A 122,268-nucleotide genomic window follows, 5' to 3' on the forward strand; every position below is an offset into this window, starting at 1 on the left:
CCTTTACAATATGAATGCACAAAATTTCAGATTTTTTACAAACCACTCGATCTGTGCTTTTCAAAGAATGAAACTGTACGTTCTTAAGGATAAAATAATAAAAATTTTTTTCACTCTTTGCTGATATGATCGGAATAAAGCCAAGTGGCAGCGTTGCAATTAATCTTCTTGATGGAACCGAGTAAATTTTCTCACGATTTTCCTTATCGCTATCAATGCAAACTTCTTTTAGACAGGGTGTGATTGAGGCGAAATCGAAAAGAAGCTCATTTATGTCTTCGAAAGGATTTAGCTTTAATTTAATGAAATAAGAAAGAATTTTTTGAAATTTTAAATCATTTAATTTTTGATTAGAAAGAAAACCTTTTCTGTACTCTTCAACCCTTTCAATTTTGCTTGAAACAAAACTTTGAGGGTTTCGACTTTATATGTAGGCTAAAAATTTTGATTTGATCATTAACGTGAACTCACTGTTGATTGGCCACGATTATCTTTTGATTGCGAATTCGATCTGCGATCCGGTGCTTCTTTCAGGAATATTTGTCGGATAGAACTGCATTGTCTCATAATATTTTCATCCTCGATAGAATCTTTGTAAATTTTTCTTTGTTTTCTTGGACGGAGAACTCTGTCACAGGAATTGGAAGTCAAAATTGTTTCTGACTCGGGCAAACATTCACTGTATCGATTAAGACTCTCAGAATCATCGTTATCACATTCCATTGGCTGAGAAGGTGGAAAATAAGCATCTTCAGCGGCATTACAGAAATAGAGTTCGAATGTGGCACTTGGATCTTGCAGAATCATTTTAGCCAACGCTGCTTGGTTCCATTTTGGCTGTGCCTTGTTTAAGTCGAGAGTGGGCCACAGCAATTTTCCTTTCATTTTATCACCAAGAATTTTATTAAGTTCATGAAGAGCTTTTCGATCAGGTCTTTGGAAGAAATTGTACCACATTTCTCGTTCACTTAATTTTCGGGAGTTTTTGTAATTTTCCATTTTCTCCCAAAGTTCTTTTTCAAAATAACCTTTAAATTTTGTTTCTTTTGCGCTCACTGAAAATTTACCGTTTTGAATCATGAAATTTTTAATATCTTCATATCTTAATGGACATCCGTCTTTTCTCTTATCAGCGGCGCTCGCATTGACAAATAGAATAAAAAAAACAAATATCATTTCAATAAGAAATTCGATTTTAAAATTGATGGGAACGCTTCTAAAATTTAGAAATATGACCTTGGAAATATTCCAAAATTAACCGCTGGTTTTTGCCAAGTTTTCAGCGAGAGAATATGAGTCACAAATTGTGTCTTCATCTTTTGAGAGTTTTTGGCCAACGAACTTAAGGAGGAAAGCCCCTTTAAAATTTAATCAGTCGAATTTTAGAGGCCGTCTCAGCCCAATTTTTTGATTTTTGAATTTAAGGGGCTTGCCGGCCTTTCGGGCCGTCTCAGCCCCATTTTTTGATTTTTGAATTTAAGGGGCTTGCCGGCCCTTCGCGCCGTCTCAGCCCAATTTTTTGATTTTTGAATTTGAGGGCTCGCCGGCCCTTCGGGCCGTCTCAGCCCCATTTTTTTGATTTTTGAATTTAAGGGGCTTGCCGGCCTTTCGGGCCGTCTCAGCCCCATTTTTTGATTTTTGAATTTAAGGGGCTTGCTGGCCCTACGGGCCGTCTCAGCCCCATTTTATGATTTTTGATTTAAGGGGCTTGCCGGCCCTTCGGGCCGTCTCAGCCCAATTTTTTGATTTCTGAATTTAAGGGGCTTGCCGGCCCTTTGGGCCGTCTCAGCCCAATTTTTTGATTTTTGAATTTAAGGGCTTGCCGGCCCTTCGGGCCGTCTCAGCCCCATTTTTCGATTTCTGAATTTAAGGGGCTTGCCGGCCCTTTGGGCCGTCTCAGCCCAATTTTTGATTTTTGAATTTAAGGGGCTTGCCGGCCCTTCGGGCCGTCTCAGCCCCATTTTATGATTTCTGAATTTAAGGGGCTTGCCGGCCCTTTGGGCCGTCTCAGCCCAATTTTATGATTTTTGAATTTAAGGGGCTTGCCGGCCCTTCGGGCCGTCTCAGCCCAATTTTATGATTTTTGAATTTAAGGGGCTTGCCGGCCCTTCGGGCCGTCTCAGCCCAATTTTTTGATTTCTGAATTTAAGGGGCTTGCCGGCCCTTTGGGCCGTCTCAGCCAAATTTTTTGATTTCTGAATTTAAGGGGCTTGCCGGCCTTTCGGGCCGTCTCAGCCCCATTTTTTGATTTTTGAATTTAAGGGCTTGCTGGCCCTACGGGCCGTCTCAGCCCCATTTTTTGATTTTTGAATTTAAGGGGCTTGCCAGCCTTTCGGGCCGTCTCAGCCCCATTTTTTGATTTTTGAATTTAAGGGGCTTGCCGGCCCTTCGGGCCGTCTCAGCCCAATTTTTTGATTTCTGAATTTAAGGGGCTTGCCGGCCCTTTGGGCCGTCTCAGCCCCATTTTTTGGTTTTTGAATTTAAGGGGCTTGCCGGCCTTTCGGGCCGTCTCAGCCCCATTTTGTGATTTTTGAATTTAAGGGCTTGCCGGCCCTTCGGGCCGTCTCAGCCCATTTTTTTGATTTTTGAATCTGAAGGGCTCGCCGGCCATTCGGGCCGCTTTAGCCCGATTTTATGATTTTGAATTTAAGGGGCTTGCCGGCCTTTCGGGCCGTCTCAGCCCCATTTTTTGATTTTTGAATTAAAGGAGCTTGCCGGCCCTTCGGGCCGTCTCAGCCTCATTTTGTGATTTTTGAATTTAAGGGGCCTGCCGGCCCTTCGGGCCATCTCAGCCCAATTTGGTGATCTTTGAATTTAAGGGCTTGCCGGCCCTTCGGGCCGTCTCAGCCCCATTTTTTGATTTTTGAATTTAAGGGACTTGCCGGCCCTTCGGGCCGTCTCAACCCAATTTTTTGATTTTTGAATTTAAGGGGCTTGCCGGCCTTTCGGGCCGTCTAAGCCCCATTTTGTGATTTTTGAATTTAAGGGGCTTGCCGGCCCTTCGGGCCGTCTCAGCCCCATTTTGTGATTTTTGAGTTTAAGGGGCTTGCCGGCCCTTCGGGCTGTCTCAGCCCCATTTTGTGATTTTTGAATTTAAGGGGCTTGCCGGCCCTTCGCGCCGTCTCAGCCCAATTTTTTGATTTTTGAATTTGAGGGCTCGCCGGCCCTTCGGGCCGTCTCAGCCCCATTTTTTGATTTTTGAATTTAAGGGGCTTGCCGGCCTTTCGGGCCGTCTCAGCCCCATTTTTGATTTTTGAATTTAAGGGCTTGCTGGCCCTACGGGCCGTCTCAGCCCCATTTTATGATTTTTGATTTAAGGGGCTTGCCGGCCCTTCGGGCCGTCTCAGCCCAATTTTTGATTTCTGAATTTAAGGGGCTTGCCGGCCCTTTGGGCCGTCTCAGCCCAATTTTTTGATTTTTGAATTTAAGGGGCTTGCCGGCCCTTCGGGCCGTCTCAGCCCCATTTTTCGATTTCTGAATTTAAGGGGCTTGCCGGCCCTTTGGGCCGTCTCAGCCCAATTTTTTGATTTTTGAATTTAAGGGCTTGCCGGCCCTTCGGGCCGTCTCAGCCCCATTTTATGATTTCTGAATTTAAGGGGCTTGCCGGCCCTTTGGGCCGTCTCAGCCCAATTTTATGATTTTTGAATTTAAGGGGCTTGCCGGCCCTTCGGGCCGTCTCAGCCCAATTTTATGATTTTTGAATTTAAGGGGCTTGCCGGCCCTTCGGGCCGTCTCAGCCCAATTTTTTGATTTCTGAATTTAAGGGGCTTGCCGGCCCTTTGGGCCGTCTCAGCCAAATTTTTTGATTTCTGAATTTAAGGGGCTTGCCGGCCTTTCGGGCCGTCTCAGCCCCATTTTTTGATTTTTGAATTTAAGGGGCTTGCTGGCCCTACGGGCCGTCTCAGCCCCATTTTTTGATTTTTGAATTTAAGGGGCTTGCCAGCCTTTCGGGCCGTCTCAGCCCCATTTTTTGATTTTTGAATTTAAGGGCTTGCCGGCCCTTCGGGCCGTCTCAGCCCAATTTTTTGATTTCTGAATTTAAGGGGCTTGCCGGCCCTTTGGGCCGTCTCAGCCCCATTTTTGGTTTTTGAATTTAAGGGGCTTGCCGGCCTTTCGGGCCGTCTCAGCCCCATTTTGTGATTTTTGAATTTAAGGGGCTTGCCGGCCCTTCGGGCCGTCTCAGCCCATTTTTTTGATTTTTGAATCTGAAGGGCTCGCCGGCCATTCGGGCCGCTTTAGCCCGATTTTATGATTTTTGAATTTAAGGGGCTTGCCGGCCTTTCGGGCCGTCTCAGCCCCATTTTTTGATTTTTGAATTAAAGGAGCTTGCCGGCCCTTCGGGCCGTCTCAGCCTCATTTTGTGATTTTTGAATTTAAGGGGCCTGCCGGCCCTTCGGGCCATCTCAGCCCAATTTGGTGATCTTTGAATTTAAGGGCTTGCCGGCCCTTCGGGCCGTCTCAGCCCCATTTTTTGATTTTTGAATTTAAGGGACTTGCCGGCCCTTCGGGCCGTCTCAACCCAATTTTTTGATTTTTGAATTTAAGGGGCTTGCCGGCCTTTCGGGCCGTCTAAGCCCCATTTTGTGATTTTTGAATTTAAGGGGCTTGCCGGCCCTTCGGGCCGTCTCAGCCCCATTTTGTGATTTTTGAGTTTAAGGGGCTTGCCGGCCCTTCGGGCTGTCTCAGCCCCATTTTGTGATTTTTGAATTTAAGGGGCTTGCCGGCCTTTCGGGCCGTCTCAGCCCCATTTTTTGATTTTTGAATTTAAGGGGCTTGCCGGCCCTTCGGGCCGTCTCAGCCCCATTTTGTGATTTTGAATTTAAGGGGCTTGCCGGCCCTTCGGGCCGTCTCAGCCCCATTTTGTGATTTTTGAATTTAAGGGCTTGCCGGCCCTTCGGGCCATCTCAGCCCAATTTTGTGATCTTTGAATTTAAGGGGCTTGCCGGCCCTTCGGGCCGTCTCAGCCCCATTTTTTGATTTTTGAATTTAAGGGACTTGCCGGCCTTTCGGGCCGTCTAAGCCCCATTTTTTGATTTTGAATTTAAGGGGCTTGCCGGCCTTTCGGGCCGTCTCAGCCCCATTTTTTGATTTTTGAATTTAAGGGCTTGCCGGCCCTTCGGGCCGTCTCAGCCCAATTTTTTAATTTTTGAATTTAAGGGGCTTGCCGGCCTTTCGGGCCGTCTCAGCCCCATTTTGTGATTTTTGAATTTAAGGGGCTTGCCTCGTGTAGAGAGATTTTTTCATAACTTCAATCGCTTAAAATCTTCGAGGGAAAAAATCGCTAAAAAGACCGAGCGTTCATGAATTCGATGATTTGCTTGAAGGCCAGGGTCTCCATTTTGCTTGTTTGATTGTTCGACGTTTGCGAGCTCTGGGCCTGTTTCTCCTTATCGCGACGGATGTGCTCTCCAATATTAATTGCGGATTGCAGCGGCTTCTCACGCAGAAAAAATGATCGCCCAGAAGTGACTCGGATCTTGAAAATCTCACCGCTCTGTTGAATGAGGCCCTTTTCTCCAGCTGATCAGGCCTGTTGCTAAGATCAGATGAGGAGTGTTTTAATGAATCGCGCATTGTTATAGTTTCGAGAGCAAGTGAGCTCCGCCGACCGGAGAAACTGTCGCTGCACTGTCGTGGTTCTCGGTTCGAGTTGATACAGAGTAATAAATAAAGTACTAAGACGCCGGTTTTATCATACTTCTTTATTTCAATTTAATAGATCTTTCGTACAGTCTATGACTTATAATACTAAGATAAAAATGGCCAAGAGTTTGTAATTTTTCAATGTATCTTCTTGGGAAATTGCAGCTTAATTTAAACAGGCCGTGTTTTACATGTAAAAGTGCACAAGTAGCAAGTAAGAGCCAGCCGAATTCTATCCGAGATTCTGTTGCCCTTCTCTGCTTGTGATGAATTCGTTGTCGGGGTCGAACGGATCGAATACGTCTCTGTAGGCAGCATCGTCGTCAACTCCATCGACGTCCAAATCAGCACCGACGCGGTAGCCAGCCATGAAACCTGAATTTATGAGTTAGAATTTATTGTCGAAATAAAAAACAAGGCTTCAATCAAAAAGACTTACCAGCAAATCCAACTGCTAAAATAACGAGAGCTGCAATGAAGCCAACAACAATTTTGCAGCAAATCATTCGCTTGAGATTGTCTTTTTTGGCTTTTTATTTGATTTAAATTGTAAAATATTTGATTTATTAATAATGTGTTAAATATATATCGAATTTAGATAAAAGCCATTCCAAGACATCGTAATTGGAAGCATTTTTTTTCTCTTTCTCTCTCTTTCCCTTCGAGAAAAGGGTTATTCAACCCTTCCTCAAGACTCATGATAGCAAAATTCGAATTCAGTAGCTTTTAAATCGCGTTTTGAAAGACTGAATCGAAGAAAAACCGGCAAAAGGGGACCTGGAATCATTTTTCCCTTTCATCCCTTTTCCGCGAATCAGGAGCTTCCGTAGGAACAACCCACTTTTAGAATTCAAATAAAATGTATGATCATTATTAACAAATGAATTGAAATACAGTGCTGATAAGGATTTGATAGCAATGAAAAGTGTTTCCAGCGGTGAAATTGGCAAGCGGGCGAACAGCGCCGCCACGCGGCTGCCGCGCTGTTACGTAACCGCCGCGTCACTGATTTTTGTTTTCCTCTCTCGACAGTTTTTAGCTTTTTCTCGGTTTTTTCTTCTTACGCGGTTAAATTTTTTGCAGAAATGGATTTTTCGCATAAAAATACACTACTTTCCACGAAAAAATTAATTTTTGCATCCTTTAGAGGAGTTACAGAAAAGTGCCTAAAAATCCAGGTACCTATTTACGAAAATCCTTTTTTGGGTCCTATCAGAATCAGAATTTTCTGCTCTACAAGATGGTACCCTTGGTTTTCCCAGGCGACCTCGCAATCGCGATTTAATTTTTGTATGCCATCCCTACCCATCACCTGCATTTTTCGTTTTTCCTTTCTCGCCTTCATTACTTCCCGATTCATGAGCTTCGACGTTTCAGAAACAGATTCTTCGATAGTATGATCTGATCCAAAATTCGTCGATTTTTCCTCCAGTTTTCTTCTTCTCGCATCTGTCAAATTTCAAATCAGGAAGGCTAGACTCGAAAAGCCTGACTGTACCTAATCGTCGTTTTCCATCTTCCAGATAAATAAAGCTCGTGAATACAAAGCTCGGAAAAAGCGTCGCAATCTTTAAATTGATTCAATTTTTCGGCTGAAAATTTCAGCTTGAAATCAAGGAAGAGTGCGATCCTTTGAATCCTTCCCAATTGAATTTGCCAGAGCTTATCAAGTCCGATCGGCATAAAATTATTGGAGCAAGCATTTTCGCAACCGAATATAACCGTGTCACATCTAAAATCATCTGCAGTCCCAGTCCAGATCGCCGGGCCAATTAAAGCCGCCATTCCAAGGCGAAAGCCGCAAGTAAGGGCGTACCAAAGGTACTTTCGATTACACGTTCCTTACTCAATGTGAAATATACGACGGAGACTCGGCAATCTCAACTTACTCGGCCTCATCGAGGCATTACGGAGGCAAACTGGCATTCTTCAATGGACAACCGACAACAGTTGGGAGCAGCTGGTTTGGTTCTTCTAGTCCGAAAATGGTGGAGACTTTGAGCTCTACTCGCTTGGTTTCTTTGGGCGATTTCCCGATGTCTTTCAAAAAATTGATTCTTTAATTAAAATCTTAAGGATAATTGCTTATCATGTTCTTATTGGCCTTTCGAGTGGAAATCTTTTGCTGGCTGGAGGAGAAACATATGAGGACGACTGGGTTGCTCAAACTGCCATTTGGCTTCTTGAAAACGACACTTGGAAAACGATCGGAAATCTACAAAACGTAAGCTCCAGATTGGAATAATTGTCAGAGAGTTAAATTCATCTCAGGCTGACTCCGGAGGCTCTAGTATAATGATCGACGATTCAATTTTCATCGTCTCCGGCTACGAAGATCCACATCCAATTGAGCGACTTGAATTAGAAGGAGATGTACTGGTCAATCAAGAAGTCATTGGACACACTGTTTACAGTTCGATTCCTGTTCTTTTGAAAGTTTTCGCTGATTATTGCGCCTGAAGAGTCCTGATCTTTAGAAATAATAATGATTGATTTTGTTGAATCTGTTTCTTTTAGCAATTTTTCCTGCAGGTAAAACTTGCCGAGTTCCGGACTATGAGGTTATCCAAATAAATATATAAAGCACGGGAGGCTCTAAAACCCAAAACGCAGCTACCACCCGTAAATCGGTTAAAACACGATCGGGATCAAAAAGGGATGAGAACAGTGTGAAAAAGTGATAACAAAATAGAATATGTTTATTAGAAATAATATAAAGCAGTAGAAAAGAGTTTAGCGTGGGTAGGCTTCATTTCCCCAAGAGCTTCATTTCCCCAGAGCCTCATCTCCCCAAGAGCTTCATCTCCCCAGCCTGGGCAAATGAAGCTTCTGGGGAGATGAAGCCCTGGGCAAGTGAAGCTTTTAAGTGCGTGGGCAAATTGTACTTTGTTGTCAATGGCTGAACCTGGCTGCGCATCAAAAATAATTTTTTCAAAAAATTGAAAGTCTTAAATATGCGTTTCGTGAAAGAAATACGTCTTTCAAAGTCATCAGAATTATGTTTTCCTTCTTTATTTCTAAATAATCAACCACCAATAATCAAGCTGAATGATTACAAGATTGGTTCGATCTGATATTTTTTTCTAAAATGTAATAAATAAAGTACATAATAATAGTTAATGTAATAAAAAATAAGGTAACATGCGCAGCGCATACAGTTATGTACGTTATCCGGCCTCTAGCAGACTTGTTCCATAAAAACAGTTTTGATGAAAACTCTATTAGATAATTTTTAATGTTCGAGAAATGATACAACTTGATAAAATTCTATTATTGACAATAATTTATTGCCCCGAATGGGGGTTTTAGGTATGAAGAGGTTGAATATTTCTCAACATATTTTTCAGTTTTTTTTTTCTGAAAGTAGAATTTGAGCTTCATTAGCCCAAGAGCTTCATCTCCCCAAGAGCTTCATTTGCCCAGGCTGGGGAGATGAAGCTTTTGGGGAGATGAGGCTCTGGGGAGATGAAGCTCTTGGGGAAATGAAGCCTACCCGTTTAGCGTCGTTAATAATTTTTTACAAAGTTTGATTTTCCTCGACTTTGAGGAGAATCGCCTGTTCAGAATCAGGCGTGACTCCTGTCAATCGCAAATCAATCGAAGTCAGAGTTGTGTTGCTCCGCATCGCGTGTTAAAGATTCTTGCAAGATTCTTCCCCAATATTGCAAGAAGCCAGCAACACTTCCTCGAGCGTTTCATTCTTCGACACCACAGCAAGAAAACGCCGGAGATGAGGCACTTGAAAAATCAATAGTACTTACAGGAAAGTGCCTTTCCAAAGCCCTCTCCGAGATTATTCGCGGCAATATGCAAGTTCGTCAAGGTCGAGTTGCTTTCGAGGGCGTCGCCAATGAGCTCTCCACCGATATCGTTGATAAAGTTTTGCGTTAAATTGAGTTTCTACCGATTGGGATTTATTTTTGCTTATTGTTTACAATAGGGCTCGCCAAAAAAAAGTCGATGTCAATTCTCCCCTACGAATTGCACCTTAAAATGATCCCCGTTTTTTCCTGATTCGAATGATATGTCTCTGTCAGGCGTAAGTCTTCGGGAAAAAATTCTAGAGCTAGATCCAAAATCCTGTTTTTGGGACTTCGATCACGTGCCATGACGTCATTTCTCCGGAAATTTCAATATTTTTTCAATTTTTCGAGCATAACTTTTTATGCTCTTTTAAATAAGCTATTTACGAAGATGGGATCAAGATTTTGCCCAGAAATCCCAATAAAATCCTACTAAAAATCCCTCAAATTCACAGTTTTTCGGCCTAATTTTAACCAGAAAACCTTGGATATTTCGAGTTCCCCAAGTTTTCCCGACCCGGCAAAGTACTTGAAAGAAGCGCAAGGCTTCATTCTATAAGAGTCTTGTCTCAAATCTTGGGAGAATCCAAGTAAACTACCGAAAAAAATTGAATGATTGATAAAAAATTACGACAATTTTCGATTTTTTCTCAAAAAAGACCATTTTTTTCGCTAAAAATTCTTAGATAGAGCCCGAACCAATACTGCTGATTAAAGCTCAGACTCTCAGCTTTATATTTATATCAAATATAAGGAGTTTTGAGAGGTTTTCTTTGTTTATTTTTTCGGTTAAGCAATGAGACCTCGAAAAAGAGCCATTTTTATCGAAAATTCGCTCTAAAATTTTTTTGGCTGAGTTTAAGGGTGTGGGTTTTAGAACATGGGGAATCAGAAAAACATATTCGCTCGCGACTTCAAGATTTCATGGCGAGCCCTAGTTTACAAAGCTGTCTAGGTCCTTATCGATAACCCTAACCCTAAGATTTTTCCTAAACAGGAAAATCAATGCGAAAAATCAAGGAAAAAATCCCAAGTCTTGAGTCTCGTGAGATCCTTCAAAAGCGAATTAAACAGGTTTTTTTTAACGTTGCACCATTTTTGTGGAGCGCTTTTCAGCGGGTTAGAGTTGAGATATTTTGGTTATCTCTTTTGCACAATGTAGGGGAGGGTCTGTAGTGTGTTAAATAAGCTTTTGGTGTCGGCACCATCACTGGTGGTGGAGTTATGACGTCATTCATTGGCAGGGTGGAACGTTGGGACCGGGCAAGTCGGGCAAGCCGGGCAAAAAATCGGGCGTGCGGGCAAATCGGGCGGCACAGTGCTCGATTTAACGAGGTAAAAATCGGGCAAAGTCGGGCAATCGGGCAAAAATCGGCGCCCGGGAAAATAGTCGGCGCCCGAAAGAAAAAATGGCATCTAATGGGCCATAAATACTGGAATTTTCTCTAAAAACGTCCGGTTTCGGTTCTTCATGAGCGCCATTCTTCCTTCGGGATACAAAATAATCCTTTTCCCTCAATAAATTTACATATTTTTTGGTTTTGGGGTTGCCGAAATTTCCAGGCAAAAGTCGGCGCCCGGGCAAATCGGGCGGGCAAAAAGTCGGGCGGGAATCGGGCGGCGCCGACAAAAAAAAATTAATCGGGCGGGCAATCGGGCGGCCAAGTTCAATTTTTTTGCCCCAACGTTCCACCCTGTTCATTGGGTATTCGCGGCAAAGCGTGAATGGTGGGAGAAAATTTGAAAAGTCCTTAAACGCACCATATATGTTTTTTTATCATACAGGGATGTTTCCTACATGTATACGAAATAAACCTGATAGTTTTTGGTGCCAACACCAAGGTTGGTGCTGGAGTAATGACGTCATCAAGATTTTTTCCTATGATTTTAGTGTACTTTGGATGTCGTGATTACTCCACCACCAGTGATGGTGCCGACACCAAAAGCTTATTTAACATACTACAGACCCTCCCCTACATTGTGCAAAAGAGAGAATTGAAATATCTCGACTCAAACACCATCAAAAACGCTCCACCAATTATGTGCAACGTTAAAAAAAAACCTGTTTTAGCAATTGCCCCAGCGCCTTCGTCTCCGATCTTATTGTCTTCGAGGATGAGCTCTTCGAGCGTATTCACCGTCGATACAAGCTGAAAAGGGGATAAAATTATCGCCGATGGAGATTACTGAGAAAAATCATCTGTAGCGTGAAAGATACAATTATTGTTCAGAAATAGAACTTCAACTGAAAAACCTGAGAAATCAACTCAAAAAAATCACTTGAAGTTGACATCATTCATTGAATTGATTTCGTATATTTTTGCATCACTGCCTAAAATTTTCTTCCTTCCGAAAAATTACACATAAGTCGCCAAACCTTTTACCCTTGCCACGCCTAACCCTGCCCATCTGTTTCTCAGCCTTCTGAGAAAAGAAAATCTTCAGATGACAAGTTCGCCGAAACCATCTGCTCACATCCTGTCGCGCTATTAAATTTCCAAAAAAGACAGATTTCGCCGATCCTGCGAGTGATACCCTAAGCGTAATTTCTTATCAAAGGCTTCGATCGGCCAGCACAAGAAACACCTGGCCACCATCCCACACTGCGCTCCAGCGGCGCTCGAGATCGATCTGTCGCGAATTTAACCGAAAACGCCCCGCACTGCGGGGCCCGCAGAGGAACATCACAGCTCGACAAACGGTTTTCAATTATTCCCTTTTGCAGATAACAAAAGAGACTTCTTCTCATTTCTCAAAACTTCTCAAAGTAAAACCGAAGAAAACATGATGGAAGCTAACCCAAAAGAGATTAAAAACCACCGATGTCTTCTTTGCGAGGTAAGATTTCTAGAGATAAATGAAAACCGTAATCGTTCAATTAAGTCATAAGTATCTATAAAATTATAAGCGTCTGCTACTCGAGAAATAATTCTTAATCTATTAATGACCGAAATCGAAGACTTCTTAGCTCATTGTTTAAATCCTTATTCAAATTTTACTTCAACAAAAATATCAACAAGTCAAGGCAAACGGAAGTTGTCAACAATTTCCGCTCCCCTTGTCATCCTTTATTTCCGCCTGACCGAGTTCTTTTTAGGCTGGACCTGGTCTTTGCATGTTCCGCCCTGGTCAACAAATGACCGAGATCAAGAAGAAAACCCTCCGCGCCCGCTTCTCGCACAAAATGAAGAAGTTCTTGAAACACTAATCGCCCGAGAAATTCTAATTTACGCACCTTTCCGATCGACCTCGCAGCCGAGAATCTGAGATGATTTCTTCGCAAGTCCAAAACGCGAAGGTTCGGGTGTTTGAGAAGAGATTTTACGATGATCCGAGCGTTTCCATCGTCCAGTGGCGATTCCGTCAGACGAAGCACTTTCAGCTGTGGACATTTTCGCATTGTCGAAGAAATAATCAGAGCATCGCGTTGCGTAAACTTAAATATTTCTGTAAATAAACGATTCTATTTTATTCAAAAAATATAATTAAAGTCTTGTTAAGTTAAGCATGGGAGCGGAAATTTGTGCCTGAAGGTGATAAAGTTGACTGGAAAAGTAACGTAGGGAGTGACGTAGTTATTGAAATGACGTTTTTTCTTGAAGCTTTAGCATTATTAAAAAATATGATTAGGGAAAAAATTTCTCGAAGAAATAATTCATAATAAGCCCTTTTTGCCATTTCACAGGCAATTAAGCATTTCTACGCAATTCTGGATCAATATGAAAACTTCTTTCATGCGAGCTGATAACTTCCTGAGCTGGCATCAAATCGATGACATTTGGTTGATTTATGGTCACCCGTCCGTATAGCCACCCTTCTCGGACTCATACTGGGCTGCTTAATTAATTGAAATGATTGTTTTGAGCGAAAATAATACTGCTTGGAAATGAACTTATTCAAGAACCTATTGTTAGGGCCATTTTTAAATGAGTCAAATGGGTCTTTTTTGAAGGAGAATTTTTTGGTTCTTAAAAGTTGAAAATTTCAAGTCATTCAAAAAAATGCATTCAAAACACCTTTGGGAATTTCTCCTCTTCATAAAAAACTCAACGGTAAACAGTAAACAACGCCATATAAATTTTATCCGTTTGATCGCCGCGATAACAGGTTTATTTAGGGGTTTAACGACACGAGAGTGTCGTTTGTGGTAATTTTCCGCAAATTTCATCCCTCGTCGCCACCTCAAGCATCTCCGGGGTCAATTTTTATTTTTCGATCAATAGAAAAGTGGAAGTCGTGAAATTCGTATTTTTTATTTGCAAATATCTTTACTCCCCATTCTTACCGTGAAAAAGCCCCACTCAAAATTCATGCCGACGTTTTTGACCTGGAATTGGATGCTGAATTCTTCCAGTTTCTTCAATTCCGCGACGATGGAAGACAAGTCCATGTGGCTAGGGCTGTCTTCCTCATCGTCGTCTTCTTCGTTGATTTCTTTTATGTCCGGAATCGGGGATAGAATTTGCTAAATGTTGAGTCGCCTCACTTCCGATTTAGCCAAGTTAACAACTGTTCGCAATTCATCGCTATCGCTTCGATTAGGGACAAAATGCTCGATTGCCTATTCCAGCGTCTTATAAATATATCGAGTAAGAGTCAAGTCGAACCAGTGCCCAAATCTCATCCGCCCGCCGTTTCCAGTACGCATTGTCGTCTATCAAAACAGCTTTCTCAAGTGGAACGTCGAGGGCGAGCTTTTCGACGAGTACCGATCGTTCTTTTTCGCTCGGCAGCTCGTAAAAACGAGGAAAATCATTCAAATTAGCAACTGAAAAATTCATTTCCTTGCCTTACTTCTTTCTTACTAACCAATAGTTTTGAAGCGTCCACTCATCATCTTCCGCAATAATTCGCCTGGTCATTATTGCTGCATAATTACGTTGATAAACTCGCTCTTGAACTCTCTTTGAAAATGTTTTTATTGATGAAGATTGAAAGTTGGAAAAAGCAGATTTATCAATAATAGCAATCGTAAAAGTCTTGGTGACTCATCTTTTGAGCATTTTTTACATGATCTGGGAACAGTGAAGAGAGTTAGGACAAGAAATACGCAAGAAGAGAACGTTAATCAAGAAATTGGCGGAATGCGTTGTAGCTTTGCTTCAAATCGAAGAGCATTTGGCGAGCTTGTTCTTCTAAAAAACGGTTGTTTTGGAAACGAAAGGGTTGGCCAAGCTGTGATTTCATCTGACGCAGCCATGGGTCGAAGCTCAGCCTCCCAGGATTTCTGCGATTCTTTGATTCCCTCAGGCACGTCCGTCATTTGATCGATATTGAGAACGAGCTCGCGGAGTTCTGGATAAAGACTGTCTTTCGAGTAGTTTTCCAAGTGAATTCGATCTTGAGAGAAATACTTTAGAATAAGAGACCCTGTTGTTTTCAGACCTTGCAGCGAGATAAAGCCAGCAATAACGTCGGCGATGAGCACATTTTGGTTTCCTTTATTGTCCCTGTTCGTAATCGGTCTGTATTCTTTGATTCTCGCCATTGCCAGGCGACAATCGAGACGGTAGTGGAAACTCTTCCACTAGATCGAATCTCATTAGCGATAATTACGCGATAAGTTTTTAATGAGAAAGAGCAAGAAAATCTCATGAGCGGAACTACTCACCAGATGTTATCTCAGACTGCGGAAGAGCAGTTTTGTACTGCATTAAGAGCCTGGAGCATTGATTCTCATACTCTTTAGTGCTGATTGCATCCTTGATATTCGCCTTTTTGAGCTCTTGCAGAGTCTTGATTATTGAATACAGTTCTGCCTAGTTTTCGATTTCTTCGCGCTCACGAGCGTTCTCGTGAAGTCGAACTTCTTGGTACAAACTCATTCTTTTGATGGTACTTTTTAGGGCTTTGAATTTCGATGAACTTTATTTGAAAGGCTGAAAAGAGTTGAGGAAGGAAAAAGTTATAACAGTTGGTTTTAATATTGAGCCTAGAAAATCTAAGAAGGTATGAGGCTCTTCGTTTAGCGCTTGAACTGCTTTTTCATCGCTCTAGAATTCAATAAGTACAGAGAAAAGGGTTGAAAACTTACAAAACATCAACTTTCGTGAACTGTAAAATCGTCTCCAGCGCCGCCAGCAGGGTTCGGTATTTTGAATTCGCAAAATTATTCGTTTTTCATTTGAATTTCTATTTATTCGTTTACGAATATTCTCTAATGAGCGAATATGCAAAACGAATGAAAACGAATTTTCTCGGAGAATTTTTCAGAAATTCAGCGAATTTCTCAAATATTCGCTTTTCCGCGCGCTCTGATTGGTCGGGCTTTGACGTTGCGCAGCCTATAATTTTATTTTCACCGCCCAAATAACCTTATAGCTCGCGGGCGCCACCCTTTTCTCGCCCGCGGCCCTGGAGTTCAGCCAATCCAGGGCTGTACGCTCAATTTCGAGCGAATATTCGCCCGAATAGGCGATTCGCGAACAATCGCTCATTCGCTTAAGAAAAGAGCATATTCGCTGCGTGTATTGGCGATTTTTTCGACGAATTCAAAATACCGAACCCTGGTCGTCACGCTCTTGGGCTTGAATCTTTTCTTTGAAAGAATGAACTTCTTCTTGGGACTCGGCGAGTTTTTCTTGGAGACCGCGGATGCGCGATTCTAGCTCGTTTCGCCGGCTCCGGTGCATGTTGATTTCAACGTCTTTTCGGGAAAGCTAAAAAGAATTTTTTCAGACTTCGAAAAAAATAATTACTCAAATAGAAAGGTTCGCGGCTTCTTTTACCAAAAAGGCGCTACGATAAGAAATATCAAATGTACCTGTTCGGCAAACATAATCAAGGCAGTATCAATATTAGCATCCCCATTTTGCATAAGTTGACCAACTGAATCCGGCTGCTCGTTTTCAGCTCCATCATTTTGTTTTCTCAGAATTTCGATTTCGTTATCCTTGTCAGCCAGAATCTTCTGACTTCGTTCTCGCATTTGGGCAATTTCGGCTTCGAATTCTGCGATTTTTTCGTTGGCTCGGTTTTCGGAGTCGATTTTTTGCTGATCCGCTAAAGGAAAAGTTGGAGATGGCGTTCGAAATCAAGGAAGAGAACCTGAAATCTTTACTGATTCTAGTTTTATCCTGTGCTCTTCGTTGTTCGCGTCGATTTGCTGCTTGAGCTTTTCTTTCTCCCTCCTGACTGTGACAAGCGTCGCCTTGAGACTTTTGATCTCGTCCTTCAGCTCATCCGCAAATCCGACCGGCTGAGCCTTTGGCGCTGATTTCTCCTCTACATCCTTTTTTACGAGCTTGATTTTAGTCTCCTCGAGCTCGAGTGACAGCTGTTTGATGTCGTCCTACGCCTGGATAAATAAACGGAAGTAGTCTTGCTTCTCATCTTGGACCGAGTCTTTTGATGTGTTTGTCGAGGATATGGCTTGGGATTCGCGAAGCTATAAATGAACCTGAACGCTAAAAATAACAAGGAAAGATAACAATTAGTCAACCAAGGACACAAAAGATAGAAACTAGGCTAAATAAATGGCCAATTTTGATGGGGGTCAAGTGATCATCCAACTATCCAGATTGATCTTAAAAGATGTCGGACATTTGACCTCATTTTACAACGATAATGAATCGTTAAAAATCGTTATAAAATATCGTTAAATTTCAGTCCGTGTCTACATCTACGAAGATTCTTACTGACAAAAACCATCGAAATTGAGATACATTTTAAAATTTCCAAATAAAGATAAAAAATACCTGTTCAATAAGTTCTTTTTGAGCAAGAGTTTTCTGAACCTCAACAGACTTTTCCCTTTCAAGCTCTGAGCAAAGATTCGTCACTCCAGTAATTCTATCTTCAAGTTCTGAAACTTTTGTCTCATTTGCCTCAACCGTCGACTTCAATTTTTCTCGAAGTTCTTCGACTGTTTTTTGAAGCGAAGAATTATTTTGCGTGAGTTCGGATATTTTGTCATTTGCGCGAGTTTTGATATTTTTAATTTCTCCGTTTTTCTCCGCAAGTTTCTTCTTCGCTTGTTCTAGTTTTTCGTCGAACTGTTTGGTCAGATTCTCGTTCGATTCGGAGGCCTGTTGCTTCGATTTTTCGTCTGAGCGTTTTTGCAAGTTTTTCAATTCTTCTTTCAAAGTTGCGATCTTTTGCTTGAAATCCTCAGATTTCTTGCGTTCGGAGTTAAATTTAACAAGAATTTAACATGGTACCAGATATGTGAATATATTTATTCCAACATTAAATTTTCCATGAGGAATTTAAACAGTTCGATTTTAAAGTATCTCCTGGATTTATATCGGTGTCTAAACTTGCATAAAATGCATCATTTTTTCTTCGGGTAAAATTAAACCTCCGAGAAAGGATTTTATTCAGTTATCTCTACTCGGTGCATCTAGTGGTACCACGGCTGATATTTTGGCAAGATTCTCTGACGATAGCATCAAGCCTCAACGTCGATTCAGCGATATAAAATGCCTCGAAACTTAGGTCCTATTTTTTGTAGAGCTGTACTCATCGCTAGTCAGAAAAACTTATCTTCACGAAAGTAGCTTCCGTCCAAATTCAGAATTTTTTTCCCAGTCGAAAATTGAATTTTCTCTCAAATTTACCTTTTGTAGCTCTCTGTTTGCAATTTTGGAAGCATTCGTCTTTTTGGAATCCATATAACATATCTTGCTCGTTGTTTTCGTCGTCTGGTTCGGCTACTGCAAGTACTGCTGCAGGAAAAACGCAGAAAAATGACTAAAAAAGCAAAAACTGCATTTATAATGCTTTAGGTTTAAAACATGAAAAACAGCGGCGACGGAAAATCCTCGATTTCCTCCAAATCCGCCGGTATCGGCGTAGGCCCGGCCAAAAAGCCGCCCATGGAAATCTCCGTTCAAATCGACGCGGATTCTGAAGACGTTGACGATGTTCCTCCAGCGCCATCTGCTGCCCGTGCTTTTTGCTTTTCAAGAAAACAGGCGGAATAATGGTGATTCTAATTAAATACTTCAGTTGCTTCACACTCATTTAGGGAGAAGCATTTGTGGAAAAAGTAACGAGGCCATTCATAAAGCCGCAAAAAAGGCTACAAAATCGTCGGATCAGACACTGACTCCGTCGCAGAGGAACACTCAGAAGCAAACACAGAAAAATACGGCTCCGTTTCCGACCGATTCTTTTAGCTCGATATATTTGTAGACTCACTGCCCATTTATCGAAATAAATATACTTACGCACGATATCGCGACGGAAAGAGAGGAAGGGACGATAACATCGTCCTTTCAGACTCAGTTGGCATCAGATTGCCGATTTTCAGAGCATCTACTAGTGAAGGAGCTTGATTACTTAGCTTTGAGTCCCTGAAATGAAGTTGAAACATTTTGAAGAATTGAATTTTTATTTAAAAGAAGCGAAACGAGTGCTCAAAATTTTCAAATAGTCTTGCGTTGTTTCCTTTGTTCTTTAAGTACTTTCGTGGAAATTAAGGACTCGACAATCTACACTGTAGATTCTACAGGCTATTTTCAAAGCACTTTTTGACTCATGATTCAGTTTCTTCAATCCATTCTGCCCGAAAAAACTCACTCGAAAACTTCACCTTTCCAATGGAAAATCGTCTTCCTTACAGCGCATTATTCAACTTGTCCCTCTTCCGATCATTCAAGTTGCAACGAGAGTATGAGAGTGTCAAGATTCTTGAGGAGACTATTCAAACTAAGAACCGCACAAGGGAATTCCTTTATGGTTTGCTATCTGTCAAACAAAAGTCGTTTCGATAACTCAGCCCTAACCCTAACCTTAATAAAATTTAGAAAAAATTTCGAAGAGCTTTGTTTATGATAATGACACCTTTAACGACCTAGGTCTGGTGAAAGTTTGAACCTCAAAAATGATCCACTGCAAAGTCAAAAAGCTGACGAGAGACTTTGTCCTTGAAAACAATCTGTTCAACAAGCAGTTTCTCTACAGTAAGGCTTAAATTTAAACCTTGAGATCAAAGACCCATTTCTCAGCTAGTGGGATGAAAGCGTCGACCATGCCTGGATACAGCAGAAGTATTTCTGGCTGGACTCTCGCTGAAGCTTGGAAACAAGGACAAGACCAGATGCCCATTTGCTTTCCAGATCTATGTACGAAAAATAATATATTTGATTATTTGAAATTTTCAGGGGTAAATCACTTGGATCAAGAAGATTGGCAACTGAGAGTTTTCTTGAGAGACCTTCCTTCAAAAAATCGAGTTCTCTGCATTCAAAATTAGAAATAAATATTAAGAAACGACCGTTAAGTGATTTGAGATTGTAACACGAGCGAGGCGTGTTTAGGGGACAAGCAGAGACAGTTTTGTGGTTTTTGCAAATTGAATTACAGTCCTTACGCACAATTCCGGAGATTTCGACAAAAAATCGAGCATCGGGCATTTTTTAAGAGAAAAACTGGGAATCTCCGCTTTTGTTTTTGGTTTTTTCATGCTTTTCTGCAAAGAAAATAACTGTTTCATGAAACCTTTATCGTCGATATGGTCCGATATCAACTCGAGATCTCATTGCTTGCGAGAGAATTGATCCCTGTCAGATCCTCAATTATCACTGCTGCTACCGTTCCTGTTGCGAAGACGTACTTTGGTAAGCCCGTCGAACGGGACGATTACTTGGCCTACCACAGAAAAGGCTCCACCTTTGACACCGTGTATTCCTGTATCATAAAAAAAGGTCGACTCTCTAAACAGCGGCTTCAGATTCCACGATTTCCTCCCTGTATGCAAGAGTCTCATATTCCTTTCAAAGAGTCTGACCAAAGCTTTCAATTTAAATTTTGAATTTCCAAATATCAAGAAAATCTTCTTCGACTGGTCGACCTTTTTCAGTTATATTCGCGCTTTGTGTACAAATGTGTAAATAGAACAAGCACTGCCCGGCTCATTTTTTTCGAAGAGGAAGGTGTTTGAGCGTCAATTGTCGTATCTGATTTCTTCAAACTAAAATTTGGTTACCAAATAGCCACGATTCTCTTGAAGCTCTTGATGGTTTCGTCGTCTACGTCTCTTTCGTCGTTTTTGTTCTTGACTTCTGGCAGTTTCTGGTTGATCGTAAGACTTCTCCGTGTCGTCCTCCCAAAGCTTAACTTCCTTCTCTTCCGACATAATTTCTGAAAACGGCGAGTGATGAGTCTTCGTTGATTTCGATTTTTTACTGAAATCATATTTGCCCATCAGATAACACTTTCATGGTTCCATTTTCTGATGAGCTTTCAGAAAACTTGGCTCCGATCAACCCACTGAAAACCCTTGTCAACTTGGGCATTTCTAGAAAGTCTTTCAGATTCGAAAGAAATAGGCCAGTCAAAGCCTCTAGACTCTAGACTTGAGAAAATTTCATTTCCAGATTTATTTTCAGTTTGAACTAGTTTCAATTGGAAACTTTCAAAATTCAATTTTTTCAATTGCTGAAGGTCCCGGCCAGAGAACACGATCGTAAGTTAATTTCAATTTCTCTTAGACAATAGCTTAAAGGCTTTAAGTTAAAGCTGAAATTCAGATTACTCATTTCTGATAAGATAGAGAATATTTTGTAGGCCTATTCATTTTAAATGAGAAGTTTCTCCTCTTCTTGTTTTTTTTCAATTCAAATTTTTTTTTGATATCGGTACCAGAAGGGATTTAAATTTTTACTGTAAGTCATTAATAGCTCCTGATTTATTTGTTTAAATATATTCATTCCATTTTTGCTTGAAAATTATTTCAGGAGATGAGCGAATTGCCGAAAATCAGTAAGGAGGACACCTTCGTCCTGAAATTTCTGAAGGACACGGGATGCATGGAGACGTACCGACTTTTCAAGAAAAGAGTGATGAAAAAATTCCTCCTCAAATATATGGTCGCAACAGGACGGAAAGAAACGTGGATGGAATTGATGGAACATTCGTCGGACGAAGAAATGAATGAAGAAGAAGAAATGCGAAGAGCGGACGAAGCGAGAGCAAAAAGTAAGTGTTTCTTCATTTGCAAATTTTAACTAATTATTTTAAGGATCGAAGGTGCCGGAGAATCTGAGTTGGCGTGATATCGAGTCGACGTTGGCCTGCCCATCCTGCGGTGCCCGAATCTCGAAGGACTTGGAGGAAATGAACGCGCATCTCGCCGCTTGTGAGTACTCCTTATACTAGTTTATATTTCACTGTAGTTTGATTTTTATTTTGTTTGGCATATAATGAAATCTGAATAAAAGAATGAGCTCAAGGAGCAACTCAAGATCTTTTGATTTTATTCGATTAATTCGTTATTTCGCAGGCTAAAAATCTGAGTCAGAGTTGGAGCTTATAACTTATAAACGCACTTATAATCAAATATTATCAAATGAACAAGAAAGAACGCGATTTGCAGCAACTTAATCCGTATCCAACGTAAGATTGATTGACCGAGCGGGTGCGACAAGCCTTAAATGCCAAGCCATAAACAGAATGCCCTTATCCTTAAACAGACTTCGAGCAGCGCGAGATGATATCAACACTAGCTGCATTTTATTTTTATTAATCCTTCTTGTTAGAAAGAAAAACGGTTTTATTTTTGTGGATTTATAAAGTGCGTTTCAAAATTTCTGACCGCTGTTAAAATCATCAAAAATCAATGCTGCTAATGGATGTTGATCTCAACGAATTCTTCTTTGTTGAAACGATTTAGATGATAAATTCGGATTGAAAATGTGGCCGCAAGATCCAAGAGAAAGAATTGTGTTGATCTTTTGTTTATTTCATATTTATTGATTCCGTCGCTGTGTTATCTTTTGTGTTTGACAGTGCTTGGGCTTCTGTGCATCTCGTTCTATCTCATGTTTCTTATCATAGAGGCAACTTGTGCATACGAATTTGAAGTTTTGTCCCTGTCCTCTTCTTTTCGAGAAGATATGATTGAGAAAAAAAAAGTTGGGTTTCTCTTTGTTTTCAATATTGCCTTGATCTGGGCTCGGCAACCTGTGCTGAAAATCTGAGTCAGGATTTGAAGGAGCTTCCATAAAAAAACTGCATGAAAAACGAGTCAATTTCACTCAAATTTCGGGGTCGAAAGCTACACATCCGTCGCTCAACTCCAACGTTATGCATAATACACTTTTATCTTTCCAAATAAAAAATAATGAGAGTTAAATTTACTGATTGACAGAATTCCTCAAAAATCGTGAAGAATCGCAGGTATGAGATCAGTGACGGTAAAGAAGCCATTTTCTATAAAAAATATTCAAAAATAACTTTCGAAGACTCTGTCAAAAAATTGTTTTAAAGATTAGAATTCTAACGAAAAAGAAGTCTCCCTTTACTTCAACGGAGAAAATAAACCTGTAATCGCGCGCAGACTCGGTTTGAGAGTTACTACGGCTTACGCGATTTGAGCGAATCATTGGTAAGTCCTTGTGGATGGCCCGGTAGCGCGCCAAACTGATTTTTGTCGAAAATGTCGATAAATTTCTATAAGTAAAACCAACTGTAGAAAAACTTGGAACCGTTACCTACGGTTCGCCAGGAAATCAACGATTTGCCAGGAAGGTATTTTTTCTTTCCTGGCGAACCGTAGGTCTGTTCTAGAAACTTGATTGTTGGCAAAATTTATGAAATTTATTTATTGAATTTTTCTGAAAGAAGGGTTAGGGTATAATTGATTTCCATCGATTCAAGTTTTTGACATTTATCGATAGATTTTTTCTATAAAAAGGGTTAGGGTTGAATTGATTCCCAACGATTCAACTCTCAAACTCATCACTCTAAGCTTGAAACGCGGCTTCAATGATAGTATCTTTCGACCCCCAACTACATATCTCATTTGCGAACTCAATGGACTCAGTATTTCATAGAACAGTGCGTCTGGCACTGTATTAAGGTTCTCTTCGTCTTCAATATCTGTAAAACGTCCTAATCTTGAACAGACATCAAAAAACAAGATCTATAGGACCGTTCTAGAGTGTCCAAAAATGACCTACGGTTCGCCAGGAAAAAATGGTATTTTTTCTATCCTGGCGAACCGAAGGTGATGGGGCATTTCCTGGCGAACCGTAGGTCACCCGATTACTCGGGGAGTCCCGAATTTTTGTTAAAAATATTCAAGTCTAAGATGAATTTAAAAAACTTTTTGCAGGCGAAATTCTGACTTGGTCTGATCTGTAGCCCTTTAGAAAGCCCGTAAAATTTTGAGTCGATTCGACCAAGTCGTTTTTGAAATTTTCTAGAGAATGACGTCACAAATGACGTCAGAAAATTCCAAAAAGCCGAAACTTTGAGTCTTATTTTTATAGCGTTCCTGATCGAATTTTTCGGTGCTCTATAGCTCAAATGAAAGCTTATTAAAAACTGTACTAAGGTTTTTAAGGATAAGGAAAAAAATTTTGAAAAATTTGGCTCTAGAATTTTCCGAAAAAAAATTTCAAGCATATGAAAATCCAAGAAAAACCTTAGTACAGTTTTTCATAGGGATCAATTTGAGCTATAAAACATGAGAAAATTCCGTCAAAAAGGCCCAGAAAAAACGACTCAAAGTTTGCCCGAAATGGCTATTTTTGCCAACTTCTAGCGTCATTTATGACGTCATCGTCTGACTGTTTTGGTCTGAAACTAGTCCAGTCGACTCAGAATTTTACGGGCTTTCTAATGAATATAAAAAGAGGCAAAGTCAGGATTTTGCCTGCAAAAAGTTTTTTAAATTCATCTAATGGAAGTCTACTGCGGAGCCTTTGTCTGAACACCCAGATTATCTGATACCTTAATATTTATGAAACTTCTTTAAAGATGATTACTTTGAAAACCGAATTTTACCTACGGTTCGCAGGAAATCTACGATTTGCCAGGAAGGTATTTTTCTTTCCTGGCGAACCGTAGGTCTGTTCTAGAAACTCGATTGTTGGCAAAATTTATGAAATAAATTCATTGAAGTTTTCTGAAAAAAGGGTTAGGGTATAATTGATTCCCAACGATTTAAGTTTTTGACATTCATCGATAGATTTTTTCTATAAAAAGGGTTAGGGTTGAATTGATTCCCAACGATACAACTCTCAAACTCATCACTATCAGCTTGAAATGCTGCTTCGATGATAGTATCTCTTGACCTCCAACGACCCATTCTCATTGGCGAACTCGAGGGACTCAGTATTTCGTAGAACAGTGCGTCTGGCACTGTATTAAGGTTCTCTTCGTCTTCTAATATCTGTAAAACGTCCTAATCTTGAACAGACATCAAAAAACAAGATCTATAGGACCGTTCTAGAGTGTCCAAAAATGGCATACGGTTCGCCAGGAAAAAATGGTATTTTTACTTTCCTGGCGAACCGTATGTAATTGGGCATTTCCTGGCGAACCGAAGGTCTCCCGAATTTTGCATCAGAACAATTTGCCAACTCGTCAGGATTCGAAGTCTGTGAGTCTCAAAAGGAGTCGAAACCTTTTCGGAATCGAGCCTTCCAAAAGCTCAACAGAACCTCGGGTTTGTCGGACGTTGAAGCTGTCGATCATCTGCTCGGCACAGGCCTCAAAAAGATAAAAGTTTATATTTAGCTGGTGAAATTTTTCTTTATGGTTTTTCCATTTTCGAGAATTTCCTTCAATTGGATGTGCATCAAAAAACATTTAATGATTTTGAACCGCGAATCGTCTTATTTGGGTTACTGAAGTATCCTAACTATTTGTTGACCAAAGGTTAACTCGCTCAATGCATCACATGTTGGCTGGCAAAGGATCTTTGATCATCGAAGTAAAAAGTTTGACAAACCCAATTTCTAAAAGAGCGTTGACTTAGAGTTTTGTTGAAGAAATCAAGACTAACGATTCTTGCCGAGAAGTCTTTGTTCTCGAATTACGTGCTTTTTCGAAGAAGAATTTACAATTAAATTGTTCACAATAGATCTTCTTTTACTTTCCGAAAGACAAACAAATTTTCCTTCAATCCGGCAAGAGATGAAATTCCCTGGCAAAATTAAATGACCCATCGAAAAAAAATCAATTGTGCCCAAAGAGAAAGAAATTGAGAAGCATTCCATCACATTGAAGACCATCGAATGACTGGGAAACACTCTGTATTCTTCTCCGATTTTGTTTTAATGATTAAAAGTGCGTCCGCCGAAGTCAATTTATGAAATAGTTCTCTAATTCGCGATCGAGGCAGTTAATTCATTCCATGTTTTTCAAAGTTCCAGTATTTTATAACGACTTTCCGAACGACTGAACTTTTAGAGAGAATTAAAAACCTCGACTGCAGTTCACTCCCGATTTAGCTGTAATTTGAATGTGGACTCGATTCTGTAAATTGAGCAAAATCGTCGGAGAAAAAAAGTTGTCCCCTTTGAATCCGTGGTAAATCGAGGGAAAATGAGCATTACACCGCTTTCTCAAATAAAAACGCGTTCCAACTCCATAAGAGCTTTCCGCGCATGTTTCTTGAAAGTCAAAGAGAACTTCTCGTCCCAATCTGGACTCCGTCAGGAACAAGAACCGGTCGTTATTGGTAAGATCTTTCTCTTACTTTCGACTCCTTGTTGATTTCAAAGGCTTCTTCCATTTTTTCGGGTGCTCTGATTCTTTCGATAACAAAAGTGCAGCAAGAATTTTCAACAGGATAATTTCAAATAAATAATTTATTTGGCCTTTTTAATGTTCCGGAATTTGCTTTTGTTATTTACCTGCTTCAAGTGGCGATTTAGAGAGAACGACTCATCGGTTGATTTTTCTTCCCACTTTCGCGATGATTTCTAGAGCATCTGATATCTTTTGCGCAGTTTTTATGGAAAAGGTAAACATCTTTATTTTCTTTCTCAACAAGCCATAATTTCTCATTTTCATGAGAAACTTGAGATTATTTTTCTTGTCGAGCTGCTTACTTTTGACTTTTTTTTGGCCGAGATACAAAAAGAGAGAGTATACGAACATGTTACATGTATGATTACCGACTTCAAATCAATTCAGTTACTTTCCGCCATCGAAAACGATCGCGAACAAAGTCAACTTTCTTTGTTATTTCTGCTGGCTGCCCTTCACCGTCACCAATTTCTTCAAAGCGATCCTCCTCGGCCCCGGCTACGCGCCGAAGGGCTGGGAGCCAAAAGTTCTCGGAGACGAGCAGTTCCTACAGTTTTGCCAAGTGTGTCAAGGATTCAAGCCGCCGCGCGCCCATCACTGCCGAAAATGCCAGCGCTGCTTCTTGAAAATGGACCATCATTGCATCTGGCTCAGCCAGTGTGTTGGGTACGCTTTTGTTTCCACCCCCTTCTTACTATATTTGTAGTTATCGCAACCAAGCGTCGTTCATGTACTTCTTGTTCGGAGCCGTTTTCGGAGCTCTTCACGGAACATTCCATATCATCTTCTTTTCTAATCAACAACTCTGGGTTAGACTCACTCTTCAGCCGAATCTCGTCCTGGGGGTTTTGATTTCTTCCGGATTCGGAATTGGAACAGGTAGATTATTTGAAGAAAAGCTCTCGAATTCGGTCTCTCAGCTTTCTTTCGATCCCCAAGGCCGAAGGGGGCTAATTCCTCTTCATTTTTTATTTGAAGCTCAATCATCAACATTTATTTTTCAGTAATTGCCGTTGGTGTGTTACTGTACTCGCAACTGCAGATTGTTTTCACAAACATGACTGGCATCGAATCTTGGATCGTCGAAAAATCCAACTGGAGACTGAACGAAGACAAAAAAGATGAAGAAAAAATACAGTTCAATTATCCATACGACTTGGGAAGAAGCGTAAACTTCTTGCAAGTTTTCGGGAAGGACGAAAAAGTTGATGGATTTTATTTCCCGGTGAAAGAGGGGTGCAATATTTACAGTCTGACAATCGAGCAGCTTTTGCAGAAGAAGATCAAGGAAGTGAGAAGCGTTCCCTTCAAGTGCATCAAGTCCTACAGGTACTTTTACTTACGCTTCTCATCTTGTAAAATCATTATTGGTCGAAAATGCCCGTTTCTTTCCTTTCCAAAGATCGCGATCTTCACTCCCATCCTCTCCGATCTTCTGCCAATCGAAGAAGAAGACGACATCATCATCACTCGCGGTAAAGAGCACTGGTACTACGGATACAAAGCTGGAAACATGGAAAAACGAGGATTCATGCCAAAAACTTCGCTTCAACCTGTCAAAGAGCCAAAAAAAGGATCTCTTGTTAATTCATTTTCCACACATTTTTTTCTTCACTGTTTATTAAAATAAGACATGTTCAAATTAAAAGCCAAAATTTTACAACAAAGGTTAGTTGAAAAATTTATTTCATAAAATATAAAAGAAAGGCTATTCGGACAAATCAGTGAGCATCTTCAAGCCTCTGCTATCAAAGTGCATGACCATGTAATTCACAAACTGTTCGAAAAACCACGATCCACCAGATTCATTTTTTCCAGTTCCAACTGTTTTGATCGCGGAAGCAAACCAGGTCTCAACTTTCGGGAAGACGATATCTTTCAGCTTTTCCATCGTGTTTTCGTATCCCTTCTTCTTGATCCCTTTAGTGAGAAAGGTTGTCAAACTTGTCCTGATAAAAGCCGGGTTATAAAAGAGTTGCTCAATCGATCTCGAGAAGTTGATCTGAATAACAGGTTGAAATAAGACCGAGAACTCTTTACTAAACGTACCACATGAGACTTGGTTCCAGCATAAATAGGATTAGCATCCAAAGCAGTCAGCCCAGCAGAAGAACCCATGTGCATCAAGACGCCCTTCTTTCTCTCAAGCATCCCTTCGAAATATTCAAAAAATAATTTTTGCTATAAAAGTACCTGGCAAAACCATGCGGGTCATCAAGACAGGAACCTCCGCGTTCAAATACATAATCTTGGTAACTTTGGAAGGAGTCGATCCAGCGTAGTTCCAGAAGGCTTTCTTTTCTTCAGACATTCCCGCGTTGTTGAAGAGAATACTGATCTTCTGCTTGAGCATTTCATTTTCGAAAGAAGCGTACACGTCTGCATCGTGGAGGGTGGTAAGGTCCATGACTTTGGTGATGAGGGAAATTGAGTACTAAAACATATTGATTCTACTTGATAACAGACGCGATTTCGCATCTTTCTAGGCAAAATTTTCTTCGATCTCCTTTGCCGTTTCGTCCAATTTTTTCTAGTTGAAATCAACAAGGATCAAGTTGATGCCCCTCTTCGCTAAATACAACGCACACTGTCTTCTAATCCCTTCAGCACCGCCGGTAATCAAAGCATATCCATCCTCAGCGACGCCTTTGAAATCGAAATCTCTGGCGAAATAATACAACGAGCAAATCTTCAATTGATTGTACAAAAATTTCGCGACGACGAAACCGCCCAAAATCTAGGTCAAAAGCTCCATTGCCGGATTTTGTTTTCTTGCTTGTTCTTTCGCTACTTTTATGCAGAGAAGCAAACAGAAATTACATAAGTGGTCCATTTCAAGGACGCGCTGTTTGGGTCATATTTGGAAAAAATCGCTGAATGATGGTGGTGCCACCATTTTTTGGCATGAAAAGTTCCGCTGGCGAAAAATGATTTGGCAATTGCATGGAAAATAATTTATTTTAAATAAACAATCATGTTCACTTTGAATACAGAGACTCTGAACTTTGTACTGACTTTATGACTCAAATTAATGGTAAAACCATCAAGAGTTTCTATAATAGATTTATAATAATTTATTATAAGAGCTTGTCAATGTTGACCTCTCATGAATGATGATTGAAATTTATTTTGGGACGCGTTTCTGAACTTTTTTGAACTTTCATTAAAATCTGCACTTAGGGCTGACGAAGGCCCCTTGAGGCCGAAACGCGTCCCAAAATAAATTTCAATCATCATTATAAGAGCTTCTCAATGTTGACGATAATTAGGCCATCACTTCTTCCCGTGTTTTTAAAAGACTCGAATGCCTGAAACAGTTAGAAAGGCTCACCGTCAATAAAAAAGAAAGACAAAACTCAGTTGTAGTAATTTGGCGCGAAAAACACGAAGGAATCGGTTTTGATTTTTTTGAGAAGAACAAAAAGAAGCAATAAGAGATGCACGGATGGTTGATTTATCAAATTTGTAATGATTATAAAAATGAGGGAAATGCTAAAAATAATTTCTTCTTTTTCTTTGTTTTTTTGATCGCTTTTTTAGACGCAATAATTAGCGGGAACTTCAAGAAGAACAGGAAACCAATTTTCGTCAGTATTTCCAATGACTTGTTGACTAATCACTCGATCTCCTTTGAAATCCAGTCGTTCAATTGAAGGACTTCCTTGGCCCGGGACGATGAAAATTGAATTTTTAATCATAATTGCAGATCCAGAAGAGCAGGTCTTAATTCAAATCAAAATCTTTGCCAGTTTTAGAAACTTACGTTTGTAAGATTGCCGATTCGTTCCCAAATGTCCTTTTCAAGAAGCCAAATCGCTTCTTGTCTTCTTGACTCATCCCATCCCCCGGCGAGCAAAAGACTTCCACTTGGAAGGCCCATCAAAAAATGAGAAAATATTTTACTTTAGTAATAATAATAAATAAATGATTTTTTTTCAATACCTTTTCGGGAAATCAGGTAAAGTTGTCCATCCCGAAGAACCAAGAGTCTCCACTTTATTCTTTCGATTGCCGTATTCACCTCCAACAGTAGTTGGATTTCCTTTATAGAAACCAAGTTTTCCATCCACATGAGCATAATTTGAAGAGAAAGTTTCGGTTCAATCTTCTTCCACGAAAACTTCACATCGGTTTTCATGGACTAAATCAAAGCAAATTAATGCTTTTTGGCCGTCATCGACCGTAAGCGCCGCAGAGCCACCGTAAAATCTATTGATCAATCGAGTTGGCTGTTCTGTCCAAGTGCAGCCTTCCAGTTTCGCGATCTTGTTTCCATTATTCTCAAAATTCTAAATTTTCTTACTTTTTGTTTATCCCACCATCCTCCAAAAATGAAGAGCACATTTTTGACAAGAGCATGAGGAGCCCCTTCAATATAGTCATTGCACGGAGCCACAATTGCCGCGTTATTTCTTGTTTTTCCATCGAAAGACATCGAAACTGCTTTCAAGTTCTCGCCCATAACCAAAATTGCCGTTCCATCAAAAAAATAAAAATTCTTGATTTCCGCGCGATCATCAAGCTTGAAGATCCGCATCTTTTTAGTCTTTAAATTCTGAAAACCGCTCATTTTCATTGTCGATAGGTCTCTCTTTTTGTTTTGATTCTTTTTCTAGTTAAATTTTTGTCAAAAAAGCAAAGCGTTTATTTTTAATTTAATCTCTCCTTGATAATTTGCAAAGAAGTTCCCGTTGAACTTGATGATTTGAAACGTAATTTTAATTTCGACAATTGAGTGATTTTCGTCGCCAAAAATGATCGAGCTTCAAAATAATCGGAATCAATCCAGAGAGAGTAATTTGAATAAGCTCCGAAACTGAGAAAAGTGGATCCATCAAAGAAACTCAATTCAAATATTTTCATTTCTTGGGAAATGCTTGATTTCTCTGAAAAATTCATTTCGAATCCAAATTTTTCTATTCCATTAAATTTCATCTCGAATGTTGAAATGTTATTCAATTCTGCGAGGGACAAAAAGAATTTATCCGGAATAATCGTTGACTGTCCGAAACTCCGCGGATATCGCGGCTGACCGACAGCGTTCTTGGCAAAAGAAGGAAAAACATCGTCGTGAAACGCAAAAAATGGATTGCTCGTGACGAACATTTGTTCGTTTGCCGGTTGCTGGACGAACTCGAATTCGAGAAAGTCTTTCAATAGAATTTAATATTTTATTCAAAATTTAAAAATTTTTAATAAGAATAAATCTTTTCCTAAATAGAACTTCACTTCAAAAGAAAAATCGAAAACGTAATTTTGAATGAATATTTTCTCCTCGTAAATGATCCCGTTTCCGAAGTATTCGCACTCGTCGTTGTTATAGCCCGATTGACCCGTGTACCAGCCATCAAAAGCAAATAATTTCGAATAACAGAAAGATTTCTCTTTGTATTTATCAAGCGAACCGATCCACTCGCGACCGAGGGTCACGAATTTGCCTTCTGCCTCCAACAACACCGAGTAAAGTGTGTTTGAGAGATCGATACTTCTTGCCACCAGAATCAACAGCAGTCGACCTAAGTCAATCTTTTTTCGGTTAAATTAAATTTATCAAATTCAATTATCACGATCTGTGGGTTAAACTAATTTTTGGAACAGATTTTTATGAAGAGAGTTTTGATTGGCCGGTAGGCCAAATACAGCAATCTTATTGGTAATCAAAAAATTCACTTCCGAAAATTGGTTTGGTCCCGATCTGTGATTAACAAAATTTAACTCGTTCCAAAGGGACCACGTGGACAAGATCAAGATCTCTCAGCTCTGCCGACACTCCGAATTCCCCTTTTTTCCAGCCTTTCTCCGACTCTTCGCGCTTTCTTATTCTGTTCAAAGAGACAGTTCTCGACAACCTGATGAAGTGATCACCAAGCTTAACGCTCATCAAGTAAAACACTCCTTTGAAGCTGATCGATAAAACTTTGCCGTTAATGTGATTGCTGGGAACATAACCTTGCGCTTCTTCGAATTTCCTCGCATTGAAATCGGGGGCGTAGTAGTAGCATTTGTCTTCTTTTCCAGTTGGTCGACTTTCAAGGGTCAAAAAGAGTGGTCTTCGGCGACTTGGGCAAACGGCGATGTGAATTAATTTAAATTCATTGATCATAAAACTTTATTTTAATGGCTTCCCCACAATCAATCCTGACTTCACCATCTTCAATCCCGGCTTCAACAACTTCGATCCTTGCTTTTCAGACGTCAATTCTAATGGCTCAAACGTCAATCTTGGCATCTCCAACGTGAATCCCGGCTTCTTTAACGCCGATCCGGGCGTCACTTACTTCAATCCTAGCCTCACATACATCAGTTCCGGCTTCTCAGTTTTCAATCATGGCTTCTCCAAGATTGGATTGACGTTTGAGAAGCCAAATAATTTTTTCGAAATAATGTTTAGTGATCAATCAAAATAAATTCGCATCGCCGTTTGCCCAAGATCTCCGTTTCCCCAAGTTGGGCAAACGGCCATTTGGGCAAACGGCGACTTGGGCAGACGGCGACTTGGGCAAACGGAGACCACTCGGTCAAAAATTATATTAAAATTTTTAATCATAAAAATCATCCTTATGGACCCTTTTCAGATAACGACGACCGGAAAGACTTTAGTTTCTTTTTCTTTGTTCTCTATTTCAATTTGATGAGTCCCGATCGAAGAGCTGTAATGAAAGACGAAGAAGCCACTAACAGATAATTTAATGAAATTTACGAGTGTAAACTTACATTTTTTTGTGTTGATTTTCGATTAAAACTGAAGAACCATCGATTTCTTTAACTTTGAGCAAGTTTCCTCCTGCATCGACCAAATAATGCTCGCCATTGAGAAAAGTCGCGCCGATTGACTTTTGCTGTTTTTTAATTTTATACAATAATTTTGCTTTTATCGAACAAAAACATTCATGGGAAAAGAAGTTTTCTGAAAAGGTTAAATTCTTCAAATTTTTAACAGTTGTTTCGTTCGCCGCCGGGAAATTTGACAAAATAACCGGATATTCTTTGTAAAACGTTTCGCGATCGTAAAGTCTCTTTGTTATGAGTTCTCTTCCATTTTGGACTTAAAAGGTTGGCATAAGGTGCGCACGGTTATTATTCCGCATTTCAAATATGTCAACTTTCCTTCAGTCCTTTTGCCATTCTTAAGATCCCAAACGGGAACAAGCGTTTGCTCATTCAAGACCTTCTGGCACTGATAAAAAGGACAAGGACATCCTCCTCGGCAATATTTCTCGAAAGGACAAACTTCTCCCGCAAAATCATGTGATCTTGACAATTGAACGCAGATTTGATCGCAGCGCGAAGCAGTTTTATTCCTTGTTGATTCCAAAACGAGAGTTTCCGAACAAAGATGGCGGCAAACGAATCGGTCTTTTTTCATGTTTTAAAGGGGACAAGAAACTAAAAGAGCTATTTTGAAAAACATGGCATAGAACTTTTGTTTTTTGCATCGCACTTGATTGATTGCATTCTCTTTGTCCGTGAAGGTTAGAGGTGGCTCTACTGGTCTTTCCTGAATTTTGATTGCAGCTGGTTGAGTGAAATTGCCAGTTCCTATGCAATCATGAAGCAAGTGCGCGCAGTAGTCCATATCGTTTGTAACAGTGCAATTCTTGAAGCCTACTTGGCAAACACCCGTTAAATATGTTGGCTGGATTCGAGATGCCAGCATCGAATAGTAGTTAGCTTTAAATACTCTTTAACTGAGGTAAATCGGATCTGAATACTTATTCCGACGACGGTGCCCCAGAAAATGCAGCCGAACAACATGTAAACAGCGAATTGAGGCATCGTTGCGTTCCCGCTGAAAAATAGTAACGATAATCAACGATTAGGTTCTGTTCTACTTGAGAAAAAGAATTCAGGTAGTAGGGGGTTATCATTCGAGCTGCCCCTAAGTTAGGGACCCTAACCCTAAATCTAACCCATGGGTCTGCGCCCTCCCCCCTCCCCGGGACCTGAGCCAGGGTGCTTCGATAAGAGTTCCCAGTCCCTAACCCTAACCAATAGCCCATTCTAGATCGTCGAATACTACTGCCACCAAAATTTTCATGTTAACCAGTACGTACTGAAGCGAGAAGCGTTTTTTCGATTTCCAGAAGTTGTCCTTCTCAAACTCGTCAGAGAAGAAGCCCGTGAATCGTTCAGGAACGTCCTTTGCCGGCGTTTTCGTTTTTTCCTTTTCAAGTCGCTCTAACATTTTTACAAGCTCAGATTTCTTCTCGCCCTTCGCATTTTTGACCCCACTGGCGAATTTTTCTCTTAAGTTTCGGATGCTTTTAACCGATCTTTGAAAAACCCCGTCGTTTTCTCTGTCCTCTTCGTTGTCTTCAACTTGACTGAAACCTTCCACGAATTTCTTCGCCCTCCTATTGGCTATCTTGACAGTGGGCTTAACCTTCTATATATTCGGCATCAAAATGCCTCCTCCAAGCTCTAGCAGCGTTTTCTTGACTTTATTCGGAAAAAGGACGATTCCGTCGATCGTTTTCATCACTGTTCCGACAGCGTGGCATTCGAGGCATCTAACATTTGCCAACTCATTCGATTTCGGGCCTTTTTGGGCGGTAGTCTTTTTCATCGGACTTTTTTGAATCCTTACAGGATTACGACTTTTGGACATTTTCGCCTCAGCTGGCAAAGGATCATTTTTGCTCTTCGTTTGGTTCTCTTTTTGCTGCTTTTGTTGCAAATCATTGCTCATCGGATGAATTTCCTCTTCAGCAGGTTTCGTTTTATACCGACCTTTCGGCTTTTTAATTTTTGGCGGGGGCGTCCCTTCCACTGATTCTTCCTCGATTCTCGATTTCATTTTGAAAATAAAATCAAAGTCGACTCTGAAAGTGAACAAAATCAGCTCCTGCCGCTTGTTAAATAGGTATTTTAATCCTCGGAAGAGCTCCCCTAGTCGGTGTTATTGACCGAAAGAACTCTGGCTGGGATTATTTGACTCTGGCTTGGCATTCACGTCATTCTCGAAGCGAAGATCCAAATGTGACGGATAATTTCTGCTCTTTCGGCGATGAAGAAGCGCGATGAGAATTGAGAACTCAAGAGATGAAAATAATCACTGACTAAGGTTTTGATGACCCTTAATGAAAAGCCGCTTTGCGGCTTCGCCAAATTGTAATTTCAATTTCGCGGCTTTTCATTTATTGTCCCTAAAACCTGAGTCAGGTTTAAAACACAGGCTGCCGAGCCGAAATCATCCATTTATCGCTCATTTTTCAATTTCTTATTCATGGGAGCTGGCAAAAATGCGGCAAAACGTACTGAAGCGTCAGGAAAATCTACAATCCTGCACTGACGAGACTGAAAAATAAAGGAAAGCGCAAGTCAATTTCAAACAAATGCGAAGCAGCTCAAAGAAAAGGTGAAAAAAGGGAGTTTTTTGAAGACTTGCTTATGTTATATTTTTCAGTTCAAGACGAAGAAATGGTTTCAGCTTTGAATTCCTGGAAAAAAAATTAGAAACTAATAATCTACTGTAAAGTTGGATAATTATTAAAAATCACGAAGAAATAAATTTTTATTTAAGGGATCCCCCCCCGATCCGAAAAATTTTCCCAAAAAGTATCGAGCGGTGCATATTTAGATTCCTCGTGATCTGAGCGTCATTTTTTACCTTTATGTCAAGGCCCTCATATCACGTGATTTCTCGTGAAAGCGTGTTGAAGTTGCATTATAATCTATACTTAGCAAAAATTTTCGATTTTTTCAGAATTTGAAGGTCTTCATAACGGGGCAAATAGGGGCTTATTTGAAAGCATATAACGCCCTCATCAAGAAATAAACAGTTTTCGAGAAAGAAATTCATCACTTGGCGGCGATAGAGAGCAAAAAGACTCCAAAAGATCGCTAAAATGACGGCTGAAAGTTTTATAATAAGAAAATTTTTTTCTACTTTCCCAAACTTGATGATCATGCATGCAAATGTAGACAAGGGTTCAATCTTCCTAAAAATGAAGAGATATTAGGAATCCATAAGCCCAATAAAAAGTAGATACAACTTGAAAATGACCGAAAATGGCCGTTTTTGCAACCTAACTCACTTTGACGGCTTCTAATGCATAAGTGAATCTTATAACTAGGGGCTTATCATGCATGCATTTGCTCGTCAAGAAACGGGCTTCAATTTGAGCCCCTATACAGCCCCACACGGAAGACGAGTAAAAAGTAGATAGGGGTCAAAGTTGGGAAAATTGGGGGGGGGATCCCTTAAGGGGGTAGAAACAGCTTTCTCGATTTTGGACTGTAGCTACATAAAAGAAAACATCAGATTTATGTATGTTAACAAATTTCCTCATAAATGTTCCTAAAAAGGGTGTTCAGCTTCACAAAAATTTGAATTGAATTTGTTCTCCTATCACGTGACTCGAGATATTCGAGGTTGAAAATACGCGAAAATCGAGAATTTCGGAGAGATGAGTTTCTTCTGAGCCCGATTACTCAAAAATTTGATGACTAAAACAAATTTCGAGGAAGATGTTCCTAGATCTAAGATGTTTCTATCTAGGATAATTGAAAATCTAAGATTTTCTTGGCTGTACCGCCAGTCAAAAATCGCCTTTTTTCGAAAAAAGCTGTTTCTACCCCCTTAAAAAAAATATGAAATAAATAATGCACAGATAAATGATTTATTTAATTTTTAATGATAAAAGAAATAAGAGAAAAGCTAAAAATAATTTCTTCTATTTTTTTGGAAAGGAATCGAATTTCCTTCTGTATTTCCAATGACTCTTCGACTGATCAATCGATCTCCTTCGAAATCCAGTCGTTCGATTGCATATTGACCTCCGAAGCCAGGGACGATGAAAACTGAGTTTTTGATCATGATTGCAGATGCAGAAGTGCAGCCCTTAATTCAAATCAAAATCTTTGACAGCTTTAGAAACTCACGTGTTGTAGATTGCCGATTTCTTTCCAAATGCCGTTTTCAAGAAGCCAAATTGCTTTTTGTATTCCGACCTCATACCATCCCCCGGCGAGCAAAAGAGTTCCACTCGGAAGGCCCATCAAAACATCCCATTTTATTAAACTATAATAATTATAGTAAATGAATGAATTTCTCTCAATACCTTTCCGGGAAATCAGTTAAAGTCGTCCAGCCCGAAGAACCAAAAGTCTCCACTTTATTCTTTCCATCGCCGTAGGTACCGTCAACAGTAGTTGGATTCCCTTGATAGAAGCCGAGTTTTCCTCCCCAATGACCGTAATTTGAAGAGAAAGTTTCCGTTGAAAATTTTCCATCAAAATCTTCACATCTCTTGTAATCCTCCCAAGCAAAGCAAATTAATGCATTTTGTACATCATCGAGCGTAAGCGCCGCAGAGCCATACGAAAATCTATTGATCAATCGAGATGGCTCTTCTGTCCAAGTGCAGCCGACCAGTTTTCCGATCTTGACTCAATTATTCTAAAAATTCTAAATTTTCTTACTTTTTGTCTATCCAAAAACAATCCTCCAAAAATGTCATAGGTGATGACTCAGACCCTAAAAACTATACGGTATACGGTATATGATATATTATATCATATATATCAAAGCATCTTTTCAGAAAGAGAGGAGAAAACTCTTCCTTTGCTCTGCTTAGCTTGCTGGATTTTGGAAAATCTAGCGAAACTCGCACGTGTATTAATAATTTTATTATAATAATTACTTCAAAATAATAGAAATTCACCACTTTTAGATGTCCGAAGATGTCCTGTTATCCGACTCGGAGTCATTTCATTCGGGCTTGAGTGAAAAAGACTTAAAGGAAAATGACTATGACGACGAAGCAAAATACATTCGAGGCTCTTCTTTCGACATGTTCGAATTCGAAAGAGTGGATCAGCGAGGCCGCACGCCGCTGCATATTGCTATCTCCCTAGGACATTTTGAAATTGTGAGATCATCGTGTGATTCTAGCTGACTCTATGGGAAATTAATAACTGATTTAGGTGTAAATCCGAGTTCGAAAAATGCAGGAGGCTGGTCCGCCCTGCACGAAGCAACGTCAATCGGCGTTCCTGAGTTTGTTATTGAAATTCTTGATGTGAGTGACATGATGTCCTCAATCGGTCTCCCGTCGAGGTTAGATAGATAAGGCCGTTTCCGCCGAGAATCAACTGTTCTCACTTCCTATCAGCCGTTTTCCCTCGCCCTTTCTGTGCACGATCCGCAAGGATCACTCATTCATGCAATAGTTTCTTTACAAAACACACACTCAAGCAAAGCCCAGTGTTTTACCCACTGTGTAATAAATATGCTACAGTCACATAGAGTCCAGTACATTGAGCAAGGCAAAACTCATGTCATTCTCGTCAATCGCGCAAGTTTTCGAAAAATCAACGAGCTTCAGGGACGCAGCGCGTTTTTGAAGCGCTTCTTCAGCATACCCCGAGATGAAGTGGGAGATCACGAGCATGATCCCGCTCGTTGATCGTTTTTGTCCATCGGATACGATGAAAATTTGGAAAAAAAGGAGCAAACATTCGAGCCGACTTTCACCTTGTTGGAATGGAGAAAATGTCCTTCAAAAGAGGATTCAAGAGTATCCTTTTTAAACTGAACGAGAAGTCAAAAGTTCCAAGCGGAGACATTGTAGAAGTCGACCACGTTGAGAAAACAGCATCTTTCGAAAGCTGGTCCGCTGAGGAAGGATCAGTAAATACTGATAGGTTTCTAGATAAAATATTTCAAGGAAATACTCCTTTTTAGAGTTACTCCTATGAATCCACGATTCGTCAGTCTCACCACGGCCCAGCGACTCCGCTTGGAATGAACAAGTCTCTGGATACGACTGCGATGTTTACAATATAAATGGAGTAGAACCTCTTCAGAGGACGAGGACAAAACACTGTGAAGTGAATCCAAAGACTGATGGAACAGCTTTAAAACGCTCCTCGAGTAGTAGCTCTGGGGTTGAAACCTTTGTACAAATCTTAGGCGTCGATAAGGGAACGAAACTTACAGACACAACTACTAGTTCTTTCAAACAAGCGTACAATCCAGGAACAAATTGATAATTGAATACAAGACAGGCAAAACAGAATTCCAGACGCTTCAACTCCAGAAAAATACTTTAACCCGGCTCCGGAAACTGAGAATAAAGATATCTGTCGTCCGAGAATTATGAAAGAAAAGCGTCAATCTTTCAAGGGCTCTGCCTGCATTACGGAAAATAGTCCGATCTCTCTGGTCGATGGGCTCATTCCAATATTAGGTAAGCGAGACTTTTTCTCCCACGGTCAAGTATAATTTTCCCTCGAGCACGTGTGATTCATCGTACAAGAAGCATTAAGATATTCTTTGATATTACAATGATATTCCTTGGTTTGAGTCGCTGCGAGAGATGCTCAAACTTATTCCGAAAGGCTTTCCCTGCAGGCTGGACGTTCCACTATTTGATGTTTTTACAGCGAGAGTGTCTTTCCAGAACACTCACGGAGAACAGGAATTTTGGCAAAAGGTAAAATGGCTCATCCTGTATCTGAGGAATAGAATATCCACATTAAAACTTCCCTGGACACCGATGGCAAGCTAAAAATCGATGACAAAGTGTTCCGCAATCCCGGCGAATACCAACAAGAGTATCGAAGTCTTCACAAAAGCTGAGCACAGGCGCAAGCGCCGACAAACTTACTTTGAGGATCCCGAGCTGAATGCTGCCAGCAAAGAAAGTCTCAAAGAGCTGGGCGTGGCGAATGATCCTGCGACGAGAAGACAGATTATGGAAAGTCAGCGGCAAGGTAAAAAATCGAAACAAGAAAGTTGAACATGATCGTGTCTTAATCTCATACTTTCTGATTCAGCTCAACATGATCTTAACATGCGAATGAACAAGGACGAGGCACTGCAAGAAGCGATCAAGCGGTCGCTAAATTGCTGACGAATCAACTGTGTCATACGTTCCAAATTCCTTCTTCTTTTTCTTTCTCCTTTTATTCACGATTCAGTATACTGCGTTTTCTATGCTTTTATTTAAAATGTCGGGTTACTTCAAAACAAGCACATTCTTTCTGAAGAAAAAGTTTACTCTTTCGAGGCGCAATTCTATTCCCATTAATCAAGTTGGAGCCGTTTAGCCGTGTTCTTTCTATCGTAATCGAGGCATCTTATCTGTGCAAACAAAATAATTTAAAGCCTTTCAATAAAACTGATTATTAAACTTTCTTTCAGTCAGAATGGGTCAGGTGTACACGCAAATGCGCGGGGACAATCTCGGTTTCCCGGGACTACCTTCATCGACTACTTTCCGCTCCCATGGCGACCAGAAGATTGAAAAAAATTATTTCCCCCGCTCTTATGTAACAAAAACATTCAGGGTATTTGGGAGGCTGACCAAGCTGACAAGAATATGTTCGGCCGAACGAACAACATCCTCGCCGGATACTCGAACAAGGCAGTTCTCGCCCTCCCAGACATTCCAATGCTCGAAGGCTGCCGTAAAGCAGCAGTGGACCGTCAAGTCGCTGTTAGTATTCTTTTTAGATTCGTCGCACTTTTTCCATAAACTAGAGGATTGTCTCAGTGCCGTTAATCCTATCCGTTAGGTCTAGGAATGCGTGACACCGTCTATTTTCCCGACAAATGCAAATACTTTGGTGGCCTCTTTAAATAAAAAATATCATGCACACTGTAGCCCGTAGAAAGATTCTCTTGTTTCTAACTGAGCTCAATGGCCCGAGCTCAATACAAAACTTCCCCGACATTTGGCCACGAGCCTTTCGATGCTCACCACCATGTGAACTACACTGCTCGACGTCCAAATATTTTCCGTCACGAATCGTCCATCTGGGCGATGGAGCACTTTGGCATGGATCGCATCCGATTCTCCCAGGTGGGTTAAACACATCATCACATCGTCAGAAAGCAGTTAGATTTTGACGTCTTCCACTGCCCAACTTCATTCGATCTTATCATCATGATATTATTTAGCCGGCAGAAACTGGGGCAAGTCTGGCATCCGAGTTCAAAAGTGAAATCAAACATAGATTTAAATTTCTGTTCATCTTTTTTATTCGACTTTACAATAAATAAAAAAGTCCCGAGAAAATTTGACTTCCTGCTTAGATTGACCTATTTGTGCAGATATCGTTTTACACAGTCTGTAAAGCACCATCGACGATGGTGCTTCATGAATCATGATTCATCAATTATCGAAAAACCTTCATCAAATCAGCGATCGAGGAATTCTCTAGATCTCAACGAAGCCGTTTCGCGCGGAAAAGGAAATCATTCCACGCAAAAGATTAGAGGAAAAATTCGCAGTCGGTTTTTGATAAGTGCAGGAAAAAGAGTTTGAGAAATCTAAAAAATAGAAGCATATAAATATGAAAAGTATTTGATTCTAATTTATTTATCTCGAAAGAACTTTCATAAAGTTATTCCTGGAAATGACTTCAACTCCGGAAATGGACGAGTTACAGAAGCTTGCTGAGAAACAGAAGATCAAAATAAATAACCAGAGAATGCATATTAATTCCTTGCAAAAAAAGCTGAAGAAAATAGAGGAAAAGGATAGAGCTGATAAAGAAGGGGCGGACCAGTCAAAAGCGAAAATTGAAGAGCTTACGAAAATGTTGGAGAGCCGGATGACAAGAATAAGGTATCAAAGCAAGATGTATATTGAGCTCGAGAAGAAACAAAGGGAGACGATTGATGAATTAAAGGAAAAGAATTCCGAAGTTTTGGATTTGAAAGAGAAACTCAAATCTTCCGAAGAGAACTCGAAAATGAAGACTCAAATGATCGACTCTTTGAACGAAAAAATGAAGGTTCAGCAAGATTCTGTCGAAAAACTTCAAAAGCAGAAAGAAGAAGAAGCCTCCAGAGATCAACATTCGATCAAAAACAAGAATTCAATCATCTCAGGTCTCCGAAGGGCTCTCAAAGATGAAAAGGAATCGAAAAAAGTCCTCAAAGAACACCTGGCCCACGTAAAGTCGCTCCTAAGTGAATCAAATAAATGCAAGGTGGAATCAGAAAAAAAGATCGAAAATTTACAGAATCAGCTGGAGGAGAATTCAAGAGCTGCAAAGTACAAAGAAACGATTATTGAAGCGGAACATGCGAGCCTGAAGGAAGAGATGCAGGATAGGCACAACTCTTTCTTCAAATTTCTAAGCCATGATTTATGTTTTAAACATTCCCAACGAATGTCCGTCCATGAAGTTGAGTTGAAAAAAAGCTTTTGAAACGTCAAAATGAGGAGAAATTTTTGGAGATTAATAAAACTAATCAAAGATTACATAAGAAATTTGATAATGCCAGAGCGAAGCTGCAGAAAATGGAGGAAGCGGAGAGAGCAACTGCTCACTTGAAGTACAAGAGAAAAGAGACGGAGATTGAAGCGGAAAATGCAATCTTGAAAAAAGGAGTTCAGGATAGGCTCAATTTTTTCTTAAGAAATATTAGAAAAAGGAAGATTCCGAATAACATATGATATATGTAACATATCTTTAACGTAAAATATGTTGAGCAAAGATCAAAGATACTGAAAGAGAAGCAACACGAACAGACTGCCATTGAAGAAAATTTGAAAAGGCAACTTTCGGAAAGTCAAAATGAGAAAAAAACTTTGAAGGCCAAGCTAGCAGATCAGGAAAAGAAAGAAACTCTGAAGAAGGCCGAGTCGAAAGCGCGAAGAGTTCTCTCCTTCCAAAAGCAAGAGCTCGTCGAACTGAAAAGTCAAGTAGAACATCAAACTACGGAAATCGATGAGCTGAAATCAAAGGTTCAAGAACTGAAGATGGAGAATGAAAAATTGACTGGCCTCGCTGGAAAAAGCGAAAGAAAGGTATTCTCTATCGAAATATTTCATTTTGAAATCGTATTGCTATTTTAGTTGCGCATGAAGATTATGAAGATTGCAGAGATCTGTGAAGAGTAATGTTGAAGAATGCTGCTTTTATGAACGCTGAAAAAAAAGAAAATGGAGTAAACTCAGTTGAAATTTTTATTTTTGTTTGAAATTTAAAAGGAATCTGCTCTAAGATTTTTTTCCGGCTCATTTTGCCTTTGATTGTTCATGTTGGGAAGAATTCGATAAATCGTAAGATAGTAAATAAGTTTAATAAGATAAGGTTAATTAGATAATAAATAAGTTTGGTTGCTAAAACATTTATATCAACAAACGCCCAGAAATACAGTCGTTTGATTCTGAGAATAATTTTTTGCCATTGATGCATAATTTCTGCTCACGACTCTTGGAGTTCTGTCGTTCCTTGATTTCCATTTTGTTCTCCGGCTCCTCTTCGAGGGTTTCTCGAAACATAAGTTTTTCCATTTTTCTAGGTCGATTTCACTTTTACGAATTTTCTATGAATCGGCCCAGTAACTGGGCCCAAGTTCCTCCGTCGGTCACCATGAACAAAAATCTTTTTTTTTTTTTTTATTTCGCTTAACAAAATCCCTCACCTTTTCAAATTTGTCCTCGACATTTTTTGGACTTGAATGATGATTGAGGTTGTCGCCTTTTGGAAACATGTGATAATCGAAAAAAAACAGCATCAATTTAATTTTGACAGTCTTGTCATTCAAGTGGCGAAATCAGTCTTACGACTCATGAGAGCTACCGCACAGCCAAATCTCAGATTTGAAATCTGATGTCTTCGTCGATCCTTGGAATTCTAGCATAGTTGTTCAGCATTTTCTACTCTTCGTCTCCACGCTATGGGAAAGTGTTTATTTCAACTTCATCGCGATCCGTTAATCTTTCGTTCGTAAACTCTCTCTTTTTGTATTTCTGCTACAAAGAAGTCAAACCTAAGCAGCTCGTCAAGAAAAATAATGTCAAGTTTTTCATGAGAATGGGAAATTGAAAAAATCATGTTGAAAATTCTTGTTGCATTTTTATTTTTGAAATAACCAGAGCAGCAAAAATTCAAAAGAAGAAGACCTTTTTAAACGAACTTTAAAAGAAGCCATTTTTTAAGGAAGAAACCTTTGAAATCAACGAGGAGTCGAAATCAAGAGACAGATCTCTCTCTTATGGAGTCGGAACGCGTTTGTTATTGAGATAGCGATGCAATCCTTCTTTTTGCTTGGTTTTACCACGGATTCAAAGGGAACAATTTCCCTTCTCCGACAATTTAACTCAATTCACAGTCTGTGATTTGAATGCAGTCCACTTTCAAATTATTGCTAAATCGCTAACTGCTAGATTACTGCTAAAAAATCATGGATAGAATTAGCTGCCTCGATCGCGAATTGAAAACAATTTCATGGAGCGACTTGAACAGACGCACTTTAAATCACTGTAAATAGAAATAAAACTTTGAAATTCGAAATTTCACCAAACCGCCCCACACCTCTTTGGAAAAAATTGGAGAAGAATAAAGAGTGTTTTTCAGTCATTCGATGGTCTTCAATGTGAAGGAACTTTTCGCAAAATCTTTCTTGAAAGCATCGGCTTCGAAATGAAGTAAAATTCGTTCTTCATCCCATTGTCGCTGCGAATAAAAAATGCGCTCTCGCAGTACTAGTTCTCGCAAAAATCCAAGAAAGTTCCGGCGATATTTTGACGGCAACGATGTTTTATAGCTTTGCAGGGAAAGACCTTAACTCGGCAAACTCAGCAGACTCGGCAGAAAATTTTTTCATCAAATTCTGTCCTTCTGCCTGTATTTTTTGAAGAGATACCATTTAATTGATAGAAACATTCTTTCCAAAGTCGTAGACAACAGTATGTTGCAATTTTAGATCAAAATTTTCAGATGTTTTAGCGAATATGGGGTTTTCTACCATCTCACTCGCGAAGCGGACTTCACGCTGGATTTTTCACTGAGAAACGAGTGTAATGAATTTTTTTTTGCCAGATAACTATCGAAACACATATTTTGTGCGTTTTATATTTGATTGAATACGAACTGTTGGAAAAATGGACCATTTTCGAGCTTTTTGTATTGACCGCCTTGTCTGCCGAGTCTGCCGAGTCTGCTGAGTTATGGTCCAGCCCTTTGCAGCCCAGAAAGCTTCGACGATAGACGAGTAAACAATGAAAACGCGCTGGATCTTTTCGAAAACGAGTCCAGCGGCGTCTACAACTGGTTGTTGGATCAAGCGACAAAAGGCGTCCAGAGCGCAGAATCATCTGGCAAGCGCGGTCTACGAAATAGCATCTGATTCGAGAACGAAGAATTCCCGGCAAGAATCGTTAACGCATGAACGCACGAAATATTTTTCCTGCTGAACGCATATTGCGCAGATTTCTGCGCAGCACCTTTGGAGCGCTCTAGCGACGATTGTGGTCGAGATTTGAAAGAACCGAATCTACCAAAATGAAGCCCAGACGCTTGCAAACAAGTGATTTCAACTATTACCTAAAAAATGCCATTTTCTCAAGTTTTATCGATTGTTATACAAAAGAAGGTATTATTCTAACTATAAATCGTCATTTTGATTCCTCTAAGAGATTTTTTATACTAAAATATAATTTAACCATAAAAAATTAGCAAATTTCGTCAAAGAAGAATCAGTTTATAAAGAAAATTTCGAGAATTTGAAAGGGACGGAAATTTTCGCTCTGAAGCCAAATTTTTAACCTGAGGCCAAAAAAGTTTTCTGATGACAGATTCAGATTCATCATCGAAAAAGAGTCCCAAAAGTGGGGGTCCATTTTAAATTTTGATGAAGTAAAGTTTGAGTTATCGAGCTTCGAAGGTGCTCTGCGCAGAAATATGCGCAATATGCGTTCAAGCGTTAATTGCAATTTCTTCAAAAACTACAAGTCAATCATTTTCTAAGAAATTCAACGATCTCGACTTTTTTCGCTTTGCGAAATTGGACCTCTTGAACATCATCGCAGTCAATGTCCTGATAGCACTCACAGCAATGCTTGCAGCAAATTTTAGCAACTGTTTTCTCCCCGAATAAATCAAGATTCGATCTTAAGCCATTTTGCTCTCCTAAAATTTGCACGATTTACGAAAATGCAGATTTCTTTTTCGCCAATTGAAAATTTCGTCCCCGCAAAAACTTGGTAAATACCAAAATTAAACTGGAACATTAACTTGACACTAGAGGAAAGAGAAGCGCGGCGAATTTTTGCGACGCTAAAGCCGAAGAGACAAAAAGCGCCTTTCTAATTGCGAATAGCTCCTGGGTTTGTCAGAATCTCGGTCTTCAAAGATCAAAGATCCGATGCCAGCGAACATGTGATGCATTAAGCAAAGTAACCTTAAGTTTCACATTTTGTCCGAAGGCACTAGCATTTCGCTCTTGACGCAGTCCCCAACATCAGCAGCTTTGGCAGTCAAATTTTCATCTTCGTTGACGTTTAAAACCGAATCAAGGGTGACCTATCGCGCCTGATCGCCAACGAATATATTGAAAATCGTCGGTTCAGTTGTCGTTCAAGCTCTATCTGCAGTAAAAGCCAGCTGCTCGCATTTTCCTGGCAAAAGTGACGACATCTTGGGAGTTTCGAGTCTTCGAACCCTGATTTAATGAATCATGAATTATCGAAAAACATTCCTCAAATCAGCGATCGAGGAATTCTCTAGATCTCAACGAAGCCGCTTCGCGCGGAAAAGGAAATCATTTCACGCAAAAGATTAGAGGAAAAATTCGCAGTCGGTTTTTTTTTGAAGGAAAAAGAGTTCGGAAGTTTATTTTTTTTAGTATTATTTATTTTGAATGTTTTATTTTCATGAAAGAACTTTTATAAAGACCTTCCTTAAATGAGCTCAGCTCCGAAAATGGACGAGTTGCAGAAGCTTGCAGAGAAACAGAAGACTAAAATCAATAATCAGAGAATGCAGCTTGATTCCTTGCAGAAGAAGTATGAAGAGGCACTAGACGAACTGACGGAAATCGAGGAAAAGGAGAGAGCTAAGAAAAAAGAGGCCAAAAAGGACCCGTCAAAGGCGAAAATCGAGGAACTTACGAAAATTCTGGAGATGAAGAAGGCAAGAATTAAGAATCAGAGCAAAAGTAATGTTGCGCTCGAGAAGAAACATAAGCAGACGACGAATGAATTAAAGAAGAAGAATTCCGAAGTTTTGAATCTGAACGAGAAACTGAAATCTTCCGAAGAGAACTTGAAAATCAAGAATGAAATGATCGTCTTTTTGAAGGAAAAAACGAAGATTCAGCAAGAGTCAATCGAAAGTCTTCAAAAGCAGAGAGAAGAAGAAGCCTCCAGAGATCAACATTCGATCGAAAACAAGAATTCAATCATCCAAGGTCTCCGAAAGGCTCTCAAAGATGAAAAAGAGTCGAAAAAAGCCCACAAAGACCATCTAGTCCACCTGATTATTGAAGCGGAAAATGCAAGCCTGAAAGAAGAGATTCAGGATAGGCTCAACTTTTTTTTAATATAATATTCTTAGCAACAGAACTTTCTCCAAGCTCACGAATGACAGTTTATTTCGAGTGAATGTTCTTGTGCAAAAAGCAAAGAAATTAAAAAAGTCCTTAAAAAAAAGAAAGTCCGTCCAGGAAGTTGAGTCAAAAAACAGAAAGTCAAAAGTCAATCTGAAAAAAGAATTTCGAAGATGAATAAAACTAATCAAAGATTACAGAAGAAATTTGATGATGCGAGAGCGAAGCTGCAGAAAATGGAGGAAGCTGAGAGACGAGTGAAGTACAAGAGAAAAGAGACTGAGGTTGAAGCGGAAAATGCAATCTTGAAAAAAGGAGTTCAGGAAAGGCTCATCTTTTTCTTAAGAACTATAAGCAAGGAAATTCATAAACTTTATGACTTCTGACTTTACGGCGAAAAATATGCTGAGCAAAGATCAAAGATACTGAAAGAGAAGCAACACGAACAAACCGTCCTTGAAGAAGATTTGAAAAAGCAACTTCTGGAAAGTCAAAATGATAAAGAAACTCTGAAGGCAAAGCTTGGAGAAAAGGAAAAGCAAGAAAGTCAAAAGAAAGCCGAGTCAAAAGCGCGAAGAATTCTGTCCTTCAATAAACAAGAACTGGGCGAACTAAGAAGTCAAGTTGAAGATCAAACTGCTGAAATCGATGAGCTGAAATCAAAGGTCCAAGAACTGAAGATTGAGAATGAGAAACTGACTGGCCTTGCTGGAAAAAGCGAAAGAAAGGTATTTTCCATCGAAATATTTCATACAGAAATCAAATTGTTATTTTAGTTGCGCATGAAGATTATGAAGATTGCGAAGATTTGTGAAGAATGAATTTGAAAAATGCTGCTTTTATGAACGCTGAAAAAATACATGATAATACGCTGAAAATATAGAAAATGGGATAAAAACTGAGTTGAAATTTGGATTTTGGTTCTCTTTAAATCGTAAAATAAATAATTTATTTGTATTATACATTAGTTTGGCTGCTAAGACCTTAACATCTAAAAATGCCGAGAAATACAGTCGTTTGATTCTGAGAATTATTTTTTGCCTTTGATGTAATTTCTGCTCATGACTCTTGGAGTTCTGTCGTTCCTTGATTTCGATTTTGTTCTCCAGCTCCTTTATTCTACAACTCTCGTCTATGATTTCGTGAGAACTTACGATGCAGGACGTTCGAATTCTTCGACGGTTTCGAGAAACATGTGTTTTTCCCTTTTCTCCATCGATTTCACATTTACGAATTTTTCATGAAAAAATTTTTTGGAAAAAATCCTTTTGGAAATATGTGATAATCGCATCAAAGCAATAGAAAAAAATAGCATCTATTTAATATTGGAAGCCTTGTCTTTGAAGTGGCGAAATCTCATCGCTATCCGTAGGTAAACTCTCTCTTTTTGTAATTCGGCCACAAAGAAGTCAAACCTAAGCAGCTCGTCGAAATATATTGCTGAAAATTCTTGTTGCACTTTTATTATTGAAAGATTCAGAGCAGCGAAAATGCAAAAACATTCCAAGAAGAAGCCTTTGAAATAAACGAGGAGTCAAAATCAACAGTCAGATCTCTCTCTTATTGAATGATTCAATTTGAATCGGAACGCGTTTGTAATTTCATGAAGCGACTTGGAGTTGGATGTATTACAGCTATGCAGCCCAGAAAGCTTTTGAAAGAAGACGAGGCCATCCCGAGCAAATAATCTTCGTTGAAGATATACCAGTAAACGACGAAAACGCGCTGGATCTTTTCGAAAACGAGTCCAGCGGCGTCTACAACTGGTTGTTGGATCAAGCGACAAAAGGCGTCCAGAGCGCAGAATCATCTGGCAAGCGCGGTCTTCGAAAAAGTACCTGATTCGAGAACGAAGAATTCTCGCCAAGAAGTCTGAGAAATTCAATAATCTCGGCCTTTTTCTCACTAGGAAATTGGAGCTCTTGAACACCATCGCAGTCAATGTCCTGATAGCACTCGCAGCAAGGCTTGCAGCAAATTTTAACGGATTTTTCTTCTAAGAATAATTTAAGATTCGATCCTACGCCATTTTGCCCTCCAGAAATCGTTAGCGTGATACTGAAGAGTGCCTCAATTTCATATTGCTCAGGAAATGAAAGTTGCAAGTCTCTCAATTGCGATAGTTTTCGCCGGAAAATACCAAAATTATAAAAACTTGACACTAGAAGAAAGAAAAGCGCGGCGAATAATTTGCGACGCTTAAGGTGAAGAGACGAACGCCTTTCCAATTTCGAGTGGCTTTTGGGTTTGAGAGAATCTCGGTCTTCAAAGATCAGAGATTCTACGCCAGCCAACAAGTTCAGCTTTAATCAACAAATAGTTATGATATTTTAGTTACCGAAACATGACGATTCGTGGCTACGTTTCTGTTCAAAATCATTAAATGTTATGCATAAATCTAATCAAAATGACCATGAGCTCTTCGATGCACCTCTATTTGAAAGAAATTCTCGAAAATTGAAAAACCATAAACAAAAATTCCATCTGACATAAATAAAATTTTATCTTTTTAAGCCTCCGCCGAGCAAATGATCGACAGCCTCAACTTCCGACACATCCGAGGTTCTGTTGAGCTTTTGGAAGGCTCGATTCCGAAAAGGTTTCGACTCCTTTTGAAACTCACAGACTTCGAATCTTGACGAGTTGGCGGATCTCCCTCTGATGCAAAAAACGGTTTCTGAAAGTAACAATCTTTAAAGAAGTTTCATAAATATACAGCCTGGTGATAATCCAGGTATCAGTAAAGCTGGGTGTTCAGAAAGACGCTTCGCAGAATCTTTCAAATGAAAGTCTTTCTAATTAGACTTAAAAATCAGTTTGGAGCGCTACCGGGCCAACAACAAGGACTTACCAATGATTTACTCAAATCGTGTAAGCCGTAGTAACTCTAAAACCGAGTCTGCGCGCGATAACAGGTATATTTTTTCCGTAGAACCCAAGAGACTTCTTTTGGGCTAGAATTCGAACCATTCGCACAACTTCAAGATGTAGACAAAGCGTAGAATATGGAATACCTATTCCATCATCCTAATTCCATCATTTTAACACATTTTAACAGCCTTGTACTGAAAGTCGAAATTCTAAACCGCTTTTTCAAAGGGAGTAATTTTCTTATCAACTATTTTCAGCTCTGATAGAAACTCAGCTGCTTATGGAAATAGCTAAATAAGAAAAGTATCTTCCGAGTCTGATTCAATCACAGGAAATTCAGTGATCTCTAGTAGCGGATGGCACAGTACATGCGGTTCTTCACGATTTCATTCGTTCGAATTCAGTTAATAAGTTAAGTATATTCTCATTATTTTTGACGGATGTGTAGCTTTCGATGCCGATGTAATCGTGAATTGAGCCTTTTTAATGGTTTTCTTGTTAATTAATTAAATTGAATTTGGCAAGGTGAAAAACCGGTGGCATAAAGATCGACGGTTATTTAAATGCAAAGGGTGATCAGGGCCAGAGCTTGGCAACCTCGGAAGAAAACCTTAATCTGGATCGATAAAAATCATTAATTATAGATTGGTTTTAATTTGAGTGAATCGCTCCGTTTTTCTTACGGCTTTTTATTGAAGGCTTCAATTTGAAGCTCCTTTAAATCCTGACTCAGATTTTCAGCATGGCTTGCCGAGCCCAGATCAGGCAATATTGAAAACAGAGAGAATCGCAACAAGGGTCTGATTATTTTATTTCTTCTCTTAGCAGCTTAGATTGTCGTCAACTCCGGAACAACACATGCCAAGCATTCCTCGAAGTTGAGATCCCAACAGCGTAAAATTTTAAGAATGTTGTCCCAAATACCGGGTCTAGAAAACTTGCTCACTTTTTATCGTAAAGGCCGTCTCATGTCTTGTTCAGACAAGAATTGATGTCGATTTCGGTAGTTCCCGGAAGAAGGGATTTACGGCAACTTCAAGCTTAGAGTCAGTATGTGAAGGAACTTGAGTTTGAATCTAATACATTAATTGAAGATCTCTTTCAAATTGATAAGTCGTTATTGTTGGAGAATAAAAAAGCTTTATTTTTTTGCCAGAAATGATAATTTTCTTTTTCTAATCGAGCAAATCTTCTCGAAACAAAGAGGACATGGGTAAAACTTCGAATTTGTATCCACAAGAAGCTTTGATGATAAAAAACATGAGATAGGACGAGATGCACAGAAGCTGCCGCACTGTCAAATAAAGAAGATACCAAAGCGACTGAATCAATAAATATAAAAAAACAAAAGATCAACATAAGTCTTACTTTTGATCTTCATCTTGCGGCCACATTTATTCTCAACTAATAAGTTTCAACAAAGAAGAATTCGCTGAGATCAACATTCATTAGCAGCATTGATTTTTGATGATTAAAACAGCGGTCATTTTGAAAAATTTAACACTTGTCAAACTGAGGTCTGGTCTAACTCTAACTCAGATTTTTATGCATGCTCAAGTTCTGCGGTAAGATAAAATATCAAAATCCAACAACTTGAAGAAAGCCTGCGTAATTACGAATAAATCGAAAAGAATCAAAAGATCTAGAGTTGCTCATGGAGCTCATTCGTTTATTCAGATTTCATTCTATGTCAAACAAAATAGAAAAAAAACAACAGTGAAAAATAAGCTAGTAGAAGGAGTACTCACAAGCGGCGAGATGCGCGTTCATTCCCTCCAAGTCCTTCGGTATTCGGGCACCGCAGGATGGGCAGGCCAACGTCGACTCGAGTTCACGCCAGCTGATATTCTTCGGCACCTTCGATCCTGAAAATAAAATTTTTTAAATTCAAAAATAAAAAAAAAAACGCTTACTTTTTGCTCTGGCCTCGTCCGCCTTTCTCATTTCTTCTTCTTCGTCCATTTCTTCGTCCGAATGCTCCATCAATGCCATCCAAGTGTCCTTTCTTTTTGTTGCGACCATGTACTTCAAGAGCCATTTCTTCATCGTTTTTCTCTCGAATAGTCGGTACGTCTCCATGCGTCCAGTGCTCTTCAGATAGTCGAGGACATACTTTTCCTCTCTCGAAATCGTTGGCAACTCGCTCATCCTCTGAAATAAAAGTAAGCAAAAGAATAACTTTCTTATCTCCTTTTTTTATTTATAATGACATAAAAACAGATTTTTTATTCACGAAAATTGAAATAAAAATGTGGGAAGAAAATTTTGGAAATTCAATCTCGAGAGGAATGCCATCAAAAATGACAAGCCTTTAAATTTAGATATTAATTGATATGAACTTACGATTGTTTTCTCTGGCTGGGACCTTGTGGAATTTAAAAAATTTGAATTTTGAAATTTTCCAGTGGAAACCGGAGAAAACTGAAAATAAATCTGGAAATGAAAATTCTCGCAAGTCTAGAGGCTTTGACCGGCCAATTTCTTTCGAATTTGAAAAGCTTTCTAGAAATGCCTAAGTTGATAAAAGTTTTCACGACGAACAGAGCAGTTATTCCCAGTAGCTGAAATCGATCCAGTCCAAAGCTCTCCGTCTTCCTCTTTTGGAATTCGAAAACAACGAGGACTCTTGATCAAGCGGAATATCAGGTCAATTATTGGTTCCTAGGTAAAGGAAGCCTGCGTTTAGAACCATTCATAAGAACATTCTTTTTCAACTTCGTTCGCAGATAAAGAATTGGACAATTATCGCCAAGGCCAACAATAGAAATGCATTGACAACGAGAGAGAAGTTGAAGTGGAAATGTCCAATGCCTCGAAAATGAATGAAATGCTCGAGAAAATGTACGAAGACGTCGACGCTTTTACTATTGGTTTATCGTCTGAAATCAAGGAAGAGATTTATAATAAATCATTTATCCTAGCTGTTTTTTATGGAGAAAGAAGGGCTCGATACTAAGCTAAATGGGAGAAAAAAAGAAGTACATGTCCTTCTTCAATAGATTCAATAGAATCATGGCCCATAATTAGTAATAACTTATTACTAGCAAGTAATAACGAGGTAATGCTAGCACTCAATCTTGTTTAAGGATACGATTATTTGCAGCCCCATCGCCAAGACAGATTTTTGAACAATATGAAAGTCGAAAAAATTCTCAAAAACAGTCAGCTAGAAATCATTCCTTGGAAAGAAGTCATGACTGGCAATCTTCTTTTATCGGCCATATTTTGAGCGAATTCAACAGTTGGATTTATTTCCGACGATTCAACCCCTGGGATCGAGACAAGAACGATGATTGGATTGAGGTGGAAGACTGGAGTAGCCTGGCTTGGACGCCGTGGAAATCAGGAGCGCTTATTTTTGGTCCTATACAATTCTGCTCAACACTTTGGTCCCGATCTCCCTGTATGTTTCTGTAGAAATGGTTCGTCTCGGACAAAGTATGATCATCAACTGGGACCGGGGAATGAACTTCGAGAAGAATGACACTCCCGCAAGTGCTCGATCAACGACAAAAAACGAGGGGCTGCGGCAAGTGAGCTACATCTTTTCGGACGAAACCGGAACACTGATGCAAAATATCTAGAGCTTAAAAAAGCTTATATCAGCGGGCGAATCTACGGAAATGGTTCACGGCCAATTGATTTTTCATGAAATATGCATCACAATGGCGAGTTTGCTTTCACGGATCAGAGCTTGATCGATGATTTTAAAAAAAGGGAAATCACGTCGACCGCTTTCTGAAGGTACGGGCGTTGAATCAGACTGTTACGCCCGATTATACAGAAATGTATCTTGACAGAATGGGCAGTCCAAAAAGCATGGTTTATCAAGCACAATCGCCGGATGAAGGAGCACTTGTTTCAGCACCACGCGCTTTTCGCTTTGTTCTCACTAATAGAACTACTGATACGATTTAGGTCTCTCCGTTAGATGAAACAATGACGTACGAGGTGCTCCATAATGGGGACTTTGACAATGAAAGGAAGCAAATGTCCGTTGTTGTCCAAGAGAAAAATGTTGACGGTCAAATTATTATTTATACAGGAGGAGCTGGTAGTTCTGTTCTCTCAAATCTGACGAAATCGACGACTGAAAATTTGCGAAAGATCACTGATGACGCTCTGACTCGATTCGCTGAAGATAGTCTGAGAACACTTTGCGGCAGAGTCTCTGCCCTAGGTAAAAGAATCTGAGCGATTAAGGATAAGCTACAGGATGGTGTGCCTGAGACCATCAAGCAAATTCTTCTGGCGGGTATTAAACTTTGGGTCCTGACGGGGGATAAATTGGAGACTGCAATCGACATTGGGTACTAATGCGATTTGCTAGCGAATGAAATGACAAACGTCTTCGAATTTTTAAGTTCAAAAGGGAATTCGAATGCCGCATTTAATATAACAATCTGCAGATAAAAACACATCACTATAAATAAGATAAATTTTTATTTGTACAAAAATACATCAGGTTGTACGATAAGAAGCATGAATTCCGTAAATAACAGTTTTGAAAGCTTGACAAACGTTCGGTTCAAATGCAGGGCCTTCTGGTTCAGGACTTGGCATGTTCTTGCCCTTCTTCGCAGGCTTCTTCACTTCTTTGACTTGTTTCAAAGATGGATTTCGAATGTTGAGAATGCAGTCAATAGCAGAGGTGCCTGAGCTCATTCCATTGACGATTACCTTTAATCTCCATTCGTTGGATTCCTGGTCGCAACTCCACTGGTTGTGGATTAAAGAAGAACCTCCAGAAAGCGAAAGCAGGGCAACGGAGTTGACTCAACTCAGTTGAGGACCTCAACTTGAGGTAACTCTCCGCTTGAATGACGACTCGATCTCGCTCAAGATCCAACTTGTTCTGTTGAATGAATGAAGAGGGCTCTGGACTGCGATCAACAAGGAAGACGATGTTGAGATAGTTCAAATCGAGTGCAGCAATTCGCGAGGGCCGAATCGAAGAGAAAAATCTTTTGCGTCCACAGTTAGCGAGTTCATTCGACGCTGCCATGAACGACTCAATCTCGCCAATCGAGAGACCAGACTTTTCTTTCCAGTTCTGTCGCATTTTCGTAACTGAGTCGGCGCATCTTCCAGGAGTTATGAGACAGACCGTGTTGCCAAGCGAAGTCATGTTCGAATTCGGGGCAGCTTTTGACTTTTGGTCTTTTTCTTCTCGAGAGCCAGTCTATTGAGGAATATTTGAAAAGAAAAGTCTCGCGAAATTGGGCGATCAGCAAGTTCGGGAATCAACTCCAGCGGTGTATCCAGAAGATGGAAGTCGGATATCTTGTACTTCGTCTTGGAGGCTCTTCAGATCGGCCAAGTTCGCTCTTGCTCTTACAACTCGCACATCTTTAGCGTTTGCGTTGAAGAGACCAGCAAAAATATATCCATCAACATGTTGAAGAATTAGACATGAATAGGGCATCTTTTCAATCAGAGAAATTAAGAATAATTTCGAGTTTCTCCACGACTGCAAATTGTCGATCGATGACCAGAGCGTTTCATTCATGTCGCTGTCGCCATAGATTTAAGAAAAAAAGATGTCGGATGAACTACGCAAGACGAGAAGCATTAAAAGCATTGCAAGCTTGTGAGAGCAGTCGCTAGCAGAATCCTTAAGTCTGGGCGCCTTGGAGTTGAGCAAGGACAGTAAAGGGCGTGGTTTTTCTTGCGCTTTTCCAAAATTTGTACGGCTCACATTCAAAATAGAAAAGACGGAACGCGAGTTCATGATCGACGGACGCATCATTGAGAAATCACCGTCTTCGTCATGGTCAACTTCGTAAGCAGCTGCCTTTAAGTTTATTTCGGACATGTCATTTGTAATCCAGAAATCGTCTGGCCATGGATTGAATTCAACGTTGCCAATGTCACTTGGGAGATTCGTCATGTTGAGCGATGCACGAGCTCGCAACTTCTTGCTGACATATTCGTTTGAGTTCCAGTTGTTTTTAATCAAGCGCAAAGCCTTCCAAATTCTTGTATTCTTCGCCGTATTCTTCGATTCTCTTTTCGACATCGGACAGTCTTTCGAAATTTGCGGCTTCTTGCATCTTATCTCTGTAAGCTAAGCTGACAACATTGGCAAGTAAAAGAGCAAGCGTGAGTTATATATTAGCGACGACAGCGTTGCGGGAATCAGCAGTTTTCAAGATTTTGATCGTTTTTGATAGATGCAAACCATATAGAGAACATCTTTTTTTCTTGATCTTGAAGTCTGTCGATGGAGTTATTGACGCGCTTAATGACGATGTTTCCATGTACCAGTGTTTGAAAACCCGCAACATTTTCCGCGGGCGCGGGGGCCGATTTCAAAATTCAAGCCCCTTAAATCAAAAAATCAAGGAACGGGGCTGAGACGGCCCGAAGAATTAGAACTGCAATAAGAAATTTCTCTGTTTTGAAGAAGTGCTATTGAAAATAGCATATTTTACGTCAACACTATTTTTTCAAACACTGCATTGTACAAGGACGACGGTGCCGTATTTTTCCCCGGTCCAAATTGTTTCCACATATTTAAGCAAGTCGATGATTTCGCGAATTCGTGAATTGCATTGGCTTGGAACAGCAGACAAGAACATGGCCTCGTGAAATGCTATTTCGGCCAGATGAGTGTCGATCAGATACTCTTGGCTCTGCTGCTCTCGTAGCTTCATGTGGAACTGCTCGAATAGACTTTCGGCATTTTGTTCCAGACAAATTTGACCAGAACCCATTATCGCGGCGACCATGAGCTCACATTGTTTCGGCTAAAATGCGGGTACTCATGCAATTTGCTAGCGAATGAAATGACAAACGTCTTTGAAGTCTCGAAGGAGACAACAGAAGAAGTAAGAACGACCCTCGATCAAATGAAGAAAGAACTGGACTCTGGACACGGCGATTATGGCCTCGTCATAACTGCCCAGGCCCGCGGATTCGCGATTTAGGACCATCATGACTTATTCCTCGATGTTTCCAGAAAATGCAAAAGCGTGATCTGCTGTTGAGTCACTCCGCTTCAGAAGGCTCAAATGGTAGCGATGGTGAAAGAGGAAGACAATGCATCACTTTAGCGATTGGAAAAGGAAGTTGAAGTTGAAATGTCCATTGCCTCGATGATGATAGAAAAAGCTACGTAAATTCAAGAGTTCAAGGTTAAAATGGGAGGGGTTCAGGAAGGTGAGGAGTCCAAATATACAGGTGATCACACCTCGTTGTCTCGGGACCGTGCAGATGCGAGCAAGTGCGGCGGATCAATAGCGTAAACTGCCCTGCATCGTAGATATAATCATCATCCGGTACCCCCCTTAGAGAGATAATTTGGCGTAAACTTGAATTTTGGATAATATATTTTGACAATGAAATAAAAAAATGTGCAAGATTTTGAGAAATATACAATTAATTTGAGTTTGCACAAATTATAATTCGCAATAACCTGATTGGAATGGGATTCAAGAGCTGAGGTCAGCTTGAATCAGCAACAGTCCAACCAGCAAGAAAACGACGCCTTTGTCAACATCATCAACAAGCATTTTGACAGAGAAAAGCCCAACGCCGTAAAAGAGGGAATGTAAGAATACGTCGATGCTCGAATTATCGGTTTATCATCTGAAATCAAGGAGGAGATTAATTCTAGCCGTCGTTTTGAAGAAAAAGAAGGGCTCGACACTAAGCTAAACGAGAGAACAAAAGAAGTGCATGTCCTTCTTCAAGAAATCCAACCCATCCTTAATCGATCTATCAATCATAAAGACAGAATGATGATCACAGAAATGAAACAAGCTTACGATATTGCTCAGCGACAAAACCCGAACTCAGCTACGAAGTCGCGGACGGCTTTCCAAGTTCTAACACTCAACGGTCTTACGACCATTTCCGTCCACAACGACTGAGAGTGATTTTTCTTGTGTTCCAGGTCGGTAAATCAGTTCCAAGTGTCCGTGCTAGATTCTTTGAAAAAAAGCAACTGTCTTCGCGGCGAAGATTTCGAAAGAGTGAACATCATCGAGCCCACCGCTAGCAAATAAATCGACCTGGACGATGAGCCATCCCTTTTTTGTCAACTGCCTTCTCCTCTTTCAATGATGAATCTTCCTACCTGTGCCAAACAAACGAGCACAATTTCTGCCGCAAAAACATCCAGACGTGCAACAAGAAATGCCAATTCTAATTCAATGAATGGTACGCCGCTCGACCCGATTTTTGACCTTTCTCAACTCTATTTTCTACAAGGGGGTCTTTCAACAACGACCGGGCTGATTTACATGATTGAACAATCAGAGCACAGAATAATGCTTCATGATGGGAATCGCCCCGGTCGTTGTTGAATGACCCCCCTGTAGCTCCTGCGGCAATCATTGAAGATAGTCGGCCGCAGTGAATCAATGTGGACACTCGCAAGGGTTTGCAGCAGTCTTTCGCCTCCCGTTTCTCCCGATTCCGCTAGAAGACGCCTCTTCCCGAATTTATCACTGAACAGCCATTCGGAATGGAGGAATGGTTCATTCCTCCTTATTTTTTACAGTTATTCTCTCTTTTAAGCCCTTTATTTGACTTTTAATACTTTTTGATTTTTTAAATAATTCTACCTCCTTATTTTTCTCTTCCAAAAAACGAACTTACGAAGCAAATACTTACTTTAAAAATAAATACTGGGTAAATTTACTCAAGTCTCGAGGCTTTGATCGCCGCACTTCTTCCGATTCTGAATTTCAGAATCTGAAAGACTTTCTAGAAATGCCCAAATTGGTAAGGATTCTCAATAGGTTGAAAGGAGCCAAATTGGTCAATTTCTGAAAATTAATCAGAAACAGAAACCTTAAGAGCGTTATCTGTTTTGCAAATATCATTTTAAAGAAATTTTGGCCAACCATCAAATGATGAGATTTAGTCTGTTAAGACTATGTGTAAATCTCGAGTTACTAAAGCTACGATCTGAAAGTCCCAGATTACTAAGATCCATGCCGAAAGGAACTAGAGATGAAACTTGAATGAAAATAACTATTTATCTGATGATTTTGACGGCGACAAGTGAGGAACTAGGAAATTCCTAGTAGGAATTGGGATCAAAATTTTTTGTTATTCAGCGAATGACGGAGGTCTATAAATAATAGACTATGTCACAGTCTGTGAATTCCGTCAAAGCCAGGAATTGAATGATTAGCCTGCTTCTTCCTTAGAAATACGACAGTATTCATGTGGTCAGAAGCGAAAGAACGAAATCGAGATCCAGCAAGTTGTGCGAGAGATCATCGACTGCCTAAAGAATAATTCCGCTCGGTACCGATTCATATTGTTGATGAGAGTAAAACTCTCTCTTTTTATAGTCATGGTAGTACAGAAATGTTCGTCGAGCGCATAAGTAACCAAGTCATTCCCAAAGGCCAAATCACCTCCGACAGAAAAAGAGTTCGAGTTTTCTGACAGCCTCTCGGCTCAAAATTAACATACAGTAGTTGTCGACTTCCATGCCCGAATTCGAATTTTCTGCGATTATGACTTGTTGAAGACTTCAAATTGAAGTCCGAGCCATCAAAAGCCCCAACTGATCCCCGAAAAATGCAGCCAGTCGCTTCTAGGAAAAAAGTCAGACATATGATACATGTATGTCACATATCGTTGAATAACCCAGAAAAAAGTAATTTCTCGAAATTGAATGAATATATCTTCGCTAGCACAACTTCTGTAGCAGGCTTCTCTGACATTGATATTTCTAAATCTTTAATTTCAATTCAAAAGCCACCACAAGAGAAATCGTCCACAAGAGACCTTTCACCACCGCAGGTCTCACATGATGAACAGTCCTTTTTAGCCGGATTGCTTGGAACCAAAAAGTCTGAAGAAATAATCGACGAAAAGCCTAAAAGAGCTGCATCCAAGCCCGTGAGTCTTGGTAGGAGTGAAAACGGAGAGGTTGATATTAACGACGATAAACACGCCTATTATTGAAGCATCGCCTCAACTTTCCAATCCTCCATCGCCGCCGCCGGAGAAGTCACCCACCCAAAAGCTATTTTTCATTCCAGATCTTTTGTCAAACTATCCCGCCGTCCTAACTACCTCTGCCGCTCAACAAGTTTCAGAATCCCCTGGAAGAGCTTTACTTCCTTCGCATCGATATTCAACAACTGAAAAGCGCCTAATGACCGGCTTTGGAAGAAGCCTAATTTGGCATGACAAGAAGCGAACGTCGCTCTGCAGGAGAAGTTGATCGAGGCTCAGAAGAAGCTACAGAAGATGAAGCGTTTGTTTATCACCAGGCACATGTAAGTAGGATGAAACGAGCGCAAATGGAGGTGTCGAGTATAATAAGATGAACAGGTAGGCTTTTATTACTATTCGTTTGCTGATTTTCTTTGACAGGAATCACAAATCGCAAGAATACAAAAATGCATGACGAAAGGTTCGAAGCTTAGAAAACTGCCACGGAAATTACCCGTCATCTCAAAGACTTTCTAGCCTCGGTTACAGTAGCCAACAAACCGCTCAAAGAATCCGCTATTTGAGTCGAAAAAGAAACTACAAAGGCATCAATTGATAAGGAATTTCCGGAATCATTCACGGAATGCGCTCAAGGCAGTTATTGTTGCGGAGAGGAAAATCTTTGCCGCAGAACGAGGGACGTTTACTGTAATGGTGCAAGAAATGATGGAATACAATCGTGAGCAAAAAGAGATGAATTCCAATGAGCGGCTCAGGCTTGAAGCAAAAATTCAAAGAATCGAAACTGAACGCAGAATACTAGAACAGCTAAAATACCTCCAGCCGCATTTTTAACCATTCCACAATAAAATTCAACTCGAGCAAGAAATCCAAAATAAAAAGAATTTCTTGATTTTAAATTACTGATTTAGTAATACAGTCGAATTGGTTCGATCTGAATCAGCCAATAACAGCCTGTACGTAAAAATTAGGCATCGGCTCAAAAAGAGAAAAAATAGAATTCAACTAAATTTTGCCGTTCTAGGGAGATACAATCGTCACTGCTACTTATGGTCTATTCGACGATGTCCCCGACGAAGTTATACTGCTGGAACTATCGTACCGGTGCTGATCGAGGTACTCTTCCTTGATTTTCAAGCCACCTGATTCCCGTTCTTTAGATCTAACCGTGCCTAAATCGTACGTTTTTCTCTTCGCGCTTGCTGGCTTGCAGAGCATTATTTACAGGTACTTGATTCAACCACAAAATTGAGCTTAATTTTGATCTTGCAGGGCAATTTGCTGAGTCTCCCTCTGCCGCAGCTTCCAATGATCGTCGGGAAGAAGCCCGAAATTCCGAGACTGGAGAGGAACTACATCGTCCGACTTATCAAAGAAAACAGGAGAAAAGGCCAACAAGCACTGATGGATTATCTCCGCTCCAACCGTAAGACAACTCTTCTTGATAGGCTTCTTTTGAGCCCGATTCAGAGTACTGCATCTTCTACAACCACGAAGGAGGCGACCAGAACGCGATTTTCGTCGAAAGCGTTTTGAGATATGGTCTGCCTGTGAATTTCCGAGCCGCTGTACTTATCCCTGCCAAGCCCAGAAAGCTCCGTGAGCGATTAAATAAGGTAGGGCAGAGCGTAGAAAGTCAGCAGAGTGATACCCTTATCATATAACATTGTGTCTTCGTTCCGAATTCTCAATTCTTTGTTTCAGATTTACTCGGAGCTGGATTCCGCCAATTTCAGCAACACGGCAAACGGGAGATGTAGGTCTAAAATTCGACACAGGCGACTACTACCCTTGCGTTATTTGCCGCATCCCGGGCGATATCGTCGAATCTTCCTAAAAAAAACATGAATTTTTACATGTCGTTTAAATCCTTATTTCACTCTTCTAACAATATCTTCATCAAATACTACTGTAACTGGGATAAACTATTGTTTCTCTACTTGAACTCTTTTTATTTTTTTCGTGCAAAAAAGTATTTATCGCCTTTTAAAGTTCATGATAATTCTTTCGTTTGAGCAATAATTGGTCAAATAACTATTCATAAAATTCATGATGTTAAAAACTTATATCAGAGAAAGAAATTTTAAGAAAAAGAAGGATAAGCTCGGCTCCTTCTTGGGGATGCCTAGTTGGATGTTTCCGCTCGACGAGAGAATAAAGGGACTGCATCCGATTCTGAAGAACTACGCGCACGCGGAGTGCTTTTTTCTTGAGTACGAGCCTACGAAGGGCGCTCATATCGATCCCCATTTCGACGAAAACTGGCTTTGGCTAGGTTGTAGCCGATCGTGAATTTCAATTAATTGAAAGCGCTAGTTCTATCTTCATTAAAAGGGCGAATCTATCATGTGTCTGTCTTTGCTGAGCGATAGTGTTATGACTCTGTCTCGTCAAGTCTCGCCAGGGCGACTCGTTGAAATCCCTGTCCCGATTCCTCCCCGCTCGCTGCTTGTCCTCTCCGGCGATAGTCGCCATAAGCTCAAGCACAGTATCAAGCTAGAGTTAGCCATTTTAAAGAAGGAACGATATGTTTCGATTGCTTATTCTACACATCGTAAAATATAACTGTACAAAATACATTGTCCAAGTATTTCAAAAAGCCTGAGTTCAGGAAGAGAAAACGGTGTATTTTCCTTGACTCCGCGGTATGTTTCGTTCAGGTATATTATACGATGTGTAGAATTAACTGGCAACTGGCCAACTCTATTTTCCAGGGAGAACATATAACGTCTCGCCGTTTGCGCATGGCCATCCGAGACCTGTCCGAGAAATTTATTGAAGAGAATCGACGCTTATTACAGCCTGCCTTGAGAGCTGGACTTATCTTCTTGCTGCTTCTACACATGATGGAGGCATTGGAGGGTAGGTCCTTTATTTATTTAATTTTAGTTGACATTTTCTTTCTTTCAATAAATGCGGAAATAAGTATTCTCTCGCTCATTATAATCTTTATTCGTTCGATTTTTTCAAGTTAATTCATAATTTCTAGCTGTCGTCAACTCATCGAAAAAGAAGTCAACGAGCTTTCCCAAGAGCCTCCTGGAATTTTCCGCTCAGCGTCTGTGGAGGTCTGTTGGCAGCTAGTGAACCTGTACCGGATATTTCCCTTTTTTCTTCATTTTTTTTATCTTCCTTTTGCTTGCACAGTTCAAGTGCCAATCCAAGAACTTCCCGTGCGCGATACCTACTGTGGCATTACTTGTTATCAGGTTTAATTTCAATACGATTCTATATTCAATTACGCTATATCTCTTTATAAACACAGGTCTTATCAAATCTAAACAGGGAATTCGCTGGTGCTTGGAAGGCGGAATCAAAATGCACTTGACTTACAACTAGCCTTTACGAAACGCGGACAGGTTCGAACTCGGATCGATTGTACCCCGAGTCACCGAATTCGATAAACTCGATGCCATCGTAAGTTTCCAATAACCAACACTTGTTCTTATCTTTCTCCCAAGGACAAGCCCAACCGCCTAGTCATCCCCGGCCGAATCGAGAAGAATCGCATCGTCAGATCAAAAAAGAGCGACAGAATCGAGTTGACGACCACTACTACGACTGAAAGATTTATAGCCCCTTGGGCCATGTCAGACCTTGCCATAAGGCTCATCTTCCCGACTATATTTTACTTGTGCTTTTGTTTCTTTTTTGAAGTTCTGAATCTCTAGCAGTTCAATTAATACTCCCTGAAATACCCAACATAGAACGTTTTACTATATTTTCTAATAACTTGCAACTTTATCGTTTTCTTTTTTAGAAATGGCCGAAACAACGAAAGAGATGAAATTTGTTCTTCGATATTTACGAAGAACAAAACGATTTGAAACACTCGAAGCTCTTGGAGTTCCCGGTCTTCCTGTTCCAACAAGCAAGGACGACGAGCCGAAAATTCTGTAAGTATTTTCTCATGAACATCACATTATCTCACGCTTACTTTAGGCCGCGAACAAGCGAAGAAAATCTCGGTGATGAGACGGGACTCAACTTCATGGATGCATCGGACGACAGCATTTTACACCCGAAAGCACATCACAGTCATCCGAACGATGTCTTCGAGCCCAACGACTCCGAGATCGCGATTATAGAAAGCGAGCTCCCCGCTTGTGACGACTCCGTGACGACGTCGAGTCAACTTTTTCAGAGACTACTGGACGATGACAGCTTGGCGATTCCAGAATTAAATTCAGAAAGTGTTTCTGAACCCGGCCCAGCGCCACAGGAAAGGGCTTGAATGAGTTTGAAGGAAAAGTAACGAGTTAGTGTTTTTGTATTGAACTCGACAAAAGCCCTAATTGAAGCTGCTGTTCACAACGGGAGATCTGCAAAGTAAACTTTCCACAAGAAGCCTCGAATTTAATAAGGACCTTTTCGCGGATCTCGATGGCCCGATGATATCAAAAGAAAACCAAAGAAACAAGTCGAGAGGCCTTCCGACGACTGGAAATAAACGAACAGTCACATATGGGAAGAAATACTGGAGACAGAAATTTAATGAAGACGACCCTGACGACGATTTCAGTCAAGAGCTGACATCGCAGTACTTCCTCAAACTTCAAACTCAAAAATCAATGAAAAAAAATGCTATTCAAGCGAAAGAAAAAGTTCAAAACGGTGACGAAGACGATGAATTCGATTTCTCCGCGTACAAGCCTCCACCAAAGAGCTCATTCAAACCTCCCTCGAAGAACGCATCGAAGATCCAAAATTCAGTTGAGTTGCTGAAACGATTTGATCAATCTGTCGCTACTTCACTCTTCACAACAGGAGCAGGTTCTAGCATTGCTCTTCCTGGAGTTCCTTTACCAAACAATATCCAGTTTCCTTCAGTATCTGCCAGTCCGAAAAATCCACTCAAGGAAGTCAGAAATGGTGAGAAAGCGATTGCAGCTGCGGACGGAAAGAAAGGAGCGCTTTCTGAGATAGATATGAATCAGATGGTTCCTGAGAGTCCGAGAGAAACGAGCTTGGATCTTTCGTTCGATCCGTCGCAAGCCCTTTTCTCCAATTCGCCTTATGGAGCGAGTCCGATTTACAAGTCCCAAGAGACGAATAAACCAAAGAAATCCTCCGAAAATTTGAGGAAGGATATCTTTCGAGGTTTGGACGATTCCTTCGAATTCAATGGATCCCAAACTGGACTCGGAGTCCCTGAAGCTGCCTTGCAAGCAGTCCGGGCTGCTGGCCCTGGAAGCAAGAACACTGGCTTGCAGAACTCTATCAAGGCGAAAATTGATGAATCGGCAATTGGTGCAAGTCAGCAGCTCTTGAATACATCTAACGAGCCCGCGGCTTCTGCCAAGACTGCCGATGTTGACGGCGAGTTAAGTCAGGATTTGTTTTCACAGTCGTTGGCAGTTGGATCGTTAATTCCTCCTCCGAAAGCTCCAGAACAAAAAGAAGCAAAGAGAAAGAGACTTGATGAATTCATGGCGAAATTTGTTTCCGAAACTTGTCGAAATTCTATTCATCTGCCCACCAGTCTGCGTCATCCTCCTCTTGAATCGTTGTGGGAGGAGTATAGAGATCTGCCAGACGAACCAACCGCGGAGACACAAGAATCGGATCGTCAACCTTCTCAGCCGCCACGCAAGTACAGTGGGTTGCGCAGGTAGTTGCCCCCTAAAGTGCGGGTGAAGGGGCAACCAATCCTGCAATCACTTTGAGCGAGTCTAGAAAGGAACAATAGAAAAAGCGCGGGCAAAGGGGCAACCAAAGCTGCAATCGCAAAGGGGCAACCAACTGCGCAACCCACTGTACGTCTATATTCAACGCTTACCAGAGCCGAAGCCAGAAGAAGTGAATGAAAATTTGCCTTGCTATCAGCCTTGTGTTAATTTCTTTCATCCGGAAAGTGACTCCATTATGCACAAATACGCTCTTCTTGCGGATAAACTGCGTCTCAGAAGCCAATTAGAAGAAACGCAAGCAAAATTGACCAGCATCGAAAGATCTTCTTCATTCGTCATTCCAGTAAAATCGGCTGCAAAGAACAATTCGAAGCACAGTACTCTCATCCCTACCCGAAGGAACAAATCCGTCAAATCTCCAGATCTTGCTCTTTGTCCGATGATTGCGGACTATACTGCAGAAGATGAAGACTTTGATATGGACCTTGACGAAGGAACAGAAGATCGTGTCATGACCGCGGAAGAAATCAAGCAATTAAAGGCAATGATCAAAAAGATCGACGAGGAGATCGATTGTCGGAAGAAATGTCAAGAAAATCGTTACGGAGTGCTGTTCCAAAGCAAGAAACACTACAACCAAAGAGGCAAGACGATTCCTGTGAGTCAGTTCAAGCCTCAAGTAAATACAGAGGATAAGCCTGCTGATCCAGTGCGAAATTTCAACTTGCTCGACTTTTGGCCAAAGGAAGATATTCTAGCTGGTAAGAAAACGTCCGACGATGGAACTTTCAGCTGCGCAGCAGACGGAACTTTCGGCTCGCGACATATCCAGCGCACTCTTCACAGCTCGACGATCAACAGATCGCTCCACTCTAAATTGTCAATCAACTGGGTAGAAAATCACGCAAAACTCGTCAAGCAAAAGCTCGCTGGATACAACAACTATCTCGATCACGAATTGCGCGAAAAGGTCTTCACCCCCGACGCGTTAGTCGACCAACTCCGACTGAGGGCTGACTTGGAATTTATCGACGGAAAGAGAAGTCTCATTGTGAAGATTTCCGAGCATGAAGTTTCTCCAGCTATGCCTGCTGTTCTTTACATTTCTTCCAAAGAACCTCTCAGGTATTTCGTTTCCCTTAAGACGCTTTTTATAAATCTGAATAGACTATCAGACGGCTGGTACGAAATCAAATGCGATGGCGATGCTTTGATAAAGCAACGTCTTGAAAAACTACCAATCGGTTCCAAAATCCTCATTTGTGGTGCAACTCTTGCCAGAGACGCTCAAGCTTCACACCCGTTGAAGAATATTTCCGAAATTCAAATAACCGCCAATTCCACGAAGCGCGTCAAATGGCATACGAAACTTGGGCCGTTTTTTAAAAGCGTTCCGCCTTCGACATTATCTTCCATTTCCTCCTCTGGCGGGAGTATTTACAAGCTGAAGCTGAAAATAACAAGAAAGTACCCAGATATTTGGCTTCAAGACAAACCAGGAGATAGACGAGTAGTTTTTTCAAAAAGACAGCGAGATCGATGGCTTGCTCAGAAAGAAAAAGATCTGGACAAGCAAAGAGAATCGCTAGCAGCAAGTATTAGGTATTATTACGATAAAATAGAGGATTTTATTCAATTTTTCGAAGGAAGAAACATCGAGAAAGCCTCAACGAAGATCTATCCAACTTGAAAATGAAAGAAATCCGCGTACTAGAAGATCCAGAAGAGATTTACACCGCGGTGACACTTTCAAAAGACCGAGAACATACATTTTCGAACTTGACTGAAGAGCAACGGCAGAAATACCGAAGTAAGCACGCCTTTTTACGTTCAACAATTCCCAATCACGCTTTTTTCAGAATTCGCCGAAGAGCAAAAGTTCAAGATAAACGAATCTCTCGAACGTGAGCTGCGACAATCAAGAGGAAAAACGACGAAGAAATTGAGATTTAAAGTCAAGGAGGGAAATAGAACAAGTATTCTGCAAATCGACGAGAGCAAACTGCGCGACGAATCTTTGAAAGCGGGATCTATCGGTAATTTGAGCGTTTTAAGTCCCAATCTCAAAAATGTGGATTTTAGTGATCGTTGAAATGGCAAACATCGGATATAGAGGCCAAATCGTAATCCAGAAAAACGGGACCGTCCGTGTTTTTGATCACGAATCCGTGAAACCTGAGTTGCCCGCAGAATACTCAAAAATCCTCCACGAAATCCCTGTGACCACGAAAGAGGTTGACATCGTCGGAATCGTTGTTCATCTTACACCTTCCTCATGCGTACTTGCTGATAATAAGAAGCAGTTTGTCACTGTCCAGTTAGACAAAAGTACTTGGGACTTCGAAGCTCTCAACAAAATTGTTCTTGTCGGAGCTGTACTCGGTAATTATCTGTCAAACAAACACTCTTAACTAGCCAACTCTTAGCGTTTAAAAATTTGGAAGTCGGCCGCCAAAAAGCAGCGCAACTCAAATATACCCACGTTTCCGAAGTACTTTCGAAGTTGTCCGACTTTCAGGGCTCTAGCGGCGCGCTTTTCAACCTCTTCAATGCTTACAACAAGGTGCTCGCTCGCTCCGGTCACGAGAACCTCATTTCTGCCTTTCGATCTTCTTCCAAATCTTCGTCCTTTTCTACACCAACGCGCCCATGCCGAATTCTTCAATAAAGCCTACGACGCCCGTTACTTCCAGAAAACCGCTCGGAAATGCCCATCGAATCAGCTGGAAATGACAGAAGAGAAGTCGTCCCGCACGAGCTTCCCTTCCAACCTAACCTCAAATTAATCAAGTTCAATATTATTAAGTCTCATCCCCTTCCTGTCCCATTTTTCTCGCTTCCATGAAACATGTTCGATAAGTTAACAAATCACTTATTATTGAATATTACTATTATATGTGTGTCAATTATTTGATTTTTGCAAATAAAACTCACTCACGAATCCACTCAAAACATGTCTTGAAAGGGCTGAATTCTTTCAGCAGAAATTCTAAATGTCTCAGTTTTCAGAGAAATGGCAAGGGTGAGGCGCAACGTTCGTTGGCTCAAGAAATATTTGAAGAAGACTGAAAATGAAAAGAGAGGTTTGAAGAAATTCCAATTTCTCCCGTCATTTTATATTTTTAGTTGAGGCCAAGCCGGTGAAGTTGAGTTTTACGATCCAGAAAGCGCCGGAGAGGAAGAAAATCGAAATTGAGCCGCCGAAACCGAAGAAAACAGAACAAACGAAGGATGTTGAAGAGCGGAAGACTGTTGAAGTACCAAAAGAATTTCAGAAAATTGCCAAGAAGTTTGGACTGCCGGAAGATCACCTCGAATTCTTCTACGAGCACCGTGATTCCTTCAACTGGGAAATGAAGAAAGAATTCGTCGTTCATTGCAGCGAGCGTGGCTGCAAATTGATTGTTAACGAAGCTAGAGGATGTCTAAATGAGCACATGATCTCTGTTCACGATTATAAAGACATTCCTTGTGGTAAAATCGACTGTGCCTTCATTGCTAACTCTCAAAAGACTCTCAAAATGCACCATAGCAAATTTCATGGACACGAACAGAAACCAACCAAAGACGCACGGCTCTCTTGCCCTTATTCTTCCTGCAAATGTGTTTGCAAGGATTCCCATAATTTGAGAAATCATGTTAACATTCACCGAAATATTGTGTTTTCCTGTAATTTCTGCCCTTTCAGAGCAGTCCAGCATAAAAATTATCTCTTCACCTCAAGTCGCACTTCAACATCCGAGATTCTGTGTGTGAGATCTGCTCTAGTTCCTTTGCAACTCTCAGTCGTTTGAACGAGCATAAAATGCGAACGCACAATAATGATGGTTTCGCTTGTGAAGACTGTGACTTTTCCTGTATGAAAAATTCTCAATATGTGAAACACCGCAAATCTTGCACAGAACGGCTCAAACACTCCAGAATCCTTTGAATTTTTCGAATAAAACTCACTCACTCGCGATAGAATAGTTTTCTCAATGGTTCTCCTAAAATATATTTGTTGCTCTTTCAGAGTTTTTGTACAGAAATTTTTTTATCAGAAAATCTCGGTTTCTCGATTCAAGTTCCAAAATTCCCTCGATAAGAAACAGCCAATGGACGCGCCTTTATTCGCTTTTTTGCGCGTGAAATTCATTTCAAATTGAAAAATAAGAGAAAACTAGAAGAATTTCCTAAATAAACGAAAGAACACTTTTTTAAGAGATTTTTGAAATTGGTTCCGTCATTTGGTTCCTACTTTTTCTCGATATTTTTAATACAGACTTTACTCGAGCTTAAAATCTAGCAGTTATTAGGTTGTGATTGTTCTCTTATTTTATTTCTATGATAATAACTAACTATTTGCATTTTTCAGAAGTGATATGAGAAAATGAGAGCCGTAAGGGAAGCAAAGCAAAGCCTCTCAAAGCTGAAGATATGAAAAAAAGGTAAGAATCATCTTCAAATAAGAAAAAAATAGACAAAATCGCTTTGAATTAATCGATTTTCGGGCTCGTTCTTTGAATAATCAGGTGTTTCACGCGTTTTATGACGGATAAAGCTCGGCTCGACAACCTATTAAGAAAACCTGAGTCAGGGCCCCAGATAGTTTGGATGAAAAGCCGCGTGGCCGCTTTCTTATAAGTGAATCCGCAAAGCGGCTTCGCAAAATAACCTGCTCCCATCATCAAAAAAGCCGCGGAGGGCTTATAGATAGAAATAATTCAGATACTAACTCAGGTTTTTTCAATTTGTTATTGATTTTTGTAGCTTTACCTTTCTTGAAAGGCATAAAACAGGCGCTTATACATAAATACTTGGAGATATAGACCGAAATTCGAAATTTTGATTGGTTTCTTTAATATTTCCTTTCTTTGAGCGTCTTTCATTAATTTCCAGAGCTAAAATGAACTTTTAGAGGCGAGAATATTCGGCGAAAATGCGAGAGAAGCTGGAAACGACTTTCTCGACAGCGACGAAAACGAGCGACATCGTCAAGCTTCTTTTATCCGCGAACAAAATCGTTTCCTCAGACACAAGAAAAGCGAACATGGCTCCATTCTGCATCGTGCTAGAAAACGTCCTCACCAAAATCATGGAGCTCATTATAAAGTTCGAAGAGAGAACTCTTCTTTACACTGTAACTGATTAAAATATTTTAATTTTGATTTTTTTAACATTTTAATTTTTCACTTCAATAAACACTCCACGCCTACAAAAAGCGGATCTTCAAGAGTTTTCATTTCAGAAATAAGTGATAACGGGAGCGAATCTTATATTTTCTTTACCACTTCTGCGGGTAAATCGTTGTTGCCGACAACTTGTTGGTAGAGGTTCATCTTTTGCGCCATTATTTGCGGACCCATTTCTCAGCAAGTACAAAAAGGCCTTCAAAGTTCTGAACAAGAAAACTGTCGGCATCTCTGGTAGACTTCATTTGATTCTATTCATCTTATTTATTTGCGTTTTTTCAGTCGATTTCGGCATCATTTGCGCAGCAAAGGAAGAGGACAAATTGAACTCGATGAAGAAGGCGGCGCGATTGACGACAGAAATCTTCAAAGAAGTTAACCAAACCAGCTTGATGGAAACGATCGACGATTGACAAGAAGATTCGCCACGTGAAAATGTCTGCTTGGATTGAGGACTCGCTCAAGAACCAGCGAAAGCTGCTCAGAATCGAGCTCAGCATTTGGAGCCTTGCTTCACGGCGATCATCCAGTCTGGTGGAAACTACAAGTAAGACCTTCGTCGTATTCTTCTTGGCTGGCCAATTTACCTAAGTTTAGTTTGAAGTACTCCGCTCAATAAGACAAGGAGTACATCCACTTCGGCACGATCATTTGCTACAACAGTTGGACATTTGACACAAAAACTACTGCTCGAATATGGCGCGCGAGATCTTCGTCAACCCCAGTGAGAAACAGGAAGAGATCTACACGACAGTCACTGAGTGGCACTCAGTGAGTGCATGGATCATATCATGGAGAAAATGACGCCGAGCACGAAGCCTTCAGAGCTTTACGAAGCGGTAAAGAGCTTCCTCAAGAAGCGCTAGAATCCAGAGCTGGCGGGCAAGTTCGGCAAAAACTTCGGATTCTGAATGGGCATCGTCTTCCGAGAATCAGCGCTCCCAATTGCCAAGCCTCTCGAAGTGCTAGTCGATTTGTTGTTGGGCAACGAAGGTTTGGATGAAGAAGGCATTTTTCGCCTTCCAGGAGCGATTTCTAAGGTCAAGCAATTGATCGCCGCCCTCAATGCGCCCTTCTACAACGAAGCAGATTAAGATGAATTTTCTCCTTGCAATCAGACGCTGGCGTCTGCTCTCTAGCAATTCTTCCGCGACCTTGAATACCCTCTTCTTCGCAATTTCATGGATTCTGGCGCAATTCAACAAGCAGAAAGAATCCTGGATCAGTCGGAGCAGTTTGTCATGATTTCCAAACTGATCTCGAAAATGGCCAGTCTTGACCGTTACAACTTGCCGTATCTCTGCCGCTTTTGCGGGGAAATCATGGAGAATCACGAGAAAACCTAATGACAGCTCATGCTCTGGCAATCTGTTGGGCCTCGACGTTGATCGGCAGCACCACTACCTCCGGCCTCGGGACACTTTTCGTCCAGCGGCTGATTGAAGAAGCGCAGTATTTCTTCCCCGATGAGGACTACCCGCTTCTTCGGAACCAAAACCTCGATTTCGGTTTCTCCGAGCGCGCTGCTTTCCTACAATCTTAGAAGCAAAAGAAAGAGAACGTCAAAAATTCCGACTATAGTTTCCTCCCCCCGACGAGAAGTGATCCAAGTCCAATCAAAGCTAGAAAGAAGGCCGCGCCCAGGGTTTGAAAAGTCTGAGCATGAGCATGCTCAGAGCACTGAGCATGAGCACTGAGCATGCTCAGCGTGCTCAAGCTCAACGTTAATTCCAGCGTGTCGTGCTCAGCCGTGCTCAAGCTCAATGAAATCTGAGCATTCGCGTGCTCAGCCGTGCTCATGCTCAGTCAAACTTTGTGTCTTTTCAAACCCTGGCCGCGCCAACTCCGCCAAATGGAATTTCGCTGCATTCCACGCCACTGAATTCTCCTTCAACGCAAACGCCTGGAAAAGTACAAATTTTAAATTCTTCAACTCCTAATTTATCCGCCCGTCCCAGGTAAGTATCCTCCCTGCGAGTCATTTTTAACGAAAACTATCAGAACCAAGCCCCGGAATTCATTGGCACTGCAAGCCACGTCGCTCAGCCTGTCGCATCCCATCGCCGTCCCGTCAAATCGCCCAGCGCCACAACCGATTATGCAGGATTCGGTCTCATGGAAGAAGATCCTATCCAGTCTTCCTCCGAGCCCGCGGAATCATCTCGGGTGGGGGATACGAGCCTCGCTGATGAAATAACGAGCCAACTCGACAACATGTTCCGCAGCTCTTCGGAAAACAAGCCGAATCCGATTCGTCCGCCAAAGCCGTCGTCGATAAAAGAGTTTGAAAATCAGCAGAAAAGACCAGAAGGTGAGGGAAATGGTGATCCAGAGGGGGAGAAGAAAGTGAAACTTAGACGCTCGAAATCTCATTCTTTTCAGCGAAAAAGGGAAAGTCTTTAATTTTCCTAAAATTGATGTTGATTGACCAAAATTATCCTATTTGAGAACCGAAAAATTGATCAAGAGAAAGGAAAGTCTCTATCTGAGCTTTTCCAGTATTTACAAAGACAGGACGCAAAAATTTTCTTAAAAAAACTCTTCCTGGAGTTCATCATATTTAAAAAATCTTGCGAAGGGAGCAAATTTAGCCGCAGAGCGTCAATTATTTCTGCGCCTCAATCGCCGAGAAAGATCGCCTCTGGTGATCCATTTTTTTGATGGACTTGAAGTCTTCTCTCGGCCCCGTTTTTGAACCCGACGGGACTCAGGTTGTAAAGACTAGGAATCAGAACCTTCTATCGAAAATTAAAACTTCTGAAATTTAGGACTCGTCAGTAAAATCATCAAAAAACTTCAACCAGCTCATCAATTTTTCGACAGGAATCACCATTTACGGTCTGCTTACGACACGCTCCACCTTTGCTAATAATGATAACTCGTTATTATACATCCGCTTCTGCGTACGTTTTAATGCGCTAATCACCTCCTGACAGCGTCGAAAATTATTGAGCGCGACTCAAGTTGAATAGTCAACATATGGAAAGAATCGTAAAATGTTTCCTTTAAAACCGAGCTGCAAATCCGACAATTATCAAACTAAGTTCAAATACAAAAAACGAGAGCCAAAAACATGAAGCTTTCGAAGTCTTCCCTTTTCGCGGCCGCTTTTGCCTGTCCCTGCCAAAAAATCGGCGAAGACGGCTTCGGAGAAGTGAGACCTGGAAACAACCATGCAGATCAGAGTTTTACCAAGTTCTACTTTCATGTTGATACGCCAATCGGTAACGAGCAAATTGACGATTTCAAATTCGTCCTCAAATTTGGCGGTGACATAGAGGTAAGCTTTATTCAAATAGCCTTCTTTAAAACTGAGATTGAATGAGATTGAGTTAACTAATTTTTAGAGCTTCACTCAATATTTCGCCGTCGACGATTTCAGCGACTCCACTTCAAACATCGTCAACATCACTCCCGGCCAAAACATGATCTCCGGCGACCCCTACACTTTCAACTTCGAAGCTCTGGCCGATTCTGACGAACTGGACGTTGATGTCTGGTTCTGCCCTTCCGTCAACTCACTTGATGGAGAAGAAGATTTTTCAAGCTGCGACGAAGACAACTCTTCTTCCCAGGAGCCCGATCATACAGAAGGGCCCCCGACTGATTTCCCAGAAGTTAGCTTTCCAGATCTTGAATGGACAGAAGTTGCAGGCCGCCGAGTCGCAGTTTCTTCGACACCTTTGAGTTACAAAAACGCGCGAAAAACATGTCGAATTTTAGGTTGGGCTCTGAAACCTGAGTCAATTTTCTTAAATTCAGTAGCAAAGCGGAAATTTTTAAAATCTCTTATCTTTTTTATCAGTTTTCAACTAAAGTTTCTGAGCCCATTTTAGGCGGATCCCTTCCCTGGCCAAAAACGTCGGAAGAGAACGAACTCATCAATTCTCTTGGCTCAACATGGCTCGGATTCTCGATCGATGATCACGTGATGATGTCGTTTGAAAACTTCCAGCCAATTAAGACGCGGCCGTTTATGAATCCGAATGGATTCTGGTCCTATGGAGACATGGAGGTGGAGAAGAACTTCATTTGCGTGGAAGAGGAAATTGAGGGCTGTCCGGACGTTTTTGGAGAATTGAGCGAGCTGAATGGAAACTTGATGATCCGAGAAAGCCGAGAAGGAAGCTGGATGTCGTTTGAGGACTGGCCTTTTCAGGGATTCAAGGCGAGGTCGCAAGTTCAATACTCCTGTCCTCAGAAGATCAAGACTTACAAAAAATGGAGAAAGGCAGTAAGTTTTTAAAAAAATACTTATCTTTTCAAGATATTCAAAAATTTCAAGAGCGATTCAAATTCTTTTCAGTCGAAAAAAATCCAGCTCACGTGCGTAAAAATGCAGAACGGGCAGTTTGACTGGGCCGAGTGCAACAACAAGAAATGCAGTTCTTTCAACCGGTGCCCCTGGCTAGATGAACCGATGAAGAGACAAATTGACAGCATGATCTGTCAGTAACTTCGCTTTCCTTACCTTCTTTTGTTCAATAAAAAATTTTTTCTCCTTATTGGAACAATTTTAAGAGTACGGTCACCGGTTTAATAAACAGAACATTCATTCTTCCGTTTTGACAGCAATTGATTCAGATGCATGAAATTATAAGAACGAAATTCGACTTTTTCGTCCGTGATACAGAAAAAAATTTCGATTTTGTTATCAGCTTCTTTCCGATTTTGAGAGTCTCATTTTTTCAACAAATTCTATCGCTTTTGGACCAGCATTTCTGAATTTTTTCCTCAAAACGATGCGTTTTATTTTCAGCAGCTCGTCGATGTAATTTTCGCAAGAATGAGGATTTAGCGTAAAAATCTCGTCTTCGCTGAGTTGAAAATCCTGCGACGAATTGTCATTACATGTGTGGCTCTTTTGGTTTCCATCTTGCTTTCATAATATTCAAAATAAAGGAGAATATTGACAAAACCGATCCTGAACCAGGGAATGAGCATCGGCACCAATGTTACTGGATCTGTTGTTACCCTCACTCTCAGATGCTTTTTCACCCTAGAATAATTTCGAAACAAGAAGCATTTTAAAATTTTACCTCTGTTGAAAGAGTTCTCTGAAATCAGAATTTCCAGGCTTTGGGCAGCCAAAAGTAACGACTCGAAAATTTTGATTTTCAAATTCCGCCGCAAGGTAAGCGCCAAACATCGCTGCCACAGCGCCGCCCAGCGAATGGCCGGTTATCAGTATTTCATCGACTAAAGTTTCATTCAGGATCACTTCGACTCTGTTTCTGATTTTAGGCTTGAGCGCCAGGAACTGGTTGTAGAATCCAGCGTGAACCCTTGCCTCCGTGTCTTCGAACTTTCTCTTGAAAATGTTGAGATCTTGGATGATGTCCCGAAAGCTATGAGTTCCGGCGATCGAGATGACCAGGTAGGTCTTTCGTTTCTCGTTTGGTCGGTCGGGAATGCCTCTTTCGTTCAGAAGAAAGACCATCGCGTCCCCACTTGATTTTTCGTCCCGGAAAAACTACAAATTTTATTGTTTATTTTTTCGTTCTTGAATTTTCAACCTTGTATTTGATACATTCGAATCTTTTAAAAACCGTTTTAATCTCCTTTTGGAGAAAAATGTCATCTTTACCACGATCTTCAGGTTTTTCTTTTCGAATCTCTTTTTTCAATTGCTTCAAAGTTTGCGCTGTTTCGTAGCTGCAAGTTGCGAATCTGGCGGACATCAGAATTTTATTGATTCTGTCCAGGGACAGGTGTTCGTGTTGTTCTGGCTTCATTTTCAAAAAGCTTTTTCTCAAAATTCTAACGAAAATGCTAATTAAAATAGGCAATAAGAAAAGCTTCATCAAAACGACCTAAACTTTCATTATTTTCCGGATATTTTTAAATTCTCTTTGCCGTTTAAAATTTGCCCTTTCAGACTCATCGTTAATTTTACGAGTTTGAAGGAAAATGATCGATTATCCTTAAAATTACCATGAAGTTTAACTCTTTTGGGAGAAAGCCCCTGGCTCCCTTCCCCGTATCCAGCGCAAATCACTGTTGTGGAAGTCTAGAAATTTTCTTTAACGCTTGCTTGGCGGCTTAGAAGAATCTCGAGATTCTGAAGAACAGAATCTGGAAAGTCCGAGCCAATGAGAGAGCCGAGAAGGGTTTGCGCGGCTTCTCCCCAAATTTAGGCACGCCCAGAATGAGCTACTGAAAAAGTAAGTGCATTTTTCAGTAGCTCAGATTCTCGATCTCCCCTAAGAGCTCAACTCCATGGTAGTAGCCTCTCCTTAAAAAATAAAAATATTCTATCGATTATTCATTTTTCATAATAATCGAGTATAAGTTATACTGTATAACTCATCATTTGATTTGCCTTGAACTCATTATAAGATTCTCTTGCTCAATTAATTTGTTTTAACAAACCGATGTTTTTTGAGTTGGTCTTCACAAAGAATACTTTTCTTTTATACATGTAATAATAACACACAAACTTGGAATTTCTCCTTGGAATTTAATCAGAAGAAAACCCGGCAAATGCTTGTTTTAGTATTTTCGGTCCCAATAACATTAACTATGGATTGCCATTTTTGCTGAATTCGAGCAGATGGCCCAACTGGTGTCCAATAAATAAATGTCCAATAAATAAATGTCCAATAAATTCGTATTCCGAAAATCGAATTCAAAGAAATCATCGCTGACCTCGAGTAAAATTTCAGCTCTTTATTTTCGTAAAAATCTCTCCGCTCGACAATCAACTTTTTTTACTGGCAACAACAACTATGAAGGATTTAATGAACTTAATAAATCAAAAACACAAAACAAAAACTTTTCTTTTAGATATATCAAACGTTATACCATAGTTTATCATAAAACGCAATAATCGCTCGATACCAAAAGTGCCATCGAGTCAAGAGTATAATACAGTAAACCATGCGCTCGACAGACGAGTCAAAGGCGCTCCAGTTATCATTAAACATTATTTTCTTTGAGTGTTGTGCAGTACCACCGACTAACATCACTTCATTTTTTGGGAAAAGAATGGCTCGTCCATATTGTCGAGGGTAGCCTTTTAAAACTCCAATGCGGCTCCAAATATCATTGAAGAGCCGCCAAACTTGTCGATGATCGCTTAATTATTTTAAATGAGACATTCGTCTTGTTCAAATAACCCTCCAGTCCAACCAGGAGAAATCACAACTCCGAAGTTGCTCCAAACTGTTGAAAACTCTTGTACTCGACTATCAGGAAACGCGAGTTCAGGACAGGAATACCACCCCGTCTTTCGGCTTTGAGAATATTGATTATTCATCATATTTAGAACATACTTATATCTGGCAACAGCACTATTATCTTGCTCATTTTCATAGGTTGTTTCATTATAATTATAATTATTTCCTTTTTAGTCATAAAAATAAGGGGGAGGTGTCTGGAACCGACAAAAAAATCCCGACAAAAATTTTCAATTTTTTCATGTAAATTTCAATCGCCCACCAATACCTGATGCGCTAGCGAAAATTTCTCAAAACTGCCTAGAAATGTCCACTGTGGCCTGAAAAAGCCATTTCTGCATAGTTTTAAGAAAAAAATTCTTCTCAAAAAATTTCAAGAGTATTTTTTCTGAAGTGTCTTTTTTTGAAAATTTTTGTCGGAATTCTTTTGTCGATTCCAGACACCACCCCAAAATAAGACTCCTATTTATTTAAAGCCGTCGTCGATAAAAGAGTTTAAAAATCAGCCGAAAAGTCCTAAAGGTGAGGAAAATGGTGATCCAGAGGGGGAGAAGAAAGTGAAACTTTGACACTCAAATCTCATTCTTTTCAGCGAAAAAGGGATAGTCTTTAATTTTCCTAAAATTGATGTTGATTGACCAAAATTATCGTATTTGAGAACCAAAAAATTTGCCTCCAACATGATTTTGACGGTAAAAAAAAGATTGTTCGAAAAATGTTATTCCATGGACTTACTGTAATTTACCGCCGAAAATTGAAAATCATTATATAATTCTCAACCACCACCCCCTTTAGCCAAAGGTCATTTCAGATTATGCATCTGATCTGTTACGCTTATTTGTGTAAATACAAATTCTGCATGGAGAATCTGATGCTGATGTTTATCGAAATTGGTCGTATCAAATCGGATTACCGAGACAACATAATTTATGTTACAAAAAGCGTTGAGCCTCGCCAAATTCCATGGTGACGGGCAGCAACATTCTCCAAACAGTCTATTCTTCAAATATATGGCTGCAGAGGCATTGAAACTATCGACAAGAATCCCTTGAATTTCTGCAGCTAAATTTTAGCTTTGTTTATGCATTCAAGAACAGGAAATTTTTCAGCTTTTAAGGGTGTCCCCAACGATTTTTTTAAAACAGGCTATACTTTGAGCTATTTTTTATAGGACTTCCTGAAGGCTTTTCGGCTAAAAGAAATATACTCATTATTATTAAGACCCTTTTCTATGCCATAAATTTGGCTGAATTTTAAAATTATAATCTTTTAATCCCCTACCGCTTCTTCAAAGAGTTCTGATTTTTCTATTCTGACCAATCTTTGAGATCGTTTTTCTCGAGTTCTACAAATTCAATTTTTAAATTTCGACCAGATCCTGATTCTTTGAACGCTCTTCTATGCCATAAATTTGACGGATTTTTAAAATTTATCTGTATGCATCAGATACGATGCATTCTTTGAAGTAACGATTTTGCTGCAGTTTGAGCTCGATTCTAGCGCTGTTCCTGAAATTCAATTTTTCTCATTTTTACAGGGATAATAGTTTGATCTATTTTCAATCTCTCGGTACGCTCAGATTTTGCGTTGATAAGACCCTTAATCCCTTTTTCCGGCGCCAAAGTGCAGGTGTTTGCGACTTTTGGCGCACTGTTTGAAAGTGAAAAATTTGTGCTATCGTATTGATATAGGTATCATTGAATAGAGAATTTTTCAAGCTCTCAGAAAATAAACAGGTCGATATATAAAATCAAAGTTTGAAAATGACACTTTTTACAGTGCATTTCTATCGAGCCGTAATGCATTAGCGCTGTCATAGAAACAGTAATATCTCGAGAATCAGATGAGATATTTCAGATCTGAAAAAAGCTCTAGAATCAGCTTCCTTTAATTAACTCAAATAAAATTGGTCATCAGACTAAGATTAGTCGAATCCGATCGCTGGGGACACCCTTAAAGGTTAGGGACCTCGTACAGGGACAAGTCTCAGAATCTGTTTTTGAACCCTTTCTGATTCCTCATGAAATTCTGACCAAAAACTCAATTATTTTGCGATTTTTCGCTGAGTCGACAACTTTGAGCGACGAGCACGTGACTTTTTTCTTTGAATTAAAAAAAAGCTCTTGTCAATCACAAGATCTGGGATCAAACTTTATTTTGAGCTATAACACGTCTTCCCAGCATTGGTAGATTTAGAGAGTCTCTTTGCTTTGAGCCTGTACGGGGACCCCATCATTATATTTATCATGAAAAATGACTACTTTTCGACAAATTTTAAGGATGTTGGGGGGGACATACATTTTTTCGGGTGATCCAAATTTCCGGACATTTTTCGGAAATCGGGGGACTAAATAAGTCCGGAAAGAAGGAAGCCAACTGTAACGCTTTTTACGTTCAATGATCGTTGATTTATTCTGAAAATTGACCCTTGGCCGGGAAATCCTCACTCAAAAACTACAAAAAGAGAAAAAACCGAAATTTTAAGTAAATAAATAAGAAAAAATTTCAAGGCCAACTCCCTATTTAAGCAAACTTGCAATTTCGTTTCTTCAGAAAATGAAGATTTTAGGATTTTTATTTCTCGCCGGCTTCCAGCCGACCGAGGGGTTTGTCGAAACGTTCGGAACGGTTTCTGATATGATTTCCACAGCTATAACTGTTGGATCCGCCACTCGAGGTGCAATGGTCACCACTTCAGGTTATTATATTTTATTATTATATAATTTGAAATTTGCTTTTTCTTGTCGGCCATCTCGGACTTGTCGAAAACTACATGAAGTATCCTCTCACGGTCGAATACACGAGGGTCTACAGCGGAGAACTGTCAACACCATACCACATGGTTCAAGTACGACAAATTTATCCGATGAAAAGTTCCTTAGTTTGTTCATAGCCGGGAACAAGTGAAAAGTTTGCAGGCGAAACAGAATGGCACAGCCGATTGAGGGGCGTCTCCAGTCAAGTCCGATGGCAAATGAAAGGCTATCAAATCAAATTCGGGATTTATTCTCCGTACTCACAAATGTGGTCGTCAAATGGCATTCGAGTCACGATTTGCGCTCCGGGAGAAACGGGATGTAACGTCGGAGAATGGATTCGAGGCTGGAGGCCCACTGACACTCGTCGAATGGCCAAATAACTCTTCGAAGACGTAAGATCGTTTTCAATTTCAAGCTTTTATCAATTCTTTTAAGTCATTTAAGCCGATAAGATTGTGCCACGGAGACATTTGCGTGTACGCGATGTTTGGATCCAGCAGCGTTGCTCAAGCGACCATTCGAATCTATCCAAGAAACTTTTACGATCTTGTGGAAATTCATCATCTTGATCAGAGGAAATACGAAAATTTTATCCGATACTCTATTGACAGAAACTGGAATCACAATAAAATACAATGATTACATGAGTCTCCAGCCAATATCTTCAAACGCTGGGTTTGGCCGTTTGTGCAATTTTTGATAGATCTCAAATAATGCAGAGTTTTGGCAGACAGTGGCAGTGACAGTCGCAATTTATACCTAATAATTCGGAAAAGCCGCGTTGCTACGATCTTGGAGTCACGGATTTAAGCCTCTGATTTATGATCATAGATCTTTAAATATTTTGACCCTCTGACCTATTAATGCGGGTTGAAAATATTTTCACGCAAAAAATATAGAGAAAACATGCTCTTAAAATTACTTTGACTGCGCTAGAATTGACCACTTAACTCGAGGAAATTGTTTTTTAGAACAATCCATCGAAACTGGCGCATGCTCATTAGTATTTTGAAATGTGACATTTCAAATGTCTCAAGTAAATATGCAATTTTGCCTCCGAAATTTTTTCTGCCAGAAAATTTAGAAAAGAGGTCCACTAAAAGAAGAAAAAACTGTTTCCATTGCGCAAGGGATTCTTACTTATTTGCGATGCCATGTGTTTTTAAATTGTGCAAAAGAAAAAATAGTGTCATCGATATTTGAGTTTTATTTGATTATCCTCAGAAAACATGCAGACCGTTTGGAAGAAATGATTGTGTTTGACGAGAAATATACAAAATCATAAAATTTGATGCAGAATTCAAGTGATCATTGATCAGGTTTGAACAATGAAAACTTCGAATCGTCATTGTCCCAATGACCGTTTGGAAAGTTATCTTTGTGTTCACAAGCAAAGTCTTCGTCATCATTATCCTCTTCCGGATTGTAAGTTGGAGAATCAATTATTTCTTGGTCAGTGTCGTCTTCCATCTTGTTTGAATCTTGACACTCATCATTCGAAATAAGTGGTTCCCTATCTTCATTTCTCGATTCAGATTTTTGGCGATTTGTAATTCTTTGGTTGACGAATTCTTGCAATTTCTTAGTATACAAACGAATTCCCTTTTCTCCTCCATTCAACGGTGCGTATTCGTACCCATTTTTAAATCTTGGCAAAAAGCAGCATTTCACGAAGATAAACACGAGAGACAAAAAGACGACCAAGATCGATGAAGAGAACAATATGTGATGCGTGATGAAATGAAGAAAATGATTCTGCGATGCTTTTTTCGGAGTTGAGTAGCTCGTTGGATCATAGTCTGCACATCTTGGAAAATCTTCCGGCAAATAAGAAAACGGCTTGTTCTCCTCTTTGTCTTCTACATTCAAAGCCACAGCCATTCCTTGGGAATTGTGGAAAAGCTGATGACAGTGCATCGGCCAGATTCCGGGATTCGTCGCCTTGAAACGGACAATCGCGTAGCCCATTGCTGGCACTAGAATCGTATTTTTCGCGACAGTGTTCAAATTATGGACTCTTCGTTTCTTCAAAATGTCTTCTCTGTATTCCACTTTCGGGCAGCGCGTTCCACCAGTGCAGCTCAAAGCGTCGTCGAGTCCAATTATGTTGCCATGTTGATCGAGTCTGGGAAAGCCAAGCTCCTGGACGAAGAACTCGTAGCCGTGCAAATGGAAAGCGTGATAAGTCCACTCGTATGGCGAGAGTTCGTTCGACATTTCATGAGCAGCGGAGATTCTGATTTCCACAAGCTCGTCTTTCTGGACTGTGAAAATTTGCGTGCAGGTTCTGTTTCCTTCGTCTCCGAGAATCTCTTCGCTGCAGGGCGTGATATTCTCGTCCTTGATTCCGTCGAAAAAGGGTTTGTATGGATAGGCGAATTTGATGCCGTTGATTGACGATCCTCGAGCCAGATTCAAATTCAGTTCGATTATTTGATCCGGTTTTTCGTTCGTTTCTGCGGGGTCGAATTGATATGCTTCAGTTTCGACATTTTCATCGCGCTGAAAATCCATGATTCCGACGCATTTGAAGCCGCGGTAGTTGTCAAGTGGACAGTTGAGGTAAGTAAAATCCGAGTCGTGGTCGAGATTGTCGATAAAGTCAGTAAAATCCAAAGCATGATGGGGTCTCACTGGAGCTGGCGATTGTTTCCAGGGAAGAAGAGGGACAAGATTTCGAACGCGTTCTCCTCGGAACGGAGCAGAAGATCTTTGGACAGAGACTTTAACGAAGGGTCGCGGGCTAAGCTGGTAGTCTGCATCAACCACGTGTCCGTATCCTTCCACCATGAGTTCGGCTATGAAAATGATTTCGTCGAGCCCGTTAAATTCGCTTTCAATATTCCACGTCTCGCCGACGCCAAAGATCAGCCCATGTCCAGCTCTTGACTGAATTTTTCGGCCATCGGTTCCAGTTGCGTAAATCGGCAAGCTATCAGCTCTTCTGAGCAGAATCGGAACTTCAAAACCAGCGTGGACGGCTTTCAATTCGACGGTTTCTGTTTCGTAGGGAAGAACGAACTGCTCGCCGACAGAAAACACAGCCGAGTCGTTTTTGTCTCGGAACTGGCCATGGCCGTTGACAAGAATCGAATCGACGCAGTAGCTGCTCACTTTCGCTCCGTTGAGAAATCCCTTTTCCGGGGTGGTGCATGTCCGCGCCCCTGTTCCAGTGAATCGGTCCCCGCCAGAAATTCCAAAGCGGTAGGGATCTGCAGCCGCCAAAAAGTCAGAATCATCTCGATACCAGTCGGTCATCACAAATGGAATTTTATTGGAATGGTCTTCTTGTTCTTCCGGCTGAAGGACGATGAATGCGCCGTGAAGTCCATCTGCTCGTTGAAGGCCTTTGTGCGAGTGATACCAGTGTGTTCCGGTGTTGTCGGCCTCGATAACGTATGTAAACTCGTTGAAACTGTTGACGGGGCATTGGGAAAACATGGCTCCTCCGTCCATCCAGTAGTTGTCGACCATGTGAAGACCATGCCAGTGGAGTGAGAATGACTGATCATGGAGAAGGCTCTTTACGTGGATGATGACCTTGGCGCCCTTATTGACGATCACGCTCGGGCCGGGAAAATGGCCGTTAATCGTGATCACTCGTCGTTGGTCCTGTCCGTCGGTAAAGAAGAGGTTTTCTAGCTCGTTGAGGGGTTGAGAGCGTTACCTCTCTCATCGACGAGAAACGGAGTATTGGCAGCAAGTCCTATCTGGTCAATGTCCAGGTTTTTGCTCGTCTCGTTCCAAGAAACTGAGAAATCACGAAGAGATCCTCTGGCTACGTTTGTTCGCCGCCCAAAGTCACGTGTCCGCCAAGTGTTGGTTAGTCGGTACTCAATGTTCCAGAAGTACTCGCAGACCTTGGCAGTGCAGGCTTGAGTGCAGGGCTCATCAAAGTGACAGATGACTTGTCGCGAGCTCGTCTCGCTTTCCTGATTTGGCTTTGAAAAGGATTGCTGAAAAAGCAAAAGAGGAAAAAGTCTCATTCTTGTTATTTTTAAACGGCTTCGTTAGCTCCCGCTTAAATTAAAATCTCTTGTTGATTTAGATTTTGGTCTGCTCAGACTGACAAATGCTTGCTTTCATTTTCTTTTATAAGCCTGCTCGTAAAATAGGATAAGGGAAAAGAGCCCGAGAGATAAAGAGAATCTTGAAAACCACTAATTAATTAATGGCCTTGCCGACTAAGAGGGAAAATAGGCAGCAGGTTGAAATAACAATGAATTTAGACATTAGTATTTGCCTTATTGCCTTTTTCTCTTTAAATATTTAGGATTATGTTAAGATAAATTCTGAATATAATAAGGAAGTCATGTTTATTACAGTTAATTATGGAATTTTTGGACATTTTTTGTCGCGCGATTTTCTCAAAAAATCCAAATCCCATCCAAACCGCTTATAAAATTTTTTGAGGAAGAACTCGATCGTCATCTTCTCCGATAAAAAGGACTTAAAGAACTGGGACTTGTGTATTTGTGATAAGATTGACTAAAGACGGGATTAGAATCACTTCTCCACCCAATCGCCACGTTGTTCCACCTCGTTGGAATTTCTTCACTGTGTTAATAATAATAACACACAAACTTGGAATTTCTCCTTGGAATTTAATCAGAAGAAAACCCGGCAAATGCTTGTTTTAGTATTTTCGGTCCCAATAACATTAACTATGGATTGCCATTTTTGCTGAACTCGAGCAGATGGCCCAACTGGTGTCCAATAAATAAATGTCCAATAAATAAATGTCCAATAAATTCGTATTCCGAAAATCGAATAATATATAGATCTTTCTCCATAAATAAAACGGGCCTTTTTACGATTCGCCGGCGCCGGCTAGGCCAGCTTGCCAACATAGGCGGGGTTTCCTTACATGGTACAAATCCTTACATGGTACAAAAATCAAATTGTACCATGTAAGGAATTGACTCACAGTAATCCCTCGATAATAAGGTAAAAAGACGTTTCAGGGAAATCTCATTTAGTAGACCTTGTAGAAGAGACCACGGGCTTTTCAATGGATTTGGTCTCAAAGTGTCAATCAGAATTTTTCAGTATTTATGTACACTTGAATTCAAGCATCTGTTTTTCGATCATAACTCAGCTCGTCGGCAAGGTAGGAAAATTCTAAAAGTCGGAGAGGAAAGAGAATAAAAGTTTAGTTTGTATGCCAAATTTCATTTAATTCGAAAAAATTCGGGCTTCCTGGCGAAAGTGAGAAAAGAGAAAATGGCGCGCGGCGCTCACTCGGCCTAGTCCCTTAAGGGTACGGGTCTCGGCTTTCTATCGTCCGTAATAATATAATGTGGATAAAAACAGAGTATTTTATCGAACTCTACAGAAAATTTAGGTTGATCCTTACCTGGACCAAATCCTTACCTGGACCAAATCCTTACCTGGACCATTTCCTTACCTGGACCAAAATCAAAAATGGTCCAGGTTAGGATTTTGGTCCAGGTAAGGAAATGGTCCAGGTAAGGAAATTCAAAGAGATTTTTTCAAAGTAAAAAATCCAAAAACGTTACAGTTTTTTATGGAATTTGTGGACATCAAATTTGTGGACTTTTTAGATTTTAAGGGATTTTCTTGGGACACATTTCAACAGGGAGGGTATCAAATTTGTGGACATTTTATGTCAATTGAAACAGGGATCCCAGATTCTTTCGTTTTGACGCGCGCCCACTTTCTGATTCACGCAGTGGCCGCAAAAATCCTAGCGCGCGCGAAAAAATGCCGCGTCCCCATGAATGACCACCGATAGCGGGCGATGAATTGAGCGCGCCGCGGCGCAAGCAGACGATGAAAAATTGTCGCCTCGCTCGATCGAGACGCGCGTCCGATGAGTTTGAGACGCTCGCCCGGGACTGCGCCCAAATATGCGCTCATTCAAAAGTGATCTCTTGAAAACTAGATGAGATATTCAAGATCCGAATGTAGCTTTGGGATGAGAAGAAACACATACTTTGAATAAGATTATAGGAGTTTATATATTTGAAATAAATTAACCGCTTTGGACAGGTCGAGGGAAATAGGCGCTTGGACAGAAGGTGTATTCCACTTCATTTAAAAAAACTACTGATCGGATGAACTTGAAAATTCTACCTAATACTAACTTTGGGGCAGAGATTTGGAAACTGTTATCAAAATTTGCATACCACTTATCCTTATTGCAGAAAAGTGTCATTCTTCTCTTGAGGGTTTCAAAAATAATTTCTAAATTTGATTTTTGAAAAATAAATTTTAATTTTGAAAACATATATAATCCCCTTAAAAGCGCTAAATTTTTGATATTGGCTTGGTTTCTATGTGCAAACACTCAGCGGGAGGGTAACTTGGCCGCATATAATCTGGTATAGACGGCGGTTAGTAACGGTTACCGATAACTCCCTAAAACTTATCACATATGCTCCAAATTAGTGAAGGAACAACAATTTTAATTTTCAATTTGTTTGGAAGTAATTTAGCTGAAAAGTTCTTATGTGCAGTGGAGTACACCTTTCCGAGTTTTCAGCCATTTTTACATTTTCGAAATGAGTATGAAATCATGTTTTGGGCGTTTTTACCATGGAGTTGAGCTCTAAGTGGAGATAAGGGAATCTGAGGTTCGCGAGAATACATGGATGATTTCAAAAAACTTTTGTGGGGCCGGAAATCGTAAAAACTGCAAGTGCAGTTTTCTTCAACTCGTCAAGACGAGTCGAATGATGGGTTTAACTCCCGATAACTCTAAGGATTTACCGGTTTACCGGCTGGTTACCGGAAAATACGTTGTCACCCGCCGTTTTTGTTCTAGAAGTGATAGACTAATGTTTGACACCGGAAATTGTTCCTTATAGTCAGTTCTCCTGCAGCCTAAAAGATGAAGGTTGTATCAATTCTCTGAAGAGAGTTATCACTAAAATACAATTTTTGGCGAAAATGGGACTAGAAATTAGGAACGTGCAGCGACAACAAAATTTTAGTAAAAATTACTATTTTTAGTGATAACTCTCTTCAGAGAATTGATATAACCTTCATATTTTAGGCTGCAGGAGAACTGACTATAAGGAACAACTTCCGCTGTCAAACATTAGTCTATCACTTCTAGAACAAAAACGGCGGGTGACAACGTATTTTCCGGTAACCAGCCGGTAAACCGGCAAATCCTTAGAATTATCAGGAGTTAGACCCATCATTCGACTCGTCTTGACGAGCTGAAGAAAACTGCACTTGCAGTTTTTACGATTTCCGGCCCCACAAAAGTTTTTTGAAATCATCATGGGCTTTGCGCGAACCCCAATTCTGAGCGCGCCTAATTTCGCGAAAGCTGTGTCTAGCCAATCAGCGGACATTTTTCTTCCGCTCAGACTTTCGAGATTTGCGCGGGAAAGGGAAATGGGACCAGGGACTTTCTCCCAAAAGAGTTAAACTCCATGGTATATTGGGAGATCAGTACTATATTAATCCTAGTTAAGTCTTCAATTGAACAATCTAAATTTAGCGCACGAGTTTTGTTTGAGCTCGGCGCCCTGACTGCATCGAGCGCTCGCACGCCGCTCGCCCATTTCAGCGTGAAATCGGGGCGCCGCACTCGATTCATCGCCCTATGATAACGCGGCGACTTTTCAAAATCGGCTGGGCGCGCGCAGACGCAAATCATTTTCGCGCGGCCGCTAATCCTTTGCGCTCGCGTCAGAGGGGCGCGCGTCAAAACGAAAAATCTGGGATCCCTGAATTGAAATCTTCGACTCCTAAATAAATGGTCAAACTTTAGTTATTGAAGCCCATTTTATATGCAAAGAGCTGTTTTTCGTCAAAAATCTACTTTTGTAAAGAGTTACGTCCCAAGCCAGGGATCTAAATTTTTCGCGAAAATCGCAATTTGCGAATATTTTGCGATTGCGATGCGAAATTTCGCAGAAAATTCGCAATCGCAATTGATTTTCGGCAAAAATTTAGATCCCTGTCCCAAGCTTCCTTCTTGTGTTCTTTTTCCTATTATTTTTTGAAAAAATCAGCAATTTTTCCTTCTCAAAAAAAATTTAAGCAAGATTGTTGGGACATTTTTTGGGGGCTTTATATCAAATTTGTGGACATTTTTCAGAAAACAAGAGGACAAATAATGTCCACAAATTCAATAAATAACTGTACTTAAAAAATTTTAGTCGACCCCCTCTGAGAAATTTTTTGAATTTTGAAAATTTTTTAAATCTTATTTTTGGACTCACACTGATAGATACAGGCAAAATGGACTATTCCGGAAGTATCAAATCTCCGGAATTGTCCGAATCTTACTTAATTTTTTTTGCTTCCAAAATAGAAAATTGCGACATTCGGCGACATAACCAGAGCGCCAGTAAATAGGGAGTGGCCTAAAACGTCGCCCAGTCGCTACATTTGCGGCCCGAAACATCACTCGTGTTGATGCATTTGTTGCCTAAATCGTCGCTCCTATTGCTGCAAATGTGGCTAAAAACGTCGCTCCTGCTGGTGCATGTGTTGCCCAAAACGTCTTGTTTGAAGAATCTAGAAGATTATGAGAATCGCCGCTAATCAGCGCCAGAGTTGCAAATTTTGATTAATTTTTCTGAGCTGACCTGAGAAAAATTTCTCTGAGCTGAGCTTAGCTGGCCTATTTCGGAGGTAACTGAGCAGAGCTAAGCTGAGCTGACCTTTTCAGAGGTCATTGAGCGGAGGTGAGCTGAGCAGACCTTTTGTTTAAGAGACTTGAGCAGAGCTGAGCTGAGCGGACCCTTATTAGAGCTGAGCTGATTGAGCTGAGCTGTTTTTACTGTTTTTAGTAGTAAAATTGTATTCAATTCATTGAGCTGAGCTGAGCTAAATTATAGTTGTCTGAGCTGAGCTGAGCAGACCAGATCATGTTCGAAAATAATTGAGCTGAGCTGAGCTGAGTGAAAATTGTCTGAGCTGAGCTGAGCTGAGCAGCTCAGATCATTTTCCAAAATCACTGAGCTGAGCGACTGCTCAGCTCACTCAGCCAGCTCAGCTCACTTAGCTCAGCAAATTTGCAACTATGATCAGCGCAACCAGACTGTTTTAAGACTTTCCAGATTCAATTTTGACTAAGGCGACGTGGCCAAAAAGACGTTTTGGCCAACAATGGCACCAGCAGGAGCGACGTTTTGATCAAGACATCAGGCAATAAGAGCGACGATTTAGGCCGTACATGCATCAACTGGACGAGGTTTTAGGCCACCCCCTATCTTAGTTGGAAAGAAGCACGCTAGTGCACTTCAAACTGCTGAATGCGTTTCAAGGTGCTGCAAATCTGAAGTTCACTGCAAGAAGTGCACTTCATTCTGAAGCACACTTGAAGTGCACTTTTACCAATTCTGGTCTTAACCCCTTAAAGCTTGTGCATTATTGTTTGAATTTAGGCGAATAGCAAGAAAAAATTTTTCAAAAATTTTTAGTCGAGAGGGGGTCTAGTAAAATTTTTTTGTGTTGGCTTGTTCATTTTTCTGTTTTTGAAAAAATTATTTCCTGTCTCCTTACCCGGACCAAAATCCTTACCTGGACCATTTCCTTACCTGGACCATTTTTGATTTTGGTTCAGGTAAGGAAAATGGTCCAGGTAAGGATTTGCTCCAGGTAAGGATTTGGTCCAGGTAAGGATCAACCGAAAATTTAAGCTCGAGTCATAATTAATTGTCAGCTGCTATCATTGTTATTTTACGAGTTATGCGTTCGTTAAAAATTACCGAAAAAATTTTTCGGCTCAGATTTTTTCATCCGGGGCTTTTAGAAAGCTTAGAGAATGAGGATCATCATGATATTCTCGGTTTTACATGAATCTGTCTAAAAACATTTTTAGAGCCGAAAATGTGTCGCTCAGTTTCAAAAAATGCTAATTTACGGTGTAATAACAAGGATACTTTTTTCAAAAATTAAATTCCATACGAAATGTAATTCAATCTCAAAAATCTCTTGACAAAATAAAGATAAGAGTCTGAATTTTCACATAAAAATATAAAGAAGGTATGTTTACAAGCTCATTTCTTCGGAATTGAAGCCTCTTCTAGGCCCATTTTCACCATTTTAGGTCGAGATCACGACTTCGAGCCAATTTTTAAAACAAAAAATCTTTATAAATCCAAATTTCTTTTTGACAAAATGTAGAACTAGGATGGATCTTTGCACTAATGTAGGCGAATTTTTTCCACCACTTCTATATCATGAGGAATTGAGCCCTAGTTAGAGCCTCGCCGACACCCGTACCCTTAAGTGCCTCAAACGCCCAGTTGGGCAATAATGTTCGGTTTTTAAAACGAGTGACGAAGAGTTCAATTTTCAGTATAAAAATTTATGCGCGATTGGGGGTCGAGTACAATAATGTTTTGAGTAAATGTGTCAATTTTTGTTTTTGAAAATTTTTATTTCGAATTTCCTTACCTGGTACAAAAATCCTTACATAGTACAATTTAATTTTTGTACCATGTTAGGAAACCCCACATAGGCACATGGTACTTTTACGGGCTTCCTCGCGATGGTATTTCCCGCTGAAAAATGTAAGTATATATGCTCTTAATGGGAAGCAAAATTGTTCTTCACGAGCGGTAGAATAAGCCACTCCGGAAATGATAGAATAATAAATTAGCAGAGGCAACTAAGAGCCTAGTCATCAAAAATTCTCCTACCACCTAAATTCTCTTCACTCGCAGCTATTTAAGTAGCAGACAATTGAGAACCCAAATCAATCGCAACTAATTTAAAATATAAATTTCTCCGATTTTTCAACGAATTCTTCAAACACCAACTGCAACCATCAAGACTTCTTTTCCTCAGCAAAGATATCTTTCATCGCACAATTCGACCTTGCCCTCTCGAAAATACACACAACATTCTGCGCGATGAAGATTTTTCAACTTTTGCTCTGGCGATGTCTGCTCCTTTAGATACGGTAAAAATTCACAAAATCACAGTTGGATGGCTTTAATGCAATTAAAATTATCAGGAATCATTTTTACTCTTTTCATTTTAAGGCGAGCAGAGACTGCGGTCGATCGAGACGATGTGCGGCTCTTCGTCATCATTACAATAGAAATAGAGGTGAGAGATGAAAATGTGTGGGAGCAGAAAAAGTGTAGTCCGCGGCTTATGATTAATCACCCAGAATCACTGACTAATTTTTTAAGAGTCTTCAACCCGCGAATGCGCAAACTACTTCTGCAGCTGGGGATACTGCACTTGTTTCCGATGGATAACTGCATAGTCAATTATTAAATTGTCTAAGAAAAATTATAAATAAACTTGAGACGACTGTAAATTTGAGATTTTATGATAAAGATATTAATAAAATCATGACATGATATTATGATTAAACTTAAAAATTTTATTAAAAAAATCTTTTGTAAAGACCTACTCAAAGATCATCGATTTGTTTAAACTAATTTGTTGAGCAAGATATTCTTGTAATAAATTTAGGGCCAATCAAATAATTAATGATACTCGATTAGTATAAAAATGAATAGTCGATAGTCTATCGACGATAGAGTTTCCTTTTAATGACCTTTTAATGAGAGGCTACTAATTTTAAGGATAATCGATCAATTTCCTTTTTACTCGTAAAATGAACGATGAGTCTGAAAAGACAACTTTTAAACCGCAAAGAGAATTTAGAAATATGATATTTCAAATATCCGGAAAATTATGAAACATAAGGCCTTTTTGATGAGGCTTTTATTCTTACCTATTTTAATAAGCATTTTCTTTAGAATTTTGAGAAAAAGCTTTTTTGAAAATGAAGCCAGAACAACATGAACACCTGTCCCTGGACAGAATCAATAAAATTCTGATGTCCGCCAGATTCGCAACTTGCAGCTACGAAACAGCGCAAACTTTGAAGCAATTGAAAAAAAGAGATTAGAAAAGAAAAAACTGAAGATCGTGGTAAAAATGACAGTTTTCTCCAAAAGGAGATCAAAACGGTTTTTAAAAGATTCGAATGCATCAAATACAAGGTAATTTAACTTGATTTAACATCAGATAATGAACAATAAAATTTGTAGTTTTTCCGGGACGAAAAATCTAGTGGAGACGCGATGGTCTTCCTCATGAACGAAAGAGGCATTCCCGACCGACCAAACGAGAAACGAAAGACCTACCTAGTCATCTCGATCGCCGGAACTCATGGCTTTCGCGACATCGTCCAAGATCTCAACATTTTCAAGAGAAAGTTCGAAGACACGGAGGCAAGGGTTCACGCTGGATTCTACAACCAGTTCCTGGCGCTCAAGCCTAAGATCAGAAACAGAGTCGAACTGGTCTTGAATGAAACTTCAGTCGATGAAATTCTGATAACCGGCCATTCGCTGGGCGGTGCTGTGGCAGCGATGTTTGGTGCTTACCTGGCGGTGGAATTTGAAGATCAAAATTTTCGAGTCATTACTTTTGGCTGCCCAAAGCCTGGAAATTCTGATTTTAGAGAACTCTTTCAACAGAGGTAAAATTTTATAATGCTTCTTGCTTCAAAATTATTCTAGGGTGAAAAAGCATCTGAGAGTGAGGGTAACAACAGATCCAGTAACATGGGTGCCGATGCTTATTCCCTGGTTCAGGATTGGTTTTGTCAATATAATATTGACAATATTCTTCTTCATTTTTTTGAATACTTTGAAAGCATGATGGAAACCAAAAGAGCCACACGTGTAATGACAATTCGTCGCAGGATTTTCAAATCAGCGAAGACGAGGTTTTTACGCTTAATCCTCATTCTTGCGAAAATTACATCGACGAACTGCTGAAAATAAAACGCGTCGTTTTGAGGAAAAAATTCAGAAATGCTGGTCCAAAAGCGATAGAATTTGTTGAAAAAATGAGACTCTCCAAATCGGAAAGAAGCTGATAACAAAATCTAATTTTTTTTCTGTATCACGAACATTAAAAGAATCGCATTTCATGCATCAAAATCAATTGCTGTCAAAACGGAAGAATGAATGTTCTGTTTATTAAACCGGTGACCGTACTTTTAAAATTGTTCCAATGCAGAGAAAAAAAATTTTTAGTGAACAAAAGAAGGTAAAGAACGCGGGGTTACTGACAGATCATGCTGTCAATTTGTCTCTTCATCGGTTCATCTAGCCAAGGGCACCGGTTGAAAGAACTGCATTTCTTGTTGTTGCACTCGGCCCAGTCAAACTGCCCATTCTGCATTTTTACGCACGTGAGCTGGATTTTTTTCGACTGAAAAAGAATTTTAATCGCTCATGAAATTTTTGAATATCTTGAAAAGATAAGTATATTTTAAAAACTTACTGCTTTTCTCCATTTTTTGTAAGTCTTGATCTTCTGAGGACAGGAGTATTGAACTTGCGACCTCGCCTTGAATCCCTGAAAAGACCAGTCCTCAAACGACATCCAGCTTCCTTCCCCGCTTTCTCGGATCATCCAATTTCCATTCAGCTCGCTCAAGTCGCGAAAAATGTCCGGACAGCCCTCAATTTCCCCTTCCACGCAAATGAAGTTCTTTTCCCCCTCCATGTCTCCATAGGACCAGAACCCATTCGGATTCATAAACGGCCGCGTCTTAATCGGCTGGAAGTTTTCAAACGACATCATCACGTGATCATTGATCGAGAAACCCAGCCATGTTGAGCCAAGAGAATTGATGAATTCGTTCTCTTCCGGAGTTTTTGGCCAGGGTAGGGATCCGCCTAGAATGGGCTCAGAAACCTGATGAAAAAAAGATAAGAAATTTTAAAAATTTGAGCTTTGCTGACTGAATCAGGAAGAAAATTGACTCAGCTTTCCGAGCCCAGCCTAAAAATCGACATGTTTTTCGCGCATTTTTGTAACTCAAAGGTGTCGAAGAAACTGCGACTCGGCGGCCTGCGACTTCTGTCCATTCAAGATCTGGAAAGCTTACTTCTGGCAAATCAGTCGGGGGCCCTTCTGTATGATCGGGCTCCTGGGAAGAAGAGTTGTCTTCGTCGCAGGCTGAAAAATCTTCTTCTCCATCAAGAGAGTTGACGGAAGGGCAGAACCAGACATCAACATCCAGTTCGTCGGAATCGGCCAGAGCTTCGAAGTTGAAAGTGTAGGGGTCGCCGGAGATCATGTTTTGACCGGGAGTGATGTTGACGATTTTTGAAGTGGAGTCGCTGAAATCGTCGACGGCGAAATATTGAGTGAAGCTCTAAAAATTCGTTTACTCAATCTCATTCAATGTCAGTTTTAAAGAAGGCTATTTGAATAAAGCTTACCTCTATGTCTTCGCCAAATTTGAGGACGAATTTGAAATCGTCAATTTGCTCGTTACCGATTGGCGTATCAACATGAAAGTAGAACTTGGTAAAACTCTCATCTTCGTGGCTGTTTCCAGGTCTCACTTCTCCGAAGCCATCTTCGCCGATTTTTGACAGGGACAGGCGAAAGCGGCCGCGAAAAGGGAAGACTTCGAAAGCTTCATGTTTTTGGCTCTCGTTTTTTGGATTTGAACTTAGTTTGATAATTGTCGGATTTGCAGCTCGGTTTTAAAGGAAACATTTTACGATTCTTTCCATATGTTGACTATTCAACTTGAGTCGCGCTCAATAATTTTCGACGCTGTCAGGAGGTGATTAGCGCATAAAAACGTACGCAGAAGCGGATGTATAATAACGAGTTATCATTATTACCAAAGGTGGAACGTGTCGTAAGCAGACCGTAAATGGTGATTCCTGTCGAAAAATTGATGAGCTAGTTGAAGTTTTTTGATGATTTGATTGATGAGTCCTAAATTTCAAAGTTTTCATTGTCGATAGAAGGTTCCGATTTCTAGTCTTGACAACCTGTGAGGGAAACCTGAGTCAGGCTTAAAATGACTTTAAAAAAAGTGGACGCAAATATAATGGGTCGGTATTAAAGTTTGTCTGAAATAATACCCAAGTTTTCTACTCAGGTATCCAAACCCAGGGAGAACTTTCCATTAAAGATGGAAATGTTGCCTTAAAAAATAAAATTTAAAACAAAAAATTTGTTATCCACTGTCGTCATTAAAAAAAAAACCGTGGAAGAAAATAGCCAGATTGCCATCAGAGGAAGACGAGAAAACAAATGAGAAGGCTTTTTTCATTGTTAATTATTTAGCCGGGAAAAGATCAAGTACGAGAAGAAATATTTAAGTTATTTGTGAATATGTAACATGCAGCATGTTACATGCTGTGTGTTTCATGCGCTGATTCTTCGAATAAAGAATATTCCTCCTTCCAGCTGATAAATTGACTATTTGAGAATAAAACTGAAATTTTTTATCTTTTTTTTTATTTCACATATCCAGACAAAATGCCATACTCGTCTTCTGGTTCAAGTGTTTCTGTCAGCATATCGTTCATTTGGGTCAGTTTTGTTTTCCGATTTATTTGCTATTTTCGAAGGAATCCATTTATTTTCGACAAAAAATCGTCAGAATTCATGGTCGAAACCGAGAATTTCGCTCGAAAAAGCTGACCCTGCCAAAAAGAAGTCGTTTGCTTGCCCTTTTGATATTTCGATCAAATTCTCTTTTCTGGCCATCTTGCTCGTCGAAAAACTTGCGGAAGAAAAAACCATCGTAGAAGGCAAAAATCGTTGAAAATAACTGAAAAATCAAGAGCTTCATTTTGATAAAGGTTCGAATTCGCGGCTTGTTGGATGATTTAGCTGTATTGCTTCTGTATTAATAATGAAATCAGTCCAGTTGTCAGTTCAATTAAAATAGATAATGCTTCAATTTTGCGCTTTTGATCGAAAACCGAAAACTGTCAAATTTGATCAGAAATCGGCCGAAAAGGTCAAATAATCTGTAGCTCCATTTTAGTGAGAAAAAACGCTGCTGTCAAAATTTAAGAATTCAAAAACCAAGATTCGAATTAAGAGAGATTTTCACAAAATGCATTTTTCAATTTTTCTTCCGCTCGTAGCAGCAAACGATCGATGTAAATATATTTCTTCTATTTGGATTATATTTATTTCTATTTTGACTATTTGTAAAAATTAACCCCGTTAGCCTTCTCCTAAATCAGATTTTTAAGTACTGATTTTGAACCAATGGGTCACCTCGAATCCAGCCATTTCCTTCTCTTGGGACGAAAATAACACTGAGGATTTTACCCGAGTCTCGAATTTTGAATTTCATCAGTTTAAGGGTTGCAAATTTCCAAGGCTCAGCTGGCTTAGTCGCCGGCTTAGCTAAGAAAGAAGGGCGAAGCTCTGCTTAGCTGAAATATTTTTCTGAATAAGCTTTTTCATCTATGCTCAACTTCGAAAGCCTCTTGAATAATTTGCAATTCTGATCAGACTTACAAGCTGAAACTTGGCTGCTCCGGCGTCATTGGCGAGAAAATGTACATCATTGGCGCTGAAGGCATCGCTGGTGGCTTGCCCGACATTGTCTACGAAGTCGCTGATTGCGGCGTCAAGGAAACGGACATCAAAGTGAGAATCAAAAAACTCGTTTTTCCTTGATTTCGAAAATTTTTTCAAGCTGCCGTGGTACATGAGCGCTCATTCCTGCACCGTTATCGATGACGTCATGCACATTTGCGGGAGTCAGATGGATTTGCACACGAAAGACTGCACTACTTTTGATGGAACTTCTTTCGGCAAGAAAACCTCCGTTAGTTTTCTTTCTTTTAAACTTTAAGGAGCTTCATTTTGATTTTCAGACTCGAAATGAGCATTCTTGGGGAGCAATGGCCGCATTCAACGGTCAACCAGTCGTTCTTGGCGGCCTTGTTTATCAAGCTAAGGATACCGCCTCGGTGGAGACTTTCAACGGTTCAAAATGGTCAGCTTTGCCGGATATGCCTTCGGAAAAGCGAGTCTTTGACGCGATCGGGCTCGGAAACAAGCTGTGTACTTTCGGTGGATACATGGCTGCGACTGGAGAGGCTTCGGACGAGATCACCTGTTTTGATGGTTCTTCCTGGTCGAATGGTAAAAATCGCCTTTGAAATCGAAAAGCTTAATTTTTCTAGTTGGAAACCTCTTTGCTCCTCGATATGGCGCGCGGGTGATCCAGTACACGAGTCAAGAACTGCTCCTTATCGGCGGAACTGCGGGTGGAACTAACAGTGTCATGCCTTTTGAGAAAATCGACATCGACACTTTTGAGAGCAAAGTTTCGACCAACACGCTTGTTAGCTACGTCGACTGGCCCGAAACATTTGTTGTTTCGAAAGAGTTCTGTAGCTGAAACAAAGTTTGTTATAAATTATGATTAATATAATAAATGAGAATGAATCTTCGCAGAAAAAAATGCTTCAAAATTGTGATCTTGTGGTCGAGTGTTCGTTTATCGAAAATGAAAAAAAGCTTCTTGCATAATATCTTTTGAGCAGAAGATCGAGGAGTTAACCGCGGTCTGCTGAGAGCTATTTTTGAAGGTGTGGATTTATGTCCTTTCAAGTTATGACTTCACTTACAATGTCATTCGCACTTTTTACTTGTCCAGCCGCGACTGATCTAAATAATGCAATAAGCAGAGCTCGTGATCATCGGTCACTCAAACTTGGAAAAATATGACAGTTTCACAGAAATATTTCTCAAGAATTCTTTTCAGAATTTTGTTTCTTTAAAATTTCCAAAAATTATTAAAATCATCAGATGGGAGGAATTCTTGTCATTCTAGAGTTTATCTCAAGTTCCTGTCGAACTCAACCATATTTGTCTGCGACTTTCGGGTCGTATCCGTTGTTAGTCGAGATGTTCTCTTGTTAACTAGGGCGTCAACTCATCATTTGATAATTCTCTGTTAATATCTTAAAAATATATTCGCCTAGTAGAAAAATCTCATATGGTGTCTATTTCTGAAAAATTTCTGGAATTTAAAATTTTATTTCTTTTTAGCGTCGAAGTATCCTGCTTAATTTTCGAGAGAGCAATTCTGAACAGCATATGACGAAGTCGCTTTGCGGATTCGTTTTTGAGAAAGCTTTAATTAAACAACATCCTTGTAGATTCAAAAATTAAGCGTCAGTAGTTGAGCCATCAAATGGAGCATGCACAATTGATAATCGCGTGTCGCCTGTCAAGTTATTTTCCTGACTAGTGTCATCCCCTTGCGGCATGTGCCTGAGTCATATTGGAAGCGCTCGAGGCGCACTAGGGCGCCTTTCTTCTATTTAAAAGGCGCTGGTGAAAGCTCGAAATCCTCAAATCGAAAAAATTGATAAAAACTCGAGACACAAAAAAGTTGACTGGTTGTCTGAGAGAAAAGGCTTTTGACGATTAGACAGAAAACAAAAAAGGCTGAAGACGAATCCTCAGGGCAAAACGAGTCGTTCGATCTTTTCCGCTGAAGCAAGAAACTCTGGAATAGAAACTTGAATCTTAAAATATTGAGAAAAAGAAAGACAAAATAAGACAAAATGGGCCGAGTTCATGGATTTTCAGAAGAGGTAAAAATTGATGAATAAGGAAAAAAACCTAAGCAACTTTTAAACTTTGAATTTTTAACAAAAAATTGAGTCCTAGCGCTACTTTTCTCATTTTTTTAATATAAAGTATTTGCGCTTTTTTTGTAGCTCCGTCATTATGATCCAATAAAGCCGCGCGCGGTTCTTTTTAGAATGATTTATTTGCGGCTTTTCTAAGTTTGGTAGAAAAAAGGATTGAAAAGCCGCGCGCGGCTTTCAACCACAATTATTTCATCATTTCTGCGCATTATTCGTCAGTTATTGAAATCCATTTTCAGGACTACCACAAAATGCGAAAACAAAGCATAAAAATGGACCGTCAAAAATTCAACGAAAACCACCTGATAGACCAAGTGCCTCGCAAAAACCCGCCGTCCGAGTCCGCCCTGTCTGACAAAAACGCTCCTTCAAAACAACCTTTTGCGAAACGTCTTGGACAGCGAATCGGGAAGATATTTGGAAAGCACTGAGAATTTGTCTCTTTTCCGCTGCGCTTCTTTTAGCTTTTTGCTCTTTTAGAATTTTACAAATTTTTTGCTTGCTGCCTGATATTTATCTGACGGAGGAATTAATAAACTTGCCAAAATTAAAATAATTCTTTGAAAATGAGTATTTCTATTCAAAATATTGAGTTACGGACTAAGGGTGTCAACAATGATTTTGGGTACTTTTTGCGACTTAGGTTTGTTAGCCCAGATATAGCCCAACCTAGCTAGGTTCATTGTCAAATAAATTTGAATAAGCAGAATATGAATTATGCAACACGAAATAATAGCACTCCAAAAACGGCAAGTTCAGCCAAGTCGATTATTGAAGTTCAATAGCTTTTTCTTCCGCGGATTTCAGTGCTCCGGAGGTCGCGAATAATTCCGCGGAAACAGTAAAAGCGCTCGATTTTCTTTCAACTCGAAATCGCCAAATAAAGATGGTTAGACAGAAAACCACATCTATATATTGAATTCATTTGAATAAATAAGCCAGGAGCTTGAGAATGAAGCTCAGTCAAAACAAGAATCGAAAAATACAAACATATATTATATGTGTTCATAATCCTTCTTTTCGTTTTCAAATTAATATGCTGCGAGATTTTTTTTCGCGTAATTGAAATTAATCTTTTCGCTATTACGGGTTATTTTTCAACAAGCTTAGTTTTTTTTATTTATTTTGAATTCAGATCTAAAATTGTCAGCGATTTAGTGACCCATGATGGTGGAAGAATCGGCAAACTTCTTCATGAGTTTGAAGTCAAAGACCATGTCGTACTGGCAAATGTAGTCGCCGTAGGAGAAGTTGCTGCAGGGATGGTTGGGGCCTTCGTAGTCCATGGCGATTCGCTGGGTGACAGAGGAGCCGAACGCCAAGAGGTTGTAGTTGCGGCAGCTGGTCGAGGTGCACGCGTCGAAGGTCAAGCCCTTGATGTACAGGTCGTCGCCGCTGCGGTAGTCGATGATGAGCTGGTCCTTGGTGTAGTCGAACTCGGGCAACCAGATCGAGTAAGTGGTGTCTCGGTTGGGCGGGGTCAACTGCCCGACCTTGGTGTAGACGCAGTTGTTGATGTTGCAGTTGCTGCCGTAGTAGATCATGATTGGATCGTCGGAGCCGTCGTAGAGGGAACCTCCAGTCGTAAGCTTCAACTGAGAGCTGGCCTTGATGCTGGGAAGCTGAGGAGGAGAAGATCGCTTGATGACTCGTCCTCGGAGGAGGGAGTAGTGGGGCTTGAACTTCTTGGTGTAGAGATCAAAGGTGGCGTCCATGAAGCACTGGTAGCCTCGGGGGTAGCTGGAGTTGCAGGGCTTGGCTCGGGAATCGTAGTCAAAGACGAAGTACTGAAAGAAAAGGATAAAATAAGGTCTCTTAGAGGTATTCTACTCGAAAATCAGGGATTAATTTGCTTTTCAAATATGAGCCAATCAAGGGGCACTTTTTAAAGAAACAGCGCCATCTAGATTTAGTAGAGAGCTCTTTGATTGGTCAAAAGAAAAAGTTGAAAATTTGAAATCTTATGCAAAACTTACGTTATCTTTGCCACCATCGAAGTTCATCAAATCGATGATTCTAGTGCCAGTAGAAAGGTTCACGTCCATTCTGATGGCGGAGAAGATCGCTTCGTTGGAGCTTCTGTAAGTCATGAAGACCATGTCGTTGTCGGGATCGACCTGGTCGGGCAGGTAGAATCGGTAGCCCTGGTTGTTGGAGCTGTAGGAGACCTGGCCCTGGTACTTGTAGTCGCAGATGCGGCCAGAAGTGACGTTGGTATTGCAGCTGCGGCCGATGTAGACCTTGAGCTGGCCAGTGAAGCCGGCATTGGAGACGTTGGCGACCTGGAATTCGATCGAAGCAGGGCCGAGAGCCGCCGAAGCGAGGCCAAGAAGAGCTCCTTAAAAGGGGGTTGAAATTTCTCGTTTAAAAATGCGCGTTACCTGAAAATTTCATTTTAGATAAAATGAGAATGACAGGCGAAAAAAGACTCTTGAGATGGAGAAATTATGCGAGAACGAACAGATGGGAAAACGACTCGTGGAAGTTACACAACTTTTGAGACTCATCGTTTCACGAAATTCAAATATTTTCAAAAATGATAATTTTTTTTTACCAAAAAAAAAAAATTTAACTGATTCAAAAATCTGCTAGCGAAAAGTCTAAAAAATGTCGATGAAAGATTTTTCAGAAAAGAAAATCTCATCCGTCAAAAAACTTCTATCTTTCTTGTTCTTTCGCTTGTTTTGTTTTAGTTTGTCGGATCAATGCTCAGCATGGCTCAACTATTCAGCTGTTGGACTCGCCATTGTCGAGAATATTTTTGCCGCAGCGGGAGGTTTCGACGCAGATCTAAGCTATTTCTGGCTTTTTATCGTTTTTGATTGCGCCCAGTTCAATTATTTCGAAAGTGATAGAGGCTAAAACAGGCAGCGGAGAAAATGAGATAGGGTCAAAAGAAACAGTAGCGATTTTGGTATTTTGGCATTTTTGAAGAGATTTGAGAAGAAATGAAAACTGGTAAGCAAGTCTACTTTCAAGGCTAGGGTGGTCGGTTTGGCCCAAAGCAGAGCTCATAAGCTCTGGACTAATGAATGCTAGAATACCCAGTAATGGCTAAAACTAACGATCTATCCCAGATCTTCTGAATTACAGAAGTTTTTTTGCCAAGATTTCTGCCAAATTTCGGAGTTTCGAGCCTTGAATATTGGCTATTTTCGCGATTTTGGCCGAGATGCCAACTTTGAAGTCTCCGGAAGTGATTTTTTCTTGACAGAACAAAAATACCTTCTGTAATTCAGAAGATCTAGGATAGATCTTTATTTTAAGCCATAAATGGGTATTCTAGCATTCATAAGTCAAGAGCTTATGAGTTATGCTTTGGGCCAAATTGACCACCCTAGCCTTAAGAAGACAGTAGTTAATTTTTTGAGCCTGACTCAGGCCACCACACAGGTTTTCGAGCCAAGAACAGTGTGCCAATTTTAATTTTAGCGATTCTTCTTCTTCAATTTGTGCAGCTTGCTTTGGGAGCAGTTACAGTAGCCCAACTCAATTCAACAAAAATTTCTGAAAAAACGAATACGACAGAACATCATATCGATGAAATTTTGCTCGGGAATTTGGTTTTGGAGGTTGAAAATGAAGCGAATCTGGAGCTGCTGAAAAAAAACTCTCAAGGAAAATTTCAAACGAAATGAAAAATTTTGGAATTTTTAAAACAGTTTTCCTTGAAATTTGATGAAAAGCACGACATAAACAAAACGCTCGAAGAATTCAACCTGACAATGTCGACTTTCAACGAAAGCAGCTCCAGTTTTCCCGAATTAGTGATTCTGCCAATTTTCATCGAGGAGCCCGAAAACACGACCTTGCCGGCATGGTCAGTTTTGGAAGAAGCGATGAGAAACTTGACAACTGTCGCGCTTGGAGAATTTCCAAATACAGGAACAGCCGTAAAATAAGCTCTTTTTTCCTTCGAAAAGGATTTTGATTCTTCAAAGACCTATTTAAAATAGGCTATTTTCATTTTGAATTAACAAACTCTCTGTTCGATAAAGAAATCTAAGCCAGATTTATTTTAAAATGCCGCGCAATCAAAGCCTGGGCTCGGAAACCTCTGTAGAAAACCTGAGTCAGGGTTCTAAAAAAACTTGAATGAAAAGCAGCTGCGCGGTTTTTCAGAACCCTGACTCAGGTTTTCTTCAAATGTTGCCAGCAGAGGTTGCAGAACGTATGTTAAAAATCGGCGTCAGGGATATTTTCATTAAAGTTTGTCAGGACCCTGACTCAGGTTTTTGCTCGTGTTTTCGTTTACTAAGAAAAGAAATCATTGAAAATTTTTTCTGATACAATTCTACAAAAACTTTCAAGTGATCAACTATGTTTTCGAGCTCTCAAAAGTGTCCAGCATCAAATTTCTGCGCGAAGTGAATCTTTCTGATGAAGGGCTTTTTACAATTTTGCTGGTTTCCGTCTTTGGCGGAATTTTTGTGCTTCTAATTGCGATCATTGTTCTTGGAGGTTCGTAATTCCAACTTTTAAATTCGTGACTAAAATGCTCTAGCCTTTATTTACAACAAACGAAATACATCTGGAGAGCTTCAAATCTCTGCTTCAACAAATCAAGTTCCAGGTTGAGCTCTTTCTTGATTTTACCCTCATCCTTTTCAGGACTCGAAAATCCATCTTTTACAAACGAAAAAGCAAAACGAGCGACGCTAGAGGAATTCGAAATAACAACTTTTTAAAATATTCTTTTTCAAAATAAAAAGAGTCTGTGAAAATATAATCGCCTTGTTATTAACTTATTACCATTACTTGTTTCCTCCTCATAATTTTTTATCAAAATAAAGGAAGACTAAAAATCAAGAATAAAAATTTAAAAATTTGTTTTGGCCTGAAGCATTTCGGCCGCCTCAAAGACAAACGAAAAAAAGTTAGAGAGCAGTTTTTCAACCTCAACGCACGCACATTTGATAGAACTTATATAAAAAGTACCTTATTCAAGAGCTCACTGTTCTATACTGACGAGAATTATGGGAAGCGAGTATATTTCTGCCTTTCTAAGTCAATAAAATGATTAAAAAATCTTAAACTCATTTTGCAAAAAAAAATAACAAAAACTTGTGATCTTTCAGAGAAGTGTCTAAAAAGCGTCCCGTCGCCAGCTCAGTTGCATTTTGTCATTTTCATTTTCTTTAATTTGTCGATATTGTCGAAATCTGGTTGAATGAAAGATTCAGTATAAAGGAAACTTCCGTTCAAGTTGAGAAATCTACTTTTTCAATTTCCTGTCTCGACGCTCATTCGTAGAGAAACATCAATGCGGACTGGAGGACTTTTTTGTTTCAATTTTTTAGGTTTGATTTCGGCAAACAAGTGTCCTATCGGATTCACTGATTTGAGAGAAAGTGACGAAGATCCCGAATTCAAGCATGGAAGCTGCGCCAAAGGTATACTTCTTCTTCATTGATAGAGAATGAAGAAAAAAAATCATTTTTCGAAGGTTGCAATAAGAATTGGTAAAGGACCAATTCTTCTACAATATAGCTAGAATTGGTATGATGCCGAATCTTTTCTCGGTTAGGGATTAGGGTTAGGACTCCTAACTTAGGAGGCTGAAAATACTTACTGGGGGTCCAGGGGGGCGAGGCCCTCTGGGTAAGGCTTAAGGGGGGTCTCGAAGGCGTAGCTCTCTGGGTGAGGCTTAAGAGTTTCATGCTTATTCTAGCCAAATTATAGAAGAATTCGTGCTGTACCAACTCTAGTTGCATTCTTCACATTTGTTAAACAAAAGGATAGGGCTGAAAATCTCATAAGCCCAGAGAGTGTTTTTTTTTCGATTTCTTACAAAGATACCTTTTTAAGGACCCCCCCCCCGTCAGCTTTTTCCTCCGAAAAATTGAAATTTATAAAAACAGCATACTTTTGGTTCTTTATGTGTCCTTCAGTTAAACTTGCTTCAAAAACTTGATTAGATGGAGATTTGACCAAGAAAAATCAACTTGAATGCCAAAATTAGGGCAAATTCGTCAATTTTCGGCGAAAAGCCCAATTTTCAAATGGGGGGTGAAGGAGTCGAGATAGACCCCCAAAAAATGAAGCCTCAAAATCGTTTTTTGACCCGTAGAGTCCATTTCCGGGGTCAAAATTTTAAAATTCCGAAATTTGATTTTTCAAAAAAAGCTGACGGGGGGGGGGTCCTTAAATTGCTTTAAATTCAGTTGTGAACAGCGATGATCAATCAGGAAATTCGGCTTATTCAGTCAAACTCTATATTTTAAAGATCAAAATCTGAAAAGGCTCATAAGAGCCGATTAAAAAGGTTTAACATGGCATGAAGCGCGCGATTACTGTGTCCGTGTTTACGAGGGCCACTTAGCGGATGTCGAGCACAATGCTCCGAACTCTTCTCGCATGAGGGCGCTAGGTGCGCGGAGGACTCTGAGTCCTCCGAACATTGCGAGTCCAGGGAGAACTGATGAGTTGGCGATAAGACCTAAATACGCTAATTGAGCGTAACACCTGGGAGTGAGCACAGCAGGGGCAGAGGGGATATTTTTTTTCGACCCATGCTAGTATCAACTTCATTATCAATTCTAGAGGCGAGTAAGAGTGATAGCGTTATTTCTTTGGATATATATGTATCAGAAGAAAGCTCTTTTCGAGCAGAATATGGATTTTACGGAATTGAAAGAAAAAGTTGACCTTATTTCGCGCCTGTTTCCGAAATATTTCAAATCAGAGCTATGAAATGGACCTTTTCGATCGGTTTGTTTACCGCCTCTGCCGAAACAAATGAGACTCTACCACCTATTTCCGAAGATGCGGGGTCAAAAGGAAAACCTCATATTTTCCAATACAATTCCAATTGGAAATTGAAAATTCATGAGAAAAACAAGCGTATAAAGTAGGACCAAAAGCCCTTCCCCTGTGATCGATGATCAGTGTTCCTAGATTGGTGGTTCCTAGACCCTGAGCCTGAGAGTTCTGCTTTTCAAACTTTATCATCAAAATTTAGTGTTTTTGACCCTTTATTTAGATTCAGCGCAAAATTTCACTCTAAAAAAAATTTTTTTAAGTTCTTAATAATTTCAAAAAAATGAGCGTGGAAAATCAGTTTACCGAAATTAAGCTCATTCAGGGGGTACTACGCGATCAGAAATGATAGCGGTGTTTGAATAAAGATTGACACACTTCACGCTGGGATGAGGTAGCTTCACGCTCCCTTCCGTACTTGCTCACCTCCGGCTCCCTGCAAAGAGCGCTCTTCAACGTCTTTTCCGCTCTTCCACCTCTTTTTCCGAGCGCCCTCTGGCGGATGGAGTTCGGAGCATTATGCTTTTACCCCAACTTAGCTGTGCCGATTAATTTCGCCGAAAACAAGGCAATTTCGCTTCTCGTCAAGAAGAATAAAGAAGGAAAGCTTCCCTTTCTCTGGCTCGGATTCACTGACGAGGATCGGGAAGGGTACTGGATGAACGTTTTTGGAAAACAAGCCGAGTTCACCAATTGGGGAAGAACTTCCACTGGCGTTTACAATCCTGATAACGCTCGTAAAACCATCAAAGGTTGAGAAAACTTGAAAACTCCGGAATTAATTATTATTTTCAGTTGAGGGAAAAAGAATCGAAATCGCTCAACATTGTGTCAACACGAATTTCCGATGGAGTCAGCTTTGGGACGACAACTTTTGCAACAGAAAGTATGTTTTTATTTATTTTTTTAACAAAAAACGCATTCATATTTTATCAAGATTCATGGCAGTTTGTCAGGTGCACAGATGCCCAGCCAGCGGTTGCAAGTACGAAAGTGGAGAGTGCCGTCCTGGCTGGACCGATTTGAGGCCGAAAACGGACGATATTGAGGATGGATATTGCGTGACGCTGATTAATAAGCTGCCTTGGGATTATGCGAGAATCATGTGCGACAATTTGGAGGCCCATCTTGTAAGGAAAACGAGTTCGAAGATTAATTATCTATTATGAAGTATCTGTTGATCTGGGCTCTCCAACCTGTGTAGATAACCTGAGTCAGGGTATGAAATATCTTTGAGACCCTGACTCAGGTTTTCTGCACATGATGCCGAGCCTAGGCATGGGTAACTGACAGCAAATAACTGAAGCAAAATCACTGTAGTTTTGAATAATTGAAAAGCGGCTCAGTTTTTGATCTCGGAAAGAATTCCTAACAAAACAATGAATAATTTGATAACCAAATTTGTCCGGTAAGTTATTGAAGTTCTGAGTTCGACTTTCATTATTGATGAATTGTAGAGACGAGTATCCGAAAGAAGAGTACAAGGGAGAGATCACCATTCCACTCGTCTGGCTCAGCTACAAGAAACAACAGCTGCTCGGGAAATGGCCAGAGGAATACGACTGGGTGAACTACCGACGAATGGTCGCCGAGTATCTTCCCTGGGGCATCGGCTGGTACGGCCAAAAACTCCCCGACGACGAAATCAAGCGACATCCCCATCTCGAAGGTCAAACCGAATATCAGGACTGCGCAGCGCTCATGGCGGACCAAGGCAAATGGGACGACATGGTTTGATATTTTTTCTTTTTCGGCGGAAGAAAAATAACTTTTAAAGTGGTGCAGCTCGCATCTCCGAGCAGTTTGCCAGCAAAACAAGTGCTACACGGCAGAGACTTGTCAACCCGTGGAAGTGACTCCTTTTCGGGTCCCGCCGCCGTCCGATCCTGATGGGGAGGATTGGAAAGGACCTGGTTCGAATTCTCAAAATCTCATCGGCACAGGCGGTCCCGGTAGTACAGGGACAGAAACTGGAACGGACGGGCTTGGTGGCTCGACCGGTACTGCTACTGGAACTGGAATTGGAGGAAAAGGAACTGGATCTGGCACGGATACCAACATTGGTACAGGAGGAGAAAACAAATATCCGACTCCTTGGCCGAAAGAACCAGGAGAACCGGGAGGAACTCAGGAATGCGCTCAACACAGATTGTTTAACTCAGACTCTGCCCATAAAAAAACTGCGAATTCGTTGAGCTCAGAGCCAGAGCACTCCTTGTTGCGGCGCAAAACATTTGTATGACTCGTCATTTCGTCTCCTCGCCAGTCTACTTGTCTTTGCACTACTGTAACTGTTGCTGAACTGAATAAACTCCGGCTGTTCAAGTCAGCGAAAACATTTCCTAGTACATTTTTGCTTGGAATGGAAAATGAGTGTTTAACAGGCAGGAAAGCGCGGCCATTAATTTTTGATTCGAGTTTTGCTTTATAGGGGCGGTCTTTTGGACATTCAAAGGCCAGTTTTTATTTCGAAACAAAAACATGAAAAATTTGAGTTTTGTCTTCTTTCTTGTTTTCAGCGAGATAGGAAAGGCGATCGAGACAGTTGACGAGAGAAAAAATGGTTAAAGCAACTCAAAATTTAAAAAAAATGATAAAATTGAAAATTGAAAATTTCAAAAATTTTAGAATAAAAATTCAAATTTTTCGCAGAGAAAAAATAATAATTTGTCGTAAAACTAAGTGAGAAAAATAATATAAAAAAAATCATTAAGTTATTTTTTAAACAATCTTTAATTAAGATTTTCGCCTTGCAAAACGATTTTCCTATTTCTGGAAAGACGCGAGTAACGATGCCGCCCTTTTGAACACTGAAATGAACCTGCTTTCCGAATTGAATCAGCGGCTCGAAGCGCCGGTCGCACTGGAAGACGGAAACCAACGAATGAAATATGAACAGGCGAGAAGACTGCTTGGACAGCGATTAGCCGCAAAAGTGGACAACCTCGTCGACGCGCCAGAATTTCTGAGACGCTACCACTTCCAGAGCCAGGAGCCGTCGAATCAGAATCTTTGGGACATCACACGCTAGAATGCAAGAAGAAACCTTTATAACTGAATGGTGCGAAAAGCTCCAAAAAATGGAAATAAAATATCCTGGATTTATAAAAAATTCTTTATTAAAATTCTTTGAGAGGAAAAGACTGAAAGACGAGCAGGTATTTTTGCAGATTCTTCAACCGAGCTTCTTTTTGGAAAAGAATTTTATCACTTAAACAGAATTAAATATTCTTCCCAATTTCCTAGGAAAGCTCTTCTGATCAAATTATTCGCCTCCGAAGTATTTTTCGTTCTCCGGATGACATCGCGTATTTCTTTTTCATTCGAGCGGTATCTCGCATTGCTCGCTTTAAAATTTGAAAAATCGGATAATTTATTTTTCAATTTTACCATTTATGCTCTTAATTGATGCGCGTCTTTCATTCAAAAGCGCGTTCTTTCAGATGCTCTGTAAAGATATTCGGAAGGTAGCAATAAGAATTTTCACAGGACCAATTCTTCAAATATTAAGCTAGAATTGATATGATATTTAACGTTTTTTGGGTCCGGAATTAGGATAAGGGGCTAGGAGTACCTACTGTGTGTCGAAGCCCCTTGGTAAGGCTTAAGGATAAGGAGAATCATACGGTATGATTCATACCAATTCTAGGGTTAGGGTTAATTTTTATTCAGCATGTTCCTTGACGAAGGATAACTGCTCCTGAAGTTTTTGAGTATCGTTTTTTAAATTTTCGATTTTGATCCTCCAGGTCGTTTTTTCTTTTACAGTTTCTCGGAAAAGAATTCTTTCCTGTTCTTTTTGCGATTCTTCAAGTTTCGAAGTTGCTTCAAGTTCTTTGATTCCAATTTCTTTGTTTTTTAGGACGAATTTCTTCCTTGATTTCAATTTTTCAATATCTTTCACTTTTTTGGGGATTTTCGCGCAAGTTTTTATTTAAAAAAAAAACGCATGAAATAGCAATAAAATCCTTTTTTGGGGCTCAAAAATCTGTGTAGAAACTCTGAGTCAGGTCTTCCAAGCCCTAACTCAGATTTTAAACACAGGTTCTTTAGCCCTATTCCTTGCTTTTTGATTGAGAGAATTTATTTTTGCAAGAATTTCTTCTTTGTCTTCGAGAAACTTCTTTTGAAGCTGTTTTTGCTCGTCAATTTTTCTTCTGTTCTGTTCTTGAATATTTTCGTTTCGTTTTTGAAGAATCATTGTTTTGGTGACGAGTTCTTTCTGCGCTGTTTCGAGCTCCTCCGATTTTTCTGCCTGAAAATTTTCGTCAATTTTTGTCAAAAATAGAGAGAAACCTTTCTTTTTCGTATTCTTTCATCAAGGGAAGCTATTTCCTTCCTGAGCTCATTCACAGTCGATAAATTCGAATTCTGAAGCTTTTCTATAGCAGATTTGATTGTTTCAAGCTTCAATTTCATCCTAAAATTAAGCTGTTATTTTGAAGCTCAATTCCGATTTTAATTGCTTTTTAGATTTTTCACCAGCTGAATCTTCGTTTTTCCTCGATTTCTTCAGAAGTTTCTCGTTTTCTTCGAGTTCCAAATTCAACATTCTTAGATTTTCATCCCTCAAATCACGTGATTTTTCAAACAGAGCGTCTTTTTCTTCAAGTTCTGAGCGTATTTCCTCTTCTTTTTGGAGTTTTTCAGAGTCTTGAAGAATTTCATTTTGCAAAAGGGTCATTTTGTCGCTTTCTTCCTTGATTTCTTTGATGATTTTTTCCGTTTCTCTTTTCTCTTGGTCGATTTTTTGGCTTATCTTTTCCTTCGCTTCTTTGAGTTTTGAGATATCCGCAGTAAGTTCTGCTATTTGATCCTTTAGCTTTGGTCTGGGCTCGGCAACCAGCGTTGAAAACCTGAGTCAGGGTTTTGAAAGAAACGAAGCCGAAAAAGATTCATTGAGTTTGCAAAGCGGCTTTTCCTAACCCTGGCTTTTCAAAACCCTGACTCAGGTTTTCTTCACAGGTCGCCGAGTCCAGTAGCTGGCTGTTTTGCTCGTCAAAATTTTTTCTTTGATTTTCATGTTCTTTTGAGAGCTTCTTCTCGTCGTTTATTTTTCTGGCGATTGATTTCCGAATCAAAGAGTTTTTATTTTCTTTGCAGTTGATCTCATCTTCAGCAGCCAACACTCCGACTTGCGATTTTCTGAAACTAACTCTTGAATCTTCAAGGCGCTCTTTCGCGATTTCAAGCGAAACATCTGATTTTTCAAGCTTCATTTTTGCTTCCTCCATTTCTTCTTTGATTTCTGAGTTGAGCATTTCTTGAGATTTGATAATCTCTTTGATATTTCTAATCGCCAATAAATTGTTCTTGAATTTTTCCTCGTTTTTGAGCGACAAGGACTTTCTTATATTGAGTTTAATAATTTTTTTAACAAAATAATTTTCTTCGTATTACAGTCGACTCTGGCAATTACGAGCCTTTTTTGTCGGGAATTTCGTGAAATACTCGTAATTCTCCGAGTTGGAAAATTTGGCTCGATTTTCTCTCGATTTCATTTTTAAGGACCCCCATCAAGAATTGCGAAAATGGGCCTCCTTGGAGCTAGTATTTCTCCGAAGCTATCTTATTTACACCCTTAATTTAATTGGAACTCGAATTTAACACTCGACTACAACCGCTTCCCTTATGATGATCCCGAAAATCACGGTTGTTCAAAAAATCTAGTTCTACCTCCTCAATGATATACAGGCCGTTAAAGATCAAGTTGATAGGATCAAGCTTTTTCAGGGATTTAAGCTGAGGGAAACCCTTAATTTTTTCAGGAGAGAGCTAAGGCTCTAAGCTACCACCGTACCCCTTTGGAAAGTTTTTTGTCAACGAAAAATTAAAATAATATTCAGAGACTTTCATAAAAAAAATAATGCAAATTTTCAATCTGTTGAAGCTGCTTTAAAACCATCTGAAGAGCCGGAGACTCTTAAGCCAAAGATTTAACCCGGTAACAGGCGCGTGGCCGTCTCACGGCCACGCGTGGAAATGAGTAGCCAATCGCATGCCCGGATCCATGTTTTCACTCAATCACAGACAGGCAAAAGCGTAGGCAAAATCGACCACCCTGTTAGCGGGTTAATGATTAAAATCAAGCATTCTCAATTTTTTCGAAAAAAATTATTTTCGGTCGATGATCCCTTGTTTTCAAAATTGGCGGGTTTTTGTCAAAATACTCGTAATTCTGCTACTCGTAATTGCCAGAGTCGACTGTATAACTAAATTCTTAAAAATTCGAAACTCTTCGCGAAAATTCAAAGACTGGGCCCAGTCTTCAGAAGTATTTTTCAGCTTGTTTTGAATCCAGGCGAGCTCAGCCAAATTCTGGAATCGCGAGATAACTTGATTTTAATTTTCAATATCAAAAGATGGGTTTTTGCTTTCACCTTTTTCTCTTCTGGAAAACTCCAAATTGTTCATTTTAATCGCTTTAGTATGCTTTTCAATCTTCGAGCTAGCTAAAATCATGAATTTTGCATCGTTATCTTCGCCCATCTTTCTAGCCTCCTCCTTTGTATCTTCAATTTTCTTCCTCGTCGAATAAAGTTGGTGCTCCAAAAGGCCGGCAATGATTTTGGAGTCCTTCGAAGTCCCAGCCAACATTTTTCGCCGACGAACTTGCTCAACGGAGCGGCGGAAGGTTTCGCTTTTGAGTTTGACATGGGCGATAATGGTTTCTTCCTAGAGCAGAATCGAAATTTAGGTGAAATAGGGGCTGACCTTGTTCATCTCTTAATTACGTACGCGTGTGGCCTCGTTCAGCCCGCCTAAGTTTTTAATACGGATGAACAAGACTACCCCTATTCGATATTATTTTGGGCAAACCTCGAACGCCTCCATTTCTCGCTTCCATTTTTTGAACAAATCGGAAAGATAACTGACGAAAATTTCTGCTCTTCCATCATCTTGCAGCTTGACGACTAAATTATTGAAATCTCTAATCAGAGTTATTCCCTGCATGTTTTTCTTTATGAAAAACAAGTTGCCTCTTGCGCTCTTTTTTGATACAATGCTCTTTTGTTCGAAAAGTGTTTGACGAACTTTTTAAGCATTTTTTTTCTCGAAAATTTGATTCAATATAGTATTCAGTGTCCGAACTAACATTTGCAGATGGAATTCCACCAACAAATCGTAATTGCATTTGGAGAAGTTACATGAGTATATTCGTCTTTTGTCGCGAAAAAAAAATTATCAAAAAATAAAAAATTTATGTTTTTATGGTGTCCGATTTGATTGACGGCGGGAGTGAGTCTTTGTCAAGACTTTAGCCATTGAGGTAAGATTGATAGTGAAGGTTTTTTTAAAGAAAAAATGCGCGGATATCTTTCAATTGATAAAGTCATTTATCAAGAGTAAATTTATGACGCAAAAATTATCAATATTACGCAAAGAAAGCTGGAGAACCAAAGATTGCTCCAGGCTCACGTAAAATTCTTTTCTTGAAACAGCGAAAAATCCTGATTTCATCGTTTTGTATTTAAAGCGCCTCAAGAATGCAAGCTGAAAAGAATTTTTCCTTACAAAAATAATGAAATTCAATTTTCTCTTTCCGATTGCTCAGAGTTTTTATTTTAACAGGTACCGTAAGTATTTTCTCCAAAAGAAGGTTTATCGTTAAACAAAAAAAAATTCATAAGCAGCTTATTATTCAGAAGTTTTGAGGGCCGAGAGCGCCTTATTCGCATCAGTAAACAAATTTTCGTTCGCATAAAAACTCATTTTTTTCCGAAAAAACTGTAATCAGCAAATTGTGTTTTAAACCTGACTCAGACTTCTAAAAGTTTTTAAAGACCCTGACTCAGGTTTTCAAACAGGTTTCAAAGCTTGAAAAAACTTATGATAAAAATTGATGATTTATCGTATTTTTTCTTTCAATTTCCAGGAAGCTAAGCTCACGAATGAACTTAACCAGCATCTAGATAATCCCGTGATTGATAGAAAATTATGAAAACAACTTGTCGCGCAAAAAGCTCGGAAATTGATCGGACGTGGAGACAAATTACCACTCGATTTATAAGTGCGTTTTGATCTGACTAAATCTGCCACGAATTGGAACGTTCGAAAATGATTTCTCTTTTTCTAGCGGCGATTTTTTTTCCTGAAACAAAGGCGATCCCGACTTTTTTACTCGGTATAATTAAAGAAAAATTGAGAAATAGAAGAGAGTTTTCCATTTTGTGAAAGAGTTTTCAGAGTGACACCCTTATTCGTATTATTTTTAACGACGGTTTCTTCGAATTTACACAAATTTTCTCCATTTCAGAAATTTCATGGCAAAAACTTAGAATTCGGCCAAAGATATTGAAAATTTCTGCGAGAAAGTCGAAAATCTGCGTAAATATACAAAAATATCAAAATTTTGGAGCTCTTTTTTAGAGGATTTATCAAATGAATTTGATCAAGAGACACTGGCATCATAAAAAACGTTTGATAATTTTTTAAAACCAATCTTATTCTAGGCCCAGAAGACCAAATCCCTATCGAAGCTCCCAGCCCCTTATTTGCATCCATCGCCGAAGACCTGAAATCCTCTTCCCTCGACCCTCCATCTTTCCAACCAGTCGAAGCTCGTCAAGGAGTCCCAATCTTCAACAATTTCAACCCCATCGAAGCGCTGCTACAAATCAACGACCAAAAACCAGCAAAACAGCCAAATTTGAACGTCATCAACGATGATTCTTTCAACAAATTTCAGCAAATTTCATCGATGATGAGCGCGATTTTGAGCGACGCGGGGATCGGAAATACGGCGCCAGAAGAAGCTGCTGAAGAATCTGAAGAATCAGAAGAATCAGAAGAGCCAGCAGAGCCAGAAAATGAAAATTCTAGAGCGGCGATTATCCCTTCTGCTTCGCAATGGCCGCTGGTTGCTTTTAGCTTTGAGAATGCGTTTTTAAGACAGTAAGTTTAATTCTCTTTCCTTGAAGATTTTTCATGGTGAAAACCTCTAATAACTCCAAAAAAAAACAAAAATGTTATAGAACTTGTCCTCAAATCTACGACGATGAAGCTGAAATGCCGGCCGCTGAGACCCAACTCGACGGAATCATCAATCAGTACTGCTCGATGATTTCGAACATTATCAACCTCAAAAACGACCAGTTGAATTCGATGGTAGCGCAGTTGAGGCGATTTGTGCTGAAAAAGATGGTTTTTCAGTTGGCGAGTATTTGACTGTTTTTTGTTTCTTCGAATGAATGATTCTTTGTCTTTGTAAAATATTTCTAAATGAATAAATGATGGAAATTTCAAAAAAAAGTAGAATTGAATTCTTTTTTCTTATCAAAATTCAACTGATGCCAGTGATTTGCTCTTTCCGAAGCCGCGTTATCTGCATTTGCGTTTGGGCGATTCTAGAGTGTTATCAGTCAACAAGAAAATTACGCGTTTGGAAGAGCGTGGGAGCCAAAGTACTGGGCATTCCGAGGTCAGGATGTTCGTAAGAATGAACGGCGCCCTCCCTTCTTTTCCGCAAAACACTCAAGCCACTACCAACCGGTGCATAAGGCATAATACGCAATGCGACTCTTTCTGGAACGTGCTCAATTAATTTTTTAGGAAGTATTTTGAATCGAAAAAAAAACAAGAAAAAAAGAGATGAGAATAAAAAGAGATTGTTACGACGAAAAAAGCATAAACGAAATTAGTATAGATAAATAGTATTTATAACTTAAAAAGCCATAATTTTAACGCAAAAAAGGAATGAACATTTCTCATTTTGAAAATTTATTTAAACAAAAAATTTTAATCAAAATTTTGGGTGGCGTCAGGAACCGACAAAAAATTTCGACAAATTTCCAGCGGGCGGCTGGTTTGCCGCTGATTTGCCGGTTAGCCGAATCCATGCTTCTGATTGGTTGAAAATTTTCACGCAAAAATTTTCGAAATTATATTGCGGGTTTTTGACACCTTCTTCCATTTCGATCGAAATTTTGAGAATTTTCTGACAAATCAGATTTCCGTATAATGCCGATAGGCCAATCAGATTCCGGAAAAAAATTCTTAAAATTCATTCAGAATTTTATCATTCAGAATCAAATTATTGGCCGAAAATGTTCGATTCCCATCAAAATAAATAACTAAGGGTCTCACTCTCTTAAATTGGCTAAACTACTATGAAAAGAATTTGAGTACGAAAAAAGTCGTTGCCTATTTTGGCCAAAGCGGGATTTCTCGGAACTGAGTCCTGCGCAGTCGAGCCGGATTGGGATGAACAGGGGCGTATTATAGGAACGGTGTCATTTTTCTCGGCAAAAAGTGCTTTTTTCTGGCGGAAGTTGATACCTAAAATGAAAGGTGGCCAAGATGCAGATGCGCTCACGTGGAGATGGATGGCTCTTATGCCGAGAATCGGATGCGGCGGAACGATCATTTCGGACCAAGTTATTTTGACGGCAGCGCATTGCTGTGATGGCGATGATCCCTTAGGAACACGTTTTTATAAATAAGATGTCATATTTTTGTCGTTTGAGAAATGTCGCTCTGCGTCGCTTTCCCGAATTTTTTGTCAAAAATTTGTCACAATCTTTGTCGCCCTTGATCTTAAAAAATCATACTCCAAGATTGACTTTTCAAATAATCTGAAAAACGTGCTGCAGCGGAGTACGAAGTAATGGTCGGCTCCCACGATTCGAGCATTTTCTACAACGATGCTTACACGGTAAACAAGCGATTAATTCAGCAAAAATACGTTTTCTATTTTGGCAGCAACGAATCCCCGTTTTCAAAAAAATCTACCACGAAGATTTCGTTTCGGTCGACTCTTCCGCTGGACTAACCACTGACAACGACGTTTGCCTGCTTTTCTTGTCGAGGCCGATTGAGTGGAATGTCGCCACGGCGCCTGCTTGCCTCCCAGAGCCCGGGGATGAGCCTGTGGAGGGAGAAAGGTGCTTTACTGCTGGATGGGGGCTCACTTTCCCCGGCCAGGGGTCGATGCAGCCGAATTTGAAGGAAACTTATGCGGATATTATTCCCTCAGGAAAGGGCTGAAAAATGGCAACCTGTGTAATAAACCTGGGTCAGTTTTTAAAATAAATTTGGTCTTAGAAAAGTGACATTTTAAATCCTCACTTCCTGAAAAGAATCTCAGCCCTTTTGAGCCACCTGCCAGGCTGGAATCGACAACCAAGCCACCGACTACTTCCACACAATCAACGACGAAACCCAAGTCTGCGCCGGCGAGCTCGATGGCTCGACAATGGCTTGCAATGGCGACTCCGGAGGGCCACTTGTTTGCATGCGAGGAAATCAACCCTTTGTTTATGGAATCACTTCTTGGGCGATTCCGGGTTGCTCGTATGCAGATACTGCGCCGCTTTTCGCTAGAGTCGGCCATTTCCGAGACTGGATAAATGAAAAAGCGCAAGAGTTTTTCAACCGACAGCCGTACCCAGTCGATGAAGAAGGCTGCGTAATCGGAGCCGATCGAGAAAGCGCTCCAGTAACAGAAACCGAGTCTTCCGGGGATGGAAGATCTTTCGATGGCTCTGGAGACGGGGAAGAATCAACTTGTCCCGATGTGGATGAGTGCCCACTTGGGCCACCTGGATGGGGCGAGACTGGAGGATCTTACACTTGTGATTCAAATGACAATTGCGAGTATTTCTGCGGAGATGGCGGCGAAACAGGAATGAGTTATAATTATTATTTCATATTGAATCCAAATAGTGAAAATGAAAATACCTAATGTTAATTAGTCGAGAAGAAATGAAAATATTTATGAATTCGGGTATAGAAAATTTTGAAAGTCATGTGGGGCTTTTTTCGCGAACAAAGCCGCGCGCGGCTTTATCAAACTACTGCAGCTTTAATTGAAGCTTTTAGATATTCGGAATATCATATTCCCTCCTCATTGCAACTCTAGAAAGGCATCATAACAAAATGCAGAAACGGGCGTTGGACAGACCCCGACATGGCAAAAGTGCGCCGCTCAAATTGCCACGTTTGCGATCCCGATAACATGCCGTGGAGCTACTCGCCAAGTGGGTACTTTGTTGGCGCCGATGGACCCGGAAGTTGGGACTGCACCTGGTCCGCCAATCGAGTTCTCTTCTGCGACGCTACTTGTGAAAGTAGGGATGTCGATTTGGTCATTGCTTGCAACAGAAACGTCGGGACCGGAAACTGGTTCAAAGCTGGGCTCGGCAATCTGTGTAGAAACCTGACTCAGGGTCAGTAAGACATTGAAAGGGAAAGGTTTTTGCTTCATTTTTCAGGACCCTGACTCAGGTTTCTACACAGATTGCCGAGCCCTGATCCAAAGTCAGTGGAGATGATGATGCCCATTGCCATCCAATCACGACTCTGCCTCCGACAACATCGACTTATGTTCCTGATGATGATGGATTCTGTGACTTGGAAATTCCGCAATGGGAAAACTTTCTCGGAGGAAATTGGGTTTGCGATAGAGACGATGCGAGTGAGAATACAAAGTGTGATTGGATTTGCCCAGATGGGATGCAGATCAAAAATGTAAGACAAAATAAATCTCCAGTTTTATTTCTGAATTCTTTCAGGATCACAGCACAAAGTGCGTTTGCGAAGGGCGCCGCTGCGACTGGCAGGAACCATCTCAGTTCGCCATCAATCGCGCGAGCTGTCTAAGGTGCAATCCTTGGGAGCTTGAAATCGACGATTTTTACAAACAAAACGGCTTCATCTGCACTCGAAGAAAGTCGAAAATCACTTGCAAGTTGAATTGCGAGCACGATAGAAATGGGCGGCCGTTCGAAGCTGTCTGCGATCGAGCTGCCTTCTTTGCCACCTGGAATATGAAAGGAAACTTGCCGAATTCTTGTGAACAAGTCCAGGAGCCAACAACGACCACGCTCGAACCAACCACGACGACGACTACCACAACGACAACTTCGACCACAACAACGACAGAACCTGAAGGATCTGGAGAAGGATCGGGAGAAGAGCCTGAAACGACCGTTGTTTCAACAACCTCTTCAACAACACCGTTTACCACAAGTACTTCTGTTTCCAGTACGATATCCTCCACAACAACACCAGGAGAGGGCTCGCCAATTTAACCATACACCTGAGTCAGGGTCTCGAAGGAAATATTATGAAGAACTTCTCTGAAAACAAAGCCCCAATAACTATCTTAATTCACCCTCATATTTTTCAATTGCCATAAAAGCTCCTTCAGGGCTCTGAGTCAGGTATTTTTCGCAAGTCTTTGACCCACCAACAGGATCGACAACATCTTCATCGTCATCATCAACCACAACTCCACCAACCACCTCAACGAGTACAACAACAACAACAACAACAACGACGACAACAACGACAACCACTACAACCACTACAACAACGACGACATCAACAACTTCCCCGCCAGAAGGTTCGGGCGAAGGCTCCGGCGAAGGCTCTGGCGAAGGCTCCGGCTGGGTGGATCCTGACGCAGTTTGCGGTCCGCTTCCGACTCATTTGTGGCCTCAGCTCGAAGGAGGGACCTGGCTCTGCGAAAACCTTTGGGGAGATGATTATGAAGGCCAAAGATGCGAGTATCATTGCCCAGATGGAATGCTGATTCATAACGATCTCCATACAAAGTGGGAAAACCCCTAAATTGAATCCTTTGTCATTCCATTTTTTAGATGCTTATGCTACCAAGGCGACTGCTACTGGAAAGAAATCTCTTCCTCGATTCTTTCAATGGGAAATTGCAATCGTTGCGACCCGAACGACCTGCCAATCGATGGTTAGCTCAATCGGAAACCATCCCTTATTTTGTATTTAGATGAGTTCAAGCAACACGGATTTATCTGCTCGAACAAGCGAGATAAAGTGACCTGCGAGCTGAATTGTTCCGATAGCGCGGAATTGGCCAAGCCCTTCCGAGCGGACTGCAGAAGACAAAATGTTTCGAACACGTGGAATCAAAAGGGAAAATTGCCAGACTCCTGCCCTTTCCCACTCATTCCGATTTCTACAACTCCTGCGATGACCACTCCAACAACAACATCTACGACGATAACAACAACTAGTACAACTTCAACCACAACATCGACAACGACCACTACAAGCACCACAACGACTTCCACGACAACGTCGACAACAACCAGTACCACAAGGAGGGTTCTAAATGAAGTTAAAAAGCCCGAATTAATATAATGATAGCGTTATTTTCTTTCACAGAATCGATTTTTCCTTACCCGACCCTGCATTTTTCTTTCGAGGATTTTTTTTTATAAATTAGTAAAAGAAATACGAACCCTGACCTAAAGTACGACAACGTCAACAACGACGTCAACAACTACATCTACAACTAAAACATCGACAACAACGACCACTTCTACAACGACATCAACAACGACAACAACCACCACTACAACAACAACGACGACAACCACTTCAACAACAACAACTACAACAACCACGACAACGACGACGACAACAACCACGACAACGACGACGACAACAACAACGACAACCACAACCACAACAACGACCACCACTACAACGACCACCACTACAACAACCACGACAACGACTACGACAACAACCACGACGACGACAACAACCACGACGACCACTACAACGACAACCACTTCAACAACCACGACAACGACCACGACAACAACAACATCGACCACGTCAACAACTACGACTACGACCACGACAACAACCACGACAACCAGTACAACAACAACGACGACTACGACCTCGACAACAACCATAACAACCACTACAACAACAACCACCACAACAACAACCACCACAACTTCCACGACATCTACAACTACGACTTCAACGACAACTTCAACAACGACTACAACTACGACTACAACTACCACAACGACTACAACTACAACCACGACGACAACAACATCAACCACAACTCCACCTGAAACAACAACGCCAGAAGGCTCTGGCGAATTCGACATTTGTGATGTCCGCGCAATTCCAGAGGAATTCGAAGGGCCCGGAACTTATTTCTGGTCCTGCGTCACCAAAAAGAAGAAAACAACCTGCTCGATGCATTGCGATGGCGCCTCCAAGCCGGATAAATATGGAGTCGTTTGCAATTCTGACTTCGATTCTTGGGCGCTTGCGAAAAACAAGCACGTGCCAAATTGCGGCTGGACACCTCCGCCTGGCGAACTGCCCTCGCAGTGTGGATTGGAGACGATTCCAGAGCAATATGTCTCTCCTGGTGATTTTGAATGGGCCTGCTCAGTTGACAGCAAGGGAACTACAGTAACTTGCTCGGTTGATTGCCTTGTTGGCACCACAAATGCCTTCGGAATAAAATGCCAAACAAAAAAGGCCGGAAAGTGGAAACCTCTGAGCAAATCGAACTCGACTCCTCCACTTTGCGGCGCCGCACCTCCGCCAGGACCGTGCGACTCAAGCACCATTCCGGCTGAATTCAACAGCGCCGGCGATTTCGAGTGGGATTGCGACGAAAGCTCAAAAAAATCAACTTGTTTCGTGAAGTGCGCTGGGGCTTCAAGGTACACGAGTGGTCTTAGTCAACATTAAAGACAATTTTTCTTTAGATCTTCTTTCGGAGTTAAATGCGTGACAAAAAAGGCTGGTCAGTGGAAACTTAATTCGAAGAAAAATAAAATTCCTCCTTCCTGCTAATTTATTGACTATTTGAGAATAAAACTGAGATCTCAAGTCTCTTTTTATCGCATGTATCAAGACAAAATACCGCACCTGTGTTCTGGTTCAAGTGTTTCTGTCAGTAAATCGATGATTTTGCTTAATTTTTTTCTCGTGAGAGTCTATATTTCAGCTAAGTTTTTATTACATTTTCTATATTTTCAGCGTTCATAAAAGCAACATTCTTCATTTTTATTCTTCACAAATCTTCGCAATCTTACCCTCCCTTATCAATTGATCGAAAAACGTAATTCGCTTTCTTCTGGCGCTCCATTACATCTGCCCGCGAAAGTGAATTATGTTTTTATGTTTTCAATCTTTGCCTTCATTCGAAATTGTCCACTCTAGGTGAGAAACTGTTTTTCCTGCTTTTTGAACTTTCATTTAAATCTGTACTTGGGGCTGACGAACTAGGGTCGGCACCGACCACCGACCAAAACCCGACCAGGTCGGGTTTGGTCGGGTTGATTTGAGTTCCGACCAACTCAGCCTGAGATTTTTTTTCTTAATTTGGTCGGTGGTCGGATTTGGTCGGTCAATGGTCGGTTTTTGGTCGGTTTTGGTCGGTCGGTGAGTGTTTTTTGGTCGGGTTGGTCGGTTATTGGTCGAAAACCTACGCATTTTCCCCCGTGAGAAAATTAACCATTCTGAAACTTTTACTGATGAATCAGAGGCTCTGATTCAGAGCAAAGAGCCAATCACAATCGATAATTTCTTTGTCGAAATAT

At 40.4% G+C, this 122,268-nt stretch overlaps 19 protein-coding genes and 6 long non-coding RNA genes across 25 annotated transcripts; 18 read left to right on the top strand and 7 right to left on the bottom strand.

Moving 5' to 3' along the window:
* Positions 1-5,875: 5,875 nt before the first annotated feature.
* Positions 5,876-6,475, bottom strand: LOC145705570 (uncharacterized). The gene is made up of 2 exons (XR_014134611.1): positions 6,083-6,475; positions 5,876-6,018 (listed from the first exon to the last, which is right to left on the bottom strand). It is a non-coding gene; the product is annotated as an uncharacterized LOC145705570 (long non-coding RNA).
* A 4,247-nt stretch (positions 6,476-10,722) lies between these two features.
* On the bottom strand, positions 10,723-14,283 carry LOC145705600 (dynein regulatory complex subunit 5-like). Its single transcript, XM_081783083.1, has 5 exons — positions 14,256-14,283; positions 14,054-14,214; positions 13,732-13,911; positions 12,682-12,882; positions 10,723-11,596 (listed from the first exon to the last, which is right to left on the bottom strand). The coding sequence occupies exons 1-5, from the start codon at positions 14,281-14,283 to the stop codon at positions 11,420-11,422; spliced, it is 747 nt and encodes a 248-aa protein (XP_081639209.1). The 3' UTR covers positions 10,723-11,419.
* On the top strand, positions 12,128-12,701 carry LOC145702757 (uncharacterized). The gene is made up of 2 exons (XR_014134332.1): positions 12,128-12,284; positions 12,544-12,701. It is a non-coding gene; the product is annotated as an uncharacterized LOC145702757 (long non-coding RNA).
* A 231-nt stretch (positions 14,284-14,514) lies between the features above and the next one.
* Positions 14,515-17,592, bottom strand: LOC145705604 (uncharacterized). The gene is made up of 6 exons (XM_081783088.1): positions 17,144-17,592; positions 16,494-16,833; positions 16,210-16,448; positions 15,947-16,105; positions 14,832-14,973; positions 14,515-14,786 (listed from the first exon to the last, which is right to left on the bottom strand). The coding sequence occupies exons 3-6, from the start codon at positions 16,372-16,374 to the stop codon at positions 14,515-14,517; spliced, it is 738 nt and encodes a 245-aa protein (XP_081639214.1). The 5' UTR covers positions 16,375-16,448; positions 16,494-16,833; positions 17,144-17,592.
* A 4,146-nt stretch (positions 17,593-21,738) lies between these two features.
* On the top strand, positions 21,739-27,604 carry LOC145705605 (palmitoyltransferase ZDHHC6-like). Its single transcript, XM_081783089.1, has 5 exons — positions 21,739-21,785; positions 26,319-26,597; positions 26,638-26,810; positions 26,936-27,513; positions 27,581-27,604. The coding sequence occupies exons 1-5, from the start codon at positions 21,739-21,741 to the stop codon at positions 27,602-27,604; spliced, it is 1,101 nt and encodes a 366-aa protein (XP_081639215.1).
* A 35-nt stretch (positions 27,605-27,639) lies between these two features.
* LOC145705607 (very-long-chain 3-oxoacyl-CoA reductase-like) lies at positions 27,640-28,338 on the bottom strand. Its single transcript, XM_081783091.1, has 3 exons — positions 28,125-28,338; positions 27,981-28,084; positions 27,640-27,933 (listed from the first exon to the last, which is right to left on the bottom strand). Exons 1-3 carry the CDS (start codon positions 28,336-28,338, stop codon positions 27,640-27,642), a joined length of 612 nt encoding a protein of 203 aa, XP_081639217.1.
* Positions 28,339-37,606: 9,268 nt separating this feature from the next.
* Positions 37,607-39,847, top strand: LOC145705636 (ankyrin repeat domain-containing protein 13B-like). Its single transcript, XM_081783120.1, is given in 9 exon segments — positions 37,607-37,817; positions 37,860-37,992; positions 38,282-38,375; positions 38,377-38,579; positions 38,666-38,902; positions 38,943-39,153; positions 39,242-39,370; positions 39,461-39,650; positions 39,714-39,847. Coding segments are annotated over 9 exon segments (1,485 nt in total). The 3' UTR covers positions 39,791-39,847.
* A 21,664-nt stretch (positions 39,848-61,511) lies between these two features.
* LOC145705653 (alpha-ketoglutarate-dependent dioxygenase alkB homolog 4-like) lies at positions 61,512-62,662 on the top strand. Its single transcript, XM_081783136.1, has 3 exons — positions 61,512-61,637; positions 61,726-62,289; positions 62,356-62,662. The coding sequence occupies exons 2-3, from the start codon at positions 62,071-62,073 to the stop codon at positions 62,584-62,586; spliced, it is 450 nt and encodes a 149-aa protein (XP_081639262.1). The 5' UTR covers positions 61,512-61,637; positions 61,726-62,070; the 3' UTR covers positions 62,587-62,662.
* An 82-nt stretch (positions 62,663-62,744) lies between these two features.
* Positions 62,745-63,666, top strand: LOC145704954 (uncharacterized). Its single transcript, XR_014134530.1, has 4 exons — positions 62,745-62,883; positions 63,011-63,230; positions 63,307-63,438; positions 63,483-63,666. It is a non-coding gene; the product is annotated as an uncharacterized LOC145704954 (long non-coding RNA).
* A 1,910-nt stretch (positions 63,667-65,576) lies between these two features.
* On the top strand, positions 65,577-68,401 carry LOC145702321 (uncharacterized). Its single transcript, XM_081779539.1, has 6 exons — positions 65,577-66,776; positions 66,819-67,253; positions 67,298-67,461; positions 67,511-67,687; positions 67,734-68,033; positions 68,078-68,401. The coding sequence occupies exons 1-6, from the start codon at positions 65,887-65,889 to the stop codon at positions 68,317-68,319; spliced, it is 2,208 nt and encodes a 735-aa protein (XP_081635665.1). The 5' UTR covers positions 65,577-65,886; the 3' UTR covers positions 68,320-68,401.
* Positions 68,402-68,656: 255 nt separating this feature from the next.
* On the top strand, positions 68,657-69,445 carry LOC145705655 (uncharacterized). Its single transcript, XM_081783137.1, has 2 exons — positions 68,657-68,734; positions 68,778-69,445. Exons 1-2 carry the CDS (start codon positions 68,665-68,667, stop codon positions 69,443-69,445), a joined length of 738 nt encoding a protein of 245 aa, XP_081639263.1. The 5' UTR covers positions 68,657-68,664.
* Positions 69,446-70,023: 578 nt separating this feature from the next.
* On the top strand, positions 70,024-72,774 carry LOC145703046 (uncharacterized). The gene is made up of 4 exons (XR_014134349.1): positions 70,024-70,078; positions 70,549-71,056; positions 71,105-71,369; positions 71,420-72,774. It is a non-coding gene; the product is annotated as an uncharacterized LOC145703046 (long non-coding RNA).
* Positions 72,775-72,844: 70 nt separating this feature from the next.
* Positions 72,845-75,376, top strand: LOC145703956 (uncharacterized). Its single transcript, XM_081781372.1, has 5 exons — positions 72,845-73,133; positions 73,591-74,102; positions 74,170-74,545; positions 74,659-75,056; positions 75,129-75,376. Exons 2-5 carry the CDS (start codon positions 73,896-73,898, stop codon positions 75,276-75,278), a joined length of 1,131 nt encoding a protein of 376 aa, XP_081637498.1. The 5' UTR covers positions 72,845-73,133; positions 73,591-73,895; the 3' UTR covers positions 75,279-75,376.
* Positions 75,377-78,277: 2,901 nt separating this feature from the next.
* LOC145703476 (uncharacterized) lies at positions 78,278-81,377 on the top strand. The gene is made up of 3 exons (XR_014134362.1): positions 78,278-80,848; positions 80,894-81,151; positions 81,195-81,377. It is a non-coding gene; the product is annotated as an uncharacterized LOC145703476 (long non-coding RNA).
* Positions 81,378-81,998: 621 nt separating this feature from the next.
* Positions 81,999-84,808, bottom strand: LOC145703543 (multicopper oxidase 3-like). Its single transcript, XM_081780913.1, has one exon. It carries the CDS (start codon positions 84,231-84,233, stop codon positions 82,068-82,070), a length of 2,166 nt encoding a protein of 721 aa, XP_081637039.1. The 5' UTR covers positions 84,234-84,808; the 3' UTR covers positions 81,999-82,067.
* Positions 84,809-93,688: 8,880 nt separating this feature from the next.
* Positions 93,689-95,362, bottom strand: LOC145705661 (uncharacterized). The gene is made up of 5 exons (XM_081783141.1): positions 95,331-95,362; positions 94,955-95,189; positions 94,512-94,887; positions 94,008-94,405; positions 93,689-93,935 (listed from the first exon to the last, which is right to left on the bottom strand). The coding sequence occupies exons 1-5, from the start codon at positions 95,360-95,362 to the stop codon at positions 93,786-93,788; spliced, it is 1,191 nt and encodes a 396-aa protein (XP_081639267.1). The 3' UTR covers positions 93,689-93,785.
* A 1,213-nt stretch (positions 95,363-96,575) lies between these two features.
* LOC145703654 (uncharacterized) lies at positions 96,576-97,953 on the top strand. The gene is made up of 6 exons (XM_081781038.1): positions 96,576-96,646; positions 96,743-96,844; positions 97,003-97,145; positions 97,195-97,326; positions 97,376-97,646; positions 97,688-97,953. Exons 1-6 carry the CDS (start codon positions 96,601-96,603, stop codon positions 97,903-97,905), a joined length of 912 nt encoding a protein of 303 aa, XP_081637164.1. The 5' UTR covers positions 96,576-96,600; the 3' UTR covers positions 97,906-97,953.
* A 922-nt stretch (positions 97,954-98,875) lies between these two features.
* On the top strand, positions 98,876-99,731 carry LOC145704074 (uncharacterized). Its single transcript, XR_014134414.1, has 2 exons — positions 98,876-99,109; positions 99,406-99,731. It is a non-coding gene; the product is annotated as an uncharacterized LOC145704074 (long non-coding RNA).
* Positions 99,732-100,303: 572 nt separating this feature from the next.
* LOC145703163 (uncharacterized) lies at positions 100,304-101,505 on the bottom strand. The gene is made up of 2 exons (XM_081780480.1): positions 101,143-101,505; positions 100,304-100,953 (listed from the first exon to the last, which is right to left on the bottom strand). Exons 1-2 carry the CDS (start codon positions 101,263-101,265, stop codon positions 100,321-100,323), a joined length of 756 nt encoding a protein of 251 aa, XP_081636606.1. The 5' UTR covers positions 101,266-101,505; the 3' UTR covers positions 100,304-100,320.
* Positions 101,506-103,339: 1,834 nt separating this feature from the next.
* Positions 103,340-103,997, top strand: LOC145705662 (uncharacterized). Its single transcript, XM_081783142.1, has 4 exons — positions 103,340-103,397; positions 103,478-103,627; positions 103,671-103,739; positions 103,778-103,997. Exons 1-4 carry the CDS (start codon positions 103,340-103,342, stop codon positions 103,852-103,854), a joined length of 354 nt encoding a protein of 117 aa, XP_081639268.1. The 3' UTR covers positions 103,855-103,997.
* Positions 103,998-105,687: 1,690 nt separating this feature from the next.
* Positions 105,688-107,094, top strand: LOC145705668 (uncharacterized). The gene is made up of 3 exons (XM_081783151.1): positions 105,688-106,677; positions 106,721-106,811; positions 106,863-107,094. The coding sequence occupies exons 1-3, from the start codon at positions 106,428-106,430 to the stop codon at positions 107,092-107,094; spliced, it is 573 nt and encodes a 190-aa protein (XP_081639277.1). The 5' UTR covers positions 105,688-106,427.
* Positions 107,095-107,241: 147 nt separating this feature from the next.
* LOC145705669 (uncharacterized) lies at positions 107,242-108,956 on the top strand. The gene is made up of 4 exons (XM_081783152.1): positions 107,242-107,333; positions 107,383-107,656; positions 107,703-108,060; positions 108,667-108,956. The coding sequence occupies exons 1-4, from the start codon at positions 107,305-107,307 to the stop codon at positions 108,954-108,956; spliced, it is 951 nt and encodes a 316-aa protein (XP_081639278.1). The 5' UTR covers positions 107,242-107,304.
* A 5,017-nt stretch (positions 108,957-113,973) lies between these two features.
* LOC145704874 (uncharacterized) lies at positions 113,974-115,099 on the top strand. The gene is made up of 3 exons (XM_081782341.1): positions 113,974-114,050; positions 114,379-114,820; positions 114,901-115,099. The coding sequence occupies exons 1-3, from the start codon at positions 113,984-113,986 to the stop codon at positions 115,091-115,093; spliced, it is 702 nt and encodes a 233-aa protein (XP_081638467.1). The 5' UTR covers positions 113,974-113,983; the 3' UTR covers positions 115,094-115,099.
* A 1,109-nt stretch (positions 115,100-116,208) lies between these two features.
* On the top strand, positions 116,209-117,632 carry LOC145705670 (chymotrypsin-like protease CTRL-1). Its single transcript, XM_081783154.1, has 5 exons — positions 116,209-116,345; positions 116,516-116,579; positions 116,627-116,906; positions 117,022-117,555; positions 117,619-117,632. Exons 1-5 carry the CDS (start codon positions 116,209-116,211, stop codon positions 117,630-117,632), a joined length of 1,029 nt encoding a protein of 342 aa, XP_081639280.1.
* A 533-nt stretch (positions 117,633-118,165) lies between these two features.
* LOC145705678 (uncharacterized) lies at positions 118,166-121,575 on the top strand. Its single transcript, XM_081783163.1, has 7 exons — positions 118,166-118,393; positions 118,438-118,943; positions 119,128-119,481; positions 119,527-119,630; positions 119,670-120,027; positions 120,157-121,386; positions 121,432-121,575. The coding sequence occupies exons 1-7, from the start codon at positions 118,379-118,381 to the stop codon at positions 121,517-121,519; spliced, it is 2,655 nt and encodes an 884-aa protein (XP_081639289.1). The 5' UTR covers positions 118,166-118,378; the 3' UTR covers positions 121,520-121,575.
* The last annotated feature ends 693 nt before the right edge of the window (positions 121,576-122,268 follow it).

This window comes from Oikopleura dioica, chromosome PAR, assembly GCF_907165135.1.
Source record: "Oikopleura dioica chromosome PAR, OKI2018_I68_1.0, whole genome shotgun sequence".
Classification (NCBI taxonomy): domain Eukaryota; kingdom Metazoa; phylum Chordata; class Appendicularia; order Copelata; family Oikopleuridae; genus Oikopleura; species Oikopleura dioica.

Excerpts from the sequence above, each read along its gene's own strand:
- LOC145705670 (XM_081783154.1), top strand. The coding sequence starts at position 116,209 with ATGAAAGGTGGCCAAGATGCAGATGCGCTCACGTGGAGATGGATGGCT. Across the intron at positions 116,346-116,515 it reads TGTGATGGCGATGATCCCTT|AGCGGAGTACGAAGTAATGG; the intron begins AGGAACACGTTT and ends AAAACGTGCTGC. Across the intron at positions 116,580-116,626 it reads TCTACAACGATGCTTACACG|CAACGAATCCCCGTTTTCAA; the intron begins GTAAACAAGCGA and ends CTATTTTGGCAG.
- LOC145703543 (XM_081780913.1), bottom strand. The coding sequence starts at position 84,233 with ATGGTCGACAACTACTGGATGGACGGAGGAGCCATGTTTTCCCAATGC.
- LOC145705655 (XM_081783137.1), top strand. The coding sequence starts at position 68,665 with ATGGCAAGGGTGAGGCGCAACGTTCGTTGGCTCAAGAAATATTTGAAG. Across the intron at positions 68,735-68,777 it reads GACTGAAAATGAAAAGAGAG|TTGAGGCCAAGCCGGTGAAG; the intron begins GTTTGAAGAAAT and ends TTATATTTTTAG.
- LOC145705661 (XM_081783141.1), bottom strand. The coding sequence starts at position 95,362 with ATGATAACTCGTTATTATACATCCGCTTCTGC. Across the intron at positions 94,888-94,954 it reads AATTTGGCGAAGACATAGAG|AGCTTCACTCAATATTTCGC; the intron begins GTAAGCTTTATT and ends ACGAATTTTTAG. Across the intron at positions 93,936-94,007 it reads ACAAAAAATGGAGAAAAGCA|TCGAAAAAAATCCAGCTCAC; the intron begins GTAAGTTTTTAA and ends ATTCTTTTTCAG.
- LOC145705607 (XM_081783091.1), bottom strand. The coding sequence starts at position 28,338 with ATGGACCTTACCACCCTCCACGATGCAGACGTGTACGCTTCTTTCGAA. Across the intron at positions 28,085-28,124 it reads GACCCGCATGGTTTTGCCAG|GGATGCTTGAGAGAAAGAAG; the intron begins GTACTTTTATAG and ends AATATTTCGAAG. Across the intron at positions 27,934-27,980 it reads CTGGAACCAAGTCTCATGTG|ATCAACTTCTCGAGATCGAT; the intron begins GTACGTTTAGTA and ends CCTGTTATTCAG.
- LOC145705662 (XM_081783142.1), top strand. The coding sequence starts at position 103,340 with ATGTTAAAAATCGGCGTCAGGGATATTTTCATTAAAGTTTGTCAGGAC. Across the intron at positions 103,398-103,477 it reads TTGTCAGGACCCTGACTCAG|TGATCAACTATGTTTTCGAG; the intron begins GTTTTTGCTCGT and ends AAAACTTTCAAG. Across the intron at positions 103,628-103,670 it reads TGCGATCATTGTTCTTGGAG|CCTTTATTTACAACAAACGA; the intron begins GTTCGTAATTCC and ends AAAATGCTCTAG.
- LOC145705653 (XM_081783136.1), top strand. The coding sequence starts at position 62,071 with ATGATGTTAAAAACTTATATCAGAGAAAGAAATTTTAAGAAAAAGAAG. Across the intron at positions 62,290-62,355 it reads ATTTCGACGAAAACTGGCTT|GGCGAATCTATCATGTGTCT; the intron begins TGGCTAGGTTGT and ends CTTCATTAAAAG.
- LOC145705678 (XM_081783163.1), top strand. Across the intron at positions 118,944-119,127 it reads ACAACAACACCAGGAGAGGG|AACATCTTCATCGTCATCAT; the intron begins CTCGCCAATTTA and ends AACAGGATCGAC. Across the intron at positions 120,028-120,156 it reads GTTCTAAATGAAGTTAAAAA|TACGACAACGTCAACAACGA; the intron begins GCCCGAATTAAT and ends CCTGACCTAAAG.
- LOC145705605 (XM_081783089.1), top strand. The coding sequence starts at position 21,739 with ATGAACAAGAAAGAACGCGATTTGCAGCAACTTAATCCGTATCCAAC. Across the intron at positions 21,786-26,318 it reads CAACTTAATCCGTATCCAAC|TTACTTTCCGCCATCGAAAA; the intron begins GTAAGATTGATT and ends AAATCAATTCAG. Across the intron at positions 27,514-27,580 it reads AGCCAAAAAAAGGATCTCTT|CCAAAATTTTACAACAAAGG; the intron begins GTTAATTCATTT and ends TCAAATTAAAAG.
- LOC145703956 (XM_081781372.1), top strand. The coding sequence starts at position 73,896 with ATGAAGCTTTCGAAGTCTTCCCTTTTCGCGGCCGCTTTTGCCTGTCCC. Across the intron at positions 74,546-74,658 it reads AAAAACATGTCGAATTTTAG|GCGGATCCCTTCCCTGGCCA; the intron begins GTTGGGCTCTGA and ends AGCCCATTTTAG. Across the intron at positions 75,057-75,128 it reads ACAAAAAATGGAGAAAGGCA|TCGAAAAAAATCCAGCTCAC; the intron begins GTAAGTTTTTAA and ends AATTCTTTTCAG.
- LOC145705668 (XM_081783151.1), top strand. The coding sequence starts at position 106,428 with ATGGAGTTCGGAGCATTATGCTTTTACCCCAACTTAGCTGTGCCGATT. Across the intron at positions 106,678-106,720 it reads CGCTCGTAAAACCATCAAAG|TTGAGGGAAAAAGAATCGAA; the intron begins GTTGAGAAAACT and ends TATTATTTTCAG. Across the intron at positions 106,812-106,862 it reads GACAACTTTTGCAACAGAAA|ATTCATGGCAGTTTGTCAGG; the intron begins GTATGTTTTTAT and ends TATTTTATCAAG.
- LOC145704874 (XM_081782341.1), top strand. The coding sequence starts at position 113,984 with ATGATTTCTCTTTTTCTAGCGGCGATTTTTTTTCCTGAAACAAAGGCG. Across the intron at positions 114,051-114,378 it reads GATCCCGACTTTTTTACTCG|GCCCAGAAGACCAAATCCCT; the intron begins GTATAATTAAAG and ends ATCTTATTCTAG. Across the intron at positions 114,821-114,900 it reads GAGAATGCGTTTTTAAGACA|AACTTGTCCTCAAATCTACG; the intron begins GTAAGTTTAATT and ends AAAATGTTATAG.
- LOC145705669 (XM_081783152.1), top strand. The coding sequence starts at position 107,305 with ATGAATAATTTGATAACCAAATTTGTCCG. Across the intron at positions 107,657-107,702 it reads AAGGCAAATGGGACGACATG|TGGTGCAGCTCGCATCTCCG; the intron begins GTTTGATATTTT and ends TAACTTTTAAAG. Across the intron at positions 108,061-108,666 it reads ACCGGGAGGAACTCAGGAAT|ATTTTCGCCTTGCAAAACGA; the intron begins GCGCTCAACACA and ends TCTTTAATTAAG.
- LOC145703163 (XM_081780480.1), bottom strand. The coding sequence starts at position 101,265 with ATGGTCTTCATGACTTACAGAAGCTCCAACGAAGCGATCTTCTCCGCC. Across the intron at positions 100,954-101,142 it reads TCGATGGTGGCAAAGATAAC|TACTTCGTCTTTGACTACGA; the intron begins GTAAGTTTTGCA and ends CTTTTCTTTCAG.
- LOC145705600 (XM_081783083.1), bottom strand. The coding sequence starts at position 14,283 with ATGATGAGTGGACGCTTCAAAACTATTG. Across the intron at positions 14,215-14,255 it reads TGGACGCTTCAAAACTATTG|TTGCTAATTTGAATGATTTT; the intron begins GTTAGTAAGAAA and ends TGAATTTTTCAG. Across the intron at positions 11,597-12,681 it reads CTGCGAGGTCGATCGGAAAG|CTTGTATCGACGGTGAATAC; the intron begins GTGCGTAAATTA and ends TCCCCTTTTCAG.
- LOC145705604 (XM_081783088.1), bottom strand. The coding sequence starts at position 16,374 with ATGCGAGAACGAAGTCAGAAGATTCTGGCTGACAAGGATAACGAAATC. Across the intron at positions 16,106-16,209 it reads TGATTATGTTTGCCGAACAG|CTTTCCCGAAAAGACGTTGA; the intron begins GTACATTTGATA and ends AATTCTTTTTAG. Across the intron at positions 14,787-14,831 it reads TGGCTTTATCTCGCTGCAAG|ATCGAATTCACTTGGAAAAC; the intron begins GTCTGAAAACAA and ends ATTTCTCTCAAG.
- LOC145702321 (XM_081779539.1), top strand. The coding sequence starts at position 65,887 with ATGCACAAATACGCTCTTCTTGCGGATAAACTGCGTCTCAGAAGCCAA. Across the intron at positions 66,777-66,818 it reads TCTTCCAAAGAACCTCTCAG|ACTATCAGACGGCTGGTACG; the intron begins GTATTTCGTTTC and ends AAATCTGAATAG. Across the intron at positions 68,034-68,077 it reads TCTTGTCGGAGCTGTACTCG|CGTTTAAAAATTTGGAAGTC; the intron begins GTAATTATCTGT and ends GCCAACTCTTAG.
- LOC145703654 (XM_081781038.1), top strand. The coding sequence starts at position 96,601 with ATGCATTTTTCAATTTTTCTTCCGCTCGTAGCAGCAAACGATCGAT. Across the intron at positions 96,647-96,742 it reads CGTAGCAGCAAACGATCGAT|TACTGATTTTGAACCAATGG; the intron begins GTAAATATATTT and ends CAGATTTTTAAG. Across the intron at positions 97,647-97,687 it reads TGGTTCTTCCTGGTCGAATG|TTGGAAACCTCTTTGCTCCT; the intron begins GTAAAAATCGCC and ends TAATTTTTCTAG.